The sequence below is a fragment of the Centrocercus urophasianus genome, unplaced genomic scaffold (assembly GCF_019232065.1).
Source record: "Centrocercus urophasianus isolate 14NV4802_14NV808 unplaced genomic scaffold, USGS_Curo_1.0 seq_29, whole genome shotgun sequence".
NCBI lineage: Eukaryota > Metazoa > Chordata > Aves > Galliformes > Phasianidae > Centrocercus > Centrocercus urophasianus.
Genome location: NW_024884855.1, coordinates 3,382,440 through 3,508,852, shown reverse-complemented (window position 1 = coordinate 3,508,852; position 126,413 = coordinate 3,382,440). Strand labels below are relative to the sequence as shown.

General features: G+C 44.2%; 6 protein-coding genes across 14 annotated transcripts; 3 read left to right on the top strand and 3 right to left on the bottom strand.

Moving 5' to 3' along the window:
• The first annotated feature begins 6,376 nt into the window (after positions 1-6,376).
• On the top strand, positions 6,377-33,868 carry CARHSP1 (calcium regulated heat stable protein 1). 3 transcript variants are annotated; one of them, XM_042827702.1, is made up of 4 exons: positions 6,377-6,433; positions 21,973-22,165; positions 22,569-22,691; positions 32,485-33,868. In XM_042827702.1, exons 2-4 carry the CDS (start codon positions 21,993-21,995, stop codon positions 32,645-32,647), a joined length of 459 nt encoding a protein of 152 aa, XP_042683636.1. In that variant the 5' UTR covers positions 6,377-6,433; positions 21,973-21,992; the 3' UTR covers positions 32,648-33,868. The 3 variants fall into 3 exon arrangements, with proteins under 3 accessions (XP_042683636.1, XP_042683635.1, XP_042683637.1); XM_042827701.1 differs by lacking the exon at positions 6,377-6,433 and adding an exon at positions 9,592-9,613; XM_042827703.1 differs by lacking the exon at positions 6,377-6,433 and adding an exon at positions 10,595-10,672.
• A 1,187-nt stretch (positions 33,869-35,055) lies between these two features.
• PMM2 (phosphomannomutase 2) lies at positions 35,056-40,480 on the bottom strand. Its single transcript, XM_042827700.1, has 8 exons — positions 40,396-40,480; positions 40,040-40,151; positions 39,825-39,901; positions 39,427-39,518; positions 38,907-39,006; positions 38,396-38,471; positions 37,043-37,158; positions 35,056-36,483 (listed from the first exon to the last, which is right to left on the bottom strand). Exons 1-8 carry the CDS (start codon positions 40,462-40,464, stop codon positions 36,379-36,381), a joined length of 747 nt encoding a protein of 248 aa, XP_042683634.1. The 5' UTR covers positions 40,465-40,480; the 3' UTR covers positions 35,056-36,378.
• Positions 40,481-40,535: 55 nt separating this feature from the next.
• On the top strand, positions 40,536-42,015 carry TMEM186 (transmembrane protein 186). Its single transcript, XM_042828003.1, has 2 exons — positions 40,536-40,566; positions 41,004-42,015. Exons 1-2 carry the CDS (start codon positions 40,558-40,560, stop codon positions 41,667-41,669), a joined length of 675 nt encoding a protein of 224 aa, XP_042683937.1. The 5' UTR covers positions 40,536-40,557; the 3' UTR covers positions 41,670-42,015.
• ABAT (4-aminobutyrate aminotransferase) lies at positions 41,846-81,498 on the bottom strand. 4 transcript variants are annotated; one of them, XM_042827999.1, is made up of 16 exons: positions 81,424-81,498; positions 67,014-67,129; positions 61,421-61,518; positions 60,324-60,353; positions 59,379-59,496; positions 56,008-56,057; positions 52,719-52,799; positions 52,165-52,257; positions 51,484-51,546; positions 49,524-49,587; positions 48,749-48,897; positions 47,393-47,530; positions 46,532-46,699; positions 45,710-45,856; positions 45,150-45,261; positions 41,846-43,977 (listed from the first exon to the last, which is right to left on the bottom strand). In XM_042827999.1, the coding sequence occupies exons 2-16, from the start codon at positions 67,081-67,083 to the stop codon at positions 43,856-43,858; spliced, it is 1,503 nt and encodes a 500-aa protein (XP_042683933.1). In that variant the 5' UTR covers positions 67,084-67,129; positions 81,424-81,498; the 3' UTR covers positions 41,846-43,855. The 4 variants fall into 4 exon arrangements, with proteins under 4 accessions (XP_042683933.1, XP_042683934.1, XP_042683935.1 ...); XM_042828000.1 differs by lacking the exon at positions 81,424-81,498 and adding an exon at positions 80,927-81,008; XM_042828001.1 differs by lacking the exon at positions 81,424-81,498 and adding an exon at positions 67,622-67,641.
• Positions 81,499-84,392: 2,894 nt separating this feature from the next.
• METTL22 (methyltransferase 22, Kin17 lysine) lies at positions 84,393-120,395 on the bottom strand. Of its 4 annotated transcripts, none has more exons than XR_006170442.1 (13): positions 95,104-95,165; positions 94,798-94,990; positions 94,217-94,540; positions 91,286-91,636; positions 90,867-90,907; positions 90,638-90,782; positions 90,012-90,083; positions 89,420-89,473; positions 88,766-88,846; positions 87,906-88,008; positions 86,930-87,098; positions 86,594-86,720; positions 84,393-85,474 (listed from the first exon to the last, which is right to left on the bottom strand). XR_006170442.1 is itself a non-coding variant. In XM_042828128.1 (13 exons), exons 3-12 carry the CDS (start codon positions 94,344-94,346, stop codon positions 85,439-85,441), a joined length of 1,182 nt encoding a protein of 393 aa, XP_042684062.1. In that variant the 5' UTR covers positions 94,347-94,540; positions 94,798-94,990; positions 95,104-95,165; the 3' UTR covers positions 84,393-85,288; positions 85,391-85,438. The 4 variants fall into 4 exon arrangements, 3 of the variants coding, with proteins under 3 accessions (XP_042684062.1, XP_042684064.1, XP_042684061.1); XM_042828128.1 differs by lacking the exon at positions 86,594-86,720 and having other exon boundaries at positions 84,393-85,288; positions 85,391-85,474; XM_042828130.1 differs by lacking the exons at positions 86,594-86,720; positions 94,798-94,990; positions 95,104-95,165 and adding exons at positions 110,555-110,741; positions 120,255-120,395.
• TMEM114 (transmembrane protein 114) lies at positions 99,697-110,772 on the top strand. The gene is made up of 3 exons (XM_042828131.1): positions 99,697-99,880; positions 100,369-100,449; positions 110,539-110,772. Exons 1-3 carry the CDS (start codon positions 99,697-99,699, stop codon positions 110,769-110,771), a joined length of 498 nt encoding a protein of 165 aa, XP_042684065.1. The 3' UTR covers position 110,772.
• Positions 120,396-126,413: the final 6,018 nt, after the last annotated feature.

Below are 126,413 nucleotides of genomic sequence, written 5' to 3'. Positions count from 1 at the left end.
CCCCCCAAGAAAAAACTCCAATTGTTGCAGTTTCTTCTTGCTGGACAGATTGTTGAATTTGCTGCAACAGTGTTTTGGAAGAATCCAGCTGCCCAGTTGAGTCACACAGCTAGTCATTTTCTGAAAGAAGTGGTAACCTCAGCACTAGGGGTGTAAAGTTATTTATACCAGTTTAATCTTAGCTCTGACAAAGAATCCATCCAATGATACAGAGCAGAGCTCTTTGTAGGATGTGAAGTTTAAACATGGATGTGACCTCTCTGCAGTTTGGGATCTACATAGAACAGATGGGCTGGGAAAAGAGGAGCATGGAGCTTGTTCTGAAGATGGCACTCAGGTTAGTGAGAAGATCTCAAGGTGATTTTGCAAAATGGACTTCAAAGATCACCTTGAGGATAGTCACCTTATTGAGAGGGTAATCTTTAGACAGCAATCATCGTTTGTTACCTAGAGACATACTTGAACTAGTGCTCAACTCCCAGAAAAAGCTACCTTCCTATGGCCTAAGAGAGCAGTGTTTGTAGGCTGTATGTGGCAGATAATAGAACTGAGAGCTGAAATGAGTTTTCTGAAATTCCATTCTATTATTTATATTATGTACTATCACATTTTAATCTATGATATTGCTCTTTACCAGTCTGTCAAGAGAGACAAAGCAAGTGGGATTTACATCACTGACAAATGATGTAAAGCATGTCAAAGTGTGAACCAAATGGCTTCTTTTACCTTTCATTTACAATACGAAGATAAAAACGCCTCTGGAATCAGATGATGGAAAGATCAAGACATTTCATATAAGAGGTGACACTCAAAGTAATCGCTGCCTCTCGCTAATAACAGAATTATCATTTAAACACTTCCCTGTAAAACTTTTCATTGTCACATTTTTTTTAAATTTCATCAATTCTGAATCTGTAAACAAATCTCAAACACCTGCGTGCTGCTGCAGAGTTCTTTCTCCGTCTGCACCTGGATGCCCAATCTCACCATTTAGCCTCCTGATAGATAGCAAAACTGTCATGTGAGGGGATCTACCTGTAACACATTTTTCTGATCTTCCAATGGAAGGTTCTTTTTACTAGATTTTGCTATGCGTTAATTTGGACAGAGCCCAGCTTCCATTTTTATTTCCTTTTTCTTCTTAATTAGCTATCAGTATGGCATCGTTTTGAATTGCACGATCATTATCATCATTATTCATCACTGTATGAATATAATAATGAATATTATCATCAAATGTGTGGTGAAATAAATCTATTTAAACAGGTGCAGATAACACAGTATGATATATGTGCTATATTAGTCAAAGTTAAAGAGCAGTCATCTTTTGTTCATCACATCTTTTAGCACTAGTAAAATGCAAGTCTGTTTGATCCCTGTTCCAGTTTAAAATTGGAAATCTGCAGAACAGCTGTGGTGTATGGGAACTGCTGGGTGATGGCCTGAACCTCTGATTGACCACCTGAGGTTAGTACTGAGTCAGCCAGAGGAGCACAGGTGAAGGCAATTCCCAGACCTATTTAAGAGCTGGCTGCCAGTGGGGAAGGATCTCTGCTGGAGATCTGCTCTGCTGGAGTTTTGCAAGGGAGCCCAGGATAGGGGTGAGCTTTCTATCTGTTCTCTTTTTGTGATCGTAATCTGCTTTGCCAAACTCTCTTGTTTATGTTGTAATTATAACATCTTAATATTCATTGATTATACACGTAGCAATGAGGTTCTTGAGCAGATGCTTTTGTATTTTGTAGTCTAAAAAGTTTCCTAGTTCACTGCCATATACTAGAAATGCATAGTATTTTAGTGTCTATAGTGTCATGCTGTAGTTCCTATACTTAGTGTTGTTCAATGCTTATTGATTGCTTTGTGCCCTGCATCGCTCTCGCAGATTAATTTCTTCTTAATACACTGGACCTCAAAAATGAAACTTTAGCTGAGATGCTGAAGATCTTGTCTTCAAATGTTAACGATCTTTGTCTCTTAGTTCCTGGCCTGACATTAGTATGCATAAAGCAAAACTTGGCACAAGCTCACATTTGGATGCCTTTAAAGAGTGAAAATCAGGCTGGCTTCTTGACTTCTTTTGGCAAGTTCATAGCAAACAGGCTTGAGAGTGAATGTGGTGCTGAGGCTGCCAGGGCACCCACTGGAAATACAAGTGGAGCTTTCAGGAAAGGCAGAGACTGGGGCTGCCCTCGAAGGAGTGGCTGGGCAAGCAGAGGTGGCCAGTGAGGCAACATGTGGTAATGACTGAGAGTAAATATAACACAGATTTATGGGGGAGAAGATGCTAACTGAAGGAGGAAGAGGGACCAGTATTTTATTTCTGATGTAGCTGGTAATTTCTGTCTCATTTAGTTAATTATAGGATTACAGGCTGCTTATGGCAAACGTAATCTTTATTCAGGAGGAGTAGAACCTGAAAACAAGTAAGGCAAGGGAAAAAAATTGATGTGCAGAGACTAGATGGACCTACCAAGCTGTTCACTAACGACTCCTGCATTGGCATAGAGTCCCCTCCTTTTTAATAAAGGTGACAGAATTTCACCTACGTGCAAATCATGGGTGGATGACTGAAAATATAGTACAAGGAAAGGAATGATAACCGTAAGAAGATAAGCCTGCTAGTGGCCAGCTTATGCCAGCTCTCTTTCTCTGGCCAAGTAAGTGCTACCTGACTACAACCCAGAGTTAACTTACTTGCAAGCTGACTTACTTCTTGTCCGTGCCATAGTGTCCCACATGTGGCTGTGAGGGTATGGGACTCATTTTTCATCCTACTATTACAAATGCTCTGGATATGACAACTAGGTCTGAGGACTGAATCCTCCTTCTGAAGGAAAGCTAGAAAGAAGTTTGGCTAAGTTCTCATTGAGAAAGTCATGTTAGTGTTACTCTAACTGTAAAGTTATGGCAGCTGAGGCCTTTGTTTTCATTGTTCCAAGTATGTAAAGTATTTGCAAGGTTATTTGTGTTGTAATTAGTGTTACCTGAATTCTGAATTGTAAGGAAATTTATGTTTTGAGAACATCTTGTTTCCCTGATCCTGGTGCTATGATTTATCTCAGAATAGCAATGATGTCCTCATTTCCTACACTCTGCAATCTGAATAGAAGTGATCTGAAGCATGATTCAAAGTTACAGATGATTAAGACAGTGAGAGTGCACAATAACTTGTCAGAGACTGGCTATGAAAAAAAATGATCTTATAAAATAGGATGATTCTATCCAGTTGTATAGTAAACAACTTTCAGTGAAAGGTGAATCACGTACTTTCAGTTTGGCACATTGGTGTTGTAGTTTTCATTCAGCTTGCAGCTGGACATGAGAATGTAAAGCACAACAGAGCACTCTGAACTGAGGTGTGCTTAGTATGCCACATCTTAAAAGTGTTAAGGCTGTTTTTCCTCCTATTCTCTACAGTTTGATTGCTCTTATCATTAGGAACCTGGTTCTTATTTCCAGGCACAGTTCATTCATGTCCAGCCTACACTGCCTGTGCTTGTGCCAACCATATCCTGTAGATGAAATAGTTCTAAAAATTGGTCCAGAAGCAGGAACTGGAAATCCTCTGTGGTGCAGGAAGCTGTCTTAGATTAACTCACGCTTTTCTAATAGTGATGACCAGTGTGTACCCTGTGTCAAGTACCAGCACCCATCCAATCTTTGAAGACCTGTTCAAGCCACCTCATCCTTGCTGCTGTACATGAACGTATTTCACCCACCTTTACTTAATGAGTCACATTAGCTGATACATTTCCCCCCTACACACTCATTTCCTTGTCTTAAATTTCGTAAGTAACTGCAGTCTGAATACATTAACTGAATGAAGAGTGTTATAATGTTGCTATTCTATCAAGAAATCCTTCTGGTTTTTTTTCCCTCCATTAGAATTGCTGATGAGAGTGCTCTATCCCTGCCACAGCCCAGAGCCACATCTCAGTAAGCAGGGGATCAGTTGGCAGGAAAGGGGAGAGGCAGGAGAGCCCTGTGCTCTGCCACCTCCTGTGGCAGCTGTGCCTCAGAAAGGATTCCCAGCCCTGCCTGTGTCCTGGGGAAGGAGCCAACCACCCCACGCCAAGGACAGAAAGAGCAAGGTAGGCAGATGTGCTGAAAATGATTAATTGGTCATTGTTAATTGTTTTGTGGGAAAGGGCAGGGAGACAGCTCAGAGTACGAAGAGATGCTGGAACCTCTCTTGTCTCTAGCAGTTGGTGAAAAAAGCAGCAGGCAAAATCTCATTTCCTGACTGTGACACATGCACATTTACTCATACAGAGTCCTCTGAACTCAGAATTCAGTACTGAAAACCAACCTTGTGACTGTGGACATGTATTGTTGCTATTTTCCATATGTTGTGCACATATGTTTAGGAAGAGGATTGAGAGAGGGCGGAGGAAGAGAGGCAGCTCATGACTAGTGACTTTTGAGGAAAGCACAGGTGTAATCCCAGCCTGGGTGACTGGAGGAACTGCTCTGAGCCATGCTCACTTACATGGTGTTTTCCCTTCATACTCTTCCACCTACAAAGAAATCATTCTGGTGACACAAGGAAAACAGAAAAGATTTCAAACTTTTTACATTTTACAAGATTTATAATTAATACTTTAAGCAAGAGAAGTTATCAGTCCCTTGACTGTTTATCTTACGAAGGGATAAGATTTTCTGTAGAACAGAAGTAGGCACAGAGGTAAGACGCTTGGGAAGCAAACTGTGTGGTTGACATGAAAAGCTGATTACTTCATGTTGCACAAGCTCTGCTCGATCCTCAAGATCACACACTCCTTACTGTGTCAGTACTGCTTATTTTTCTGCATGAAAAAGAAAAGCCTAGTTGCTCTCTGTTTGCAGCAGTTTTAATCCAAGTTTCACAACACTGCTTTTTATATGATTATGGATGGCCAATAGACAGCATGCTTGTCTCCTGTAAATGTTAGCTTTGTAATGATATGAGGATATGCTTTGTCTGGTATCTCTGAGTGGAAAAGAAACCTGCAATAATTCTGTGCCTAAGCTATCTTTTTGAAACCATGCTCTAAAGTATTGCAGCTTAATATCAGCAGGGAAAATTGTGCACAAATGGAAGCACTGCTAAAGCTGATTCCAGGATTCTTTCCCTTAAGAGAACTGTTAAAGGAAACATATTGGCTGGTGCTTTTGACTCAGTTGAGATGGTGAGGTGATTGAGAAATCATGTGAGTAACAGCTCTGATAATTTGGAGAAACCAGAAGAATCAAAGTTGATGTTGGGCGTAAGTTGATGCACCTCATTTTGTTCTAAATGCTCTTGTGAGGGTCATGAGAAGTACTTGTGGCCCAGCTTCTTGCTTTTTGTAACTGGTACTGACCTCTGGTGACAACACTGGATGAAGGCAGCTGCCCTGCCCTGCCGTCATTCAGTCGTTCTCATGATCCTGTTAAGGTCTATTGCAATTAACTGAGAATCTCCTCGCTCCAGTACTGTCATCAGTTGTCTTGATGCAGTTTCTACTTCAGGCTTAACTCTGGCAGATTACACAGCTCTGGTTCATGCAGATGTGAAACATGTCCAAATGACTCTAATGCAGAACATATGCATGTGCCTCCTAATCAGCTTGCAGCTATGTTCTTCATCCTTCCTCACTGCAAAACTTAGGAAGATTTACCAGGATTGTTCTGAAAAGTCATCAGACTTTACCAACCTCTCTGGCCTTTCTTTAACACGATTTTCTCACATCATAAGATGGTTTGGGTTGAGAAGAGACCTTGCAGCCCATGCAGTTCCAACCCCCTGCCCTGGGCTGGCTGCCCCCCACCAGCTCAGGTTGCCAGGTCCCCAACAGCCTGGCCTGGGGCACCTGCAGGGATGGGGCACCCACAGCTCTGGGCAGCAGCGCCAGGGCCTCACCACCCACACAGCAAAACATTTCTTCCCTATATCCGATCTGAATTTCCTCTCTCTCAGTTTAGAACTCTTGCTTCTTGTCCTGTCACCACAAGCACTGGTAAAAAGTCCATCTCCAACCTTGTTGCCTTTACACCGAAAGATCCCAGGTCTCTCCAGAGCCTTCTCTTCTCTAGATATTCAATACAGCTCTTTCAGCTTTCAGCTCGCTACGGGCATTTTATAGTTTGACAAACAAGCTGAAGGCCAAGCACGTTCTCCTCCTTGTCTGTTCCTGGAGAAAACTTCACCTGTCCGATCGGGTGCTTTGTGTGCGCCCCCTGGGAGGTTGCTGGGAGAGGGCAAAGAAAGCGAGAAGAAAGGCACGAAGCTGCTGGCTCCCGTCCCAGCGGACCGCCGCGCACCTCTCCTTGCAGCAGCCGCGTTCCTGCTGCCGGCTCGGGGCGGAGCGGGGCTCCGGGGATGGGCCCTCCCACCGCCTTATAGCGCGCGGCCGCTGGGCCGAGCCGGCGCCGCCTGTCTGCTGGCCGAGCCGAGCCGAGTCCTCCGTGCGAGGTGAGCGGGCGGGGCGCCCCGCGGGGGCTTCGGTCGGGGCCGGCGCTCGGGGCCGGCGGGAGCTGCGGGCGCTGCGGGCGGGCTGCTCGGTGCTCCTGTTGCTGCTGCTCGCGTTTCTGCGGGGCACCGCGGAGAGCTGGGGCCGGGTGTGCCTGCCGGAGAGGGGCCCGGCTCAGCCTCGCCTTCCCCGTGCCGGTTGGTTGGCTTCCCTTAAAGCTAGCTCCTTACTTATTTCTTCACATACATGCGCTTCGTTGTGTTTTTTTCGTTTGGTTTTGTTTTTTACACTTAGGAATTGGGATGTGCCGTTGTTACAATCAGAGGTGTTATTTCGTAGGAAGGCAAAGCGAGCAAAGTGAGGGCTTTCTTCCGCCGGGAGGAACGAGCTCCAGCCGCGCTGGGCGCTACGAGGCCCTCCCGAACTTCTCCCGGCTTCGGCTGCGCTGCGGGCGGTGAGCTGAGCTGCAGCTCCTCCGCTCGCTGAGGCTGGATAAAGCCCTTATTTCATGGTGTTTGTACACGGGGTGTACGTGCGTCTCATTGCTTGCTCTTCGGGAGAAGTCTCCAGGTTTAAGTTTTGGATCTGTGCCCCTGAATTTGGCTTCTAAGAGGGGATTGAAGTTCGTTTGTGATGCTGTTTTTGCTGGAGCCGCAGAGCTACTTCTGAGAAATGTTTGCAGAACCCTCAGTGGTGCTGTGCTCGGTTACCTTGAGAGCCTGAGAAACCTTTGGGGCTGCTGTGACGTGATAGTCCTGATGAGTTATTTTGGCGTATTTTATTTTCATTGGTGAGGTTGAAAGGTTGCGCTTTTTTTTTGTTGTTTATTTATTTATTTTTTTTAAACTGCTGTTGTAAGCATCACCTTCTGACTTCTGCATTGTTTGGCAAACGAGCGAAGGGAGACAGCACGTGGCTCTGGTGAGTGACCCTTTGCAGGAGCGGGGCCATGGCTGACGCTTGTCCTGCAGCCCTGTGTGCATCAGGGCAGCACAGTGTTGTGCCACTTCTGTCCTCGTGTGACCTGTTCACCTGCTTCTGGCCACATGTACCCTCTGCACGGCCCTGAGCATCTGCTGCTGTAGCTTTCCCATGGCTGTATTTATTTCCATCAGCAACATCCTCCCTTATTTGCATGCATGTATGCACAGAAGTATCTGCGTGCAAATCACTTGAAAGCAACCTGGTAAAGCTGGGTTGTGCAGAGTTCTGTCGTCTTTTACGGCTGTTGCTGTTTGAGTAGAGGTGTACATCTAGTGAAGTCAATCTTTGTGTGCTAGAGGGATTACTATACAAATTGTACAAATACAAATGCATCTAATGCTAGTTAAGCAGCATTATAGCAAACCACTGATGTCTGGTATTACACTGAGTGACATGGGACTGAATGAATGGTGGTGTTGTGTTATTTGTAGGCTGAGATTGCTCTTGGTGCTAAATATTGTCCTGGGGCACATGTCACTGATCTGTGAACAGTGAGTGCTGGAGAGATGAAGGGAGCCTTGGAGGCAGAGATGCTTGTTGTTTAAAGAACCTGCAGATGTAATCTCTGAGAGGGGACAAGACAACACTGGGCAAGTTAGCACTGAAGTGTGATAACTCGTGTGAAAGTGTGGCAGTGTTTCTGCTTGGGAATGTAAGTGAGCAGTGAGAAACTGACCAACAGTCAGGCTGGCTATGGCTGGGGGGCCTTAAGGGGAAAGCTGTCACTAGTTTTACTTCCCTCTGCTAAAGTTTCTACTGGATAATTGCCTGTGGGAAAGACTCAGCAAGGAGTGATGGTAAATTCTGAAAGCATGAAGGAGTGAACGCTGTCATTAGCGAAACTGGATGAGATAGTAACGCTTCAGACCTGCACTAATAAATATTCTGATGTTGGTGGAGGTCTGCCCCGCACCTGGCGGGTTTCTAAGAGAGTCTAAGGAGAGAGGTGCTTAGTCTGCAAAGTGCAAAACCCCACAGCTTCCTCTTCAGGAGAGCAAGCCATGAGCCCTGTGTGTACTCACCACAACCCTACCCTCAGCTGGGAGCAGAGCTCTGTGCTGTGCAGGGTGGTGGCAATCTCTGGGGAGATGAAAAGAAGTGAATAGCTATGTAGTTTTTTTGTGTGTGTGTGAGTATGAAATTTTTGAAAACACCTTCAAATGCTGCTTTTTGCAACAGGTTGTGGTGGAAACTAAACTAAACGGAACTGCTGAAAGGCTGGAGAGAAATGAGAGATGCCAAGTGGTGATTTAGATCTGTGTGAAGCGTTATTCCTTGGCGTAGTTCAGCTAAAATGAAAAATAGGAAGCATTAATCTGCTGAACTGCTTTCTGTTTTCTCCCAGGGCAGGTAGAGATGGTTGTTTTGCTTCCATCCATCTTGGTCTAATATTGCCTTTTCATCATATCCAAGGTGGCCCCCTCCGCAGCTCAGCTATCTTAATTTCCTCTGCTCTCTGAGCTGCTTGTTTCCGCTCTCGCTGTTCAGCCGCGCTGTCTCTGGGGGTTGTGGAGGGGTTCAGAGCCAAGTGAAGCAGCCGTAGCCTTGTGCAGCTTTATGCTCTTCTATAATTGTGTTCCTTTGAGCAACCTTTGCTAGCTAGGCACTGAGTTCAGGTCTTTTCTGTGCCTGTTTTCGTTATTCACAACAGATGTGTGGATATAGAGTATGTGATACAACCCGGGCTGTGAGGAAGAGCACTGATGAGGCAGTAAGCAGTGCCTGTGCAGCTTTCAGAGGTAGTGCTACACACAGCAGTGTGCAACTCACCCTGCTGCAGCACTGCTTCTTGCAGTCGCCCCTTCCTGAGAACACACAGCTGCCTCTTACTGTGGAGCAGGGCTTTTTTTAAACAAGCGTGAACAAGGTCACTTGGAAAACTTTGCTTTTTCCCCAAGCATTTGGTTAACAAGAGGAAAAAAAAAAAAAAAAAAAGGAACAGAAGATGCAGAGGTGGAGCTGCTCTGTCACGTAGTGGCATCTGAAAGCGCTGTCTGAGCTGCACCTGGGAGAGGAACTGAGATGATGCGTTCTTTCTCTGCATGGTACAGAAAGGCGTTTACTTGCCTTCCACTTCTGTTATCTGTGGGCCACGTGAGATGCATTAAAATGATGCTTGCTTGCTGTGCCCCAGGGAAGCTGTAAAGCATCATGCAAGTCAAGTCTCAGCTTCTTTGGTTTGGCCGTAGAGCTTATGGGTAAGTGGGGCGTGCGTTCTGCCCTGGGAGCCTGACCTCATGCTGGTGGAGGGGCTTTAACAGCCTGGAAAGCCTGGCTTCAGCTCTATCAGTTTTCATTTGAGTGGTTCCTCTGATGCTACAGTTTTACTGTCTGACTACAGTCCTGCTGTCTGATCTCAAAGGTTTGCTGGTTGGTTGGTTGCCACTGGCTTGAGGCAGTCATACAGCTGCTTTTCTCATTGGGTCAGTTTAAGATAAATAATAAAATAACCTGAGACATCCTTTTTAACCAATGATTGAGTTTCTGGGTGCTAATGACCCTAGCATTATGAGATTACTGCATTTACTAATGAAATTTGGAAGATAAATAAGTTCAGCTCCTTATGTCTATTAAAGTTTTTGACCCATTATCCACAGTTTTGGCCTCCTTGGTCCTACTTAACGCTTGCCTTGAGTTCCGTGTTTCTCCAGGGAGGAGCTGGAGGTGTGGTGATGGACTTGAATGGCGTTTAAATGCTACCATGTGTCAAGGATGGGAAATTTAAGTGTGGCCTTTGAATTCCTGTGGGGCTGCTGGGGTAGTAATTCTGCTTGGTACCCTGTGATGGTGTGTTTCACCTAGCAGCTGGCTCTGAGCTGCATCCTGCCTTGAAAAGTAATCAGATAATAGAGGGGTAAAGGCACTGAGAGAACAAAGTAACCAGCAGTTACAGCTGGGAGTGGCTTTCCACTGAGAACAGTGTGATGGAGGAGGGCTGTATTACAGTACTCTGGAAAAAGCATGTGAGGCTGTGTGTGCTGGATGGCCCTTGTCCTTCCACTATGGCTCTGTGCCCGATCCGATCAGATCGCTGTGTGTAAGATAGAGGAAAGCAGAGAACCTTGACCCAACAGTTTCACTTGAATATTAAACAGTGTTGATCCTTTGCCATGCCTCATGGGCAGCATATGACTTCGGAAGTGGCAGAGTATAAAGAGCTAAAGCTGATCCCAACAAGAAGAGCGAAGTCCATGCTGGTACAGCTTACAGTGGGAAGTTGCAGGCTTACAGGCAGCGGGGGCTGCCATAAAACTGAGGTAGGAAGCAAAACTGGGTTGAGTGTCTTCATGTCTGTGAAGCACAAGGATGGTGTGGTAGGTGCTTCATTGCTTTCCTTGCCTACAGCTCTCAAAAGGCTGTTTACTCCCCTAACTACCAAGAAAGGAGCAGGGAGGCTTGCAGCAGACCCAGCATCTCTGATGCTCTTCTTGCCCTCCTAGTGCTGCCTGGGGCAGGGAGCTGGAATGTCTCTATTCTGAGTGGTGGTTTTGCCCTTGAAGCCTCTGTGTCTTAAAACCTTTCCAAGGAGCATCGCTTTTCTCAAGTTTTTTTGCCCCTTGCTGTTTTAAGGGCTGCCTAGACACAATCTGTCCAGGAAATAATCATTAAATCTTGCCTTCCAGTTTGGGAGGAATTTATGAGTATACTCACATGTTTGGTTTCTGTTGACCAAGGCACTCTAGCTTTAGGGAAGATAATGTTTTATGAGCTCCTGCTTTTTGGTGGTTGTTTGATGGCTTTCTCTTCATGATACAAGTGCAGAAAGCTGGTCAAAGGCATTTGCTTGTTTTCAGTTATGTCGGCTACTTGGTTAAAATAAACCACAGTCGTGATTGCAACTTCTTTACAATTACTTGAAAGAGGAAATGTAACTACTTTAAAAAAAAAAGGGGGGGGGGGAGGGAGGCGGGGGAAAAAGCATTTCCTGTTTACAGAATTTATACCTGTTACTTTATTTTAATGGCTTTTTTTTTAAAGCAGTTTCATTATTTGTATCACTTTGCTCTCTGTGTTGCTGTGGAAAGCGTGTCTGAAAAGTGGTCTTATGCAAGTCTCAAGTTAGTTCTGCATGAGTGTACAATTTGTTTCTGTGCAGAGGGGCTGCTGCTGCCTGGGACTCTGGGGAGCTCCAAAAAGCTGGTCTCACAGATGAGTAGTGCAAAGGTTCTAGGTAATTTTTATCTCCATGTGGCTCCTTTCTCTTCCGATTGTTTCTTTTTTCTCCCTTTTATTTTTCTTATCACAAAACTTATGCGAGAAAGATTTCTCTCAGGGTCATGAGATAAGATATATTGTCTTGTACCCACAGCAGCAGTTTCCTTCCCTTTCAAGGAAGGAAGCTGGCTGCTGGAGCCAGCCAGAGCTGCATCTGGCAGAACCATGGCACAGATGCTGCCGGCCCCAGGGCTGTGGGGCTGTTGTATGGCTACCTGTGCTTTCACATATTGGCCTCTCCCACCATTCCACCCCTCTGGCTCTTTTGCAGCAAGATTTCTTCTGGAAATCCTCCCGGAGGAGTAAAATAAGAACCAAAGGGATTGCACAGCTGTCCTGGCTGTAACTGCTGTAATACAGTGCCTAGTACAATTTCCTATTAAATGTGTACTTTATGTAAGTTTCATATATCAGTTTTATCTTAAAAGTTTTTTATATCAGTTTCAAACCTGAAGAAAGTAATGCCTCATGATTCGTTTTGTTGCTTCTATCGGTTGATTATTTTATTGTTGTATTTTTTTTTACCTTCCCTGGAAAGCATCTGTTGCTTGTTTCCCTGCTTTATCCTGCTTAGCTTTTAAGCGTGAACTCAGTAGGTGTAAATAACACTTGCAGCATCTCTGGTTCTGGACAGCTCTGGCCTGTTCCGCACGTTTCCAGCGCAGCACTGGAGCTGGGGCTCTCGAAATCGGAGCGTGGTAAATAGTTTTATTGATGTGTAAGTAGACACGAAATCCAGGCTCACACACATGGCTCTGCTGGCTCTGCGATTTCGTGGGCATTGAAACAATGCCATTCCTGTTGCCATTTAACTGACTCTGAACTCTGAGAGCGAATGTGCTGAGCAAGAAAAACTAGTTTTTGCATGCCTGGTAATTGGACTGAAAGCAATCAAACTTCTATAGGTCCATTTTCTCATTAGTCAGATAAGACTGATGCATTACTGAAATAGACCTGCTGGACTGCTGGTATTGTAAAATGAGTTTGAGACTAAAGAGATTTTTCTTTTCTTTCTTTTTCTTTCCCCCTAGGAATCTACTTCCCAAACTGTTGGTCAAAGGAATGTGATGGAATTTGTTTAATGTCTGGTTTCTGAAGGATTCATGGTGCTTGCTGAAGTGGCTGTTGTTCCTGAAGCAGTTTGGGAGGTTGTGAGCGGTGGGTGTGTGCTGAGCTGTATGCCAGCTCATGCTAACACACATCTGTTTACACCATAGAGACCTGTTTGTCAACACTGCAGACCACATATGGTTGGTGGCAAGTTGTGTGAGTCACCATTGTTCCCTGGCAGTGGAAGGTACAGCTGTTCCCTGGGGTGCTCCAAGCACTGCAGCCAGGTGTGCATAGGGATCCCCCCCTGCTTGGCACTGCTGCAGCCTCACCTTGAGCACTGCGTGCAGTTTGGGCACCACTGTATGAGAAGGACATAAAACTATGAGAGAGAGCATGCAAAGGAGGGCTGCAGAGATGGGAACTGTTCAGATTTCAGAAGCTTTTCCTAAGAAATACAAATCCTTATCTTTTCTCGTGGCTTGGGAGGGCACTTCTGTTAAAATCTGCAGGAAAGGAGCTGACAGCAGTTAAATCGCATGGCACCCAAATTCCCTGAGGCAAGGTGCTATGCTGAACACTTTTGAGTTTGTTTTACTCCTTTGAAGATGCTGACATAGAGTCTTGCCCTTGGAATTAATTCTTTTTGGCAATGTCCTGATAAATTCCTGTTTTCTTGTTTCTGTCGGAGTTGTGCTGGGTACAAGGGGCTGAACATCCCCTGTTGCTGCAAGCTTTGCTGGACTGGGCTTTTGGATGAGCAGAAGCTTGCATCTAGTGTGGGGAGCTATACTGTAAGCTGGGTTGAGAAATACGGCAGAGGGAAGGAAAATAGAAATACAACTGTGAAGTGGGCCAGCGATCTATAAGCTTATACATATACAGCACAAGCCTTGGAAATAGGACACAAGTAGGAATATGTGGGTCAGCATAAGGAAGGACTTCAATGGAAATTGAGACCATTTCATTGCTGGTCAACAGAAACTAAGATATTTTTCACCATTGTGTCACATACATAGGATTTGCTTTTTTTTCTACGAAATTTCAATAAATTGTGTATTTGTCAGTCACTTATTGATTTTGATGTAGGTTCCAAATGAGGTTTTAATCAAAGCCCTTTGATTAATTTCTGAGAGACAATTGGTATTTTCAGGAGGGATGTTTAAAATGATGTGAAGTGTTGCAGGGCAGTGGGACTGGAGGTCAGAACAGTCAGAAGATAGAGCCAGGGCTGAAAGGAGCCTGGTGTCTGTGGGCGCCTTGTGGTATGAGTGTGGTGGCTGAGTTATTTGTGAGTGGCTTCTTTCTCAGCACCCTGTTATTTGCCTCTTGCTGTTGGCAAGATGTTGGCAGATGAATTGTCCTCAGAGGAGAATTTTTTTTTTTTCCCTTTGGTAATACTTTAAGGTCTCAAACTTCCGTGATTGTAAACCTTTCTAATGTGATCTGTTTTCTCCTACTAAAATGTTGATTAGGGAGAAAACACAGTGAACTAATTGTTCTGAGAAACACTTGAGCCGCATAAATATTTCAGGGGATTTTAGTAGCCCGGAGATCTCAGAATTGCACATGAGCAAACATACCTATAACTGTGGTTGACTTTCTGTGTTGTGAGGAGGCTGGAAAAGGAAGAGCTCCTCCAAAGTACCTTAGGGTTTACGTTCCTTGCAATTGCATGGTGTTGTGTAAGTCACTTTTGCCTTGTGGATCAATGGTAAGTGACTTAGACACTTTAATAGAGGTTACACATGTTTTAGTGTAAATATTTTCTGCCAAAATGACGTAATTCCTGGAACAAACTCACATGGGATGCACTGACATGGAAGTAATGGCAGGAACAAAGCTTCAGGCTTGCAAAAGCACTAAAGGAAGATTGTGGAGCTCGAGAGCAAGCGCTGGAAGGGACAGTTTGTTCCCTGTTCAGCCATGTATTGTGCTTCATCTGGGAAATAATGTACATTCAGTGTGATTGAAGCCTATTTAGCAAGAATAAGTTGATAAATATTAAGTGTTGCCATTTTATCCAAGAACAGAGTTCCCAGTTCTGGCTAATGGTGTGATGAAGGGAGCAGGAGTCTAGTGTGCGAGCAGTGATTCTTTGTTGGAAACCGTCAGATGCTGACTAGATAACATCTTGCTCTTGGTCCACATGAAACCACCTAACTCATCGACAAACTGATTTTTTAGAACTATTTGATACTGTGAGGTTTTATTGTCTAAGAAGTAGTAATTGCAGCCATTCAAGTGTGAAGTCACAGGAGCAATTTAGAAATCCTAAGATGTGCTTTAAAAAGCCACGAGGTTTTTCTTTTGTAGTTAGAAATGTAAAAGCAAGGAAAAGAACAGAAAGAAGCTTGTAGCCTGCCCCCCCTTTCTGTCTCTCTCCCATTTGTGTCACCTCTAGTGGAAAATTTAAGGCTTGATTTATGAATAAGCCTGTACTCTTCTCTGTGTGCTCCTCTGAGCTAATGCTGCCCTTTGTTGTATTTTATGCCCTTCCCTTTTATTTTCTTATCTTATTTGCTGTTCTCTGTGTTCTGAACTCTGTCCTTTCTTAATGTCTTTATATTCACTGTCAATTAAAGGGAGATTTTTTTCTTTTTCATATGTCAGTTAAGCTGTGGGACTTCTTGCCACAGAATACTGTGGTGTTAAAGGGCTTGGGAAGGGTTTGGCAAAGCTCCTAGTATGTTATTAAATATCTCTGTACCACCTCTGGCATAGCATTTGTTTAAGCTTTGTGTTATGGGATGTTGGAAAGGTGTTGATAGTAAGTAACCCTGTGTGCTCCCCTTGTATTTCACTCTGACCTAGGCAGACATTATGGCTACTGGTGTCAGGCTGGATGAAGTCATCCTGGTGTTCCCCTGTGTCACTGCGGAAGTCTGTGATCTCTCTTCTTGATTACCTTCCCTTTATTATAGCCCGTGTGAGACATGTAAGATTAACTGTCTGAAGAAGCCAGTATATGCTGTTATGTACTTGTGTGGTGTTTTCTGCTCCAGGAGAGGAGTGGTTGGTGCAGGGCTTTCCTGTCCCTGGCAGTGATTTGGCATGCATTTGGGCAATGCTGTGACACCAGCATCACTGCACTGCAACAGAAACCATTGGGGTTATAGACTGACCACATTCCTCCCCAGCTCGTGGTGTCTTAAATTTAATATGTTGTTTTTCTGTACACTCTTACTTCAGGCAAAGCCTAGTGAGTGCTATCACCTATGGCAGCTAATGCACTCCAGCTGGGTACAGCTGCCTGTGACGGCTTACAAATAAAAGATTCTGGCTGGCTATTTGTGCTGGGCAGTTGAGAGCAAGAATTTAAAGCAGCATCGGTGGCGGAAAATGTGTGATTTCTAGTAAAATAGGCTCTTGATTCCTCTGCAGTTTTGTTACAGTAAGTCATGGGGTATCACTTGGGGTACAGCTGTCTTTTATCACCGTAAACCAGGTGAAACGTGCACCTACCTAATCCAACTTCCTGCTCTGTTCCTTAACCTAAATGCATTTATTTTTTTTTAATCTGTCTGCTTGCGTGAACAGTGAAAGAAGATGACTCCTCTTCATCAATGTACTTTGTGGGCTTCTGCTGACTTGGTTCCCCTGCCAACCCTTTCTGTGATCTCTGCTGTGCAGTGTGGGTTGGGGCTGCTCCAGCAGTACTGCTCTCAGATGCATCAAGCTGCTTGGTGGAGGAACACAAAGCAGCCGTGGTGTTTGGGGAAAGGGTGTTTGCTGTTGGGCTGCTTGCAGATAAACTTTGCTGCTTAAACTTTGCCTAGTTCTAATCCAAACTAATCTGCATGCATAGATGAGCGCTAGGAATTTTCTTTGTATTTTATCTGCCTTATAATTAGGCTTTTATTGAATGTGGGGACAGTTGGGTGGTGTCCTGGTCTCCAACTGTGGCCTGCTAAGAGCATAATGTTTGTACAGTAATCCTTTCTGTTGACACATCACATGCGTGTTGCAAGTGTTCCAAGTTTTAATGTTAATTGAAATGCCAGTATTAATTGTGGAAAGTTGCTCGTAAGCAAACTAAGCTGGAAGGAGAAACTTTCTGTGCCCTTGGTCCCTCGCATTCATCAGAGCAAGGCAGTGGGAGGAATGGGAGTGTGCATGCCTTCGGTGGGTGAGAGCAAGGGACATGCTGCTTGGGGTTCTGCCCTGGAGCAGAATTGTTCAGCGTGTTGTGATGCCAGTAGTGTGAGAATGGATCGTTCACAGAGAGACATGGCAGGGTGACAGGCTCCAGGAAACCTGGTCTGGCTTTTTCCTAGGTGATTCCTTTGCTCAAAAGAACCTAGGTTTCCTTGGTAGCGTTGTGGTACTGTTCATAATGTTTAAATTCCCACAAATTTGATGTATTTTTAGTGGTATGGGGCAGTCTTAAAAAAGGACAGAAGAACAATGTGTAAATGTGTAGGGAAGTGATGACGCTTGCATGTCACCCACCGTAATTATTTCCATTTTTGGGGGGGAGAACTTAAGAAATTTCTCCTGCGTGTACTGTGTTCCATGCATTGTATTTTGTCTATGTTTTAGTGTGGCACATTCCTACAGTACTTAAAATAAATCTGTGTTGGTCAAAGTTGATTGAACTGTGTGTTGAAATAAATAGGTGAAGGCAGTGTGTGGTTGGAGTACTCTGAAGTACAGCGCCTGGAAATGTCACTACCTGCCATCACACTGCCTTCAGTCAGTAGATAATGGAAGGAATGAAAATACTTCACTGGCTCAAGGGGAAGAATCACAGAATCACCCGGGTAGGAAGGGACCTCAAGGATCATGTAGTTCCAACCCCCCTGCCTAGCAGGGCCACCAAACACACACATTCAGATCAGGTTGCCCTGGACCCCGTCCAACCTGGCCTTAAACACATCCAAGGACGGGGCATCCACAACCTCCCTGGGCAGCCCGTTCCAGGGCCTAACCACTCTCCTTGTAAAGAACTTCCCCCTAACATCCAACCTAAATCTTCCCTCCTTCAACTTGGATCCATTTCCCCTAGTCCTGCTGTTGTCAGCCCTTTTGAAGAGTTTACTCCCCTCCTGGGTGTAGGTTCCCTTCAGGTATTGATAGGCTGCAATGAGGTCACCCCGCAGCCTTCTCTTCTCCAGGCTGAACGAGCCCAACTCCCTCAGCCTGTCCTCATAGGGGAGGTGCTCCAACCCCCTGATCATCTTAGTCGCCCTCCTCTGAAGAAGAGATCCTGCCCTGATTGCCTCCTCTGTCAGAGCTGCATCTTGCTCAGCTGCTGGGGTGGGGCAGGTAGAGAGCTGTCAGAGAGCTGATCTTGCTTTGCAGAACTCGGCTCAGAGCCAAGGGCAAGGTCAGGAAAACCTTTGAAAAAATTCTCACTAGCTGTATTTGGAAGGTGAGACCTGCACAAGTGAGGCAGGCTGGGAGGACTCGGGTGTGGGTGTTGATTTTTGGTGTTTGCTGGCGCTTCCCTGTGTGCGCACAGCCTCGCCTCTGCTCACTGGTGCACAGAAGTGGGGCTGGCACTTCTGCTCCTCCAGGAGGAGTGCTGTCAAGTGAATCTGTGTGTGAGCAACAGCGCAGTGAAATAGCCAGTCGCTTCGGAAAGCCGCAGGCTTCCTGTGGCTGCTCAGGCCTCTGCCCTGCTCAGAGCTGTGCTCTCTGTTGGGCAGGCAGCCTCCATGTATCTGCCCTGCAGAGCTGCTGTCACATCTGGGCTGGTGTGACAGAAGGTACCAGGCTGTTTGGCTGCTGTGGCTGTGGGCAGTGAACAGAAAAGGTGTTTTGCAGTGCAATGGTACTGCGTGTTCCACACGACGTTTTACTTTATATCTGAAAAGCAGAGGGCACAAAAATAACCTAAATGAGAACAATAGCCTAAATTAGCACTCTTCTAGATCCATTTAACCTGTTTTGTTGTAAATATTTCTGTGGCTCGTCTGTGTTTTAAAGAAAAAGAGAGAAAATTCCGCCTCTCTGCCCTTCTTTCAGGATAGGGCTGGGCAGCACTTTGTGTTTGGCTTGACTGCTGGTGCAGATGAGTGCAGAGCTCTGCGCTTCGCTTGTCACCTGGTGGTTTATATTTAGAGGAGAGAAAGTGTGCGTTTCTGTGAAAGCTGCTTTTTCAATTGTGCAAAAGCTCAAGTCAGATGCTGAGTTATCAGAATGAGGCTTGAATCGTTTAAAATCGTTTAAATTTTAATCATTTAGCTTTTTATTTTTTCTTCCTGTGACCTATTAGAGTTGTAGTCCTGCCAGTTCAAAACATGCACTCCTTGAAAGCAGGCTGCCCAGTGCAGAGGCCTTCCCAAATCGGAGACTTCCTCTCAGTGCTCATTGCAGCAGGCCTTTTTGAAGAAGGCTTGGAAAATCACATCCCTTTGGTGTTGTTTTGGTCTTAACTGAATGTTGTCTGTGATGCTGGGCAGAGCATTAGCTAGTGGATTGTAAATGCCATCCATATTTGGACAATTTAAAGCCATGTTTTTGTTTCCATCTCTGTTCTACTTAAGACGAGGGTGGAAAGCTTAAGCTGGTGCATGAACATGACTATCCACTTTTACTTTCTCAGAACCCTCAACAATTAAACACAAATGCCTTTGTTCCCCGGTGACTTCATTCTTAAAAGACCTTTTTAATTTTGCTCATTAGTTTCAGGAGGGAATAATGAAAATCTGTCATTGTCAAGAAGGCTGCATCTCTAATGTGTGAGGGAGCTGCTCCATAATTCATGGGCAGGAGATCATGGGTGTGGAAAGGACGGTGCAAAATGGAGATGAGATTTCAGTTCAGTGAGTCTTGAACCTAAAGACAGCTTTTCTATTCTTCATGATATTTTCTTGACCTGTATTACTACACGTTTTGCTAACTCATCCAGATATTTTTAGATTTTCTAATTTAAGAACATACCGAATTATTGGTTATTTTTGTAATACTTATTCTGTCTTTTGGTGATGGAAGGAAGTTTGCTCACCAGAGCAGTGCTGATTTATTTCTCTTCCATCTGTCCCTTTGTGTACTTGTAAGCTATGCATACTTGTGTGCAGAAGTGCTGCTGTTTCTCATCATTCCCTCTCTTCTCATAGATTCCTTGAGATTTTTCTTGCGTGATGAGCCGTGTATCACTGTTGGTGTGCTGAGAAGGGGTCCTACACTGTAGGACATGATTGAGAGCAAATCTGTCTCATTCTACGTTGAGTCTGAATGCAAACACAGAGTCGTTGCAGAAATTTTGTAGCAGGCTTGGATCCACTGAAGCACACTGTGCTGTCTGCAGGGATTCATGCAGTCAGCCATCACCTTCCAGCTCTACTGTTTTTGCACACGTTCCCATCCTTGACAGAGTAAACTGTATGACTCTGCCTGAAGTGAATCAAGGAGCACACGTGATTTTCATCTTCTAGTTGAGCTGAAGATGTTATAAGCTCTAAAAGATGTGCTAATAGCCAAGCAGCAGCCACAGTGAATGAAGCTAGCACTGGTCACTGCATAGTGAAAATAATCCCCAGCAGTGAAGATGTAGCCTTTATTTCTGCATTTCTTTTTGTGATATTTCTTTCTTGTAGCATGTGTTTGTGTGCAGGTGCAGGAAGCTCCACTGTGCTGTCAAACCCAATCTGTCTGGGGCATGCCAATGCCTGATGTTGAGGCTGATCTCAGCCCTGGGAGCCATTGCTGCGTGTGAGCAAAGTAAACTCTAAAACATCTTGTGTTAGTTATGAAGTGATCTGCTTTTGATGAAGCTGCCTTGTTCAAGTTCAAAGGCTGTCAACTTTGTACGAAGAAAATTGAACTCGCTGAGTTTCTTAGAAGGGTAGAAAGGATGACACAGGGAACTACTGACTATGCTGGGGAGAATCATGGAGCAGATTTTCCTGGAAGCTATGTAAAGGCATGTGGAAGAGAGGAAAGTGATATAGGATAACCATCATGGCTTCACCAAAGGCAAGTCCTGCCATACCAACCTAGTGACTTTCTGTGATGGCATAACTGCATCAATGGACAAGGGGAGATCCACTGATGTCACCTATCTGGACTTCACTAAAACCTTTGATACAGTTCCTTACAGTATTCTCCTCTCCAAATTAGTAAGATATAGATTTGATGGGTGAACTGTTTAATGGACAAGGAACTGGCTGCAAGTTCATACTTGGAGAGCAGTGGTCAATGGCTCAGTGTCTGGATGGAGATCAGTGATGAGTGCTGTCCCTCAGGGGGTCAGTACTGGGACCTGTACTCTTCAATATCTTCATCAATTACATCAAGAGGGATTGAGTACACCCTTAGCAAGCTGGGGGACACCAGATTGTGTGGTGTTTGACACACTCAAGGATGGGATGCCATCCAGAGAGACTTAGGCTCAAGCAGTGCCCCCAAGAGAGCTTCATGAGGTACAACAAAGCCAAATGCAAGGCCTTGCGTGCATCTGGTCTGTGGCAACCATCACTGTCAGTGCAAGCTGGGGGACAAAAGGATTGAGCACAGCCTTGTCAAACAGGGCTTGCGAGTCCTGGTGGATGGCAAGCTGGGCATGAGGCAGCAGTGTGCCCTCACAGCCCAGAAAGCCAACTGTCTTTTGGGCTCTATCAGAAGAAGGGTGGCCAGCAGGTTGAAGAAGGTGATCTTGCCCCTCTGCTCTGCACTGGTGAGCCCCCACCTGGAGTATTGCATCCAAATGTGGAGTCAGTACAGGACAGACATGGATCTATTGGAGCACATCCAGAAGAGGGCCACAAAAATGATCCAAGGGATGGAACACCTCTCTATGAGGACAGATGCAGAGCGGGGGCTGTTCAGCCTGTAGAAGAGAAGGCTCCAGGGAGACCTGAGAGTGGCTTTCAGAACCTGAAGGGGAGGCTGAAGGGAACCAGTTTTGTTTGTTTGCTTGTTTTAGAGGGATCTGCTGTGATAAGACGAGGGGAAGTAGTTTCAAACTAAAGGAGGGGAGATTTCGATGGGGTGCAAGAAAAAAGCTCTTTATTATCAGAGTGGTGAAGCACGGGCACAAGTTGCCAAAGAGGTGCTGAGTGCCCCGTCCCCAGAAGCGTTCAAGGTCGGGCTCGGCTAGGCTGTGAGCAACCTAATTGAGCTGTTGGTGTTCCTGTTCCTTGCAGGAGGGTTGGACTAAATGACCTTTAAAGACCTTCCAACTCAAACGATTCTATGAAACAGCAGGAGATTTTGGTTAAACTATGTCCATATGTACTTTGACAGGAAATGAGTCATATTCTTGCAAAATCATAAGCTGAAGAATTTGTGACTTTTGTATGAAAATTTCCATTTGTGGGTAAGTCAGATCTCCTTCTCTCTCTAGGTTTTTCTCGGGCATCAGGAATGTCTTCTGAGCCTGCTGCATCTGCCTCGGAGCAGTCCCCCTCCTCTCTGCACTCGTCCAGTTCTCTCCATCTGCCTGAAAGCCGCAGGACGAGAGATCGCTCCCCATCTCCCATGAGGGGGTACCTCATCCCCAGCCCCCTGCCCACGCGGCGCACCAGGACGTATTCAGCGTGAGTATGGGGAAACCTGCACTTAGTGGGGACAGCCAAGTGACTGCGATGGGGCAGATTGATCAGCCCCTCAATTAGGTGGAGCGAGGTTGAGTTTGTTGTATTTGGAAAGTGCTTTGGTCTTTTACTGTTATCTTTTCCCCTTAAAATCTCGTGGGATTAGAATTTTATTAGTCTTAAATTGCTTCTAGTTTTCTATGGTCTGCTTGGATAAAGAAAGTTGGAAGTATTTCCCTCTCTTTAAGACCAAATTGGTACTACTAAGTAGTTGCTGCTGAGGAATATACTGGCTGTGTAGTGAATGGGTTATTTGAACCATTGTGCCCGTTTGCTTGGAGTGCTGCAGCTGAACCTTCTGCATCCGTGCTCAGCAATGAACTGCTCTTTGTGCTCTATTTCCCAGAACTGTGAGAGCATCAGAGGGTCCCATCTACAAAGGCGTCTGTAAATGTTTCTGTCGCTCTAAAGGCCATGGCTTCATTTCCCCTGCAGATGGAGGGCCTGACATCTTCGTACACATTTCTGAGTAAGTTGCTGCTGAGAAAGCTGGAGTCTCAGTTTTTTCTTGATTACTTAATGCTTTAGATATATCGCATTCTAAGGGCGTCAGGCTATGAGCTGTCCTTAATACCACGCAGTTGTGCAGATGTTACAGAAAAAGAAGATAATTTACCTCTGCCAGTATTGCTATAAATCTGTTGAGAACTAGTAGATCATTCTATCAGTCTACTAGAATAAGCTGTTTTGCCTCAACCTTTTCTCTGCTAGGGGGTTTGTTAGTAGCTCTGCTTTTTTCCCTTGAACTCATGAAGATCTGTTGTATCTGAATATACCTTTTGATGAATCAAATGAATTGAGCTTTTCAAGTCTGTATTTTTTTTTTCCAGTCTAAAACACTTTCCAGTTTCTTTTCTAAGTGTGCTGCAGCCTTTAAAAGTTACTAAAAAAAAAAAAGGGGGAAGGGGAGGAGGGAGAAAATATAGTTGTGTGTAGATGTATTTTCAGTACGTAGAGATAGGAATCTTCTTCCATACTTCTGCTGCTTCTCTTTCTATACATCCCATAATCGCATTAGCCCTTCTTGTCCTTAGTCTCTTGCTGACTTGCTTATCTGCTCTGACCTCTGCATCCTCTGCAGCATCAGGGTTTGGTGCAATCCCAGTTGCAGTCTGTCATCTTCTGGCAGCAGGGTTTGCATTCCTGGCTCCCAGATACATGACTTCATATTCTGTTGCACTGCAGCACATTTGATTTGAATAGGCCCCGCTTGCCAAGGGATCCAGATCACTCTGACTGTCTTCATTATTTATTGCTTGAGTGATCTCCAAGTTTGTATTTGTTTCTAGATGGGGTTGTTGACCACCATGGGGGTTGAAACTGGCCTACATTAGGATTACTTTTCTCCATCAATTACTTATCTTTTTACTTATCAGTGTTTAGTCTAGCTATTGCTTACAGTGTTGAAGCTATGTAACCCTCATTTGTTTTCTTTGGAGTGGTTGTCCAGTAGTAAGTCAGTAAGAGCCTTACCAAATTAGCTCAGGTGCCCTCAGTTATCTTTTCTGCCCATGCAGTTAACACATCTCCTTTGAGAATGAGCAGGCTGGCATTTTTCCAGCTTTTCTGAAATGTTTTCTGCATGATGGGCTGTTCAGGGTACACAAACTGCTTCTGCCCTTGATTGCCCTCCAAACAGCTGTAACTCAAACTCCAGTGATGTTTTACTGTTAGTCTGTTTAGCCAAAATATCTCCTTTGCTGAAGTCCTATATGACATTACAAAGATCTTTTTTTTTGGCTGTTGTGATTTTACTGGTTTGTGTGAGGCCCCATCGCAGGATTCCCTTCTTAACTATATGCTGTGGTTAAGTGAGTGTACCCTGGATGCAATGTGCCATCTTTATCCTTTCTTCCACCCAGTCAATCCATCCTAAAAACAGTACTGAACAAGTTGTCGTTGTGAAAGTTCATAGGCAACCACATTTCTTATTTTCAGCATATTAATGTTGCTGACACTTCTGCTTGCCCTTATCTTACCCAGCCACGCTCTCAGCTTGCTCTCCCCCAAGTAATGGATGAGAGGGGGAGGGCTGTTGTTTGGGCAAGGGATAGCATGCTCCAGCCTTAGCTGTGGCTTCCCAGGTCTCAGTTTGGTGTCCTAGCCCTTGGGTCATGTTTATCCCCTTCATTTTTAATTGCTTCACTTCAATTCATATTTGAATTAGTACTGATGGGGACCAGACTATCTCTGTAAGTCATGCTGCACAGAGCAGTGTACACTGCAGTTTTTCTGCAGTACAGCAATTCTCTTAAAGCAGAGCAGGTTCTTCTTTCACCATACATGAGAAAATTGGAGGGCCCTCCTCTGCCCCGTCTGCTACTGGAAGGTGACAGAGCCTTTCTGGCACCCAACCCACTCTCAACGATCTGGTGATGGAGTTCCACTGCCTCCCTGGCTGATCCCTTCCTGTAAGGAGCAGATCTGGTTCCTAAATGTTTCTGGTGTTCAACCCACCTCTCTCTTGCTTTCATTGTGGCCCTTCATTCTCTGTAGCAGATAGGTGATACCTTTCTTTTTTAAGCTTATAATTTCTGTGTTCACAGATCACTTTTTCTGGTGATGTGAGTTGGGCATGCCCAACACAGTGAGTAGGTTGATGTGGTTTTGAGCAGTCCATAGCAATCCCACTTGCCTTTCCCAGTGTATATGGGTGTGAGCATGTAAAGGAAACTTTCTTTTTTATTATCCTCTGGGCCTTTGCATTAGACTGTGATTTGGGCTGAAACCTGTGTGCCTGCAAAGACAAGGCAAGGAGACAGTTCACTGGAGAGCCCTGATGAATTAATGACAACACTTTTTTTTTTATTAAGGATTTTCTTTTTTAAAAGTAGCTGACGTCTTGGAGCCAAAAAGCATGTGCAGTGCTTGTGGGTTGTCTGTGGTTTGCTAGTGCTTGGCTCTGAAGGGGAAAATACTGCAATGCAGACAGGCCTTTGGTTTCCTGACCCCATGTTTGATGATGGCTTTGTAGAAATGATGCTACACTTCTCCCAGTGCTTTGACTCACAGCACCTTTGTGTCCCAGAACACATCCTGCACTTGTTGTGTTTTCCTCACATGTTATTTTGTGATCTCAGGAAAATATACTTGTGGACCCATAACTCTGGTGAACTGGGGCAGGGGAAAAGATAGCTGCAGAAGATATCTTCTGATGATGTCCCAGGTAGAGATAAAGTCTTGTTCTGTTGCTGGCTGTACTGGAGAGGTACCAACAGTGTCATCTTCCTGTAGTGAGGAACCCAGCTGTGTCCTGGCCACTGTCACACTGCATTACAGAAACCAATTTCTGAGCTACCTGTGCCTGTGGAGACATCACACTACTTGCTTTCCTCTGACTTTCTGCTATGTCACTGTATTTAAAGCAGAGTATTAATGCTACCATCTTCGGTGTGGCTGCTCTCCTAGTGAAGTGTAATGATCCTGGCTGGAAATTAACTGATAATTAGAAACCATCTGAGAGCTGAATTTGAGCTGGGGGAATGATTCATCCAGCCCCTCTTCCTTTCCTGTGAACTAACAGCAGTTTCTGGGGCTGCTGGGAAGCCAAATCTGCACTTTCTGATTTCCTTCGAAATATTTGAGGCACTTTATCTTGCCTGCTTTGTGCATTTCCTTCCTGATGTGTGTCTCTCCTGGTGCCTTGCTGCAACTGTTAAGTATCTGAAATGAGCACTTTGAGTGTGTGTGTGTGGGGGGGAATTGGGGCAGGGGGGAGAGGCTGCAGAATATCAGTTCTTCCTTGGGGAGGGGTTTGGATCTTAGTAAGACAGGAATAGATTTTCCTAGGAGTTCTCCTTTGCACCCAAGTTGGCTCAGAAAACTTGTGTGTTGCACCAATGCACATAGGAATTTCAGCTTGTTGTGTTTATAGCAAAACCTCTCCAGGATCTCTACATAACTGTGTAAGCCACGATAGCTGAAAGTCAATACTTGTACTGTATGTTGAAGCAGTGTGGTGGGCAGTGCAGGAGACGGTAGCTGCCTGAGGACAGGGGCTCCCTGGTTAGTAAGCACAGAACACAACAGCCAGGGCTTTGGCTTTTGGATGTGAACGGTAGGTGTTGCTGTGATGGAATCTCAGTTGAGTGCTTGCAGAAGCCTGAGACCAGGTAGAAATCTTTGGAAAGCTCTGCTTCTTGTGATCATCACTCTCTTCCTCTTAGTGAGCTGCATAGTGTTGAATTGGCTGTTCAGAGCAGGTATGGAGACATAACAACCCTCAAGCATGGATTCCAAAATCATGAGATCTCTGGAGATCTGAGCAAGAGTGTGATGCATCTGGTGTACTGGAAGAGAAGAGCAGCTTCCTTCCTAGCTGTGGGAGGACCAAACCGGGGCCCTCAGAGAGTAAGGCAGTCTCATAGAAGAGATCTTGGTTGTTTACAGCTGGGATTCCTCAGTGTTTGGGCCTCGTTCAAACTTGTATTTCCCAGTTAGGAGTGACTGGTGGGCGACTCCTGCTACTGGTTTTCCTGCCAACCATCTTGATAACGACATTGCTGGCATTGCTGATCTCAGCTGACGCTGCATCGGAATGCATTCAAAATTAGAAACTAGGGATGGTTCATTACTGTGCTGAGTCCTGTTGTTTAGTGCAGATGCAAGTTTACAGGGAGGTAAGCTGAAGAGTTAAATAAGCTTTAAGAAGCTCACAAGATAACGCAGCCCATCGGTCTGTAGGAACTGTCAGTCTTGTTGGCCAACAAGCTCAGAATTAACTGAAAACTTCTGTTCAGAAATATTTCCATTTGACTTAGTCTTTGTCCCCAGAGGTTTAACTGGAGCCCTGGAATATGAATAGCAGCTGTGAGGAGGAAGAGCTAGAACAGTCCTTATTTAGGTAATTTCCTAATAACCTCCCAGCTCCCTAAAAATAGTGCAAATAAAATGCTCCACTGTACCAGGCTGAGACTGAGCTGGGAAATGGGAGTTGCTGCATCAGATAGAATTCACTCTATTGTCTCATTCTGACACTGACACCAAAAAAGCATTTCCTATTTTTAGCTTAATATATAAAAGAACATTAAAGTTTCTGAGTAGGAATTATATATATATATAATTTGTTATTATATATATACATACATTTGTATATGTATGTATGTGTATATGTATATGTGTGTGTATGTATAATATCCGTTCGTTTGAATAGGAATGTGCATACAGATCTCTTAAAAAAACAGTGAAGGTCTCCACCTCTGCTTTAGATCAACGTTTAACATGTAGCTAGAGTAAAAATAGTTTTTAAAAGTCTGTGTGTAACTTGCTGTACCAGATTATCCAGGTAAATTTTGTACAGAGTGGCTGCTGCAGACAGAATGTCTTCTAAGATCTGTTTACTTTCTCTGATCTCCTCCAGCTCATTTACCTTACAGCACTTAAGGCAATTGCTTCCTGATGGAGGATCATCCTGCAGACTAGCCATCTCATCACCTTTCAGGTGCCATTATACTGTTCCTTCTTGACACCACCAAAAAATACTGTACAAGCTGGATGCTGTTTGTTTGTAAGCCTTGCTTAGTGATGCTGATGCTGGAGCAAATCTGCGTATATCCAGGAACAACAGTTATGCCATTCACAAATAGATGTGACTGGGCTGCAAAGAAAGACCTTTGTCCCCAGTGCATATGAAGATCCAGAGGACAATGAGGTAATAATCTCATATTAGTGGGCACCAAGAATCACTGACAGTCGGAAAGCTGCAGGGATGAAAAGAATATCTGATCTGTGGGAGACAGGTTTAATGGCTGAAAGCAGAGTGCGAAATTCGAGCTGTTTGTGTGGTCACAGCCTTCTCACATAACTTTGGGAAGGACAGTATTATTCTTCATCGGGTCCAGCCAAGAAGGAGTATGGCAAACCAGAAGATGAGAGAAAGTTCTGTTAGGATTGAATGAGATTTTACCACAGCTTTGGTTTCTTGTAGCATCAGTTTAAATAAGGTAAGAAAACAGGAAAGGAACTGATGCTGTCATGGTAATGCTGGTCCAGTAAGACGTGCTTCCTAGTTGAGAAAAGTTCTTATGGGTTCTTTTTCTTATTCTCAGGGATAAAAAAGCAGCATCACTTGGGTTGGAGGTGCACTGGTTACTGCCTTCTTAGCAGAACCCATCCTGATATGTAATTCATGTTTCCCTTTTCAGCCAAACTCATCCCAATGAAGTCCACATCATTTTTAGCATTTGAGCTGTACTCATTTCTCACTTCAGATTCCAATGATACGTAATTGCTTTTAAGTTCCTGAAACAACAGCTGCCTTTGTGTGTGAGCATGTTTAGGTGCTGCAGGAGATAGCAGAAGCCCACTGTGCTTTTACTTCAACCACACCTTCTAAATACTCTGCAGATTCAAATGTTTGTGTTGAAAACTCTTCCTGTTTTACAGGAGCTCTCAAAGAACAAGTAAAGTTCCTGTTCATGGAAAAAATCCTTTCAGCCCAACTTAAGATCTTTTCCTGGGCAGGGCATCCCTATTGTTTGCTTCCTGTAAAGTGGTGATTTCTGAGCTCACTGCTTGCTGTGCACGTTCATCCTCTGTGCAGGAATCAAAAGTGATGCCTGGTGTTGTGGAGTGGGTGGCCACACTGCTAAGAGGAGATGCTGCTTGATTTCCAGCTTTAACTAACTGCTGTGCCTCAGTTTGCTGAAACCCTGTCTGCAGCTGCTCCTGGCGCTTGAGGCCGGATGCAGAAACACTTTTCGTTACAATTTGTTCCAGAGGCTCAGTTGTACTTGAGTAAAAGTAGACTTTCTGCTTTGACTTGTATTGTCAGCGCTCATAACATCTGAGTTGGAAGCGTTTCCACTCGCTGTGTTTTTCCTAGGCTGGTATTTCTGTATGGATAATGTCTGTGTGGTAGTGCATTCTGTTGAAAGCTAATACCTTGCTAAGGTGGGACTGCTGTCCTGCACAGGTTGTGCTGTACTAATGTATTTTTTAGCTCAGATAACAAGGCCTTTATCTGCAAGAAAGATATTGAGGCCCTGGAACGTGTTCAAAGGAGGGCAACAAAGCTGGTGAGGGGTCTGGAACACAGGCCATATGAGGAGAGGCTGAAGGAGCTGGGAATGTTCAGCCTGGAGAAGAGGAGGCTCAGGGGAGACCTCATTGCTCTCTATAACTTCCTGAAGGGAGGTTGTAGTGAGCTGGGGGTCGGCCTCTTCTCTCGTGTCATTAGTGATAGGACCAGGGGGAATGGCTTCAAGCTACGGCAGGGGAGATTCAGGCTGGACATGAGGAAGTATTACTTTTCAGAAAGGGTGGTCAGGCACTGCAATGGATGCCCAGGGAGGTGGTGGAGTCACCGAGCCTGGGGGTGTTCAAGGAAAGGCTGGATGTTGTGTTGAGGGACATGGTTTAGTAGGAGCTATTGGGAATAGGTGAACGGTTGGACTGGATGATCTTTTAGGTCTTTTCCAACCTTGGTGATTCTATGATTCTATGATTTTGGGACTGATGGCTTACTCACCTGTGTGCAGCAGCACACAGTGTGAGCACTGCAGCAGCATGGTGGACAGTCTTAGCTGATGTTCATGAGCTGCTGCACTCAGCAAGATGATGGAGCGTTCGCTTGCACTAGATGAAAGATAAACTGCTTGTGAGTTGTTATTTTTATTTTGCTGTGGTCTCCAAGTAGGTATTCCCTGATACTTTCTTTGGGAGGGGAGGGTTGCTGCCTAGTGTGTGTTTGTCACATTGGCACAGGAGGGCTGGGGAGGTTTGTCTGCTTTGTGTTGGCTCCTCATCCCCAGAGTGTTCTGTAGTTCTTGCAGGTCTGTCTTCAGGTTGCTGACCTCAACCCTTAAGTTTTCAGGTACCAATTAATACAATGTGGCATGAACTTGCTTCCCATCAAGCTTGTCTGCTAACTCTTAATGTGTGCTTCAGCTGCACTAATGAGTAGCAGGAGGGTGGACAGTTCTTGACTTCATCTATGGCTGAAACTTTCTCAGAAGGCCCTGCCAGGACTTCAAGCCAGCTGCAATGGGAACGCACGTATGTCTTGTTCTGGTGTGCAGACTGTGCTTTGCTGATCTTTTTCTCATTTGCAGTGGTCAGTACTTGAGAAAGCATATACAAGGGCCATGTGACAACAAGGGTGTTGCTTTATCAGAATCAGGTGAATCTCTGCTCCTGAGAGGATTGTGAATACTGGATGTGCCAACGTTTCACTCCCAAAGAAATCTCAAACCTGTTTGAGGAATTGAGGGCTATAAATAAAGGCAGTAACTGAAGAAGACTGCCATAGCAACAGTCTAGAGGTGGGGACCCCAGTGCAGTACTTTCAGTATGGTACAGGGCTGTGCTGATGACAGGTCATCTGGGGACTTCGGAGGTAAGTAAATGTCAGTAGGATCAGGTGTATGGGGAGGAAAGGCTGTCAGGACTGATCAAGGAGGATTTAGCTTGGCTTTTCTGTAAATATTTTTTTTCTGCTTGCAATTTACTGCCACTTTCCCAGGCACCACCCTGAAGAGTTCATCTTAGGACATTCCCTCTTGGGTCTGGTGTATGGCAGATAGGGTCTAAAGAATATGTTTCAAGTGACAGGAATGCCTTTAACTCCTTGTAGCAGACTGTAGATCTGTATTTAGATATGGGAACATTTTCAATATTGCCTTGATAGGATCAGTCAGTGAAGAATAAAGTTTGTTTCTTTTCCTCAACTTCCCATGTGAGAAGATAAGATTTCTGGGTCAGTTTTAGCTTCCACTGTACATGCCAGCCTGTCCTGTACTGCAGGCTGCTTCTGCTCAGCTGCAGCCTGCCAACACCAGCTCTCCAGCAGTGGTTCTGATGCATGAGTCGAGGGAGCAGAAGCTGAGGTAGCTCTGAAGTAGGAAGAGTGGGAGAAAGGCAGTGCAAGTGATGCAGTGTTTTACCGAGTTTTACAGAACTTGGGAGAAGCAAAATCTGATGTGAAGTTGCAACTGGCAGCAAGTGACAGTATATTTGTCTCTTATCAGTCCTGTCTGTCTTTCCTGTAATAGCAAAAATGTTAACAATAAAGAGAGAGGACATGAAAGGCACTACTGAAGTCTTAGGTTCCTGCAGTGCATTTGTAAGGTAAAATTCCTAGGTGGGGTGAGCATGGTGTCAGTGAAGGCAAAACAAGCACAACTGTCCAGAAAGGACTTTTTTTCCTCCCTCTGAACCCTCTAAAAAAGTACGTGAGCAATTCATGCAAATCAGGCATCTGATAGATTTTATAATTAGTGTGTATCTGTTCTTCTGTCCTGCTCTCACTGCTCACAAATTGTATCCACTGAAAAATACCTGAACAAAAAGAAATCTAAAGCATGAATTGTCAAGGAAGGGAGTCCTCAGGGTGGGCTTGTGAAGTAACATCCTATCAAAGAATTAGGCAAATGTGTTCAGAAGGCATCTCTGCATGACTTCACTGGCACATGCTGAGATTTCTTCTTAAAAAGCTTTGATCTTGAATGTGAGGTGAGGAAGGCTGTTACTCTTTGCAGCTCTGTCTCATCAGTATGTTGCTCTGGTCAAAAGGTGCCAGCTGTTATTGCTTTCTCACTATTCCCAGACAAGACTCACAGTCGTATCACAGTAACAGCTGCAGGATGGGAGTCCTCCAGCATTGCTCAGCATGGCTGGTAGTGAGCAGGTAGAAGCGAGTGTGTGACCTGTGGGAGTCAGAGGTGCTGGAGGAGAGCTGCATTGCTGAAACACATCAGAACCACTGGCTTTTTTTCTCCTTCACTTTTTTCCCCAAAGCTGCTGACACTGTATATTACTTGAAGATTTTTTTTTTTTTTTTTTAATATTTTAAATACCAGAGACGACAAACTGAGTGTTATGGTGGAGTCACTTGAAGATAAATCAGTGAATACAGTTGTACAATCCAAACAGTTCCAAAACGAAATAGCAAGCAGTGTCAGCTCTGCCCTCTAGTGCACCAGCAGGGAAGAGGCTTTAGGAATGTGGGGGAAGGTGCAGGGATCACAGCAGTGCTGTCCTATATTGGGCTCAGCTGACTTCAAGTCATTTTAGAGGTTGTAGGTGAAGGTTTTCCTGTTCTTTAGCCTAGTGCTGTTTATAGTGATCTCATGGGATTTTGCTGTGAGACATTTCAAATCAACCTCAGCTTTGGTTGCTGATGTGGTGGTGGTTTTTTTTTGTTTGTTTGTTTGAACAAAGCAAAAGACCACCCGAAATTTCCTTACACATATATTTGTTATGATAAAAAAATTAGACTAAAGGAAGATTGTGATTTATAATGATCTGAAACTTCCTTTCCACAGCATCGAAGGCGAGTACGTCCCTGTGTCAGGGGACGAGGTCACCTACAAGGTGTGCACCATCCCACCAAAGAACGAGAAGCTTCAGGCCGTGGAGGTGGTCATCACCCACCTGGCCCCAGGCACCAAGCACGAGACCTGGTCGGGACATGTCATCAGCTCCTGAAGTTGCCCAGGGGATGCTGTGTGCGTGGGTCACTGCTCAGCGCCTGCCATCAGGGAACCTGACCTAAGAATAGTCTGCAAATGGTGCGGGAGGAAATACTGCATTGTCAATAAAAGCAGAAGTAGGCCAAAATTACCATCTTTACAGCAGGCCTGATTTAACAAAGGAGAAAAAAAAGGCAATCCAGATGCTAATGAAATGAAAAATTATGTCTTTATTAATGTGTTTACAAAAATGTATTTTATAGAGATGTAGTTTGTGTGCTTTGAGGGGTTGGATTTTTTTTTTTCCTTTATTTTGAACCAATTCCAGTCCCTCAGGGGACTCGGGGAGCCTTGAAGGAGAGCCCTTGCAGCACAGCCAGCTGTAGCAGATGCACAGGTGCAAGGCCCCGTGGGTGCATGAGCACTGTGGTCCCTTGAGCTGTGCTTCTGCAGGTGTCAGAGTACACTTACTGCTGGTAGCAGTGCCTCACTGCCTTGACATGAAAGTGAGCAAGCTGCTTCGTGCTGCAATTTGTTTTCCTTGTGGAAGAAAGATCACAAACTGCTGCACAGTGGAAAATCTCCATCTGGTGGTTATGCTCTGATGGCCTTCAGGTGCAGCATTTGCAAACATGTCTGTGTATGTGTGGAATATTGTGTGTTTTTTCTAAAAAAAAAGCCTGGATTGTTCATGAATTTACTTTGGTGCCTTGATGGTTGATTAGCAACAGATTTTATAGGCCAGTATTACTTAAAAAAAAATAAAATAAAAATTGCTTCAAGGTAAGTGGGTAGAAAGCTGTAGAGTAGCTTCAAAGCTTCTGGCTGTGTCTGAATTGAGACTACCTTCTTGACTGCATATAGCTGATAAATGTCTGCTGTGGTGTTTCACTGGCAGGCAGGCGAAGTAACTTCTGAAAAGCAGGTTGGGTGCTGTTGAGCTCACTGTGTACTGAAGTACTGTGAGGGTTACTTAGTAGACTCGCCTCTGGGTGGAGTAGATTCTGCAGCTGTGTTTTTTAGAAGACTTTCTTGATAGGCTGTGCTCTGGCCACCCTTGCCTCAGCTCTCTTCTCTGCCTGCGAGGTTGCATATAGTTGAAGTAATGTGACTATGCTGTTCCCGTTTGCCTTCCGTACCCTTTTTCAAATGAGGCATTTTTTCCTCTTTTCTTTCCTAACAGTGGATTTTTATTGACTTTGCACTTAAAAAAGAATAAAAATAGAAAAAGATTGCACGATACTCTTCTGTTAGCTCCATGACGCGGTGTAACTTCAGTTGCCTGTTTGCAGTTTTTCCAAGAGGCTCTCGCTGTCATGAAATGTCTCAGGACTCTCACAGCAGAGATCTGTTCCAAGGTCTGACCTGGGGAGAGAGCTCAGCTGTACGAAGGTCAGTAACTGCTGTGATGGCTTGTTTTACTTTAAGCTGTATTACACCATAGTGTGCTGTAATGACCGGCCTGCAGCGGCTTTTTGTTTTTAACCACGACTAAGTAATGGTAGGTTTGACACTATCTAGCTTGTGGAGTATTGCATATTGCTTTCTTTACAATAAATGCAGCTGTTATAGTGCTGTAATATGTCTTCAGTCTGATCTCTACGTAATCTGAGTTGAAGTTCTTTGAACAGAGGACACTGCAGTGTCTGCATACGCATGCTGTTAAGATGATATGCATTACCAGAAGTAGAAAGTAATTTACCATGTTTCCTAGCTGCATAATCAATTAGTGTACAAGATTTTATATTTCTATCAAGACATTATTTTCATTATATAATATTCAGTACCAGCTGTTCATGTTAACCTGCACTGGGGGGAACAGGGAGGACGGCCTGGCTGTACCAGCTGAAGCTGGGAGACCAAGGCATTGTAGAAAGGGCTCCCAGCAGTCAGCATTCAAAACTCCTGCAGGAAAACTTCAGCCAGGCTTCAGGGGCTCTTTCTCTCAGTTTGTTTCTCATCTGGTGGCATGAGGCAGATGATGACCTATTGGCAGTGGCAGTACGTGCAACAAACCTGGTTTTGGTCCTTCACAGGGTGTTTTGCATAGGTTTTTGCAAACAGGAAACAACTGTGAAGTAATGCAATAGCTAGCTGCATCACATTTGTGTACATACAAAGCAGCAGCTATTAGGCTGTGGTTCTCTTTAGAGACATTTCTCATAATACTAATGGGTCTGGTCCAGCATCTGCTTTCATTAAAATGGTCAAGCCTGAATTACATTATGGAAGTGTGCATATGAGAAGTGGATTAGGCTAGAACTTTCCAATGAGAGCATCACAGCATCCACCATCTCTTTTGCAAGCCCTTTGAACTTAATGCTTCTTTTTATTTCTTTTTAAGCTTTGAACAATCATGCAAAACTGAAATGGGAAGCATTAAATTAAGTAACTTTGTTGTACATACAGGAAACACAGAACAGATCTGCTTAAAATAATTTATTTGCCAAGATGACAGTGTTAGAATTTTTTCATGATGAGATTTTTATTCTCTTTCTCCCAACTAAACCATTCCCAGAAGAGATTAATTTCCAAATGCCAGATAGGAGAAGTAGTATTAACAGTTACTCTGATTGCCATGCTTCAATGTCAATTTTAATAGAAATATCTATCATTTATTGTAGCACTAAAAAAATCTCACGTACCCATATTCTTACCAGGAATAGTGTAATAAGTGACAAAACCGTATTCTGTTGCTGCACTCATGTTGTTTTAGCATTGGGTTTCCTTTTTTTCCACGGTAGATTTAAAATAGTCTGCAAAAAGCAGAGGGTCCATTAGCTGTACCTGCAGCTGGCAGTGCAGGCTGTGCTGAGGAGGCAACGAGCATCAGGTGGCCCAGCCCTCCCAGTGCTGACAGGCCCCACGCTGCTGACTGTGCCCTAAAACATGAGAAAGCTCAGGGACTTCAGGCTCAGTTCTGCCTTCCCACCCCCAGGAAAAAAAAATAAATAGTACAACATATCTTTTACTCTGGTGTCTTAAAATTCGTGTCTTCATAGCACAAGGTTATTTATACATGTTTTTAAAAAGCCTTCACAATGTTTATTTTTAAATAGCAGCTTCAAAGCCAAAACAAGGCATAAAAGCCTTGCAGGCCAACTTTAAGGCCATAAATCATCAACAGGCAGATTAATGGGGGGGACGAGGGGGGAGTACAGTGTAATTAATTAGAAAAGTTAGTTTAAAGTGAGGGAAAGAAGGAAAAAACAAGACAAAAAACTAAGTTCATTTTTCCCTGCACAGACTTACAAAACATGCTGTCAGGTGTATCTGAAACAATGCAACAATGTAACAGCATCACCCCTTTATTTTCCAGTAGCTCCTGTGACTTCAAGCACAGAGAGGTGAGGAATGAAGTTCTGCAGGTTAACCTGGCCAGAAATGTCTAGTTTTCTGAGTGAAATTAATTAGTGTTCCCAAAGTAATGCTCCATGGGGAAACACATGAGACACAGTGAAGTCACTTGGGCTGATGACTTTAAAAAAACAAGCAAACAAATAAAAAGAACAAAACCACAACTAACCAAAAAGTACTTCTGCTAATAGAAACTGTGGAAGGATGGTCCTTAAATGAGCTCTGCTCTATTAACCAGTCACCAAGGTTCTCTTGAGTTAAAACCCTTCCCTTTACACCTGCAAAGCACTGAGTATTTATGACCAATTACAAAAGCAACACAGGATGAAATGGTTTGAATTATTAAGCTGCCTTAACCATATGGTAAATGTGAAGTCTAAAAGAAAGTCTTTAATTAAAAAACAGCTCTTCACAGATTCTTCTTGTGTCCTGCGGGGACGTAACGCTGTGGCCTTCAGTTCTGGAGTCTGTGAAAATTTCATAATCGTTCCCACCCTGAAAAGAGAAAAGGTAAAAAGCAGAAGAGGATTTACTTAACATCATTTAACTTACTGTACAGTCGTAGTCTTGGGGGTGGAGAAAGAGTTTACATAGAAAATCCTGAGAAGAATATCCATTTTGCTCCAACTTAGAACGTTGCTAACAAATGACCACCAGGACACTATTAAAACTGCCTATTGTCAAGCTGAAGTGCAGGCTTGGTGTAACCAGTGCTTGTTACTAAGGTATCTACGTTTGGAACTGGTTACTGGTCAGAGAATACTGAGGAAAGGATTATAATTCCTGAAAGTAGCCAGCAGCAGCCCCGCATCTTTCTTGTAAATGTAAAAGCAAGTAGCACAACTGAACAGAACTTGCAGGCAAGATCTATTTGAAGTTTCAGACACCCTATTTATATTAATTTTTGAGAGACAGCAACTCTCAAAACATGCATATATACATGTATCTGTTCTAAATGCAATTCTTGTCAGGCATAAGGCAGTTGTCAGGAACCTACAGTACTTGCAGTTTAAAATAGCAGCCCTGAAACACGCACACAAAACAATATACTCACTGGCATAGTCTTATCTCCAAAGAAATAAATAGTCTTGTACCCATCTTCTGCAATGATTCCTAAGCAGTACCTCTTGTCCCAGCCATCTGGGAACACATCAAAGCTTATCTGGCCTCCTAAGAGAGACATGAAAGCTCTGTTATATTATAAGAACACATTTCTGACAACTGAGAAAGAACAAAACGGAGTACGACTTTTAGTAGAGGAAATTGTCAGACCCTGGACCTACTTCTTAACAGCACAGAAAATGTCCCAGAAGCTATGAGTTACTGTGATTGAGCAGAAATGCTAAGTCATGGCCTGAACCAGTGATTGAGCACCTGGTGGGAAGGCAGGGCCAACCCAGGGGAGCTCAGGTGCAGGCAATATACTGAGTAACAGAAGGGCTGGAGCCAGGATCCACCCCTTCCCAGACCTCATTTAAGGGCTGGCAGTGAAGATGAGAGTATCTCACTGGAGATCCCTGTACACCAGAGGCCTTCTGAAGATAAGCAGCTCTTTCCTTTGTTTCTGTGCCTGTTGCATTTGAGCAAGTCCTCACTTACTGCAGCCCGGGACCTTGCGACTGTGCTGTCACTGCTGTGCTTTCCATCATGTTACAGTGATTTTTCTGACTGTTTACCACTGAACAACTGTGAAAGTCTTGTAAGTTCCCAAATGCTACTGGATCTCAATTTGAGTATTTGACTAAATTTAACTCATCCTCAGTGTGGATGCTTCATATGGACATTGTTGTCTTGATACAAATAAGTCTTTCAGAACAGAAAGAGGACTAAACCAGCCCTTGGAATGCACCCTAATGGGACAGCTGTTCTTACCAACAGTATTGAGATCAGATCTGCATTTTTTTTTAGTGTCAGAGAGTAGGATAAACTGTCTCAGTCCCAAATTTGTGGACTTTACCAATACACAAATGTGCTTCCCAGTTCAAGGAGGTGCCAGAAACGTATTTACAGCAAGCTGCAGCAGGGTGTTTCATTTGTGCCTCAGTGTTTCAGCACACAGCAGTAATGGCACCCATAGCTTTTTATAACTGAGAAAAAGGCAAGAATTACTGTAATACAGTAGCAGGGAAAGGAAGAAATATATGTGGAAAATTAAGCCCCCCTTATTATCATCACTTCTTTCATTAAAAATAAAAAAAAGTCAAAGTTTAAAAATGAGCAGAATCAGTCACAGGTAACATTAAAATATACTGAACTGATGATAAGAAACGAAGTTCCCTTTGGTAAAATGTTCCAAATGAAAGCCATGGGGAGGGGGGGGAGGAGGAGAGAAGGGGTGGGGAGAGCAGGTTGATTTGCATGCAATGGGAGGATGGTGTTTCAAATGGAATTATTTCAAATGTGATACCTATAGAAAATGTGAGGCCTTTTCCTGCAAATTCTCTTCGTAAATCAGCTACAAATTTTTCTCTTATATGCTCCTTCTGTTTAAAAAAAAAGAAAAAAAAAAGAAAAAAGAAAAACAGAAGAGATCAGCTACGTGCTGTGTTAATTCAGCAATAAAAATTCAGCAAAAAAACCCCCCACAAAACGTCCAAAGCTTTGGGTACCAGGACTGCTTTAAAAGGCTTGAAAGAGTGGGAAAGGAGGAGCTGAGCAGGATGGATATACTAAAGAGCACTGCAGATAAAGAAAGAAACGTGAGCCAAGCCTGCCCCTTACCCAAGTAATCAGTTAATTATTCCACAAAAAACCAAACTACTGTATCTATTTCCTGAGGTCTGAAGAAAGAAATTAGTTAAACAAACCAGCATCATACTTTTCCAGTATTTCATTTTAGAGGATTTTTTTTTTAAAGCAATTTCTGGCTGTTGCTGCTTCTGCCAGAACTCGGATATTTTTCGAGAGCTGTGCCTCACCTTATCGAGTTCATAGAACTCAATTCGTTCTTCCTGGCTACAGCTTCTGCCAATGGGGGACACATTTAACATCCCATTTCGGAATTCAATAAAAGTCCCCCTGAAAGAGAATTAACAAGGCAGGAAACAGATGAAACAATGTTCAAAATACCGAAAGCAACAATCAGGCTTTCTTTAATTCTAAAGACAGTGGGAATCAGATGTATCCTTCAGCACCGCCTTGTATCTAAAAAATGGGTAGAAAGAAGTAGTGCTGACACCAAGGTGTCTGCAGGACTTGTATTTTATGAATGGTAAGTGGATGATGTGGTTTTAAAAGCATGACTGAAGTCCCGTCAGTGTGACTATCCGGCCCTAGCAGCTGTTCTGCCTGCTTTTGGATGGAATTTTGAGATCGTGCGAATCTTGGCGATGTTTCTGGCTGGTCTGAAGTTGTGTTTGTTCTTTCCTATGGTGTCTGCTTTGCACATTTATGCTCAACACTCTTAGATGGTGCCTTGAGATGCATCTATGCACATACCTTTTTTTTGGCAGTTTAATCTTGGCAATGTAACTCAGGCAGTAGTTGATAAGATCTTGCAGCACATCCTCACCCAGGTGACCCTGAATGTTCTAAACAAAATAAATGCCCATTTAACCAAGTATCCAGAACTGGAGCTCCTCAAAACAGTTTACATGGAGAACACAGCTGCTGGATAATCAGTTGATGTTACAACAGAGTGATGGCCTTTCCATAAGCACCTCTCCATTAATGCCCAGGTGATACTAATTAAAGGCTCCCACTTTTTTTTTTCTGAACCATGAAACCAAACTCTCATTTAAATGTTCCCTTTAAATATGTGAGCTAAAACGAAACCACAACAGGCAGGACACTGGAAACAAACGTTGCATTAATAGCTGTTGCAGTCTCACCCCTACCTGCTTGCTGAAGAACTTCCCATCTTTGTATGCCACGAGGCCATTCTCCGGAAACACGTAGTCAAACTTTTCAACCACTGCAACCAAACAGAAAGACGGCAATAGCAGGAACTGCCCGCGTGTTTAAACGTGCAGTTCCCTTAAGCGTTACGTAGCTTAAAGCATCGAACAGGACTGCAGTCCGTGCTTTCCTCACGCAGCCATCCGGCCCTTACCGTCATCGCCGAGCTGCTCCTTGATCTTCTCGAAATCGGAACCGCCGACAACGCCCACCTTCACCTTCTGACGCAACCTCTGCAAGAACTCCGCCATTTCCGCCGTGATTTTCTACGGTCCAAAATGAGACGGTGCACAGACGTCACCATTCCATGGAGTTGCAGGGGCTCGCCGCCGCAGCCCCGTGCACAGCTATGGGCACAGACCGACAGCCCCGTGCACAGCCGCGGGCACAGCTGGGGGAAAGCAGCCCCGACCGCCCCGTGCACAGGCGCTGCCCCCCTTGGCCCCAGCACGGCCCGGCCCGCCTCGGGGAGCAGCGCGCAGCCCTGAGCGCCCCCCCGCCTCCACTCGCCTGCCGCGGCGCCGTGAGGGTCCCGTCCACGTCGAAGAGGCACAGCGCCCCGCGCTGCGGAGGCGCCATAGCGGCTGGGAGCGGCGGCACCGCGCGGTGCCTGCCGGGAAGGGGCGGTGTCGTGCCGGCGGCGGCGTGGCCGTGCTCACGGACGGCGGGGCCATGGCGATGGTGAGCGCGGCGTGGCGTGGCGTGGGGAGAGGCCGCCCTGCTTGGGGTCCGGCCCGGGGTCCTCGTTTGGGCGCGGCGGTCGCCTCAGCGGGGAAGGGAGGAGTGCCGTGTCGGGAAAGCCACGTGTCTCGGTGCGCCGGGACCGAGAGCGTGCGGGGAGGTCGGGCCCGGCGAGGTGGTTCTTGGTCGCCTGCGCCGGAACCTCGTGTCCTAAGGGCTCCATCCGCGGGAGCCCCGCCCCGCGCTGCTGTTGGATTCTGTTATGAATGGGGCCCGTATTTCCCTGCGATTTTTCTGAGGTTTCCGTTATTTAACGCGTTCGCCGCCCCGCGTGCCGTGTGAGAGCCGTGCTCGGTGCTTTTTTCCGCGCTGCTTTTTTCCGCTTTTTTCCGCAACAAACAATGGAGACCGATGCCGTCATTTCGCTGTGCCCGCAGGTGCGGCTGTGCTGCGTTATGAGCGGCGGCCCGGCTCCGTCCTTGGGGAAATTCCTGCGCTGGGAGTTGCGGAGGACGGCGTGGACGAAGGAAGCTGCCGGCCCGCCCCGCTCGCTCGGTACGTCTGTGTGTCTGCGGTCTCACTGTGCTCCTCCTGACGTGGCCCCGCAGAAGGCTGGAGATGGGAAAAGCGAGGAGTTCGACGTGGTGTACCGGTTCCCGGGCATCAAGTACTGCCGCGTGCTGTCCAGGCTGAAGCTGCTGCAGACCGCGACCACCCTGCTGGTGCTGCCGCCCGTCTGTTACCTGCACCTGCAGCAGCAGCTGCCCCAGGCCGTGCTGCTCTACACGGCCGGCATCGCACTCTTTGCTGGAGTGATGCTGTACGGGATGAGCTATTTTTTCCGACGAATTATCGGATTGATCTACTTAAGTCGATCAGGAAGAACTGTCAAAGTGGCCCACTTGACGTTCTGGGGGAGGCGCAATGATATTTGCTGTCCCATGGAGAAGGTGATGACTTTGGATGAGGTCGGGGATGCCAGAGGGGAGCTGCTGCTGCGGTTCAGGCGCTATGACAGCACAGAGATCTTGTATTTCACGATCAAATACGGCCAGATTGTGGACAGACAGAAGTTTCTGCAAATATTTGGAGAGCTGCAGTGATGGGGCAGCAGAGTGCTGCTGGTGTTGCTTGTTGCGTTGTTACCTGTGTGGATTCTTGCGTGACGGCTGTCTGTATACAGACATTTGTGGAGGCAGCTCTTTGTAGGAATTTATTTGATATGCTCTGATGATTGGGTGTAGGCACACTAGGAGTAAAATGAAGAGCCTCGGAGAAGTCCAATTATAAATATTTTATTTAAGAATACTGATTACACGAGACGTCATTCCGTTATGAATTTGTGTACAATTACTAGTTCCACCATGAAGTGTACTTAAGTATTGGTTTAAACATTTATTTGGCACTGTCCACGGTATGCTGTAAACAATATTAACTTCATGTGCTTCAGCTGCAGTGCTTTCTATGTGTTCTCTAACGTGATCTCGTCGGCACGTTGTACACAATTTTACAGTTAGTGAGTGTCGGTAAAAATTATAAAAACATCTAGAGTGCTCATCATAAAAGAGAAGATGTGCTAAGACTTCAACTTACTGGACCGTTGTTTCTGTAAAAGCACAAGACTTGCTAGGAGGCTAAAACTACTGTACTGATATGTCAAACTACCTAATTCCCAGAATGTGGTCAAACGCAGTTCTCAGTTTGACTTTCCTGTCGGTGATAAAACTCTTATGAGGACAGTGATCACAGCAGCCCCCCAGACCCTTCTCCAGATTTCAACCACCTCTGTTCGAAAACCTGCTCAGAGTCTGACCGGCTGGTACAGGAATTCTGGTTGCTGCAGGGAGATTTATAGAAATCCCATTATTTTTAAGCTAATGGAAGAGAGTTTTGTTGAGTTGTCCAATACCAGAACTCAATAAAGAAAATGGGAAAACCACGATTAAAACTTAGCAAGGTAAGAAACCTTTCACAGCTTGGCAGCACTTTTTTAAGCACAATTTTAAGTATAAATCCTTTTCACTGCGCTGTCTTTACTGTATAACTAAAGACTTGCTAATGGGGCGACTGTAGTGTCAAATGTGGTCCCTTTTTTTTGGCGCTTAACATAAAAAAAGTTCAACCTGGTAAGGAAAAGCCAGGCGCCAAGAAAACGAACTGGAAAACGTATCAGAACTAATTTGGATCATCCTGAAGCAAACAGCAAAGAGTTCACAGTAAAGAGATGTCCAGAACAACTACAACACAACAGAGCGTTGACATGTTTTGATTCTGTGGCTTTCCAGAAGACCTCTGTAAACTATTAGAGCAGAAATACGTTGCAGCTGGGACTATTCACTGCTGCTGTGCGTCCACACGACAGTGGCTCTCGTGTTGCACAGTCAAGCAATTCTGCTGTAGTTTTACAAGACTGTCAAGTAGCAAAGTAGAACTCGTAACAGCTAAAGTTAATGGCTGTCATGGTGCCTTCTGGGCAAATGGGAAAATAATCCTAACTATAAGATCACTGACAGAGGTGGAAATGATGTGCTGAGCACGATTCTCTAAGCTTTGTCAAATTAGAAACGTTTCAGTATAGCTTTTTCTGTACAGTTCTGATTGTAAGAGAAGGCAAAAGTTTAAACCTCTAGGGCAAGGACAGTGATTCAGTTCTGCTCAGCCTCGCACACGTGGCTGTGCATTACGCCTCTGAAGTGGTACCTGTAGGCTGATGGATGAGTAGAGCAGTTCTGTGATCCACATGGTATGGCAGACCAGTGATTAGGGGAATAAAGCTGGCAATTATTCTGTTAAATACTGTACTTGGCAGCGGTGGAAAGCAGAGCTTTCCTTGAAATGCCTTTTATTCTGTCTGTCATTAGAGTGGCTCTTTCTGCATAGCAGGCATTCGTAAGTGCATTTAAGTGTTAGGCCTTACTTGCTGCTGCTTCTGGACACAAGTAAAACTGCTGGGATTATCTGTGAAGATGGACTGTTCCAGGTCCTACTGAGACAAATCAAGCAGTCAGGGCCGCAGGCGGAGGGAGAGCTCTGCCGTTTGTGCGGCCTGCAGATGGAGGGCTGCAGCCTCGAGGGGCGCAGCGCAGGAGCACTGCGGGCACCTGCTGGCGAGCAGAACCAGGGCTCTGCCTGTGCTATTTTGCATGGAGCAGCTTGCCTGGGGCAGGATTACAGACGGAACGCAAACCTCGGTTTATGACTTTACACTTATCTTGTAAGTGGAGAAGACGTGAATTAATGCAAACTACTTTCGTAATCAGTTAGTTGTTCCGTGCGAGAGAACTGCTTTTTACTTGAAGTTTGCCAAGATGTCGCTGAAAATGTTCAGAAAGAGGTGAGCGTGGTGGTCCTTGAAGATCAGTGTTGGACGGAAACGGATCGATCTGTCACCGCAGCCTCCCAGCACAACACCTGCGGGAAGAACACTCCTTCAGTCATCACTGCCCGACATCCAGCAAATGCAGGTCGTGCCTCACTGAGGAGGGTCAGTAAAAGCTTCCCCCCGCTCACTGCTAGTCCTACAACCACAAAGCACAGCAGCAGTAATGCAGAGGCCTCTGGCTTCACAGCAACTCGAAAGAACACTCTGTGAAACGCTTGAGATGTCGGAACAGCTCCCTGCAGCACGGCACTCCAAACCATGGCTGGAAAGCTGCAGTGCTCTATGGGTTAAGTGTCTCCGTCATGAAACTAACAGGCTTCTTTACACTTTTGTTTTTAAACAACTTTGTTTTTAATGATAAAAATGTTAGATATCTCAGTGCTGGCAGTGCTGCACTACTTTAAGTACACGGTATTTTTTTTTTTTTAAAGGTTGCGGCCCATGAAAACCTGTTCTGTTGAGCTGAGCTTTCCTCGCCTCCAAGCACAGCCTTGGTGCGCCGTGAAGCAAATGGCTTACCTTTTCTCCCTGCTGGCTTTCAAAAACAAAACATATCAATGTCTTACCAGTGGCTAGATGTACCGTACGGGCTTCTTTCAAGATACGTGAGCTACAGCAAAAACAGCTGCAAACCGAGGGCCCGCAGTTAAACGCAAAGATGGGCTTCAGATCACGAGGTTCCCCGCCTAAAACCTGGGCTTGCCTACAGCTGGGTGAAGTTCTGCACTAACAGAAGCATGTAGCTGTACATCCATGCCTGCTTTAGGCAACTCAATGTATATTTTATTCTGAGGTATTCTGTAGAATTTCTATTCTCCCTGAGTTTTCCTGTGTGACAGTTATGTTAACATTAATTTTACTGATGCATTTCTAGAAGTGAGCCTCATCTGGATCCACCTTTGTTCACAGCTGAGGAATACTGAAGTGAGGTTCTAAAAACAATGCTCTGCACAGGTCTCCCTAAGTAGCATCAGACCTGAGGAGGCAGTAATTGTGCACCTATGTGCAACTGACTCGTTCAGATAAATACTTAAAAGAGATAGGTCTACTCCCAGAGAAGCCTCCATAGGGTTTGTTTGTAATTCACTTTTGTCTTTGGATATTTTCGTATGCATGCATGAGATAAAAGAAAAAACTCGAAGCATTACACACATCCTGCCGTTTGCCACTTGAAACTTCATCCGCGCATAAACTTCCTTACCTTTGTTTCTTGCAATTGTAATTAACTTGTTTCTAGTTGCATCATTTGGAGTGTCAAACGAACAGAACGTTCCTCTTCCTCTCGCTCTGCTGATAAGATGGGGGTAGCGAGCCTGCAGAGAGTGAAGGACGTATGCACGGCAGCTCATATCCCCTCACTCTGTTCCCTCCCAGCTCCTCCAGCCCTTTGCTGAGAATGGCTTCAGCTCTGTACAACACTGCTTAGCAGCAGCTGTAAATATTGATGTCTTTTTAACATTGTATTTCTCCTAGAACCAAAAATGTGGCATCACAGCCTCACGTATTTTGGAGGTCACCCTTCACTTTGGATTAAGCTCTATAAAAACTACATTAAGTCATTAAAGGAAAGTTTACTTGAGCTGTAACCAGGACGCGTTTGCTCAGGCTTACACTGAAGTCTCTGCACCACTGTGTTACCATCACAGTGTGCTGCCCAGCTGGAGTTCCTCAGTCCGCATATTAGAAACTGGATGAGGTCAGACCCTAGCTGTTCTGTGAATTTCTCCTCCTTATCTACAGATAACCCTTAAAAATGCTTACCTGTAAATCCAGAAGGCCAGTCAGTAGTGCTTTTCCTGCATGGGCTGCGTTGTTTATAAGGTCTTCTCTTTTAATAACCCTAATGACTTCGGCAAGCATAAGGTTCTTGGATGGATCTCCAAGCCAGGTGTTAAAAATCCGATAGGGCTTGGGAAAGAGTGGAAAGAGAGTTGTGCAACAAGTGAACAGGCAAGTCACTTAATAGTCACTAATAATAAAGCAAGCAAGCCAGCACACTGATCACGTACGGTACATGAAAAAGCATGCACTAATCTCATAAAGTCCCCTAAGCTGCCTGCTCAGCATAAAGAAAGAGCTACTACTTTATGCTGTGAATTTAGCATGTTTTGTTTTGCTGCTCAGTCAAGTCACAGAAACAAGGCTACAGAATATGTTGAATTCAGTGTTGTTGTCTGTATGCGTTTGGCATTCAAGCTTTACCTTCTTTGTTAATTTAGTTTTTTTCATTTCATTTTCATTTAAAGTGGTATTACTATGAAGAGTAAGTCTGGATAACAGAGTTTGCACTGCTTGCATAAAAGCTCTGAAAATGCCAAGCCCTTCAGAAAAAGGTGCTGCTTTTGAACCAAAGTTCATTAGCCTGCACCCAGTTCTCTGCTCTCTCCCGTCAGTGCTGTGAGTGACTGGCAGCAATCAGAATAACGGAGTGAAAGTAAAGATGTCTCCTATAAGCACGAGGCAAGCGTCTCTGGGACAGCAGCTGAACCTGCAGCACCAATGAAAGCTTGTCTCTTCCACAGACGTGTCAGGTGCTCATAAGGGATCTTGGCAATTAGCACAAAGTTTCATTGAAAGTCTTACAGCATTTGGCCTGAACTCCTCTTTGTGGAAAAATCCTCCCGTCATCATCTTCTTACTGAACGTTACGACATCGGCTGGATCATCCAGGCCCCAGTGCTCGTGTGCCCAGAATTTTCCTGTGCAGCCACCTCCTGTCTGCACCTCATCCACCAAGAACGCACAGCCATGCTGCAGAGATTTAAGAGAAAAGCACAGGAGTCAGCATTTCCAAAATAAAAATACCTCCCTCAATGAATAGATGCATACAAGCCAATGACATTATGTTTCTCCTTCCTCTGCCCTCACTGCTTCAAATCTCGTCTTCAACCTGAAACCAGTGCTGTTGTATTTCCTAGCCAGACTTTCAACTCACGGTGCGTTGGATTTCACAATTATTCACCTATTCTCTGTGAGCACACAAAAGCTTCTCCCATAGATGTCTGAGGGGAACAAAAAGCATGAAGTAGGTCTTACTGAAGGCCAGTACTTACCGAAGGCTTCTAAATACATAACTGCTGTGTTCCGGTTATGAAGGCATCTATCTTTATCCTTGTTTTCTTGGAACATCTGTCCTTATCCGTGGATTTGATTTGTTTTTAACTTCAACATAAGTAGAAACGCAAGTATGCCAGCCATACCCAAACCACCTGTTCTAAAGTTGTTTAAACCCCTCAACAATTGAGGAGTCCACCAACTGTGTGCCCAGTGTAAGAGACGACGCTGTGCTGACCATAGGAGTTGTTTGTATGGATACGTGTACGTAACTAGCCCAGCTGCTAATGAAGAGGCTTGTGACATTCCAGGGAGAGGAAGGCCTCTGGAGACAGGAACAAACGATGCACGTTTAGCTGCTGCTGTGCGAGCAGTGAAACCCTTGATTACCTTTCTGGCGATATCTCGTAGCTTTCTGAAGAAGTCATCTGAGGCATGGTTGTCTCCACCCTCTGACTGTATTGGTTCTATAATGATTCCAGCCACAATCTTCTTTTTTTTCCTGTACTTGACAATCAGATCTTCCACCTGCAAATCAATTCATGTTACATTTTCTTCTCATGACCTTCTCGTATTTCTTCCCAGAAAGGTTAAAGCTCAGCACCAGCACTTCAACCTTTTATAGCCATTCCTGGCTATAAAAGTTCTGGCAGGAACCACAAGAAATCTGTAAGTATCTGGGATTTAACTGCCTTCTTGTTCGTAATTTTTGGTGAAGTTCAAACCACAGTCTGAACCAAACTGTAAGCAAGTTGTTTAATTCTCCACAGTGTAAAAAGTACAGCAAATTTCAGCTGAAAGTATTGTTGAAACCGCTACAGTTTGCTCTGCTGTTGCTGCCATTCCATCTCAGATTTAAAACATGTAGCACAGAACAAATCTCATCTGACGCATGAATGAAGGCAATCTCCTAAATTCACATTTTTTGTTCACTTTGCGCGCTTTTAAGTTTATCTGATGAAGCACTGCAGAAATTCTGTTGCTGATAAGGGGCTTACAGAGGAGTTTTAATTAACCTTGTACAGCCAGTCATTAGGATTATTGGTGTCAGTTGTACTTCAAATATCCCTTCACACCTTCCAGGACCCACAGCCTCTGTAGGCTGCATAAAGCAGTTCTTTCCCAAGAGTGCCAGTAAGCAACTTCAAAGACTTCCAAGAGAGCATTCAGCTTGCTTTTTTTTTTTTTTTTTTCTTTTTAATATGGCTGAATTTTGTGGCTTTATATAAAAAGACACAAAAAAAAAACCACCCCAAATAAGCTACTATCACAGGGCAGCAATTGGCTATGCTTCCAGTTTCCCCTCCTGTGCTCAGGAAGGCACGCAATGTGCCTGCTCCTTCCCTGCAGCTGTCAGAGGATCTTTTTTTTTTTATGTCTTTTTTTTTAATGCACAAAGACTAACACAGAAAAGCTGAACAAACTGAAATACTGGTACAGGTCTTCTGTGCAAAGCGTTACACACACCACGCTCTCTTTCCAAAATCTGGCAGACCAGTTCATCTGGACTTAAGGAGCTGCTTCTGCACCTGAACTTTCGGGTTGGTACAACGCAATGACAGCAGACTGGCTGCTCTTGTGTAAAGCAGGGCCAAACTGCTAACTGTAAACAACAGTGAATGCTGTTTTAATCACAAGCTGTTCCAATCCCCGAAAACATTCCTTTAGTGAAAAACAACTAAACCTACTAACACCATTCATCGTTTCCAAACAAAATTAACAGAAAGCTGCCAGTGAATTTGTTACCTCCTCTAAACAACGGGCTTCTTCCTGTTGATTCTCTTTCACAAACTCTTCCAGAGGGTACTTTAGTCTTGGAAATGGAGCGATAGGCCAGTCCAGCGAGGGGATGTCCAGTTTGTGAATTGCTTTAGAGTGAGTTGTAGCTAAGCAACCTAAGCCCAAAATAACAAGAATTAGAGTGATATCTGACATGGAACTGTACAGGAAAAAAGCTACAAGAGGTGAAAAATTGCTTGACGTCAGGACTTTCTGAATTGCTCCATGTTTTCCTTTCCTGAAATACTGAGTAATAGGATTTATTCAAGGCAGAGTGCGGTACCTCTAAGCATCCATTTCCATATGCACTGTTCCAGAAGGACAGGAGGACCTCTGTCACTGAACAGCAGTGCTGGGTAGACGGGTTTCACTCAGTGGAAGAAAATCAGCCATGGAGCTCTGAATTACAGTCCTAATGAGAGGCTAATGAGTTTGTGTCTGGGACTGAGCTGATATAAAATGTTAACCAGGAGTGTCAGCTTTTTGTGCTGTGGCAATTTCACCCCAGGAGCTAGATTGCTAGTACATGTAGGAAACCCTGAATTCAAAAATAAGGGATTTCATATTCAGAAGATTTGAGATTAAATCCCACTGTCACTTGAGGATGGTTTCAGTACTGGAGGGGCTTCTAAGGCCTGTAGGCCTGCATCTGCTCTGCTGGCACTGCTTGTCTCTGAGCAGCCGACAGCAGCTCACTGCGGGGCTGGGGAGGAGGCATGGGACAGGGCAGGGCAGTTCTTACCGAAGGTCCTTCCGTGGAAGCCACCCATGAAGGAGAGCATGGCATAGTCGGGGCAGCCGGGGGGCTGGAAGCAAAGCACACAGGTCAGCACAAAGATGCCAGAGCTGAGCTGCTGCCCACAGCCTTCCTCCCTGGGCAGCAGCCACCAAAGATGGTTACGTTGGCACATTTAAGAAGCACGTGTCATCCCCCGAGAGCTGCCTGAACTCTAAGATTATATCATAGCATTAATGAATATTTGGCAATTAACACTGGCAATAGTATTGCTTTACAACAGCAGATCATTCAATGCAATCAGCCCTTTCTGGCACAAACAACTGCCTGTGCACTGTGTACCCATGTGTGGGGGTGGTGAGGCCTCTGAGCAGAGGTGGGGCTGCAGTCCTGAGAGCTGAGCCCCGCAGTGCTGCTGGGGAGCAGGTTTCAGAACGGGCAAAAGGGGGCTGTGGTGAGGGAAAAGCGACGCAGAGCAGATCACACTGCCCAGCCCTGAAAGGAAACTGCAGCCTGTGGAGAACCCACACCACAGCAGTTTTATGCTGAGGGACTGCAGCCCACGGAGGACCTGCACAGGGCAGGGGAAATGTGCAAGGAGAAAGGAATGGCTGACAGGAAGAGTTATGGACTGACTGCTGAGCCTGGTAAAGGGACGGCGGGGCCACGGGCACCACATCGGATTCCCTAAGAGCTGATAAGCAACTTCTTTATATTCTACAGACCGCCTTGATAGCAGGCAGAGATACCAAAGCAGTGAGCGAGAGCTGCCTGCTACGTTATGTCCGAGTGTCTGCACCTGGGGCACCTCAGAACAGCACACAGCTTTGATGTGCTGCACCATGAATGAAAGAGGAACCATGAGAAAAAAACACGTAACTGCATACTGCCTGCAGTTCACAAGAAGGATGTACTTCAGCTAACCCCAGCCACTCCAAAGGTACAGATTACCTTTCTTGGTGTTTCTCTCTTACCCTAGGAACGAAAGGCTTACCACCACTTACACACTCTTTAGACCTTTGGTCTAAGCTATGTGCTCAAGGATCCAACATTTGTAACCCCCCCAGAAAAAGGCGTAAGTTGCTCTGAAAATTTCCCACCCTCAAACTTTAAAGAAAACTTGATTTGCTCAAATGTGAACCTCAATTTTTAGAAAGCTAAACCTGGCCAAAAGGTGACCATCAGTTCCACAAGTCTTTGGTCGTCAGAAAATTCCTCCTCCTGCAGGCCATTAGGTGCCATTCCTTCATTAGGATGGGCACAACCATCTCTCTGGACAGACCGTGAGCAACACCAGAGAACTTTAATTCCAAAGACAAACCCTTCTCATTTTTAAAGCTAAATGAAGTCAGTAATCTCATGCAAATGAACTGGAGTGCTTTTCACTAGAGAAGTGACAATGGGCCTGAGACCAGCAGGTTACATGCATCTCAAAGAAGAGATCAAATATGCAGTTTTCTGCTATTGCAGCGAATTAAGATTTGTGCCTGGCATGAGTAAGACCACCTCAGCTGAAAGCTGAGTAGGACTTCAGAGGTTTTTCTGCTGTATCTCTGTTTTCTCATCCCACCTGTTATCAGTTGAATTTTAACTACCCTCCTGATTAGTTTTAAGCCGTAAGATCACAGCTTCTGGAAAAATGAAAAGGACAGTCAATATTACATGCAAAAACATGCTTATATTAATAATCCCTACGGGCCCATCCATCATCTAATTCCCTTTCTTGGTATTTCATGAAAAAAGGAAGATCTTCCCAAGATCCGCTGTGTGGACAGATGCAGAAGAACACGACCAGCAGGTCTTGGTATTTTTGTTGGAAGCAGTTTGTCTTTCCCCATTCTTTAAGTTTACAAAATTGAGATTCCACTTCAGAGACAGGAAAACCAATTCTTCCTCCCAGTCTTTTCTTAGAAACCCAAGCCAGTGCTACATCTGTATAGTAAAAAAAACCAAAAACCCACGTTACCTGGTTAATCATGCATGATTCCAGTTCCTCTTTTGTGACATTATTACGGCCCCTCTCCTTGTTCTGCAAATAAACAAAACAAAAACAAGCAGCTACCAACAGTTTTCCTTTAGTTGTAATCAATGAATTTATACCTGAGTTACAAGTTACTAGTTTTGTTATTCTAAACTAGAGGCAGTGAAGGCCGTGGTTCCTATGGCTGCAATGTGCATTTTGTAAGACAAACTGTTTTAGGTAATTGTCAGTTTAAGATGTTGGCCCTAATAATGTACAAATAGGCAAAGCCAGTCTGTCCACTCACTCCTACACGTTAGGGGAAAGAAGACTGCTGTTGGAGAGGCTGTTCCCAAGGAATACATGACCTTCCTTGGGTTTTAGGTTAAACCATTTCTGGAAGAAGAAATAGATCACACTGTGTGGTGAACAAAGAATAAGCACAAATACCACATACATTTTCTTTCTTTCCTTTACTTCTTAATTTCTGAAATTGTATCAATTAGAAATTGAAAGCTCAGAAGAAGGCTTTTTCATAAAGAACCTATATTAAGGTGAATATAAATAACATCACACCTAGAGAGCCTCTGACCCTTACTTTGCTTTGTAACAGCAGTTATGTTGATGAATAAATAGATTTCCACATTCAAAACTACAAAACTACAACACTGTTAATATTTTACTCACTCTGTACCACATAAATATTAATTTAAATGCATTTTCATTTGAGCAGGATCCACAAGCCATGGTCATCACCTGTGGCAGACCCTTGGGAGCCACCTGTCAATAAAAAGGGAAAATCGCTTCAAAATACTGAGCTCAACTATAGTGGAAATTGAATGTAATGCAATTAGTCTCAAAGTAATGGGAAACCAGCCATGCTTGGGACGAGGAAAGCTGACTCCTACTGCAGCTGAAGAGGCTCAACACTTACGCTACCTCTTATGAAAGCACAGTGAACAGAAGTAAATGAAAAAGCATTCTGTCATCAATTCTTGAATCCACATTGAAAGCCGCAGTATCTGTGCTGAGAGCAGACATCACCTTTCCACACTGAAGCCTGGGGAAAAAGGTTCCATTTTGTCCCCTGCTGGTTCTGGTCTCTTGAAAGAGCTTCCCTCCGGCGGGAGGACAAACTGCTGACCCACGGTGTTCCCTATGAAGACCCCACATCTCCCCTTGACGTACCCATGTCCCTAAACACAGAATGCAGTAACTCATCACAGCCATCTCAGACTTACTGATAACAAAGATTCCTTCAGTCTTTCTGAAAAGTTCTCCGGAGGTAAAATCCCTAGGGCAGGTCTGTTGATAAAAGTGCTCTACAAAAACAAAGGAAGAGAAATTGTTAGCTTTCAGTATTATGTGGAAAATATCGTGCTGATATGGAGGCAGTTACATCTCATTCTTTTCACAAATAACAGCCATAAATTTGTACTGTTATGTTTCCTGGGCAGTAGTGGGCAGTGCAGCAAGGAGATCAGCGAGAAGCTACCTTGCATACTATTCTCCCCATAATCAGAAACATGCATTAAATCAAGCTCAAGAACACTGACTATGATGTATCCAGACAAGCTGGTGAAAATGCTTTTCAACTACATTCTGCTTTCATGAAGCCTGCTGACTTGTACTGGAAACACTCCAGTTAAATATTTCTTGTTCTGGTGCCTTTTGTTTGCACAGCCACCCTTCCCACTGCCTTACCTGGAATTTTAGGTACATTCTTTATTGTGCACTACAATAGAAGATTTCTAGCTTGTCAGCATCGTTTCCTCACCTCTTCTTTTCTCCTTTCCGTTTCCTGATTAAGGTCTGACCTGAATCAGGTGCTACTACTGCTGACATGGTCCCAATGGTTGCAACGTGACCTCTCCTAACATAGTGCTTGCACAGCTGAGCTTTGGTAACTCAAGTCTTTACGGGTCTCCAAGAAGGAACAGGCTACATCCCAAGCTTGTACAGTTTTCATCAGCCTTCCATCTTTTCTCACTACAGGTACTCATTTATTCAGACCACAGTAAGAGGTGTGAGTGGTCATACTGTAAAATCACAGCAAGCCTGGAGGCAACTCAGAGGCCCTCTACCCCAGCACTGCCCCAGCAGAGCCTTGCAGAGCAGGGCCCAGCCCCACAGGGCTTTGGGAGAGCTCCAAGGAGGAGACCCCACAGCCTCTGGGCAGCCTGTGCCAGGGCTCCGGCACCGCACAGCACAGCAGTGCTACCTGATGGGCAGAGGGAGCTGCTGTGCTCCGGGTTGTGCCCAGTGCCTCTGCTCCTGGCACTGGGCAGAGCTGCAAGGAGCCTGGCTGCACCTCCCTTTGGGTATTTATGGACATGGAAGAGATCCCTCTGAGCCTTCTTCTGCTGAACAGCCTCAGTACAGGTAGAATGTTTCAGCAGAACTCTGAGATAACCAAAAGTCACATAAGGCATAACAAAGTGTGAGCTAGGACACAGTAATTCATACAAGTGTACTAATTCCAAAACACTATTTGCTTCAACAGACTTAAGCTTAAAAAAAAAAAGTAATGCCTTTACTAGCAGATAACCACAAAGTTCTTGTTTAGTACCTACGAGAACTCTTACTTGACTTTTTACATCACTTTAGAAGGCAATTCTCATATAAAATTAAGAGATATGAGACCATAAATCTGTCATGAATTTGATTATGGGTTGTCACAGTCAATTGACAACATTTGCCATTAGGCAGAAAAGTCAATTTCTCTTTTGTTATTAATGAGATGCTCAGTACCAAGAGAAACGTAACACTGATATCAAGCTGCTGTGGTCTCAAATGAATGGTTGCATATTTTGTTCTTTATAGCCGGCTATAAGGAGGGTACATGGAGCATTACAGATAAACAAAAAAACATCTGTCCAAGAAAACACCAATCCTGTTGTTAACTATAATCAAGGGCCCTCCATTGATGCGTATTACTCAAAAAACATTAAGGCTGTTTTTTGAGTACTAAGGTTGGCACTGCAGTCAGACCCCAGCGTCTGCAGTGACGCTCCCCCAAGTTCTGCCCTTCCAGCTCTCCGGCCTCAGCGCCACAAAACTGCCCTGCAGAAATGACATTCTGCCTGTGCTGGGCTCAGAGCAAAGGCTGCCAGGAATGGGCAGTGCAGTCAGGGACAGACTGCCTTAGTGCCACCTTCTGCCCTTGATCAAACTGATGATCAGAACTGATGATCTGATTTTCAGAAACCAGAACAGGGTACCAGTGTTTTTCATGCAGGAGAGATGGGCCTGATATTCAGGCTGGCAGCCTTTTCCAGCTTAAAGATTAGCAACTGCCACCACACAATTGGTTTTTGTTTTGTTTAAAATCTGACTTTGCCTACTACTGTGTTAAACAAGGCACTGCCATCTCCAGAAATAACTTCATAACTCAATGAACTTAATATTAAGTAGAAATACCAGTGCTTCCACGTATCCAAATCTGCCTTCAGTAACTCTAGAATTTCTAGCCTTGACAGGAGACTTATTTTATTTTCAAATTCACATCCTGCGTTTCTGGGAAAGGCAGAGCTCCTCTCATCCTGAAGGACTGAGAACTATTAGCAAGCTGCTAAGAGGCCCAGGGAACCCAAACACCTGCGCTTCTCTCACATGTTGGCCTCAGCTTTGCTCTCCAGGACAGAGCCATGAGACTTCATGCAGGCAGCACAGCCAGGGGATCTGGTGGCGTGCAGCCAAAGGCCGTGCAGCTCAGGTCTGCATGGCTGCATTCTGCTACTCAGTGAAATCACAACTCTGTGCATAAACATCTCTGTATCGTGTACATAACTTGTGGTGTTTAAAAGTAAAGGGGTAAAATTAATGCAAACAAGCAAACCCACAAACTGATTACGGAACTCCTGTCCAAGAAATGAAAACACGAAGCCTCAATGAGAATGCAGCTTTTTTCCAAATACTGTCAGCACAGTGTTGAGGAAATAAGAAGGTATTTAATTTAAGAAGCAGTTACTTGGCCTTGAAATCATCCTGTTGCTGAACTCTTCAGTTTTCAAGCGCATGCCGGTGGTTTAGTCAACTTCATGCTTAGGAGATGAGAACCAAGAAACACCCCTCAAAAAAAAAAAACCCACAGAAAACCAAACCAAAACAAAGCAAAAAAAAACAACCCCTAAAATACATTAACAGACAGAGCATTCCAGATGTAAAGCACCATTTTCATATACAGAATACCACGCTCTGAAGGACTTGTGCTTGATTTCAGCCTCAAAAGCATCAGTCAAGAACATGGCTAAAATAATTAATTGGAAACTGTGAAGGGTGGTTTAAATTGGCTGCAAACATCCCAACTGCTTGCATTGACAAATGTTTCCTTATTGTAAAGCTTTGCATACTTTCTGATGTCTTCTTAAACACAACCAAGCTATCTTTATCTAATGAGAAATAAGACAAGCAGATCTTACCATACTTTCAAAGTGAGTCATTATGTGTTCATTATCAGCCTAAGAGAAATTGGAGAAGACTGCCACAAGGAGGGAGAGAATGCCTTCAAGTATGTTGGAATTCACTTACCAGGTTCTGTGGCTGCTGGAGAAGCTTTATCAGAGATGGATGGCTGTAACCTAATTAAAAAGAGAAAGAAAAGCTGTGTCTTGTTTATGTAAACTAATGTGGAGAGTGACCCAGAGAATAACTTTATTCAGACTTAAATTCTGTTTAACGTGTGTATGCTTCAACTATCAAGGATACGACTTCTTTTAAATAGGACAGTTCCCCTCTTTTACAAACTTGGTATCAGGTAACAGCACAGTGTATTTCAGTACATACAGTTATAAACCCAGAGAAAAAAAAAAAGAGATGAACATAACACTGATCTTCTGGCAGTTGAACATCACAGTTTCTATCTCGTGGCCTTTCTACGCAAGATGCTGTCAAACTTGCTGGGAAGTGCACGCACTGCGCGGCATGCTCTTTCCTAACCAGCTTTCTTATCTCCCTGTTTTCCTCTAACACACTTTTTGTTGGACAAAGATGCTTGTCCTTTTTACCTGTAACAGTTAAAATATTAAGGAGGCTTCAGATTTAACAAGGCAAAAGAGCTTAATTTATACTCATTGATGTTACATGAGATCCCCTGCTTGTTTACAGGTAAACCAACGGACCTGATGTAGAAAAGGTATTCAGCACAGAAAATTGTGTTTTAAACCCAATTTTTACATCTGAAATGTCAACGCCACAGACTTAACATAATCTTTTGAAACTCTCCTGCAGAAACAGTTGGAAACCTCATCTTCCCTACCGCTCAAGAAGCCATCCTGCTGTAATGTTATTACAAAAGCAAATCACGCCCCTGATTTCCCCATTCTAGTTGAATGACAACAGCCTTTATTATCCTGCCTGAGCAGCAGAGCATTCGGCTACAGCATTAACAAATCAATTATAAATTCCATCTTGAATATTTTAGTTCAAAACAGGAGAATATCCAGACTTTTTTAGCTGCGCATCATTCTGCAAGGTATCTGTTAAAATGATTATGAAGATGATACAAGTGGCTATTTGGACACAGGCAACTAAGCCTGCATTGCATCAGCTGCCATGGGACAGACAGACACAGCTGAGGGCTGCGGCGCTGAGAGCTGAAGCTGTGGCTGCAGCCCTGGGCACCCTGGAGAGCACAGCTTAGGAAATCTCAAATTACCCCTGTTATAAAACAACCACCAGCACCTAGGAAGCTTAAGCATTAACTCTGATACTGCTTGTAAAAAATTGTGGTTCTGTTGCTGGTGCTAAGTTAGCAGGAAGAACACAGAGACCTTTGTATCTTATGTTATGTAACACAAATCCAAGGTTTCCGTTACCCATGACCCATCTTCTCCCATCCCCACAAGACGACGCCTTCCTTTCCCTTCACTTTGTGCCCCACAGCTCTGTCTGCCTCCTCCAGCACTCTCTGTCCATCAGCACATCCTTGCCAAGGCACGGTAAGAAAGAATCCTTAAACCCTGCCTTTCTGAAGGAGCAGGAACGGAGAGATGCTGACCTGCTGTTTGGGTTTATATTAATAAATCTAACACTGGAAAGACCGGAATGGTTAATTATTATGTAACTATTGCAGACAAAAGTCAGACTGCTCCTGGGCTAAGACGGCAGACAGGAGCTTGTTTCATTGCCAAGGGCAGCACAATGGTTTATAGCTTTATGAATCCACTCTCCAGCACCTTTGAATCAGCAGTGACAGAGCTGGCTCTAAGAGAAGGGCACCTGCTCCATCACTGTACCTGTCTGTCTCCATCAGCACAGCAGAAAAGAACTCGTCCTCCAGGCTCACGGATGTGCCTGTTTGCAACGGGATCAAAACTGCTGAAAGAAAGAGATGGAGAAAGCCCTAAGAAATGAACCCCAGGCTGCTGCCAGCAACACCAAACTGCACCTCTGTGAATCTCCAAGAACAAAACAGGCCTCACCACCAATAAAAAAAAGATTACTTCATTTGGTACTGCAGGTGGCGTGCATGTCAACATGTCAATAGACCCCTCCAGGCATTTGGCTTCAGGGGGTTTCTATCTCAATTACACACATTAGACACAGGTTTAAAGGAACATGTGTTACAATCTCCCCCAAACTAGTTGGTTTAAAAAAAACAAGAGTTTTAAAACAGAAACTGCCCAGAACATCTTTGCCTGCAGGTTTTTTATACTTCTTATCTCTCCGCACTGGCGCTTATTACATCTCACCTTCTGCTGATAAGTACATCCTGCTGTAGCAGATTGTTATTAAATCTTGGGGAGCTCTGGCTGATTCACAAAAGATCCCACTGAGTGCAGGTGCAGAGATAAGCACCGATGACTACAAGCACCTTGATCTGAGAACGTCATCTCACCCACAATCCTCACCAAGATTTTCTTCTGGTGTCCGAGTTAGGACTTATCTCTCTCACCAAGGACACTGTTAGTGACCTCTGCAGCTTCACTTTGCCTACCCTGTCATTGAGTTCAACTTAGAAAAAACTAATACTGCGTGTTCAGTCAGATTTAAGTCAGCCGGTATTACATTCCCATTTACTTGCTGCTGCACATCACAGATCCACTGTGTGTGAGATGCCATATGAAGTGCTGCACTGTAGCTCTTACATGGCACACTGCATTCCCCTTCTACCTGTCAGCACCCTGAATGCACTTCAGGCAGTTTTCCCACTGCACATCCCATTTTATTTCTTGAATATTTGCTTTGATCAAAGTTCAGCAATCATTAGGAGAGGAGGAAATGAACTGAAAGAGACCAGTTAAAATCCTGTTTTAAATCAACGGCATTTCAGGAGAAGAAATCCACACTCAACTGAATAAATAGCCTGGAGAAATTGTTTTGAAGACATGAATTTTGTTCACTTAATTTTCTACTCCTTTCAAACTATGAAACTCAGCACTGTCCCATGCCCTAATATGTGACAAGACATTGAACGAATACGTCAGAGATGCATAAATGGATGATGAAATCCCACTGGAGTCCACATGGCCCACTCCTCTTTTCAGCTCTCTCATGAAAGAAAGGTTAGCTCAAGCACAGAACATGCTTTCCTGTTAATGTCTTTAAGTTAGATTTATTATATTAGCGTTCAAAAACGTAACATACTATTACAAAATCACAAGGTACCCAAATCCAAGCAGACAAAGCCTAAACCACGGAATGGCAAACACAAATTAATATTAGAGCTTCTTCTAGATACTGCTCTGTGCTCCAAGTGAGCCATAAGGACTGCATTTTTAACCCTGTTTCCCCAGCTGTTCAAAAACACCACAGCACAATACAGCAGTGTGGTACCCTGAGCACAGCGAGGCACACATTATGTCAGCCTTTTGTTGGGTTGCTGTTAATTAACCAACTTGTTTGGTAGCGCCTGAGAGAACAAAAGGACAAAGCAAAACTTGCAGTACGGTCGTTCCTACCTATGGGGATGGATGAAATCTGAGAGTAGAGATCCAGCATGCGATTGCCATCCACATCCACGAGGTAGTTCCCTCGGCTCTCTTCGTAGTTGCAGAAGAAGTGCACAGCTTCGGCATTCTTAAAGAGAAAAGCAACAAGCAATGAAAGCTTTACGTAGCAGCAGCGTGGAGAAAGCAACAGCAAAATCTATAAAGATAAAAAATATAAAGACACATTATATCCATTCCATGGGAATTAACTGCAAAGCTACTTTTATAAAGAGGAACTGTTAAGAGTTGCCTGTTCTAAGGAAAAAATGGAGGCAGAAAAATGTCCATTTCTAACATCTGCCAGATAGCTAACAGGCAACGACTGAACGACTCCAGGTGAACAGAATGACTCTGCCAGTCCTCAGTGAGGAGGAGGGAGTTCCAGATCTGAGAACTTCCAGGCTGAGAACTCTCAGGCTTCTTTACTCAGTGAAGCCCCAGATGATGTCTGCAGTTACACAGAACACAAACCTGGCACGGATCGGCAACTGTTTCTGAAGGAGCTTAGAGGCAAGAATGTACTTCCTTTCACATAGAGCAAGCACAAGCATTGAGGAACTGCTCATCCTGGGAAGGCGATTTGCACACAGGCTGGCACACGTCTAAGGCCAAATACTCCTGTGTTCTCAATGGCCACGTGGTAACTCAAACGACACACACAGTGTTCCACTGATTACAGACAAATCACTGATATTAGCAAAACAATTCTACAGTATTGAAAACAGACTAGAAAAGATTTTATCCAATCGTATACACACACCATGCATCATATACTTGGCATTCAAAGCCAAATTCCACATTCCTCTTTTTTTTTTTTTTTGCACAGAACTAAACATACAAAACCAGATTTTGAACTAAGTTCTGGAATCATAGCACTGACACCTGTACTGAACTCAGAAAAATGTGACCAATTACCTGAATTCCATTCAGCTGCTTCATTAATTCCTGTAGGAAACAAACAAAAAAAAAAGAGATCAGCCTCAGGAATGTAATTGCTGAATGCTGACAATCATAGAATCATAAAATGGCCTGGGTTGAAAAGACCACAATGATAATGCCCTTTCAACCCCCTACTACGTGCAGGGTTGCCAACCACCACACCAGGCTGCCCAGAGCCACATCCAGCCCATAAGAACGTTTCCTTTATGTGACCACATAAACTATGTGCAAAGCTTGCAATCTCATCTTATTACCAGGCAAGTGCACTTGCCACATGAACCTTCACAGTGCACGGGCAAAAATGACAGTTAAAACTATGGCACACTGAACTGCATGGGCTGCACCCACAGTGCCTCCAAAAGGAAAAGCTGCCTTTCTACTGCTCGGCTGAATGGAGAAGAGACAAATCACATGCGTGGAAGGAATACTGGCTCACTGGCTCTAGAAACACAGCTTTAAAAAAAATAGAAATCAGTTTCTTAACATGTAGAATAACTGTGCCCACTGTGTTTGTGCTCCATGCAAATTCCTGTGTTGCAAAGGAGGCAGCACGCAAATTCTTGAAGAAAATTGTTTTGACACTGGAAGCACTTGTAAGTGCCCTCAGTTCTAATGCTTGCTCGCTTTTCCTCTGCTGATTTAACAGCTTCTGTTCAAGTACAGACTCTGACAGAGAACTGCTCAGCAAACTGAAACTTTGCATTGTTTTCCACACCAAAGCATTATTTTACATCACAAGAAGTCAGCTGGGATGCCCTGCAAGTAGCCAAAACTGCACAGGAAGCAGAGAGACCTTTCAGCAAATGGTGCCCTTTGGCTTGCAGTTACTTCAAATGAGAAGCTGACAGCTGAGCTCCAGAGAAATTCAGGTCTCTCTCAGAGAGGGGCAATGCAAGGCAGGGTTTCCCCCTTCCTGGCTTTTCACCGTCAGCACTTGGATAAAAGAGGCACAGACTGTTGCAATGTGATTTTTATCCACATCAGAATTAAAGTTTGGAATAAAATTTGTTTTCTAATAAGTTAAATACTACTAAAGAAAAAAATAAATAAGCCACTATGCTTTGAGAACTCACCCGAGATCGTGGTCCAGGAACTTCTGTCTTCATTAGAGGTCCATCGTAATCAAAATCCACATCAATTTTAGCTGCAGCTTGACTGATATATCTATGCCCTGCAGGAGATAATGATAACCTGAGTATAGACCATAATTTCTGTGTTCTCCTTCAGAATAAATATCCAAACCTTACCTGAGTGTGAACAGTTGACAGATGAGACCAATTACGTCGTGCTGTCTGAATGGAACCAAATATCTCATCTCTTTGACAAGCATGAAATAAAACTAATACCAGTGAGATAGCTTTAAAAAACCCCACAACAATGAAGTGAGACGACAGGGCAGCCCTAGAGAAACAGAGGCAAATCCTACTGTAAGGGACAGAGCCCACGTGCCTTCGTTACAGTGCCAAGCAAACAGAGCTAGGATACCCGTGGCACCAAGCAGATGCAGTTAGTAAGTGCCAAGAACCACTTTGCTTCTGGTGGATCCCTCCTGGATACACGTACATTCCTTCAGGGGGGTTAGAGGATTCACTGTGCATCTGCAACCAAGGAGGTATAGACTCAGGAGCTTCAGCCAGGTGCCCAGCAAGAGACCACGAGCATGGTGCATGCACTGTCATTAAGTGCTGAGCTGAAGTGATGTCCTTAACAGCCACATCTGTGTCACAAAGCACCTGCAAGCCTTTAGCCAGAGCAGTATCAAGGACAAATTAATAAGCTTCACTCAGGGGGATCACCTATGGCCCAGATCAATACCTGAAGGATGAGGCACAGCCTTCAGTCCATGACAGGCAGGTTAACCCGGAGCGATTTGTGAAGGCCACGCGAGGCCCTCGGCTCCATTCCGCCAGCAGAGAGGTGTGCCACGCAAGCCTGGTTTGGAGAAAGTTTATCTGAAAAGTCACAGCGCTTGGAAAGCATCCCTTGCTGCTCATCTGGGGAAAATTTGGTCTGCAAAGATAAATCTCCTCAGCTTTAATTCCGTGTGCTGTATCCGAGATGCGTCACTGCCTCTCTGTAAGCTATTAATAGGTTTCATTACAGCAACACCACTTCATTTTTGTGTCACTCTGTTTAGCTTTCATGTAAATTGGAGTCTGCATGGCAACTGTTCCACCAGAAAAGACAGCAACTGCAGATACATAACCAATGAAGCTGCAGATAGAGCAGGCAGCCTGTAGAGACTCCAAGGGGAGAAGAGACCCAGCTGAGCCACGTGCCCCTGACTCCATCCGTGATGGGATACAGCAGCACACCAACACTGAATGCTTCTTCTTCTCCTGTATTAACCAGCATTTATTTTATAAAGCTCAGTAAACAACAGATAAATAAAAACCTAATGAGCTTCCAAGAAGTAACGCAGACCTTCCTTCTGCTGGTGCTCTGGGCTGGTAATTTCTGCTCCATAGATTCTGAAAGAACTGCATAACAGATTCATTATAACGCCACCCAGGAACGTGCCAAATAGCACAGGGCTGAGAGGAAAGTAGCTTTACAGTGAGACAATTGTTTTATTGTTGCCCAGCATGACTTTCCCTGGTATTTCTGCTAAAGGTGTGGAAGTGTGTTCCCTTACCCGACCCGCAATGGCTACAGCACACCCCTCTGCACCTGTCACACCAGCACCACGCAGCAGCCAGTTGAGAGACTACATGCTCCTATTACAGCCATGCTCCTCCCTCCTTGAAATTCATATTGCACTACAACTCACATGTAAACCAGCCCTCAGATGTTTGATGCTACGCTGTTGAACCAATGGACCAACTCAACCCGCCGACCTTCTGATGAAGCGCAGTGGAAGAAAGGTTTCTCCTGTTCTACTAATTTTGTGTAAGAATGGGACCAAATGATGTGACCACAGCTCTCGTCTTAAGAATGTGAAGAGGTAAAGAGCTGCAGCAGGGTATCTGTCTCTGAAGAAGCGTTAGTAACGTTTTTTAATTACACGTAGCTAATATGGGGCAGCACAGCAAACAGAGCACCTCCTGACATCAAATCAAAAGTCAGAAAATAAATGATGAACCTAATTATCAGAGAGCACATCAGCTGAATGACTTACAGTGGATTTTCGACCCACCTGGTTTATTGATGGTGGGTACAATAAATCAAATTCTGCTTTTCTTGCTTCTTGGAGGCTATTCAAAAGTCTGTGTCATGCACGATCTTTGTAAACACCAGAGTGTGTAACACCAGCAAATCATCACATCCTTCCTTTTCACACAGCAGGATGCCATCACTTGCTAGCAGACAGAAAAGCTCCTTCTTCAACTCCTGTTTTCTAAGCTATCCTCATCACTCACCAGGTGTCTTGTGCAGCAGTTTTTAATACAGAAACATATTGCTATAGCAACATAATTAATGTAAATACACCCTTGCATCACTTTCTGATGTTAGTCACAAAGAACACTGCTGTGGGCAGGGCTCAGTGTTAAGCAGCAATCTTTGCGAAGGAGAGGGAGGTTCACCACAGGTCTAGCAAGTCCTTAGGCCTCCACAATGTCTGAGCAAAAATACACTGATAAACACTGCTCCTGAGAGCACAACAACTGGGTGTTACCCAAGAGAAACTCCAGAGGAGGCACCAAAATTATCTAAGTGTCATTAAGAGGAGGAACTACTCCCAAAGCTAAAAAATAGAAGACAGAAAAGAAATGCTGGCACATCTCTCAAGTGCAAGTATTCTGCTGTGCTATATCACAGAGTGAATGTCCCCCAGCCCCGACGAGGGGCGCTGCATGTGCCACAGCACACAAATATCCCACGTGTGTTTTTAACTTCTACCCCACAGTGTCTATCAAACCATCTTCCAGATAGAAATTTGAAGCATGGAGTCCCTGACGGCCAAAAGTAGGAGGACTGTGATTTCCTCCAAATCCTATTTTAGGTGCTGCGTGGAATCTGTTACTACCAGCTCTTGAAACGGAATGGCAAAAGCCCAGGCTAGCTAGAGGTGTTTGGAAAGTGAACATAACTGTTGCATAATATTGTGAAAACTGAGACTGCTATTTACAGAGTGCTTACGCTGCAAGATCAGAAGCTGTTCCACATGAGATGGACTGTGTTTCAGTATTCTCACATGCACACTGGAAATTTTTAAGAGGAACAGGGCTCTCCAAGGACCAAGACAAAAACTGGTATCAAACAGTGCAGAAGTGGAAGCTCCCATAAGAAAGAGTAAGAACAGCTGCCTCCCCTCACCACAGCTGAATCCCGAATCGGCTTCTCAGCAGAGTAATGCGAGCATCAAGCTGCTAGTTTTCTTGTAGGTCTTCCACATAGCTGTGATGGGGACAAATCAATAACAAATACTAGTATCTCTCAGTCTTCACTGCAGCATGCCTGTGAGATAAAGTGACATTATCCTCTGTAGGGAGAGAGGAACCAGGCTGAGACATGATAGGCACAGCATCAGACAGTTAGTTCACATGAGGCACTGCAGTAAAAGTGCAGAGATTCTGAAGAACATCTGGTCCTATGAGGACACACTGAAATGTAGATAGATAGATAACCCGAGACAAAGACACTAAGTGTTAAGGAAGGTTTTAAATACATAAAAGGCTCGCAAATTAAAAATAAGCATTTCAGCCTCCAGGTCCACCAAGGATAAGACAAAGAGTAAGGAGATGATTTTTGCCCGTTTTGAAACCTAGGTTAAACATTAGAAAACAGCTTTAAACGTAAGGTCTGTTCAGCAATAGAGCAGACCACCTCGGGAAGCTGCAGAAGCCGTGCTGCTGGGTGCCTTTAGGAACAGGTCAGCGTCCCTGGGGAACATGGGCATGCACTAATGCAAACTGATGCACCTTAAGGCAGAAGACTGACCTTTTGGCATGCTGTGCAGTTCAATATCCAAAGATGAATTCAATCCCTTAGGCTAATCAGTAGGAAACTGAAACTTGGATCTTTAGAGTCACAGCCTGTCCTCATAATTATAGTACAACCCCCTCAGCTAACAACAGAATGCTGTTAGATTGCTGGCTGAAATTCATCAGGAAAATGACCTGAAGCTCACATTTTCCTACAAGTGTGAGAGTCTCCTGCCTGTTCTATATCCAGGAGCACTGCAGGATAAAAGACTGCCAGGACTGCTCCTTCTAGTGAGGGCTTCTATTGCTGCTTGGTGTTTTCTAATCCCTGAAGACAGGCGCACACAGCAGCCTGCCCCAAGTGCAGTGGAGCTGCCATGCCACCTGCCAACAAGGCCCCACATTCTTTGCCAGAAGCCTGCTTTCAACAGGCTTTCCCATTTACAAGTTTTCTGAAAGCAAAGATGGACTAATGGAGTCCAGAGCTGCATTCCTTTTGCACTGAAGACCTACATCTCTTCAGTGCAACATTAAAAGAAGAGTCAGCCCTGTGCGCCCATCTGCACCCTAATGACTCAAGAGTCTTGCACAACTGTCACAGCCAGTGATCCTGGTTGGGAAGCACCATGGAAGAATGCAAGACACTGGGAGGAACATAGGAATGTGGAGCACCCACACTGAGATGACAGATTAGCTCAAAGATGGCTCACGGAGGTCTGCTTGCTGCAAGCACTTTCCGTTTGCACTATTGACCAAACGATCACTGCTCTTGCACAGCTCAGATAATCAGTGCGTCACTCCCAGAAATAGAAGGGCAGCCAGTCCTCAAACACTGAGCTGGGACTTTTCCAACAGTTGAAAGACCAAACTTGGTGCCCCTAACCAAAGGTCAGCTGTTCCTCCAAGTGTATTGTTTAGAAGAAAACCAACTAAATCTAAGTTTCTGAGCAATGGAAGGGTTTTGTGTTCAGCTGGCAAAAGAAGCACAGAGGCACAGCAGGATGGTGGGATGAGAGAAGAAACTCAGTCACACAAAAAGCCATTCAACCGTACTGCACTCAGCGTAGCAGAACATAAGCTGGATGCCAGACTTAAAGCTCTACGCTTTGTCCAAAAAGACCAACAGAAATCTGCACTTTTGAAGCACGAGCCAGAATCTTGAACACCTATTTCACAGAGATTGCAGGGTCTTGATACACACACACACACACACACACACACACACACACACACACACACACACACACACACACTGAACTACAAGCATTGGGCCAGGCAAGAACTTGTCATCACATACTTAGGAGAAAAGTGCCTGATGCTACAGCTCAGTGTTCATTTTACAATGCAGCTGAGTGCAGGCAGAAGCACACAGCCCAGCGAGGGCCCCCTCTTTGCACCCACCATGCAGAAACTCCCCATGACAGAAATCAGCATGGTCACACTATGTAATGTGAACAGGAATAAGAGTGATTTTGATGGAAAATATTTGCATTCCTGTACTGCACAGGATGAAAAAGTAGCCCTGTGGAGGCTGGAGAACTTTTTTTCAGTTAATAATTTGCATTGTAAACATGCGAAGTTAATGAGTTCTTCAGTTTGCAAACTTAAAAACCACGAAAAACAACCCAGCATCCCTGCAGGCTGCTGCTGTACAACTGTATTGTTATCCAAGACGCAGAACAGTGTTCTTCAAGTTTTGAAAGATGCACCACTGGACAAACCTCAGCAACATTCAGCGGAATTTTCTCTGCTAGAATTGCTACTGTAGCAATACAAACCAAAAACCACAACCATCACTTACCAAATATGAGCAGCCTGGCGTTCTGCTGCAGACAACAGCTCAGCTGCCGACTAAGCAGCATTGATGCCATTTTGTACGTTCTCTACTCAAAAAGGCTCAATCTTGATGCCGATGTTCTGGAAAAAAAAAAAGAAGAAAAAAAAGAATGAAAACATTTATTCATGTCCTGCAGATGCAGCCGCTGTGCCATTCATCTCAGCTTCTCCATTCAGTGCCATGACGGCGAGCTGAGCCCAGTGCTAGGTCCTGTTCAGGCAAAGGACTCCTAGAGCAAATCTGTACCTCCCAACTTTAATTTAGCCAAGAAGTAAAAAGATAATTTATTTTCCCCTCTTCCCTTGCTCATCTACTTTCAGCGTGTATCTTAGACTATATTAAACTTTCTTAAAAATTGTTTCCAGCCACAGATCCCTCAGGCTAAAAGCATTACTCAGATTCAACCTTAAGTTTATAATAACTTCATCTCAGTCAAGAAGACAGCAGGAGAAACATTAGGAAATAAAAAAGAAAACTCATTCTCTGAAGAAACCCAGCATCTACCAACCAACGACATCTATGAGAGCTGGGCTTGTTCAGAGCACAGCAGGGAAGGCTCAGGCTGTACCCACCCAGGTGTGCAGAGCCCTGACCAGGAGCAGGGCTTACAGAAGTGGCAGAACAGAACAAAGAACTCCTTGCCTGTGGAGATCTATTAACTCACAGATAAATTAGTACTCATGGTACAAAGAAAATCACCTCTGCCTTTCCAGACAACTGACACAGCACTTGGATTCTTGTAGCTTGCTCTGAGTTCAATTTTCTTTTCTATATATTTTGAAATCCACCAAGGTGAACAAACACTTGCACAACGTTGGTATGCAGCTTAGAAAAAGCTGTGTCAGCTTTGTGAGGCGCTGGGGTCAGAGATGTGGAAGGAATGGGATGCTTGGGCAGACAACAGGAACTTCTCCATAAAGCAGGGTGTGTTTATGGATTCCTTAGTGTTTTATGCTTAGCTTCTCCCTTTGGTTGTGCTAACCTGTGCATTATCAACGAGCAAAGAATGAGCTCCAAACCTCACGTTTCTTATTTCATTATCATCCTCCAATGAAAACCATAGATGAGTCTGAGTCAGTGAAACCACCACAGCAGAAAACAGCCACAAAGGGCCCATCGGCCCCACAGCTCTCACAATGATTAACCACCCCAATGTCCTCTGCTCAGAGCTATCTGCCTGCTCCGTTCTCTGGAAAGCGACTATTCCCTCTGTAACTTTGCTCTGTGAGATCTAAGTGCCCCCACGAGACTGATAAAAGCTAACCTGAGCACCCAGAGCAGCGTGAACGTACCAGGCAGAAAGCTCAACCTGCCACGAAAGCACCACATCGTCCCAGCCCCCTTCATGGCCATCTCCCATGGGTGTTCTGCTACAAACTGACTCCCTGCTTTCTCCATGACGATGTCTCTTCCCATCAAAATCAAATGCAGAGCCCTACCCATTGGTGAGCAGGTTCCTTCCAGCAGCACCCACTCTTCATCTCCCAGCTGAATCTCCTTCATGCCTGCCCCCAAAATGCTGTCTTTTATCTTTCACTTCTTTTTGCCTTTTATCTAAAAGCCTTTAGTGCTCGAGATACGATACTTATACAGGCTCAAAACAGCACTTTGGTATTGCCTTTCTGAAGCACTCACAAGAAAAGGTTATTGCAAGAGTTTTAAAAAAATAAAGCAGCTCAGCCCTAATTTTCAGTGGCAGCTGTTACATAAAAAGTTTCACCATTTCCCAATCCAGAGTCAGAATGAATCACGTAATATCACATCCGAGCATAACTAAATTCAACTTCTTTTCCATCTCCATTAAGCACACAAATTCTCACAAAACATTAGCTGATACAAGTGGTACATTTGTCTAAGCACATCTTATTTGGTTATCATAACAAGCAATTGATTTTTTGCTTTCATAATCCAACTCTTGATCAACTCCCACTGGCCTTGCTTGCTCCAGCACCCCCAGCAGCAGAGACAGATTGGAAGCCAAAAGAAATCAGTGTGTGTACATGGCCAAGCTGCAGCACAGAGCTGCTCCACCGGCACCACAGACTGTGGCAGCTGCTTTCAAATCCAGGCACAACAGAGCCGGCAGTGTCAGACAGCAGACTGCAGACAGGGATGCAAAGGACAATGTTCAGATTGGCTTTGAGATGAAATGCTGGGCACCTCAGACTTCCAAGCAGTGACACCTTTCCAGAGAGAAAAGGTTCACAGAAATCCTTGCATTATTTTTCCTCTGATAGCAACTGAATGTGCTGCACCAGGTTAGTGATGGCTGTGCACAGCAGCTGTTCAGAATGCATGTTAGAGGCAGCTGATTGCAGACACGTAAAGACAAATTGTCTCCATGGGCTAACAAGCAGTGGGGAGAACCCCTGGAAAAATCCAAGAAATTAGTGAGAGAGCCCAACGCTCAGGGTGCTCAATGCAGACACCAAAATACAGAAAGTAGGGCTCTGTACAACACTCTCTCACTTGCTAACAGGGAAGCTAATGCAGCATGACATCCCTGCTTCAGACCACAGCTTGCAAAAATCTGTCTCCAAAACATCCTCAGCATAGATACAAAGCAAGAGGGGAATACACAGACATTACAAAGCATGGATTAGAAGTCAGCACTGCAGGTTTGTGTCTCTGGCTTCCAGTTCATGCCAAAGACACAGAAGCCTGCTTTAAATTCATGGGGGCACCTTCAGCTGTCTCTCAGCTGCTCCAAACCCATTTAACCAGGAACAATTAGGTGGTTTGGAAACAGCAGCACAAGCTGCACACTGAAATTACCCCACAAAGTCTTCCCAATGTGTATCTGAAGAGGACAAGGAGGTAAAGACAAATTGATTCCTCGTTGCTGTTTTCCTTCACTTGACTTCTCTAAAACACGCAGCACCGGAGGAATCATTGGGTTACATATTAATTGTTGTGAAATACAAGGCATCTCAAACTACTTGCTAGCCTTGTTTGCTTGGATTCAAACATTTTGCTGAAAATCAAGTGAGGCTTGCCTTCGTTTGAATTAAAAGGGAATTCCCTTGACTTTGCAGGACAGCAAGTCCAGCCACTGCTACAAAGACCCATGACAGGATAGAGCATTAGAGTCCAGTCTTCTGTAGAACTGATCTCCTGTGAACTCATTTCTCCTTTTCTAACATCCATAATGCTCCCCATCTGCATATCAGGGCTCTTCAGGCAGCTTTTCTGGAAAAGAATCAGACTGAAATGTAATAGAGGCAAGCTGGAAACCTTAGATAACAGGGTCACAACAAGGGAATTAATAAGAAGGAATCATGGCCCCCATCACACAGGCTGGAACTGCCGTATGCCAAGAGATGGGATAAGCAGTTTTGTGGTTTTTTTTTTTTTTTTTTTTTTTTTTTTTAAAGGAGAAAGGTGGGAAGGCTGAGAAAAAGGAGCTGGATAGGACTGTAGCTTCTGAGCTGAGAAGGGATGAGCGTTCCAGCCTCATTCGTGCCATTGAACATCTCTTACTCTGTGACAGTGTGACAAGTTCAAAGGAAAAATCTGCCTATCCCTCTGCAGTCTGCACCTCACAGACTCCTAAAAATCCCCTGCTGCTCAGTTTTCAGTACTATCACTAACTTCTGGCAGATACCATTCTGTGTATGGGTCCCACAAAAACCGAGTGCTGCAGGGCGCTCTCTTACAAAAACAAGGAATCCAAGGCTGGTTATTACAGGGGGACAGCTCTGCTGGTTTCCAGCACTCACGAGCAGGCACCTTGCATGTGTTCAGTACTGCGTCTCATGTACCTTACTCATATACCCAGCTTAAGGACATCCCAGAGGATCTGAAGACAAATCTGCAAATTCACAAAGAGTATGGCTGAGGTGGAAGACAGCGTAGTTTGGTCTGCCACCCTTTAAACGTAATGAAGTCTCTCCTCAGGTCTGCATTTGAGGAAGAAAGGGCCAACCTACCGACAGCGCATATCTACGTACAAAGATTCCACACATGCAGCATTTGCTGTTTGAAAACTGCACTGCAATCACTGCTGTCCTTCAAGGGAAGGTCTGCTTCTTCCCAGAGATCAAAAAGGAACAAGCTGAAGGATTTCATGTTATCTGCATTACTGACAGCGTGGGGTGATGTGAGAAATCCTGACATACTGCTTTAGTCATTTTAACACAGTAACCAATAAGGTTAAAAAAAAAAAAAAAAAAAAAAAAAAAAGCCTGCCAGCATGTTGTTGTATTGAACTGTTGGTCCCAGAAGCAGAGCTGTTCAATAACACCTTTAGAGTAACGAAAGCCAGAGTGCATGCAGTGAAGTACAACAACTCCTTTTACTTCAGCAAGTTTTTCTCACGACCTATTTCGTTGAATTTTTTGCACTAGCTTGGAACAGCATTTACAAGAGAGATTTGCTAGACTATCGCCAGGTATTCCTAGTGATAACTAGAGCTAAGGCTCCAAGTCCTCCTAAGAAGTAATTACATGGAAACTTACATCTAGTGTCCACATAAGGCTAGCATTAGACCTTCTGTGCAGTGCTTATTTAGGCAAAGCACAGAACTGAGCTGAAACCCCCAACTTCTGGAAGCACAGCACCCAGTGCAGCGCTCATCCCACTCGCTCCTTGTGCGGCTTTGTCACCAATGGGCCCACAGCCCTGTCCTCCAAAGCCCAGCCCACACTGACACAGCAGCCCAAGATGCCATAACCAAAATGACTTCTGCCAATGGCTGACAAGTGCAGCCTTGCAGAGCACAGCCTGCCAAGGCAACTTCCACTGAGCAGCACCACCAACCAACCAAGGCAGTGATGTCACGGAGCTGACACAGTTGCTTTTGCCATTGATTCCTTCAATAACAGCAGCAGCTTTGTGTAGAACAGGACGTAATTGGAAACCCCATGATTGTACTTAAGTCGTCAAGGACACAGTTGTCATAGTTACAAGTAAAACTCAAGTGTCTGTTATTCATGGTTGCTTATTTATTTATTGACACCAACAGGATCAAACACTCCCATTGCTGTTCCAATCTGAAACGTGAAGACTGGTTTTGTCTTTCACCTCTTGAACAAAGCAGTAAATTCTGCACAGAGCAGCACAAGTCATCCCTAATAAATGAGCTTATTACAGGCTTATAAAGCAGCACAGCTACTTTCTCTCACCGCATCAGCCAGCACTCAGTCTGTTTCGAAAACAGCAGTGAAAGCCCAAAGCAAGATGCAACACACAAGACAAAAATATGTCTACAGACTGAAAGCTGTGATACAGCAGTACCCATGTAATCAGGCCAGCACTTGGTCACAGCTGACTCAGCACAGAAGCTACAACAGGAGCCTGCAGATCTGCCAGCAAACTCACCCACAGAAAGAAGTCCTGCCCTCATGCACTTGGGTTCTCCTCCTCAGATGGCTTCTAAGCATTGGGGTTGGACACTGACACACTTTTTAAAACCTTTCTGCCCTTGTCTTACCTCATCTTCCCTCCAAGAAACATTGGACCAACAGAAGACCCCCATATTCCAGAGAGTAAAACTGGATGGAAAAGCTGCCACTGTGACACAAGTACTGAGGTGACCCACCAAAGCTTCCAGCAGCTCATCTTTGCTGTAAGCACTATTGCAGCACCTGAGGTACTGCCCCTAGACCTGCCCCAGCACTGTCTCAGGAAAAGAACAAACAGGATCTTGAAAGCACCTAACAAAAATTAGGCAAGTTCCAGAGCCATAGGTAAAGACACCTACATAACTGGCACAAATCAGTGTTAGAAGTTGGTGTGCAAGTGTAAAACTCAGCACAATTAAGTTAATATTAGCCCAACTGTTAACGTTATCTTCACTTTTAGTTTCTCATTTTTTATCACTTCCCATAGAAAAACATGCACTTTATTTCAGGGTATCTTTACCTGTGAGCTGCCCATAGCAGCCTCTCTTCAAGCTCAGTACTGTGAACACATCATTTTAAAGGAAGGTGGCAACAAGATAAACAAACCTACCTGTTAACCTCCGGACATCTCCACCAAAACACAGTCTGGTTCCCAGAGGGTTAACCAAGTGACATTACAATACAGCTGAGCTTTGCAGATAAGTTGTTCCACAAGCATTCTGTGGTTGTGGAAAAATCCAAGCGTTCCAAATTACACTGAGGTACAGCTTCCTTCAAGGAAACCCAGTGGTATTCCTTCTGAGGTTTTACTCCTCAGCATCCCACCTCAGCCTCCTCAAGGTCACAAAAACAGCATCCAATGAACAGTAAACACCATTTATTCTGCTTGCCGAGGCAGTCGCTGACTATGAGGAAGCCAGCAGCACAGTGAGCAGGATGCCTGAACCTGGAGCCAGAGCTCCGGCTCCTCAAGGTGACCGCCACTCCGGATGAACACAGAGCAGGAGATGGACGCAGAAGGGTTCTTTGACAAGGACCCCAGCACAACAAGCACACAGCAGCACAACAAGCACATTCGTGAGGCACACCTGAACGTGGCACACACCTGCACGCAGACAAACCAGCACCGTGTGCGGGGCACCAACCGCAGCCCGCACTAAGCCCCGCCGCACAGCACACACCAAAGGCACTTACATGCTCGTGTGCCAGCTCGCGGCAGCCAGCTTGCCGGCTCAGGAAGCCGCTCTTCCCTTTGCTTCAAAGTGGGCTGCAGTCAGGAGCCACGCTGCTGCCGTCAGCTCCCTGCAGCACCCGCCTGCAGCTGTCAGCAGCGGGAACAGGCATCACCCAAGGGCCCTGAGTGCACCAGGGGATGCCGTGAGTTCTGGAGAGTGCGCCGGCACACCTGGCTGCCACTGCACCCCCGCGCCTCTGCTGCGCAGCTGCACCCGCCTCACTTCGTCTAAATGCTTCTCCACGGGATTCTGAAAACAGCTTACGGAGCACAAAAGCCAGCGGGCACCATCACACCACCTCCTTGAGATGGAAAGTACAAGCGATGCTGACATTAACGGGAACAAAAGCAGCCCCAGCACAGCAGCATCCCTGCAGGCTGGGGCCCCGCAGCTGCCGTGCTGGGGTGGAGGGAAAAGGGGAAATATAGGGCACCCCACAGGGTTGCCATGGCACTGGGGGGCACAGAGGAGATGTGCCAGAACACAGGGAGAGGCTGAGCCGCTTCGGTTTTAAATCTGTGTGACAGCTGAGCTGCTGCACTGTTGCTGTGGCAACCGATGGGTGAAAATCACAGCAGAAACCCGTAATTGTTACAAGCAAGATGGTGACTTACCCATTTCAGTAATCAGGATATTAAAACAACTCAGCCATGTCCCCGGCCCACACCATGCTGCGCTGCTGATCCCAGGGCTCCAGACCCCATAGCTGTCAGGATATGCAGTGTCTCATACAGGCTCTGCTGGGCTGGTTCTGCCCACAGCTGACACTGCTGCATGGAATGAAACAAGGCTACAGTCCAGGCCCCAACTCAGCACACGCACAGCACACTGCAGGGATGGGGCCTGGGCATGTGAAGGAGACACGGGAATGTGCACGGGGAGCAGCCGAGATCGCAGCCATTCACAGAGCCTACCAGCAACATGGGTCTGCACTGCACTCACAGCAGCACACCCGGCTCCACTACCTCCTCAGCAAACAGCAGCAGCACTCACTTGGCTAGAACGCTGTGATAATTTGTGAACAGTGAGGGACAGAGTCGTTCAGGGGGAGCAGATGCCATGCAGTCTCTCCCCATCACAACATTACCCAGACACAGTGCCTGCCCCACCATGGGGTACACAGCATGCTGTCACCCTGCTGCTCCCTATGGCTCTGCAGTGCCAATACACTCTGCCGGCACGCTGCTGCTGACAGGGATGCTGTGACATGGGGACAGACTGCTGCTGCAAGGAGTCTTTTATAAGACAGATACCACAAGTAAAAAGCTGTGGGTGTGCACTAAAATTAAAGACTGAAGCTGTTCCCTCCCCTACTTCATAACTTCAAATCTGTTACCACTTACCTACACAGACTGCTTTTTTGAACTTTACAGTTACCCCATGCTCTGCCACCAGACCTAAAACCGACATATTGAAACCAGCCCTTGCCAGGTGCCAAATAGCAAAATAAACTGCTTCTGAAGCAAACCTGCTAACCAGCTCATCTGTCACAGCACAGCAAGCCCACTCAGACAGATGGGAGTACAGGGACACACTGCAAAGCCAAGGGGAAGGGGCTGAAGAAAGCAGCAGGTACTACAGACTACATATAATAGGTCGTATTCAAAGGAAATGCACCGCATTTGCAGTTTATTAGCACCTATATAGTGAATGATCAGCATCACAGCTCCTGAGCATTCCGGGAAGACACAGCCATGCCCGTGCCTCTGCTGAGAGCTGCCCTGCACCACCCAGTGCTGTGCCCAACAGACACAGCTCACAACCAAGTGCTCCATGGCTGCTTTCAGCCCCTCCTTACCCTCCCTGAGAGGCCAGGTGCACAGAGGGGAGGCAACAACTCATGCTGGTCCTGCTGCATGGTGAAGGCTGGAGCCCCAAGCACCCCGAGGTCAGTGATTTCCAGCAATCGCAACTGCTAACCACTTACTTGAGGAGTCTAAAACATGCACAGTGCACAGAATTGTGGATTGCAACAAGACAGCCACTGACTTCCATTTGATTTATTCAAGAGAACACTGATTACAAGATCTATTCAACTTGTTCCTCACTGGAAAGGACACTGCCAACCACCCACCGTAACTTTACAATCTGCACTTTTCCACGGAAGACTCATTACAGTCTTCTATTGTTAGAAAAGAATCTTCTGTTTAGCAGAATTCCTGCTCAAAACTATGCTTTTCCAAAGCGACATAGATTTCTACACATTAATACTATGCACATTTTCTGAGAAGTATGATGATGCAAGGCAAAATGGGAATCAGGCTAAACTGGTCCACCAGACCAAGTAAAAGCACAGTTAGCATGCAGGATGTGCTGATTTTCTCTGCAAATGATGGCACGTTCTCCCCAAAGCAACTCCACAACCTTCCTCCATCACTGCCTCACACTTGAGAAAGATCTGCTTCAACTGTTAAGGAAAAACAAAGCATTTAAAGCAGCACAAACAGCTCCAATATCTGAGAAGAATTCAGTATCCAGAAATAGCAATTATCAGCCTCATGATGCAGAGAGCACAGCACAACAGGACAGCCAGCACCAGGCCCGAGTCCCACTGCACAACAACGGGCCGCCACAAGACTCAGGAAGGATCTCAAGGTCTGAGATTGCAGATGAATTGAATTCACATTAAATAGAGAACTTACATTCAGGACAAGAGAAAGGAAAGCAACAGAGGAATTAAGTACAGTTACAAAGAATTTGTACTATTCAGAAGTCCTATAATTGCCTGATGTTCAGGACTCAGTTTCCAAAACACTTGGGCAGTTTTCAAAGCTCTTTAGGGAAGAGAGACACAAACACAGTATTACTTTCAATACACTCCATGGCTCAATTTCCTAGGATGTTTTTTATCCTTATTTTTGGGCTCCAGATGGGGGGGGAGGGGAGAAGCGTAGCCACTGAGCTTGAGCAAGATATATATTCCTCAAATGAAATCCTTTGGCTTACATACAGCACCACTCAATCAACCATAGGTTTGCTTAGAAAAATTCTTTTATATGAACTGGATTAATTTATCAGCATACAGCAAAGAGAAGCGTTAAGCAAGGAAAACTAAAAGGGCAACCTCTAAGGACCTCAAGACCCCGAGCCACCAGAAGTTCATTGGGTTGTTATACTTGTTACAGAATTAGCTCACGAATTCCAGAATTACCAACGGAAGAAGAACAGACAAAGAAAGGCTTTTTTTTTCCCTTTTTTTTTTTTTTTTTTGATGATGATTTAAGGTATACTGGATCTGAAAGGCATTCACTGCACTATCCTCACTCCTTCCTTGTTGTATCATTTTTAACAGAGTTGCACCACACCAAAGATGACAGAGAAGCAAAGAACAAACCCTCATTCACAATCACACAATGCTCAAACTTCTGTGTGCAAATGAACACTGGGAATCTACAGATCACATCAGAAGGTCCTGCAAAATCCCAAACCGACCCCCAGCTCTGCTCCTCATGCTCTCCATCCGCCACCACTCCCTCCTCTGGCTTTTCTCATGTTTTTCTTCAGCTGCCACAGCAGAAGCACCACATTACAGCAGCTACATCAGCCCCTCCAATAGCTGCTGACCAAATCGTGCACCAAACCAAACATTTTCTCCACCTAGTTCTGTTATCTGGTGAAGCCAGAATGCAAGCAAGGACTACTGTGGGATTTACCACAGCCACGCTTACCTCTCCTTTCCTACCTGCACCAGCACACCCTGCTTCTGTAATCCTGTTTCCCTTTCCAAGAAGCTGCATTGCAGCAACAGCCACAGAGCATAACCAACAAGGCTTGCTTTACACTGGTGCTGGCACCCACAGAGGTGGGAAGCAACACAAAGCACAGAAGTAAATGCATCCCTGTGCCTGCTGCCTGGGAGCACTGCCATCAGGGAGCCAGCAGTATGCCTTGCCTGCAGCCAGGAAATCAGCAACGACTCAGAAGTCATGGCCTCCAGTCTGCCCATAGCACTGACTGCTTGCAAGAGCAGCTGGATTTCTAACTAGCTTTTTAATCTGAAGTATTCTCTAATTCCCAGCGAGGCACCATTCTGATTATTAGATTTAAACAGCAGGCTGTTCAAAATTTATTCTAATTTTATATTTTTGGTGTACATCACAAGACTAGTGTCAGCTGAGCACCTGGGGAACGCAAGCAGCAGAAAGAGAGATGACAACAGGATGGCTGGTTCCCATTATTGGCATCCAACACAAATAGAGGCTGGCAGACCAGATTTGGAGGATGCATTATTAAAACAAAAAATATTACTGCTAATGAACTACACCAAACTTGTTAAAAATAGTTAAATACTGTTATTTGCACCACTTATTCACATTCTTGCACTATTTTCAGACCAATTTAAAATACAGGAGCTGATTGCAGTTGTGTTTGCCATCAGGGGGTGCTGCCAAGAATCTCCACATCCACTCTCCTTTGCTAAAACAGAACTCAAAGTTGGCACGCTGCTGTGATGTTCCGAGTGATTAATCAACACTGAGCTTGATGCTATACAAATAAGGGGTATCATTGTTCCCCACAAGCTTATTTTTTCTTGCTCCCTCTGCTCCCCTCAGGGTTTCTGCAGGCCTCTACGCTTGCACTGCTTCATTCAGAAAGAGCAGAGCTGGAAGGGCAGGAGGCATGGCCTGGGTGAGAACACCTGCAAGGCTGTTCAGTGGTTGGGTAGGAAGAGGAGGGAAAGAGAGATAAATTTGTACCATAATTACAGGCTTAAAAAGTCAGCATGAGAGCCTCCAGCACCAGGGTACAGACTTCCTCGAGAAACTTGCTGCCTCGTGCTTTGCCTACTAGGAGGCTCACAGATGGAAGCTGGATATTGAAAACTGAGCCAAGCATAAGAAATGAAGTTAAGAAAACATCATTACTAATTTATTTCTCCTCCTGACACCTGTTGTTTTGTTCTGTGAGATACTAGTGACTAGTCCAAGGTCACAAAGGGAAGGAAGAAAAAAAGAGAAACTCTGCAAACAAAAAAAGCAACCAGAAAAGAAAACCTCATGGTGAGAATCCATAACACCACCATCCCTACAAGTTCATCACCTGCATACTCTGGGCTGAGATATCAGCCAGCAGCACAGTGCTTCCCTGCATGCTCTCCTCCATCCCCTTTCCACAAGAGCAGATCTTCTACCCAACAGCCTCAGAGACAAAATGAAACGAGGGGGAGATGCTCACCGTGACCCCAGCACCCACACTCACACAGCAGATGCAGCTCTAAATCTGAACTGGCAGCAGAGAGTGGAGAAAGGGTTCGGAGCCTGGAACCTGAGTCCAAACCTCTCTGCTGACTCAGAGAAAAACCTCATTAGGGAGTCAGCAAAGAGCAAGAATGCTCTGTGAACCAGGGAAGCTCAAGCAGGCTTTTTCCACAACAGCAACCACTGGCAGCTAAGGAATCCCCTGCTCAGAGGGCCATGCCCCAGTGATGCTCTCCTGACCACACTCCATACTGCTGACACATCTGAGCAGGTGCCAGGTAAGAACTGCTCCAGGAATGCCTACTCAGTCTTTGTTACTACCCAGCCAACTTCCCACCTCAGATCTCGCTAGGGATATAATCTCCCCAAAAACGTGCCAGACTTGGGAGCTGAGGCATGCTGAGAACATTGTTTAGAAGTAGCTTTGCTCTCAGAATTACAGCTGGGCAACTACAACAGCAGCACTGCATTTGTGCCACCCAGAAGGGCGTGCTGGCTTCCTATAAGATGCACTGCTTTGACCCACCCCCAAACAAAAGCAGAATTAGAATTTAATTTCTAAGCTGTGAGTTTCACATGAGTCGTAAGGAGATGAACACACCTCAAAGAGCTCTGTTCCCTGCCAGTGCCAAGCTACGTTTCAGTTATAAAATCTGGATGAGAAACTCACCAAGGAAGCAAACAGAACTGTTCTACTCATTGCTTCATCATCCCACTCATCATACATAACAGACATACGCTTACAATCACTGCAGTCTTCCATCATACAAAAAATAAAGTCTATAAAAAAGCTTAGGCATCTGAATCCTATGGCAGCCCTACTGTTTGAGATCTGCCCTCAGTCCTGCTGAGTACCAGTCCGTAACTGCAAACCAGCCAGTGCCACGTCCTTGGAATTCAAAAACCCCACTCTGAAGGTGTTCCTTCTGCTGCAGATACACACACCCACTGGACAGCAAGAGGCAACCTCCTCTGCCACCTGCCAAAGGTGTGCCAGGAGGGCAAGACAGCCTTGGAAAGTTCTCACCTGACCTTCTGCTGAATTTCCAGCATCTTGCTCCTGGAGAGAGGGGAAAGGTACAGTGGAGTCTTTTTGCGTAAGGAAAGATAAACAAGGTAATTCAAGGACACAGAAACTGCTTAAGACAACGCTGTTTTACACACTTTAAATCCTTTGGAAAACCCCCCAGAATACTGTTATTTTTGCACAAATACCATCTGGCAAAGAAAACACCATCTTCCCTGTCTTCCTGGCCCACAGCCATCATTTCAGGAAGAAGGACTGTGGTTTGATATAACAGATCATGAAATACAGAAACAGAGGACAGAGATATACTTCAGTTGGTTTGCTTCAACCTACACCAATCTCTCCTGCTCTTAAAGAGCAGGAATTTGACTGATCAGGTTGGGCGCTTTTGGCCTCTTCAAAAATCAGTCTGTTCCATCAATGTTCAAGCACATTCATCCTTCCACAGGTGAGAGGCCAGAGTAGCAATTATCCATGCTGTGTGCCAGTGGCCTTGAAGCTGCAGAGCCCAATGTGGCATTTTGGCACTGCCTACCTATAATTTCACACCTTCCTGCATACAGTTCTAGGTGCGCTCCTGACAGGAGCTATAAAATCCAACCCTTTTCTATTACTGTTTCTTTTGGAAGCAATAAGATGCTTCCATTCTCCATGCACTTTCAGCATGTTGCCTGAAAAACACTGAAGCACTTGTAGGAGCAAAAAGATGCAGACTGACAACACGCAATTCACAAGAACAGATCAAATGGTATTGGAAAACAACACTAAGCAAACACATCCCATGCGAGGAGACTCACATAACTTGAGTCATCTTTTCAGTGGTTTTTCTGGCACGTGGCAAATACAGGCAAATTTTAAGATGCAATAGCTTTGATTTCTTTAAGTAAACAATGGACAATATGGTATTCATGCATTCAACGGCCTTTTTCCACAAGCTGTTTCCATTTGGTTAAGAAAGGAAGGCAATCTCAATTTGTATCTGAAACAGGTACAAAATCACAGCTGTTGCAGAACTGGATCCGCCGTCCCCCCCCTGCCCCCCCAAAAGGCCTGACACGGGGAGCAGCTGACTTACAGCGAGATGAGATACAGCTGAGGCTGCAAAAAGCGCCCTCGATGCGGTTCACAAGACGATAACCCGACCGTAACACATCCGCAAGGCAATTTCCTCATGGCAAGGCTCTCAGGCGCTCACCCTCTCCCACATCCATCCCGCACCGCCCGAACCCAGCCGGGAGCTCTGGCCATTGGACCGCGGGGCACAGGTCAGCCGCGGTGAGCCCGAAACGTCCAGTATCTATTACAGAATTACTCGGACATCCCCCCCATCGCAGCCCGGCATCTTCGCGCATCGTTCCCTTGGCAGCGCTAGGCAGGCAGGACGGTCACCGCCGCAAAGGCCGACGTGCAGCGGCACAGCCCCGGCCGAGCCGCGGCGCCGCTCGGAGCGCACCGCCGGGACACGTGCCGCACACCGCGCCGCTGCGGCTCGGCCCGGGCCCCGCACCGCGCAGCCCGCGATACGCGCCCGCTTCCCGCCGGGCTCCTCGCCGCCGCCCCCCCGCCGCTCACCGCCACCCGCGGGGCCGCGCCTCCTCCGCCCGCCACGCTCCGGGTGCCGCCGAGCCCCTCTCTCGCTCCCCTCCGCGCCGCTGCCCGGCCGACCGCGCGCACCGCAGCCGATCGGCGACGCCGACGAAGGCGCGCGGCTCGGACTCGGCCCCGCGGCGCGGGGAGGCGCGGCCTCGCGATGTGGGCGGAGCCCCGGATGGCCCTCGGTGAGCGGCTGGGCGCAGCGGCGGGACGGGCCGCGTCACGGCCTCAACGCCGCGGGCAGCAGCCGAAGCGGTGCTACGCTTGTACGCACCGGGGGGCAGAACTCCGACGCCTCTCGTGATTTGTTACAACAACAAAAGCGCGGCAGTCCCAACGCTGCAAGAGAGACAGCAGCTTTGCTAACAAAGCGCTTTTTAATCAGCAAGGATAATAAAGCGCTGGAACGTTTTACCGCAAAAAATGCACGATGTTTACCTATGCCTAAATAATAAGCGGTGCAAACACTCGTCAAGGTTCTTAGATAACTATGATTCTGCTTTGAGAGCTAAGAGAATAGATGATGTTGGCATGCACCTGCCAGCCTGCAGGTCCCGCAGCCCGACCCACACCTGGACATGGCTGTGCTGGGCTTCCCACGCAGCTCCTCAATCAGCAGCTCTCCAGCCCCGGAGCAGCAGAGTTGTGATCTGCTCAACAAGGTTCCGAGGGATCAGCTAGGACAGTTTCTTGTGCTGCCAAGAAACTGCACTTCATGACTGGAATTGTGCAAAATTCAGATGCACCACCCCAGAAGCACATTATTTTCAAGATCATGCCTTATCAGGAAAAAAAACACCTTCCTGATCATATAAACACAGACAACGTGCTAGAAATATTATCATTTCAGGCACTAGCTAGATTTCCAATTATGATTTGCACACTGAACATTAAACCATTTCCTGTTTCTAACCCTAACAGACAACAGACTGCTGAAGGTGTAAACTTATGTGCTGAGCACGACCCACATACAGCATGATTCCAGACAAGACTGAGAAGGTGATACCCTTACCAGTTCTCTGGCAGGTCAGTCCATGCTTCTCTCTCACTAACACTGCAAAGCTAGGGCATTTTAAGGCTCTTTGCAACTCTCCTGTTCCTAATTACTGCCTGTTTCTGGCTATTCCTTACCATCTGTCATAAGTGACATATCCAAATGTACAAGCTGACCTTTACACCTTGGTATGGGAAGGGTTGGGTCATGGCCTGATGGAGCAGCTGGTGAAGGGGTGTAGCCAGTCCTGGGAGCACAGCTGTGAGCAATTCACCTGTGTGACCATTGACCTCACTTAAGGGCTGGCAGCTGCAAGGGAAGCATCTCTACTTGCAGATCACTGTCTTTGTAGCATTTGGGGAGCCCTGATCCTCAGAAAGGGGAAAAAATTTCTTCTTTATGATCAGATTGTGACTGTTTCCTCTCTTGGGTGATCTGAAACTGGTTTAAGGCAACTATATCTACTGCTGCCTATACTTACAGCCTCAGACACTGAACACTGAGACTCCCTTCAACAGCAGGGTTAGCCCCACGTCTTTAGGAGGAAATGCTACTTTCACTTACTTCCAAAAAGCAGTGATGTTTGTAGTTACTCAGCCAAAGACACAAATGTTATTTTTTTTTCAGATGCTAATTTAAACCAGTTGTGGTAAATGCTTGAATTCTACACTGAACAGATCCACAGCATCTCCTTGCCTGGATGAGTTTCTATGTAAGACTATCTTACATCAGCTCAAATTCATTTCTTGCTACTGAACCTTCAAAAAAAAAAAAAAAAAAAAAAATCACTACTTAAGTTGCAGATACATTCAAAAGAAGTTCTCTTCAGTTAACCCACCAAGTAAATAACATCACAAACCAACTGCTGCAGTCTAACCCTGGCAGCTACTCCACCCCAAAGAGCAGCTAGGCTATTCCACTTAAGTGGCATGGGGGAGAGAACTGGAACAGTTAAGGTGAGAACAATCCATGGTTTGAGATGAAGACAATTTAACAGGTAAAGCAGAAGCTGTTCAAGCAAGCAAAGCACAAGGAATCCAATCAATGCTGTCTGTGAGCCAGGGCAGCAAGGGTCCATCATAAGCAGTGGCTACTTGGGAAGACAAACACCACAACTCCAGGACACCGCCATCCCATCTGTCCTCCAGCTTCTATTCCTGATCAGGACATCAGGAGGTATGGAATCTGCTGCTGGGCAGCTGGGGCTCACTGTCCTGGCTGTGCCTCACCCACATCCTGCAAGGGCATCACCAGAAACAGAGACCTTGACGTACGACCAGTGCTCAGCAACAACTGAAACACTGGTGTGTTACAACATCATTTTCATCACAGATTCAAAACACAGCACAGTCCAAGCCACTGTGAAGAAAATAAACTCTATCTCAGCCAAAAACAGTATGATATCCATCCCTTATTCCACACCACTTCAGTAGTGCTCAGGTCCCACCGTAACCAACAGATTAATCAGCACCCTTCAATGCATACACAGATATCTTTCACTTAGTCTGTGGGCCACCCCTGTGAAAGGTCCATAAAAACAGACACAGGATGTCCACAAAGCACATTTAGAGTGTTCCATCATGAACGGGGGTCTCTCAGGACAGAAGAGGTGGTGTGTTGTCAAAATCAGTGCACGAACCAGGAATAAGAACTCTAGTTGGGAATCCCTGGATTAAGATACAGGGATTTTGTTTGTTTATCTTTGATGTTTAAATGAGAATTGTGAGAGAAATGTTCTATGTTCATCTAGGCAGATACATACCAACATAATGTAATTTTTACTTTGGTTTTACTCGCAGGAAAATGCCATCATCGTTCTCTAAAGACCTTTCATCTCATTAAGCAACATGAAAAATAGAGAAAAATATATCTTGATGCAAAATATACCTTAATGCTCATGCATTAAGAAATAATTGACCTAAAAGGACCAAACTAAAGCAAATGTAAAACAGACTTTCACAAAGACAACCAAATTCTTCTATGTGACACACACACTCCCACGTGTCACAGGCTGGAACAGTTTTATCATGACATTCTCACAATGCTAAAGAATCCAGCAGGCACAAGAATGTAAGTGACAGTGCACATATGGCAAGTGAAATAAACATAAACACTATAGTACACACAGAATTTGTAATGAGTATAAACAGGATGATTTTTGGTTTCATTAATAACACAGAGGAGAACTGATAAATCTGTTATACTTTAATACAAAAGCTAAGGGGCTGAAAGCCCCATTTGCAGAGGCAAGACACTCTGGGTCACCGTCTTCCCAGCCTCACACGTACACATTGAGAACTCCAACGTTTTAAGAGGGAGGAATACATCACTTCCCCTTCCCATCCTCAGCCTGGCAAGCACTGAATAGCTTAGAATGCCACTAGGACAACCCAGCTCTAAGATTTCTGTGGAACATTTAAGGAGGCTTCAACTAAATGCACTTTGCCTCCTTTCCATTGAGACAGGTGCCCTAAGATAGAATGATTCAGATAAGACCAACCCAAAATAAAGAGCTAGGTTTCATACACAGATTGCTTAAAATGGAAGTCCGTGAATGACAAACAGGGCTTGCCCATAGACTGTTTCACAGCTGTCCATAATACAAATAACATGCAACTCTGCTGAGACTGAGAAGTGTATCCAAGTTCAGAAAACTAGAAAGTAACACGTGTGACATCTGCAAATTGGCCACACAGATGAAGGCAAAATACCTCTGTGTTAGAAACTAAAGCCTAAGTCATCAGTCCCAGAGAATGTGCAGCTCTGCGTCACTGCCACAGCTTCTCAGCCAGCACGTCCTCTGAAGATCAACGTTAACCAGTTTCGTAACAGAAGCAAAGAAACCACATCCTAAGAGCCAAAAAAACAAGACTTGCTGAGGTAAGGCAAATCTGCAGGGAATTAGTTTCTGAGAACTCACATCCAACAGGAAATTTTTCAATAAAACACTACCGAAAATATTATCGTTAGATTAAGATCTTCTATTTTCTCATGTCCCTGTCACGTTAGCCGATCAGCCATGATCTTCCACAATTCCTACAGGAGGGGAAAAATTCATATAGTTATTTTCTCAGATCAGTAGATTGTTACTACAATAAAGCTCAACTTGCACACACTCTCTAATTCACAGAAAATCCATTTACGTAATCTCCCACAACAACCAACACATCATCTCTGAGATAGAACAAGAGAATTGAGTTCTTTATTCCTGCAGTATAATTTTTTAAAATAAAAATAATAGTATAATTCAAATAATTTCTAAAAATAATTTCACTGGTCTACAAAACCTGCAGGATTTTGACTGAGAATCTTGCTCTTTTTCTTAGTCTATGTTGAAAAACACTTCCAATATTGCTAGCAAAGAAGTAGCTTAAAAATAGCCCATTTATTGAGGACTCCAGGTCTCACAAATGCATACCTTATACACACGCTTCTCAACACTGCAGAGTAAGGATGAAAAACAGACACTTAGTCTTTGTAGAGTAATTTAGGGTAAGGTTCTTCTGCTATTTTAAAGATTAGCAATCAGATTATCATATCCCTATCTCCACAACATCTGGAATTCTGGCAGTGTACTCCATGATCAACAAGAAGACTTCTGCATTTAAAAAAAATGTATCTATTTCAAAGGCCAGCAGCCTTCCACAAAAGGTATGTAGAAAACACGTTCACACCTGTAGATATAACTCATCATATACATGCGTGGACTTATTATAAAACATTGATGGAAAATCTTATGCCTGAAGGTGTCAGCACTAAGAAAAGCAAATTAATCTCATGAAATTGCTGTGAAACCCATAGCCATACTATGCATACACACTGTACCACACAAAACAGTACGTTGGCTCCATGACTGCAGATTCAGAAGCTAGTACAAGACTTGCAAGTTCTCCCCAAAGGTCTCTTACTTTGTATTGCTACAGAAGCTAACAAGCTACTAGTTGGCCTGCGTAATATTCAGAAGAGTAGACAATTGGAAAAAAGAACAGAGAGGAAACCATGAGTGCTTGGAATGTAATTTAAATAATGTATCTGATACATCTCTAAACACCAGAAGTTTACTACTTGTCAGCTTCTCCGTATGTATGTATAAGAACATTATTACCTCAACCCTGATTGGGAATTATGGCAATAATAAAACGAAAGCTTTTTTACATTCAAAGAAATGAAGAAGATACCGGTCCATTTTCCAGTCAATCACAAAAATTGTTATTTTACAAAGTCCCGGAGATTGTTCTCATTTCCTCAGAGGTTAAGAAACAATTTAAGCCACTGAATTGTTCTGTGATAGAAAAGGACACATTATGCCTATTTAGTGGGGGCTGTGTAAGCACTGACAAGAATCATTTTAATACAAGGAAAACTAAATGGAAATAAATAAGAGCATAACATTTGTTCTTCTGTTCTTACTTCATGTTCAGTACACAGCTGAAAACTAATTTCAGATTGCCAGCCCAACATATGCCATTTATTTCAATGAATGCCACTTACCAACTGCTCAATCCTTTCATAAGTAAGAAACTGGCAAAAATCAGGCTTAATGGGTTCCACACTGTATTTCATTTTTCCATCATGAAGGTTCTCCAAATCATTTAGAGTACTTCGAAAATGACTGTAGGCTTCACACGTAACATCCATCTGTCTTAAAGTGAAATTCAGCCTGGCAAGACAATATTTAAATTAAAACCTTTAAAACCTGCATCTTAAACAGCTATGTAACTTTCTTCAGCTAATGAGAAACTTAGGTCTTCTCAGAGTAATTCCTTTCCACAATTAAAAAAAAAAAAATAACCCCTTGCTGCCCCAGAAAGCTTGTCCTATCCAAAGTCTTGTCCTGCCAAAAACCCAGTAAGTCTTGGATGAGCCTTTCCATTGATTTTAATACATTCTGGTCCAACAAAATAACTGCCTTTGCTTCTGGGACAAACACTTTGGACCAAATCACACGAATAGCTATTGCATACATACCTTGAAGCATAATCAACTTACATACTAGTTTATGAACAGACTTCAACATACAGCTACTCAAAAGCACACAATTCCTTGAAAGAAATCACAAGAGCAATTACAACTGGGGGGGATGCGAGCTAGGAAATGTGTGTATTTTCTCATTCTGAGCCCTTTCACTCTGCTCCATAAGCATAGGACCTCAAAATCACAGCAAATTTTGTCAGACATTACAGAATACATTACGCTGGCCACCTATTAATCTTTATTTGCACAAAGGTTACCTAATGCATGACAAAAGTAAGATCACAAAAGCCACACTTTTCTGGTGGTCAAATTGTGAACTTACAAAAATTACAGAAGTTTAACAAATGCTTGCACTGGGCATTCACAGCAGCCTTCGATCAACCCAGAATCAGAATAATCAGAATCCAGCCTTCAGGCACATCAGGGCTTTCGCTCAAGGAAAGGAAAGAATGTAAGATTCTAGTCCTTATGTTAGGATGTTGGTAATACTTGCCTCTTTTCTATGGCTAGGAAAACTGTGCAAGAATGTTTCAAGTTATGTGTGATTCTATACAGCGTTCTGAAGAAGGCATCTGTCAGATCATCGTCATAGAACACTATGGGAAGAACATGAAGAGCACATGGCATTTACATGTAAGCATTTACTAAATCTCAGGCTTGAAACAACAAGAAGCTTTAACTATATTATTATAACCAAACAAATCATTACTTTATCTAAACCCCCACGTTTATTATGTATACATGTATTACACATTTAATGGCAATGACCAACCCAGCGACAGTGGGAATCACTTCTGCCAGGCAACTTACAGAACTTTAACAAGATCTCTCTCAGCTGGAAATACCTTACTGCAAAGCTAAAAAATCACATACCATATTTCTTTCCTTTTTTTTCCCCCCACTTCATTAAGAACAGGGAAAAAAAAAAAAAGCCAGAGAGATGCCATAGGACACATGCAGTACCTCAAAGTCTTCCCACACTATGGAGCATACTAGCGCGGCCACCTATCTGTCTTTATTTGCACCAAGGTTATCTGATTCAAGATAAGGGTAGGACAACAACACTTAACAGTTCTGAAAATCAACTTTATCACTTATGAGCAACTTTAAATAATTTACTCAATTACAAATAATAAGAAAAGGCTATTAGATTTTTCAGTATCTTATTCTTCTATTGCTAATTCAGACAGTAAATAGAATACAGACAAGAACACTTGAGGCAGAGATTTGACAAACTAAGCTAAGGATTTGATCTATCACATTTCAAAAGCAAACTAGGTGTAGTTAAGTTGTTCCTCAAAATGCTCAAGCGAGCATTTTTGATTTAAAAGCTTGCTGGTTATGTTTTCCTACCATCAGCTGCCATTATCACAGTGCAGTGGTCATGCAAATCTGCAATCTCTTCTTCAGACCAGCTATAGAGAGCTTCTGGATCTGTAACAAAAGAAGAAAGCTTATTTTTAAACTATACCTTTAACTGTTTGATAGATTAAAAAAATTACTTTAATAATTTAAATTTAGTGATCAGCAACTCAATAAGCAGAGCAACTCACTGAAGGGAAATCACAGCCTCCCCCTGTTTGCTCTCTGAAGTTCCCTTCGGTCCTTTGCTTTTGCTCTTCCTCTCTTGCTCAGGGCTGATTGATGTGACTAAGCTTCCCTTGACATAAGAATTTACTACCAGTTACTATCCTGCAGCAAGAGTACAGATTCAGTTAAAAACAAATGCATTTTTTGATTAAGCTTCCTCCTGTTACGCTTTCTAAAATCTAGAAGCTTTCTGTGAGTATCTGAAAACCAACAAGCCTGTTCATCTGGCAGTGTCAAGTATTTTGAATAAACACCTGAGGCCCAAGAAAAGCTTCAAAAGCGTAAGGATGATTTTACTTCCTTAAATAGTTGTTCAACTTTTTGAACCATTACATCATATTACATCATATTTAACAGATAAAAAGCCTAAAAAGCAAAACAGGATTCATAAACCCTACTACTGCAACAGCTACCTACCAGTGCAGAATTCATCTTTCAGCCAGTCCAGTTCTTTCACTTTAATTTCTCCTCCTGTGGGTGTAGAAAGATCCCAACAGTGACAAATGATCTTTCAGTCAGTACTGAAACATGTGATAAGATATACTAAAAGGATATATGAAACAAATAAGACTGGACATAATTTACAAAACCAGTCATCCACTGACAAAAGGAGAATAAGACAAACTTAATCATCAGAAATATCTTAATTTCTTTTCTACATGTCACTTGCAAGTTGCAAAGTTCAGCCTCTGCAATTTACACTGTTTACACGACCCTTGGCGCCTAAACGTCCATGATCCTCACAATTACCTCAGTGAAATGAACATAACAATGTAGAAGCCACAGCTGGGCTTAACTTCTTAACAGAGAAAGATTGAATATTTTGCTCCTTTCCAAAAGCAGCTATCCCATTTTGAAACACGTACAGATTTCTTGCATCTTTCTAAATGAGACAGTTCTAACCAAAACAGAAGTTGAGTTTACCCGTAAAAATGCCAGCCAGCTTGCCAATGACTTCTTATAATTCACAGACAAGCAACTGCACGAGTACTGTCTGCACAGCACTTACCTCCTGGTTCCATCAGGTGCTTGTTTAATGCAACATTTTTTTCACACATGGCCAAAAGATCTTCACCAACATCTGGAAGAAAATAATGACAGTATTCAAAATGAGAACATTTCACATGTGCTGTACATTCCTCTGACCTCTCAGACTATTGGTCTCAACTTCTCTCAAACTAAAATTCAGAGCAGCTCCCTTCCCTCATGACTGCTTCCACAGCACCCTTGCTTTTTTCTTTCATTACTAAGCTCCATTACAAAGCACATGTCATGATAAAAGGAGTTAGATCACCATACTATCTATTTTAATCTAAAAAAGTATTTGGTTTTTAAAACACTTGCACCTGGAATTATTGCTGCTTTTTCAATCTGTCATGAAAGTGCTTGCCATTTTTCAACAAACAACAACATATTCACAGAATCACAAAATTGTAGGGGTTGGAAGGGACCTCCAGAGATCATCGAGTCCAACCCCCCTGCCAAAGCAGGTTCCCTACACCAGGTTCACCACGTACACCAATGCATTTTATATGCATTGATAACAAATTAGCAACTAAAAAAAGAGCAGGTGATGATAAAATCCCAGAATGAAAGTACTGGTTTGCGATATTTCATTAAAAATAACTGCCTTACCTGTGCAATAAACTCTGCTAGCAATCATTCCCATGGTGATGCTTGCAATTCCTGTGCCACCTCCAAGCTCCAGCACTGTGCAACTCCTGAACATATCCCGTTTAAACAGAATGTAATCAGCAAGAAGAAAGGCTGCACGCCAGACCTTTGGAGAGGAGTAGAAGTTAAACCAGAGAAATTCTGAAGCACAATCCACAAACAGCAAGACAATACAAAGCAGTATACATACTTGTTTACCAACATCTTCTAAGGGGGTTGCCATAGTATGCTCTGTGAAAATGGAAAGAGAATATTGTTTCAAAACACTGTTCAAATCAAGTTGCATAATAGCAAATTTGAGAAGTCAATTAACGCTTCCCTTTTAAGTCTAGAACTAAGCACTAGTAATTCTACACAGTAATGCTGGATAATGATGAAAACCCCACTCTAATTAAGGAAAGCCATTTCTCCATGATACACAACTGTCCGAAACACTTTTGGAGAAGCGCTGTTTTTAAAGCACTTAACAATATCACAGTATTACTATGGCTTATTATCTACTTCGACTTACCAAGTTCTCTTTCATTTAAAAGACCAACTTAGTTTTTCTTTGTTTTACTTCAGCAGATAATTATTCAATTTCTCCTTGAACATAAGCCTACTATTTACCTATTTTAACAACACTGCTGCAAGTGCATTCTTGTTCTTCTTCTTCAAATGCATTTTCTTTTCCTCTCATCAGAATTACAGGATATACTCTATCCCTCATAAGATCCTCTGTCTCTGAGTCACTGGCTCTTTGAGGCCTTCTGACCACTTCCAAGTCTCCGTCCTCATCTAGCAGAGCTTCTATTCCTTCACTGTTCAATTCCTTTTCATATTTCAGATTATTCCCGTCCCTGTTAGTTAGTCCATCTCCACCTCCGTACTGGTGTTCTCTTTCAGTTGTAGTTTCTCTTGCACACTTCTCAGAGGCCCGATCATCTGTGTTCCAAAGGAATTTGAAATATGACAGGAACACTGCAAGAACATGGAGTGGGAGGAGGATAAAGTTAAAGACTGTATAATCCATGAATATTAAGATGTTATAATTACAAAATAAACAAGAGTTTGGCAAAGCAGATTATGGTAACAAAAAGAGACTAGACAGAAACTTTACCCGTATCCTGGGCTCACTTAAAAAACTCCAGCAGAGCAGATCTCTAGAAAAGATCCTTCCCCACTGGTAGCCAGCTCTCCAACAGGTCTAGGAGCACAGCTGAACTGCCTTCACCTGTGCTCCTGTGGCTGACTCAGTGCTCCCCTCAGAGATCAATCAGAGGTTCAGGCTGTGACTCAGCAGTTCCCATTAAGATCAACGCTAGGGAAAAATGGAATCCATACGCAACCTCCACTCGCATGACATTTGATATGCATTTCATATACCAAAAAATCTAGAGCAGTGAAAGCATTACAGGTATCTCAGAATACAGCTATACTTGCTAGAAAGAAATATTTCTGCTAATTCTGTCAGAAGGGATAAATGAAGCACTACCAACTGCTGGTTGAATAAGCATCTACTCTGTCACAGTTTACATTTTCACCTTACTTAGAAAACTTGTTTCAGCAATCAGGAAAATAAATGGTTTCTGACATCCTCTAACAGATCTTCTGTTGAGGTAGATTAAGTTTAGAGAAGAACGAATATCACAAATCAGGGATTATATCAACATGAGGAAATGAACTCTATCTTAACGGACACAAACACGTTTCAAAAAAAAAAGTAAAAGGAATTTCTTTTTCTACTTTCAAACCCTTTTGAGACTCAAGTAACTTCTCACCTTGCCATCAGCTTAAAGCTGCAAGAGGCAGCACAATAAGCAGTGTGCCTCCTGTCAGCTTAGGTTGGACTTACTGACGCTTTTTTTTTTTTTTTTGCCAAGAAAATGTCTATTGAAAACAGCCTACACCAGCAGTATCTAAGAAGAATTTCTTGGAAATGAGTTCATTCCTACCAAGGGGAAACTGTTTAAACTGTTTGCCCACTATTGATTTCAACAGTTTCACAATTTATGGAGTTCTATTTCAGTTGTTTCAGAGATATCCGAAGTTGGACATACAGGGTACTATGGGAACATGAGAAGTCCTTCTCTAGAGATCATAACAGCTAGATCTTACAACAATCTTCACTGTCTATCCAAGCACAAGAAATTTAGGACGTCAGCTACTGTTTGCATGATAACCACATTCAATGGATTTGATGAATTAGAGGATGCAATCAACATATCACAGAATCATAGAATATCCCAAGTTGGAAGGGACCCTGCTCTCTAAGTTCACTCTGATCCTCAGAATTTCAAAATGGAAAATTGATCCAAATAAGCAAGGACGAAATCCCCAGGAGGTCCTCTAAAAACAGCGAAGTGGTGGTGGCAGATTATTGCTGGATTTTTTAGAGTAGAAGCTGTCATACTACAATCCAGCCCTGATATGGGAAATTCATTTATTTCTTAAGACTACAGACACTCAGAGTACATAAATCAGACTGTCATGTTACTGTGTTGGAAGGTTCTTTGTGCCAAGGAGAGTCACATCAAACAAACACTAAGACACCACAGTGACTGAACACCTAGTGGGAAGGCAGGGCCGACCCAGGGGAGCTGAGGTGCATGCAATGTACCAGAGAGGATGGAAGGGCACGAGCCAGGATCCACCCATTCCCAGACCTCATTTGAGGGTAGAGGCAAGGGTATCTCACTGGAAATTCCTGCCTAACTGAGGCCTTCCAAGGGTACGTAGATTTTTTTCCCCTTTGTTTCTGTACCCACAGCTGATGCATTTGGGCATATCCTCACTTGCTGCAGCCTGTGACTTTGATACCCTGTTATCATTGCTGTGCTTTCCGCTGCATTATAGTGTTACAAGCACATTTTACCTACAGCTTCAAGGACATTTCCCTTGACAATCTTATAGAAACCTACAAGCTGGTAAAGGCAGTCATTTGCCAATTCATTTCCACTAAGGGCTTGATTCTTTCATTTATATAAATCAGTCAAGCTCATTGCTATATTCAGATTTGTTGTAGCCCATTTTTTAAATTTAAAAAAATACAACAACAGAACAGAAAACAAAGCTGCTGGGTTCCTCTGGAACAGATGGTAAATCATCATTTAATGATTTTATAAAAAACAAATGAATTACTTATGCACTTAATTCAAGTGGCAGTATTTAAAGCTGCTGGTGTCTCACTTGTAGTCTATATGCAAGACACAAACTAACTCCTTAACGTGATCCTCAAAGGTGCTGTCTTGAGATTCTAGGTAAAGGAATAAAAACATAAAATTAAGCTTGCACAAATTCTGATGTTACTCCTTCTCAGAAAGTAACTTAAGCTGTTTTTTTCTGTTCTAAGATGGGCTATCTACAAATCCATATTAATAGCTTTATGTAGCTATTTTCATGAGGAGAATCCAGTTAGCCCTCTTCCCTCTGAGCAGGAGCAATTCTGCTTCTGCTCAGAGTAAAATACATAATGATTACTATTAACCAATCAAAGGAGGACTAAGACAATACAATAGACTGTAATTAATACACAGTTCCATCAGTCTAAACATGCATTACCTGGCTGCCCAACCGCATTCAATCGTACCATGAGATGACTTTTGTTGGGACAGTGCAAGTGCACGTCAGAAAGGACGGTGTCACTTTTGAACGTGAGGTTATCCATCTCCTTCTCCGTGACATCTCCCATGGTACGTCAGTGAGAGGGACACCTATGGGGACAGCCGCTGTCGCCAGGCAGCTCACTGTGAAGCACAGCTGCCATGGAACTGCTCTGCTCAGCACAACCTCATGGCACAGCTTCCAAGGCCTCGGGCAAGCTGCAGTCACGCAGTCTCCACTGCGCCCTGATGAGATACGGGGCTGTGCATGGGGGTCTCCAACCTACAAGCAAACACAGACAGCTTTCAGCTCAGTAACACTGCCCTGCGGTGTGAGGAAACAGCTTACATCAACAGCTAAATTACAGGGCTGCAGTGTTGCTTTTGCAATGCTCCAACAGCTACAGTTCACTACAAACACCACACGCTCCAGAAAGGCACACTGCTTGTTGTGTTAAAAGCAACCAGTCTTGCCGTGATAAACCAAAGAACCCGCAGAGCCGCGCAGTGAAGGCTCCCTCACACGGCGTGGCTCCGTACATTTTGTACGAGTACTGGCTCTTCCTGGAAAAACCTGGCTCCTCTCACGTGCCCCCACCAGAAGGGCAATCGGTGAACGTATCCCGCGTGTCTCTCAGTTCTCTATTTTTCTCCACAGACACAAACAGCAACCCTCCTCGCTGCCCCGTGCCCGCGGCTCCGCCGGTTCTGTTCTAAGGCGCAAACATTTCCCCTAGAAACAGACACAAAAAACCGACATTTATTTCCCCGGACATTCTAAAAAAGGCGTGTAAAACACGAGGGCAGCGCAGCCGTGAGGACAACGTTACTCCGGCTCACACACACCGGAGCAACACCGCCCGCCCTCACGCACACGGCGCCGCCATCTTGGAGCCCCCGGCTCTTTCCGGCGCGCGGCTGACGCGCCCGCCCCGCCCTCTTCGCCGCCATTGGGTCAGTCAGAACGAACGGCCTCTATGGCCGCCTGCCTGCTGCCGCCTGCAACTGCAGTAAGCAAATAACGCTCTCCAAACTGTGCCGTGTGCCTATGAGAGCTACATAAAACACGGGATAAAACAAGAATACCCTGACACCAAAAAACCATTCAAATTAGAGCAAATACTCAAATGAATTCCATCTCGTTTGGCGTGACACGTGGAAGGACAGCCGTTGGAGTTGGTGCTCAGCCTCGAGGCATCACAGAAGAAATCAGGCACGTTTATGCTTTCACCAAGAGCAGCCATCTTCCAGCAGCTTTTTCAACTTAACGTACTGCGTGTGAAAAATATTTAAAGCTAAGTGCAACTGAATCACATCAAGTCAAGAAGCAAAATGATATCGTCTCATTATGAATGTAAAAGCAAGATTTTAAAAAAATATGTACTCCTGGTTGAACAGGTTCTTGCAATACCATGGCTCAAAATTGAAGAATTTTGCTTGTTTGCTGGGTAAGAACAGCTGAAGTGACACACCGTCATTTTCCTGTACTGCAACTATGGCTGTCAGAAAAGCCAGCAATGGACAGAAAAATAGAAAACTACAAGTTCTGCAGGTTCAGAAAAAGCAACTTGTCAGTTCATATACTGTTCATGAGCACTTTGTTGTTAGGGAGCCAGCAGATGGAGAGCAGTGGTCCTTCCCCACTGCTCGGCACTGGTGAGGTGGTACAGAGTGCTGTGTCCAGCGCTGGGTCCCACAGAGAGAGACCATCATAAGAAGGCGAGGGTCCACTACAGGGCCGTGAAGGTTTGAGGGGGATGGAGCACCTCTCCTGTGACGAGATGGAGAGAGCTCAGGCTGTTGAGCCTGGAGAAGGCTCAGGCGGATCTCATCCTTGTCCATAAATACCTGGAGGGAGGTGCAAAGGGGATTCAGTCTCATAAAGAGATCTCAGGTGACGGTACAGACGACACAGTGAACTCACAGGTTGTGTATAATTGCGGTCCAACAGACATGCAGCTTTTCCACAGTACACTGCACACTGAAGAAGTGATGTGATTGATTTCCCCATTCATAGTTCTAGCCTTGCAATCAGCACAGACACTGAAAATAACTGGATTTTGTTGAAAGATACTCAGAAGTCTGGTTGCTGATTATATTCAATTCAAGGTACGTTCTGATCTGATGCTTTAGAACAGGTATCATGAAAGCTGAAGAGCCTATGGCAGCTGGTCTATTATTTTACTGACCCATTCCCTATCCCCAAAATCTCACTAAAGCAATATATTTTGTAACAGTAATAAAAACGGTAGTTTAAAACAATAGCTTTGGGTCACATTATAATGAAATAGACAAAGGAAAAAGATCTTTCTCGGCTTCAGATTAAAAGAGCAGCTATCAGAAAGGCCACAGGAGATCACCAAGGAACTAAGTATAACAATAAAAAGCAGCTTAATATCTTGTTTTTCACAGTGACATTTATGTGTGTGCATCCAAATTTTTGCTCTTGGTGAGTGCAGAGTAAGTGGTGCTATGGGCACAAATACATATATTCTTTTAATAATTTTATATCTAGTACCACACATTACCATACTGAATTAATATCTTATAACACTGACAAATGTTTATCCTCCCAATCCATTTGTGAACTGGCTGATAGTGATTACACTTTCTTCATAAGAGAAAAAAGCATTAAGGTTTTTAGTAATTGCATGTCCAGGCAGCACCAAGTGCCTTTGTTTAAATTGCTTTTCCAAAGCAACTTAGTATTCTTTGCATGCAGCAGGGAACAAAATTAGAACTACTTGTTCCTACCCTAATGGCTTACCACAGTGGCCTTGGATGCCCAGGCTATTCTACTCTTCTTATTACAGATACATTAAATCAGAATGAAAAGTGAGAGCATGTACCAGTAAGCAAAGGTGAAATCTGACTGTAATGCTATGATCGCACCCTGTGTATTTCTGCAGTAATGACAACTATGATTAGCATCCGCTGGTATGCAAAGTGCTTTGAACTTGGAATGAATAAAAGGACTGTTATATAGATGAAAAATCAGTGGAGAACTTTGTTTTGCTATCCAAGCACATGACACCTCGGTGCTGGTCAGCAGGTTGAAAATCCCTACATCACTGCTTGAGGTTGAAAAGTTCATGAGGAGTCAATGAACAATAATTTAAAAGGGCAAGTGCAGCTGTCAGCTTCTGTGTTTCCATATTTCTTGAATATCTACTTCTTCCCAGGGGAAGCTTGCCTCATCCAGCAAGAAAACCAAATTACAAGGCAATGACAGCAGTGCAGAGCTAAACCCAGTGATTTCTTTTTCATTAACTATTTTGTGGTTGTTTATCAGAAACATTCACTCTCTGATTATAGCATTATTCTCCATGGGATCGTTCAGTACAAGAATTTGCATGCCTTTGGCACCATCCCATCAGGGCTTCTCCCATCCAACACAGGCAGATTTACATAGAATATTTTCTGAGAGAGGTCTGTATGTCACATGTCAGGTGGTTCTTAAAACACACCCAAATTCTCTTTAAGCAGGAGGAAAAGAGCAAACTTAAGGTGAGTGAAAAGCCCTCTCTTATGCTCAAGCATACCAAATCCATAAAACACAGAAGCACCCTGATGCATTCAGTAGCAATCACAAATCATTGTCTTTTAAATTGGGATCTTTAAGCTAGATTACAGGAAAGAACTGCAGAAAGGCACTTGATGCTCGCATGCTCTATACCAAATGCTGTCGTAAAGTCTTAGTAAAGACTTTAACACTGATTAATGCTCCAGAAAGTAAGAGAAAATTCCATCCATCCATTCTGCTCATTTCTGCCCTCAACTTCTTTCCCATTCCCCGGCCCACCTCTGGGGGTGGTCAGTCTCTTCTGAGATTTTTAATATAAAATTAGGCTCTTTGAGGTCAGAATGCTGCATTTTGCTACGCTGCACCCTGTGGGCTATTAATTGTCTGTGATATCTGAGTAGCAGGTTGTACACAAAGGGTACTGCTCCTTCTCCACGAAGATAATTCTATATTAAAATCTAAGCGCTTCCTACACTGAAAACCCCAGTGTGACTTCCAAATTTGTGTTATTTTTAGAGATCTCAGTAGATTCGTAATTAAATCTCTGGTGAAGCCAGCCTGTGCCACTGGCTTCTTCCTTTCATTATGGACCCTTTTCATGAATACAAAGATGTTTTGATGAACTGGGATTCTTTTGTTTTCCGACTTTGTAGAAGTTCATTTTGTTTTTCTTCTCAGCATGAGAATGAATGCCTGCAGATTATGCTGATGTGGAAATTAAATCTTGAGCTGATACATTCTTGACATTAGTTTTTCTATCATCACAGGGCATAAAAGGATCAGGAGCTAGCAGGTCTAGCTTTTCTGTAAATTTAAGCCAGACAGATTCTGCAAGGACCTCCACATATTCTGACGACTAAAACAAATTATTTAGTAATGTTCCTAAGAATAAGCACGTCTAGAGCTCTGTGGCACCAAGCTTAGGGAAAACAACTGTCCAGGATGCATGTCACAGACGTGCACCCTGTGTGGTAGCATTATTCTGGGGCCACTTGGACCTACACAGCTTAAGTGCTGCTGTTTCATTCTGTGACACCCTTTGCTTTCCCTTGACTTTAACTGGAGGAGGGCGATGCAGGCTGGTTGAGATGTGTGGTTGGCTCAGACCTGAGAAGTGAGCTGATGAACCATCTGCTCAATGCAAGACGCTTGTGGGGCCAAATAATTTTGCAAAACAGACAAGTTTGGAGTCCCAATTAAGATTCGTGCCCCAAAGCTCGTTTATGTCTTATTACTGGATCAATGAATCTAATGAAACATTTCACCTTGTTCCGTGAGGCTTGTATGGCTTCAGTCATCTGATAACAACAGCTGCTTAGTTTGTAGAATGACACCAGCACTTTCATGTATTACAAATACACCTGGGGGAGGCAAGAGATAATAAAAGCTCAGAATAAAGATGCAGTCGCTTAACTGTGTATTCCAGAATGGAAAGACTATTATAAACGCCAGCAATGCACATCCTTGTTTGGAGTTGCACAGCAAAACACAGGCAGGAGTGATGCTGATGGGTGTGTGTAAATAAACACGCTCTTTCCAGGAATATTTTCCTTTGAGCTTATCCTGCTGCTGAAAGCACACCTGAGAGCTTGATGCCACGAGTGAGTCACACGTCGTGCCCCGTGCCCATGCCAGAAAAGAACAGAGAAGGACCGTTTAACGACTGGGCGTTACTTAACGTTCCCCTGGGGAGTCTGGGACAAGTTCTGAGCAAGCAAGCAGCAGAACAAGGCTCCCTATGGAGCGCCCGTGCGGACCGCCCGGGAGCCGCGCTGCTGCCTGCGTGCCGCCGTCAGCGGGACCCGCCGTGCCGGCACCAAGCGGCACCGCGCGGCACCGAGCGGGCACGGGCATCGCCTTCTCCCGCACCGCCCTTCCCGTCAGCGTGCGTCTCCTCCCGCGGTCCGACGGGCAGCATGAGGGTGAGCCTGAGCGTCCTGTCGCTGCTCGTGGCCCTGGTGGGAGCCTCCAGCTTCGTCTTCCTCGTGGTGGCCATCGCGACGGACTTCTGGTACATCATCGATGCCTCCCGCCTGGAGACGGCCGCCAACGGCACGGCCGCGCTCAGCTCGCACTCGGGGCTCTGGCGGACCTGCCGGCGTGAGTGGGGCGGCGGGGGGCGTCGGGGGGGTCCCGGACCGCGCCGTGCCGATGCCGTCCTCTCTGCTGTCCGTAGCCGGGGGCCGCCCGCCCCACCCGGGCTCTCCCTCCACCCACGGAGGACGCCCGACGCCCGACTCCTGCTGCTGGGCAAGGGGGCACGAGCAGAGCGGATTTTCTGTTCTCGCAAAGTAGTTCGGCATTAACTTTTAATTCAGACCAATTGAATAAGCGTTAAACATTTAGAAAGGAAGAGATCTGTTTTCATTTGGCTCAGGGGAAATTAAGGGGAGGAAGTACAGCGGGGTTAAAGCCATTCCAGTGATTGCCGATGATGGAAACAGCATATGCGCCACCACACAATGCTCACTTTGTATCCCTAAATCGTGGCAACATATATCATTATGTATTTGTTATATTATTGCTTATGTATGATAATAATCTTTAGCTTAACGTTTTTCCTATTTATTTTTCCCCATCTACATCAGTTAGGAGCAAATGCTACCCTTTGATCAACCCCTTCAGGCACGAGAATGCAAACATCACCGACTCACACCGACAGCTCTTATGTAAGTAATTTCTGTGTTATTTTCCTTCTTTTCCCCAACCCTGGGCCACGCTCATGCTCATGCTCCCAGAGCTGCTTTCAGAGGGGGCTGTGAGAACTGCACTGTACAGTCACTGCATGTGGTCCTTAAGAGGGATTGCTGCTGGCATAACCCTCTGCTTGATGTCAGGTTCAGCCAGTTTCTGCCAGAACAGCACGTTTGTGCTGGGGGGGCGGGGGGGGTTTACGGAAGGTTCACAGCTGTTATAAAAGAAAGGCAGGAATGTTGAAGATTCCCACACAAGAGTTTAATTCCTGGAAACGTGTAAGCATACTGTTAAATTAACGTTTAAGTCAGTCACTTATCTACCTTGTCATTGGGATCCATCCCTCTGAAAAAATATCATGGTACAGGAATTTAAGAAAAGAAATCAATAACTGAAAGAAGCATTAATGCTCTGTGAAGAACATCGTGCTCAAAAGGTTACTTGAAATTTCTAACTGCACACATTGATGTTCTTTTTCTTTAGATTCATTTGTCAGAATCAGAATGTTTTCAGAATATTTCAGAACATTTTCAAATCCTTCTGGGTGCCTGGTAAAAGATGAATTTGCTTCTTTGCACCACATTCAGCATGACACTTTGTTCATACAAGAGCTTGTTTATGAGCTTCCTTTTTTGTATACCTATCCTCTCTGATTGTTTTCCCCTCACAAGCAGAACACACACACTTATCCTGTGTCTTTTCCTCAGAAACAGCCATTTCCCTGAGCACCCCACGACACAGCCAGCAGTGCAGCCAACGTGGCAAAGTAAGCCCAGGGCTACTGATGTAATGTGGCTGTGTTGCTGGGAATTTTAAGTAGAAATAAACAGCATCACCACCAACACACTGACAGGTTGGAGCCTAGCAGCACAGACCATCTCTGCACTTGGAAATAGGTGCAATAGAAAGGTGCCATTTCTTTCCACCTTCCTTCCTTAAGACAGAGGGCTTTAGCTTCATGATGATGGTAAAAACGTGAAGATAACTAACAATGATTGCCTCCTGCATCGCTGAATCCTTTAAGGAGTTCAAAGTTAACATTTAATTGATTAAACCTAACCACACCAATCACATTTACATACGGGCACCTTGACCAGTGAGGTCAGAAGTTGCCTAAAATGTCAGGACAACATTATGTCCGTGTTTGCAAATGCTACATCTGTAATTCCTCTCACATAAAGAGGTTTTAGATTACAGCTCTTCAGCGAAAGCTGAATTCTGCTAAAACAGAATCAAAACTATTCCAGAGCTCTTTATTATAAAAATGACGTTGGCTTGGAAACAAAGGACACCTCTTTGGTAGTCAGGCAGGGTAAGGAAAGAGCGGATATGTGAAAAAATTGGATCCATAAGTACACATACAGACTCTTCAGAGCCTCAGAGAGATTTTGTCTCTCACATCAAACACCACTTATAGTTTCTTAGGCAGAGCTTGCAAAGATTCTTGCATGCTTTATTATGAACAGGCATAGCCTGCCTAAAAATGAGATATAAGGGCACTTTTTAATTAAATGAACCTGTTGATTTGATTAGAATACCCAGTAAAGAACTCTGATGTTTTAGACGCACAGCTTCAATGCAGCTTCAGTGGATTGCACAGCAATAGCAGCTGCACTTCCAGGAAATACAGACATTTCTAAAAGTGCCATCTGGTTTGGTATGGATGTTCTACTTAAGCCTTGTATTTTTTTCTTAAAGTCTTTTCTGACTGTGGATCCTGGATCGTATTTAGGCAGATCTGGGCAAACCTTAATTGACAACAAATTTTAACTAGGCTTTTGCAGGACAATTCTAGCCTCCTCCGTTCCAACATTATTAGGGTAATTCAGGCAATTTCTTCATGTGTTGCTATGCAGGACAATCCAGCTAACTGCGCTGCCTTCATCAGTCAGTTTAAAAATACTGTATTTTTTTCTGTGTTCATTTGTGGATGTCAGTGTGAATAACACTCACACGGAATTAATCTCAATCTGCCCAGAGGTGCGCTTGCTTTTCTCACTGTTTGATTGGCAGACTGAATTTCAGCAGCTCTGCTAACATCGCGTGTTCCTTGCCCGTTATTCCCAAAAAGCTTTAAAGCACTGTCTCCTAGTGCAGGCACTTAAGTCTCTCATCAGTAATCTTGCTCTGCTTTTTTCAGTGTTCCTACACTCTTTCTGGCATGACGTTAATAGACACGAGTGCCAAAAAGATGGGAGAGAGTCTGTACCTGCGTGCAGAGAGCTGGGTCTAAGTGAAATAGAAGGGCTGGTCGCTGACAGAGGACAAACCCCTCGTTAGAGAATGAAAAGCCTTCGTTTTCTCTCCCTCCACATTTCCAATCTCTCCTATTCATCTCCAGCAGTTTCCTTGCAGGCTTATCGTGTGCTTCAAATAGAACTCCAGACAAAACAGAAAAATTGGGCATTCAAATTAAAGTTCCGTTCCACCAGCAGCATTACTCAGGCAATCAGACCAGGTCTTGTTAAGCCTGAGAGTGCAACGTATTTTTACATCACTGCAGCACCTCTGAGCTGTTTCTTTCATGGCTCAGCTACAAGCATGCCTTGTTCTGTACATTAAGCTCCCAGTTCTTTCCTCACCCCTCCCTATGTTATGCATGACATAACATAGACCCTCTCACCCCCAAACTCACAGTGCACAAAATGCTTTCAAAGTACAGATTACTTCATAGGATGATTACATATATAAACATTATATAAACAAATATATATATATTTGTTTGAAACACCAGCCACTGTTTAAAGAAGATATGACCAGACTCGCTTTTCTGACCACTCGCTTTTCTGACATTTCTGCATTTATAAAATGTTTTTCTACTGCAGGTATTTTCCTCTGCTCCATACACAGTTTTATGAAATATTGTGAAAAGATACATTTCTGAGGGAAATGCCACTAAGCTTTCATAATGTAACTATCATTTCCTTTTTCTGGATCTGCTCTGCTAATTCAGTGTAATGAAAGTCTGTCCATTTTGTGCAGAAACAAAAAAGCCTATTGTGCTTCTGGGCACTTCATTACGAACATGGGTTTTGACAACAGCAGCCCAGGGTGCAGCAGGCTTTGCACATCTGAAAGGCCTGAAACATTCTTGTGTTGAGCAAAAGTGCTTAAACCTGCCTAGTATTTCCCCAAACAATTCCTCAATCAGAATGACTGAGCTGCCTCATCCCAGAGTCAGAGCCAACCCAGTCACCCATTCAGCAAAACATGAAAGAAGTCAAACCTACCACAGTCACCAACTGGAACAGCAGTGGCAGCCAGAATGAAAACATCGCAGAAGACAGCAACAGTAGTGCAAGCAGGTGAACATCCCTAATTTCTTCTGCGTGTCTACAGACAACATTTTTTTCTCCAAGTTGCTCTTAATCTTTGTGTCGGTGGTGCAAAGTCTTCTACCACGCTGGGACATCCAATCAAAAGGGATTCAGCAGTCAACTGACTGAGCACTGGAACACTGGCATTGCTTCTGCTCCTACCAGTGCCAAATGGACAGATTACAGCGAGAGCATCACTTTCCATAACTTTGACACTTACTAAGGTCTGCTGGTGACCACCAGGGCTACAACTGAAATCTGTCAGCAGAAGCAGTTCAGATGCCTTTCTCCTCCATGCATTCTCCTGTGCCAGCTATAGGAGACAGGCAGAAGGAGTTTGTCACTGGAAGCCAAGTCCAGCTCTCACAGAACGGTAAGAGTTGGATGCTGCTGACCTCACAGGAAGCACTGTCAGGAGTTCTGAGCAGCTTTGCTGTTTTCCAGGATAAGAAACATAACATTCAAAATCCCAGGATCAGATTCAGAGAGAAGAAAATGGGTGTATAGAAAGAATGGCATTTAATCTATTGAATTTTTTTCTCCCAAGAGTTGCTGTGAAATCAGTTCTTAAAAAAATAAGTTTCACTGAAGGAAAGGTTACTTTTAGGAAACTTTGTAGTAAAAATATTTTTATTTTACCAAACTTGGCATTATAAGCAGTAATTACCCATACAGGTTTAGATGAAGATGCAATCTGAGCAAAACGGACAATTTTATAAATATTTTAAATCAGAATCCAATTTTACTCCAAGTTGAGCCCTTCCTGTAAGACAGATCAGCCATCAAAAGAACAGAGCAACGAGCCAGCTGGGGACTCACACAAACTCAGCTTTTTGGAAACTCAGTGTGTTCCTGCTACGGCTGCAATGACCCCTGCCTGCTAACACACAGACTGCTCCTGGCTGCACTGAGCTACCTGCTGTGTCATCTGCTGATGGAAGAAAGCTGTGACAAAGTGTTTTTCCAATGTATGGTAACATCCGTTAAATGGTGGAGATTTGTGTGTGTGACTTCCCTCCCTATCCTTTTAAATTAAATTGTCACAAAGATTTTTAGTCTTTTGGCACATTAAAGCAAATTCGTTTCCGTCAAGTAATGCGTTACAGAAGAGACCATTTGGGGCCAAAGATGAAACCAAATGAAAAAGTATACAACACATAATTCCTCTGAACATTTCTTAACTTTGCACCCCAAGCTGGAGCTGCACCCATTTACACAGCAGAGCTAGAGTGAGTGTTACAAAAATAATGCAAGAGAAACTACTGCTAGCTATTACTGGCTGCATAGTTTGCCCTAACACCAAAAAGCTGCATTAGGTACCGCTGGAGATCCTGAGATTTTGCTGACTATTATGGCCAGAGTGATTTTCCATTACAAGTCACTTTTTAGTGCTCTCCTTCGTTCCTGAGCTATCCTGTGAAGATCAGTTAACCGCTGACGTTTCCACTCATGCTCCAGTGAAAGGAGATGCTCTTCTTGTAAAAACCAATTCTGGAGCATGCAGCTACCCATCCATGGCTGCTGAAATTATTCTCCCCAGTGTATTTTTTTACAGTCATTAATTTACTCAGACCCACAAGGCAGCAGACAGGTTAATGCTTCCTGCAGGGAAGTTGGTGCATCCTGTAGGAAAGCAACCTCAGCCACTGAGGCAGTTGCTGAGTACCCCTGGTGTTATCATGTAACAGCTGCCTCAGTTTCTTCCTCAACAAAATTAGTTTAACAACATAGTAAAACAAGACTGGATTTCCTCACAGTGCATGGACCTCCAGTGGTCAACCAGCTGCGTCCACTCTTCGCCTTGTTCATAAGTCCTAACTCATCTTCACTATCTATACAGGATGCCTGATTCTTTACTTGCCATCTGTAGCAACTGGACAGATCAAATATGATGAGAAAGATGCTACAACGCAGGCGTGATGACAGAAGGACCAGCATGACAGAAAGATGCTATAAAGGAAGAGAAGAAGATTGCTCACCTATATCAAAAGATTCCAGGTTTGCAGGTGAAAGCTTCACCAAGGAGGGATCTCCAACCAGAGACCCTTCTCCAGTGGCAGTCAGCCCTTAAATGAGGTCTCAGAGAGGTGCAGCCAGGCTCCACCCCTTCTGGTCACACAGCTGAATTGCCTTCACCTGTGCTCCCGGGGCTGACCGGATCCTTTCCCAGGTGCTCAGTCAGTGGTTCAGGCCGGGACTCAGCAGTTTCCATATACCTTTGCACACACCTGGGGAGTTTACAGCTCTTGACAATTTTTTCTTTTGGCTTCAAGTTGCCAGAAGGAACCAGGTAGGGCTGGAGCAGCTGGCAAGAGCCAATTTGCAAAGGTCATGTGTAATAAGGATATACACACAAATTCTATCTTCAGTGCTGTGGTAGATGTATACCTAAATAGATGTTTTGTTTCTGAGCAACGGTATTAAGATCAGAGGGGTTTCAGTGAACTTTTTTTTTAGTGCTTGCAGTTGATATTATGGTAAATTATGATATATATAAATCTGAAAATCTGAAACAACTGAGCATCACTTCAGCTGAGACTGAATAAGTGACAGCTTCTGATGAACGTTCTTATTTTCAAATGCCATTACAATCATAGCAATAGAACACGAACCCTGCTATGCTTGTGTTTAGCATTCTGTCTCTTCCTAGCACTGAAGGGCTCCATCAGCTCTCATCCGTACCAACTCCAGTATCACTGTATTTCTACAATCTGCAATTTATTTCTCACTTTAGCTCAGACTTGTCACCAGGGAGCAACACAAAGCTGACACCCAACATCCAGAGCTCAGCTCATCCTCCTGGGACACCCTCACCTTGCAAGCTCTTCTCCTTCATCACCTGTTCACTACTGAATGGGACTTGGTGCCCCATGTTCTAGCCCAGAAGACTCACGTTCAGCCACAGAGAGCAGTTGTCAGGCTTTCTAAGTGTGCTGATCCACCTGAGCCCTGCCAAACCTCTCCAGAGCAGCCCTGCTGGCTGCGCTGCTGCCAGCATTCTGTTGAACTGTAGCTTTACATGCAGTGCTTTCTTGCTGGCTATTTAGTTACTGCTGAGTAAGATGAACAGGTTTTTAATTAAGGTCTTCTGAGCTGCTGTCATTTGGAATATTTCTGATGAAATGACTATTGCTTGCTATCACAAGCTGTGCAAACAAATCCAAAGTTAGTTTGAAGCAGTGGAGCTCCAGCATATTAACAGGAGATGGTAATAATGCTGCTAGACCTGCAGCTGGTCAGCTTTGATATCAGCCAGTTTTTATAGTTCATTCCAGAGATATCTGTTATGCACTGCTCATCAACAGCTGTGCTGAATCATAATTTAGAAGTGCCTGCCAAACTCACAGATCTGGATACACCCTGCAGATGTCACTCTTGCAGACATTTGGTCACAGCTTGGGCTAATAAGCTTAAAACTATATGAAGAAGCATTGAGCAATTTAAGTATTTTCAGTCCATAGAAGTGGAGTGGTTTTTAAATGTTTGCCAGTTTTACAGTATTGGATCTTTTCAGCTCTACCAACAGGGAACTCAAGTGCTCGTGAGAAACAGAAGTGGGAAGACGAATGATGCTCTACAGAAAGTGCACAGGCCTTTTTCTTTTGCAAATTGTTTATTTCCCCCTCCGCTCCCAGTAATTTTATCAAAATGAAGCTTTACACAATACACAACCTGTGTATTTCAACATAACCTAAAAAAAAACAAGAAAATGTTTCACCTCAAAATTTATGTTTGAACTTTTATCCGCAGATGATTACTAGAGGCAGAAATACAGTAAAGATGTTTTAAGTCATGTCCTCCTATAAACTAATTCCCTCCCTCTAATCAAGGAATATAATAGTATAATACCATACGCCAGATGACATGAATTCAAATTCCTGAGTGGTTTCCATGGCAGCATTTTCGAATAAGTTTCACCGGCAGTTACAGACAGCATAGAAGAAGCACAAATGAGTATTAGGTACTGAACTGGAATACTGGAAGTGATGCAAGTGCTGTTTAACCAGATGCAGCCCGTTAAACATTTGATTTTTTAAACAGCTGTGGGTGATCCGGGGGGTTTGTGGGTTTCAACTGAGATATCCCTAAAACTTACTTTTGCAGCAGAGGGCAAAAAAAAAAAAAATAAAAAAATCAGAGTTATTCTGCCACTGCATGCAGTTGTCACAGATCATTAATGTACTTTATGATAATACCACGGTATGGATTCGTTCTCCTTTTGGCTCAAAAGAAAGTGCTCTGAATAGCCTTATCTTCACTGCACTTGTCCTAGCTGAGGTTACAGTCCTAACTGCTGCAGTTGAAATCACAGCACAGACAGGAAGTCAAAGGAACACCATTAGTGCTACTGTCCTCAGGTTTGATAGCAGCAGCCATGATTGGTGAGGGACAGGTGGGAAATGACAGAGCACAGTGGCAAGCTTGCTTATGCGGCTCAACATCCTGCAATGCTGGCTCTGAGGACTGAGTCGCACAATTCTTACTCTTTTCTTGATAATTACATCAAATTTTATCCACTAGAGGACTTTTCACTTCCTTTTCTCCATTTCTCAGGTCAAAGCAAAATCTAAACGACAACAAGTAACAGTCAAAACTATTGGATCTCCTTACATTAAAAAAATATCTGCTAGGTTTGATCATACTTTCCCTCACAGTACTTTGCTGGCTCATTGGGAATATCTGAGAAGGTTCTTCAATCATTCAGAGCTGAACTACTTACTATGTCCTTGACACATTACAAGGCACTGTGAGGCTTTCAAGGTCACTGAAATGGCAGCTCTGTTCTAGAGCTGAACCAAGATATGTTTGTTTTTACTAACCTAAGAACAGATTCCCTTTTAATTTACACCATTCTTCAACTTGCTTCAGTGACTTTACAGTAATACAGGTGAGGAGAAAGAGGAATAAGTTAAATTGATTGTTTTTTCCAAGAAAGAGAAGAACCAAAGATTGATTTGCAGAATTTTCTTCTTTGTAAAGAAAGTAGCAAGGAACTAATATCTTCAGAAACAATGAATCCTTACCCAACTAACTAAAATTGGTGTTGCAGTATTCAAGTATCATTCACAAGTCAGAGCTGCAAAGACACAGACTGAACTAACTTATTGAAAGAACAAAGCACAGAAGCAATATGCTGACCCATGAGTACATCTTATCTTTCTACTTATATCGAAGATAAGCTGGATCCTTAACCAGCCTATATATCAGTGGTATATATCCACTTGAGCAGGGAGTTACAGTTACTGATAAAGAAACAAACTGATGATTGGCCCATACACAAACTCTAATCCCTTAACTGACTGATCTTCCTTAGGAACTAGCTGATGTTCCACTGCTCCTCTGGGAAATCAAGTGGGGCACTGAAGCCCAAAGCCATTCAGAAAACACAACGTGAGTTCTCCATTCTGAGTAACTCTGCTCTTTACTCTGCTCAACCCCTAGTAAGAAATAAGAAGATACCAGAAGCTGATGCATTTGTGTTTTTGTTATTATTCTAGAAAAGGTTGGGTTGAATATGTGGATAGGCTAAGTGAGACAGAGGAGAGACAAAGATGGTTTATTGAGGAGAAAACAGCATGATACGAAAAAATACACAACAACCCTCTGTTTACACAGCTATTAAGATATTACAGGGATCAATAAGAACTAATGTAAAAAATGTAATACGAGAGGAAGCAACCAGTGTAGGATAATGTACTTAGTGAAGCTGCTGTAGAAAACAACGACAGACATAGAATTAGAGCTGGATGGGAAAATGTACCTGTAGTTGTTCAGCTACAAAGGAAAAGGTCAACAATTTGGTAGATCAGTTTGGCAGAGGGCATAGGACAGACAGAAAGCATTTAACCAGAGTGCCTGGTAGACTCCATCACCCAAACTGAACAACACCTCTTACTATCATACATATGATTCAGATAGCCAGAACTACTACTTAAGGTTGCAAGTGACTACCAGATACCCAGCACACTACCTGCTTTCCAGCTGGGCTTGATATCTGAGGAGTTTTATTGCTTAAACACATCTGTGTTGACATACCCTTTATCACTACAGTCTCTGAATCAGAGGCCATGGAGGACCCACCTGGTGATACCTTCTCCTCCATTCTGTGTCCTGCCTATTTAAACTGAAAGCCACAGAGATAGTTCAGCTTCTTGTTCTTAATGCTCAGAATAAGGCTCTGATTATGGGATCTGCACTCAGTAATTGTTAATGCATCAAGTGACACGATAGTAAAATATTAAAATACTAACACTCTCCATTTTTTTCTTCAGACATGCATGGGACGTTTGTCATTCTGATGCCTCTGAGCCTGATACTGATGATTTTTGGAGGAATGACTGGATTTATCAGTATTCTTGCCAGGGCATATCTACTGCTTCTAATGACTGGTCTGCTTTTTCTTTTTGGAGGTACTATATCAAACTCCTGGCTTAATGGATGTAAATAATAAGAGATTATATCTGGAAAACATCACTTTACCTTTTGGAGAAAAACGTTGAGCAAGACTTTGCTTTCAGAATAACACAGCTGTTCATTTTGTGTCTTTTCTGTCAGGACCTGACAGTTCATTTTCCTTTCGCCCTTCCCCCAAGACAATTTTGACTTGATTTGAGAGGCAGGGGAAGCCTTAATAGTAATCTACCCTGAGTCGATAAGAAGGAACGGCAAGGATGCCCAGAGAGTTATGTGAGGACTTTTACTTTCTGTAGCAAATTGTAACTGACTGAACGTGTTTTTCTTACCCAGCTCTGGTTACACTTACTGGGATTGGCGTCTACATTGCATATTCAGCTGCTGCCTTTGAAGAAGCTGTCTGCCTCCTGAGGAGTAAGGAAGTCCTGGTAGAAATCGACATCAGGTTTGGCTGGTCTCTGGCACTGGTCTGGATCTCTTTTGTCGCAGAAGTGATCACTGGGGCTGTGTTTCTCCTGGCAGCAAGAGTCGTCGGCCTGAAACGGCAGCGTGAGCAGGAGTTATGAACAGCAGGTATCATTGCAACAACAGAAAACTCTGAAATGTGGATTCCTTGGTTTGGTCTGGTCACTAGGGAGAATAAAAATGGCAAGACTGTGACTGAGTAACTTGCCAGCTGCCATAAACTCCTCATTATTGTCTACAAAATACAAAGATTTCAATAAATCAGTAACATTTCTAGTGTTGTCAGCAAGAAAACCTTTGTGACTTTAGAAGAAATCATGCTGCACTATCAGTGTTTCTAAAACAATTTCAGCAGGCAGCTCGTGCAGCATCAATACACGTTATTTAGAAATTTTTTGCTTTCTCTTCTTTCTGCTATCCCTGATTACCCTGCAGAACAGTCTGCATGGTCCACTCTGCTTTTGGTTTCTCTTCAGATACTCCTGATATGTATGCTAGGTAGCCTCTATCACATGTGACATATGATGCTTATATACCTGAAGCCAGGTAATGAGCATGGAGGCTACATGTATTCAATTAATACTGTACATTTAATGTGGCTTTGTTGTTCAAAATAAAATCAAATGTAAAGGTCCAGAATAAGAACTTCACAGTATTTGGAGAAATTCAGATCATCTCCAGCACTACAGCATGGCTAGGACATCCAATCCATGTGCACCTTCCACATTCATAGGATCTTTCTGTTCTGTCTCCCTGAAGAGGCTATTCTCTCTCTTCTACCACTATCACACTATTTCTTTGTGACAACACACAAAAATGTGACAGTTTGAGAGACTGGAGAACTCCAGAAGCCTACTCTATGCCAGCTACGTGTGTTGGCTAAGGAATCACAATCACAGAATTGTAGGGGTTGGAAGGGACCTCCAGAGATCATCGAGTCCAACCCCCCTGCCAAAGCAGGTAAAACACAGCTTCACGTTATTTATTCAAAAATCATTACTTAAAGGCTGAAAACAAAGAAATGAATCATTTTCTAAAACTGAGCTTTGGTGCTGTAAAAAATAATACAAAAAATGAAGGCCTAGAAACTGTGAATGACTTAACACTAGTTATCCTCCAGACAGCATTGACTATGGCTGTGAAGCTCTTAAGGGCAGTGAAATGGTGAGTGTTGTATTTCAAGAGAAAGCTATAGCTGCTTCTCTGGATGTTTTAAGAAAAGACTGCAGCCAGCCCACATCTGTCTGATGCTCCCATCACATAGATGCTGCCCATCTCTTCCAGCTTTTTATCAGCTTTTTCAATTCTGTAATGCAGAAGATGCAACTGATACATTTCCCAGTTGATACTTAGCAAACCTGACGCTTTAATTTCATAAAAGCAATAACACGTTTGTGCTAGAATGTGTTTAATTTGTGCTGGAAGCTGCTGAGTAAAACCAAGCACACGGGATGCTTGAACTTCATCTTAAGAACTAAGCAATCTAGATTTTCTTTATTATTTTTTTTCATTCAAATGTTGGTAATAACATTGAAGAGAAAATTTACTCCAGTGCCCACTGCAGTTAGTGAAGAAGTTTTTCCTGACTGCTGTGGCCCGGGGTAAAGAGCTGAATGTACTCTCAGCTCCACTACAGATCCAGATCATGGTCAACTTCTGCATCTTACGGTTCAAGACTGTGACTCAGGAACTGCACCAGCTGGGCACACTTTCAGTGAGCAAGTTCCTTGTGCTTCCTTCAGGAGAGAAAGGGCATCACTTACTTCTGTTCAACACTGGCACAATGTTATCACTGCCTTTTGCTAAAAATTGAGCATCTGTGCTCTGATCCTAGTTCCACAGTACCAAGTTTCTTACGGAAAACGATGGCAGAGAGCTTCCAGCTTGCGGTCTTTGAATACAAAGGGAAGTGTTACTACAGTGCTCTGAATGGAGAACTGAGGCAGAAAAACTGCCAAGGTCCAATGAAACCAGAGCTTCTGATTCCCAATCTAAAACCTTGGTTGGCAGATTTTTTCTTATTATCAGAATGAAACAAGGTTAGAAATCCCAACCAGGCTGCGCAGCAGAAGCTCTGCTAATAGCCAGTACCACTTCTACTTCCCCATTTCTCCCACACTGATTTTCCATGATGCCTTGTGCTGGCACTGTGTAATGGAGTCATTTTACAAGTTAAAGCTGACTAAATCAGCTCTATAAGAAGATTAAAGAAAAATCCTTCATAGTAAATATTCCACATGCTTAAATGAATTATGTAAGATGTAATTCTTCAATGTTTTGGTGCTGGTGAAGTTATTTAATGTAATATGACCGTGTAACGTCAGTCAGACATTACTGTAAGCTGTAATAGTAACCTATCATCCCAGTTATTGGTGAATGTTTATCACAAAGGTTGTTTTACAGTGCTTTTGAATTGTGTAAAACTAAATAAAATGACATCTCTGAGCTAGGAAATATTTGAAAAGACATGGAAGAACTAAGAAATAATTTTTAACTCCTTCTGCAGATCTATTTGACAGTTTACAAGATGCTTTTGACGTACCTGTGTTGCATGTGGTAGATATTTATAAGATACTTATGCAGCTACAATATACAATTCAACCTAACTAGAAAGCCAATGTATATGTTATTGAATTAAAGCAATTCTCATTTCCATGACATTCCTAGATTTCACATTCTGCCTTCCTGCAATATCTAGCATAATGGCAATAAAGAGTATTTTCTGCTCCTGAATTTTTCTTCAGTCCCTGAATTTCTCCGAAATTCCATATGAATAGAAATAAAAGTATTGTTTTGAATAGTCAAATAAGCCTTAAACAAATTTGATTATGCTCAAAAGATAAAACATTTTGGAAAGGACTGTATGTAATTCAACACAAGTGATCTCATCAAGCTTCTACTTAGAATGAAACTGATGTTTGGCACACAGTTCTTCACTTATTTTCCCAGAATTCAGTACTGAGATGAGGAGACTGACTGCTTCCAGTACTGCAAACTCACAGGTATTTGGACATATTTAAAGTGAAGAAAAATAAACACACTGAGCAAAGCAGAGCAGTAGTTTGAAGCAGTAGAGTGTACACAGCTACTGGCCAATACTGGCTTCTGATTTGAAGGCTAGCTCAAGGGATGGTAGAGAAGAAGAGGGGAAGTGACAGAAATTCTTGGAGGTAGGAAAATGTCACATAGTCAAGAGCTTCAGAGAAGATGCTGGTGAAACTAATACAGACATGCAACCACAGCCTGGGTCTGCTACTGAGCTGGATGCTGCAGAGCATCTTGGATGTCTCTGTGCCTGCTTCCATGACTTCCAAAGGGAGAATATCAGCTGAGACACAGCTTCAGTTCACATAGCTCCATCTGTTGATCACTGATCCAAAGCCTACAGTTCCAACTGACTTTGCTATTGTAGCAACTGGAGAGATCAACATGATGGGAAAGGCATTACAACAAAGGTGTGATGACAGAAGGACTGGCATGACAGAAAGGTGCTATAAAGAAAAGGAAGAAGATTGCTCACCTATATCAGAAAATTATAGGAGGGCCCAGTCAGCCCTTAAATGAGGTCTAAGAGAGGTACAGCCAGGCTCCACTCCTTCCAGTCACACAGCTGAATTGCCTTCACCTGTGCTCCCACAGCTGACTGGCTCCTTTCCCCAGGTGCTCCATCAGTGGTTCAGGCCGTGACTCAACAGTTCCCATACAGTTACATTACACAAATAATTCATCATCTTTTTCTAAATCATGAGCCATGGCAGGCCGGAGACCTAGCAGGACAAGCTCTGTCCATGCCCTCCTGGTCAGCAAAGCCAGTCTGCCCAGAAGCCCTCCCTGAGGTGACCACAGCAAGGCTCGCAGTGTCTGCCCACTTCCTTAGACCCTGGACTCAGATTGCTTTCTGGTGGCTGCGAAGTACATTTATTCCTACTTTCTGTCAGGGTTGACTGAAGTTGTTAAGGAAAACTGGACCATGAAATCCTGAAGACATAGACTGTCCAAAGCTTGATTGGCATCTTGGGGTCTCAAGTAATCTTGGCCTCCAAATGACCTTCTTTTGCACTGTTCTGCAAATGAAAACCAATGATCTCAACTTATTAAAACTGAACTCATTGAAGACATAGGAGCCTACCTCAGAAATCTAATTTCCTTTTCTTTGATTCAGTTTGTAAACTTCTTAGAGTGAACCAGTTTGCAGTTTGCCAAGATTTTTTAGTCCTATCTGTCATTTCCATATTAACAGCCTATACTGGCCCAGCTCAGGACCAAAAAGGTCAGACTGAGCACTCTGGCTTTGTGCTGGAGAATCAAACCCTCCCTAGAATTAGAACAGCCATGCTCAGTGTCCCCTTTGCCTCAGCACTCCCGGTCTGCCCAGTGGCTGCAGCTTTGCAGCTCAGCAAATGCAAGCTCCACAGAGCTTGAATGCTCTGACTGAAGACTTTCTGTATTTCAGAACAGTGGTCTCTGCTGACATCTTGTGACAACACTGAGCAGTTGACTGAATTTGGAAATAATTAATTTCCATGCAGACTACTCCTTGTATAGTTTGAAGAGCAGAGGGGACTATCATGCTCAGCCAGCCGTAGCTCCTGTACTACACAGCCCACTGAATTTCACCTAGAAACTGCTGCTCCCATGCCAGCAGCTCGCTGCCTTAGGATGCACCTCCCAGCTGATGGCCATCTGAAGTTAAAATGTCAGCCAATGATAGGAAATGCACTGTTAACACTCTTGGTTAAAGAAAATAAAAATTCTCTAAACATATTAATGGTTTTTACTCCTAGATGAAAGATGTTACAGCTGTTCCCCAGATAGATTTTGTTTAGATGCAGCAGTACTGGTCTTAGATATTAGCTGTGGTGCAGGGTCAACTTTATAGACTTCTATGTTGGATGAACGCCATTTTGGCTAGTTCCTCCATGAACAGCAGTTGGTTAACAGTCTGCAGATAGGTGGAATCAGGTGTTCAAGGGAAGGGAAGTGAAATGCAATGTCATGCATGTCTACTGCAACGAAAACAGCACAGAGAGATTGAAATTTCTGGTGATTTGTGACCTAGTTTCTCAAGCTATCATCTAAGGCAAAACATGTATGTGGTCTTAGAGGAACCTTTCAGGTTCCATTGCCATCGAGGACAAGGCATTGAAATTACTATGTGTAAAACTCATAACAGAATTATCATCAGTTAATGAGATCCTGTTCATCCGCCAAGTACACATACAACTGTGTGTATTTATACTCTCAATCATCTCTTAACACTCCTGAGTATCAAAACACATTCCTTCAGCACACCTCCACTGCAGCCTGGTCCTACACCCACGGTGGTTTATATTAATGGATTAAATCCAGAGTCAATAACCAGAGAAGAGTCAAGAAATAGAGTCGTAGTTCTTTTGACATTCTGCCTATACTGCTCACTGCAAAGCAAGCTGGAGGACTCCGTGCATGGGTTTGGAAGGATAACAGGCAGTTCTCTAAAGAGCTTTTGGCTCGTTGTTTTACTGCTTTCATTTTTGCCAAGGATAAGGCAAATACTTGTCATGGAAGGCTGGGACACTCCCGCTGTATTGCTCCCTAGGTGCTGAAGTGTATTTGTCTACCAATAGCCAAACAGCATTTACTGTTGGCTTATGTTTCTGGACAACACATCTGGCTGCTGGAGCAGCTAGCATATTTCTCCATCCAACCTGGCCTCCTCAAATATTCATAAGTTAATGTTGTCTGTATGCCTGCAGCATACAGAGAGACTGAATTGAATTGCACTGTGGAGGAGTCTCTTCTACAGCCTTTCGGAGCTGGCTGCATCAGCACCGTGAAAACCCTGTGGCATCATAAACCTTTTATTGCCACAGCTCCCACTTGACTAGTATTATACAGTGAAGCATTTAATTATGCAAGAAACACATAAAAATAATTTTATAACTCTCAGGCAAAAATCCACAGAAGCAACAAACTTTGGAGGACTTGCAATAACAACTACCTGCCTTTCCATTTAGGAATCACAGCACATTACAGGCATGGCAACAACTGCAGCCACTGACTGCAATGCTGTAACTTCTTCCTGCCCGTGGCAAACACCCCATGCAATAGGACCTTGATTTGGGCCAGGGTACCTCTGAGAAAATGGTACATTTCTGCATAAGAAGGAACTGAGAGGTCCAGGCCTATCTCAGTCAGCAAAGAAACCAAAATTACTTTAATACAACGTGCAGCATAAAAATTTTCCCTCTCAAAACTCAGGAATAGTGCAATATTTCATGAAAACAAAAGAAGAAAGAAACTCTCAGTCAGTAGAAATCAAAATGTTCACAAGCCTTTCTTTCAGAAAAGACTTCACCTACAGGATCACCTCATGCTCAGCTACTCACTGCTTAGGCTGCTACTGGAATTCATGCAAAAATCCGAGACAGGACTTATAATGGGAGCTCCATTTTGCTGAACTAACTGCAATTTTAAAAAGAGAAGCTCTATTTGCAGCATTCAGCCCCCGATCATGTATGCATGTCAGTCTAGAGGCACCCAGGAACAAGAGGGAGCTGGACTGTCTGCCACTGACCTGCAGGCGTTGATGATATAACCAGTGGAAGGACCACCAAAACCTTATTGTACATGACACTGTTCCGTGTGATTTCTGTGGCTTGCTACAGATGAACCCAATAGTTATTAAGAGATGTTAATAACCCAGCTGAATAGTAACAGGTTTTTTGAATGGGCTGACCAACAAAAACAGGCACTGCACAATGTCTTCACTGTCTTACTACAGGGAACGCTTGTCATATGAGTGCAACGATGCTACTGCTTCTTAGAAGTGGGATTTGTTATTGCCCTCAGCAATGGTTAGCCAGGAGGCTAACAGTGTGAGAAAAGAAACCTATTTCCAGGACACGTAGCCATCAGAAAAACGGAGCACCTGCTCCCAAGCCCCTCCAGGGCACCAATCTGCCCTTCAGAGTCTGCCTTGGGCTCACTTGCCTGCTCTTCTCTTTGCCAGAAGTCCTTTTCTCCTTTCTGGCAGCAACAGCAGTGTAGCAGATCCCAGGCAAAGCTCTGTCACCATAACAACTGGGTAGCTGTCCTATAATTCAAACTGCCCTCTCCAACTTCAAGGGCCTCTTCCTACACAGCCTAGAGCTCATCAATCCTTCCCTGAGCAATATTTCATTGGTGCAGTAACTCCCACAGCCACTCTTTCTAAAGCTGCCTCTCTGCCATTTTATTTCCAAAAAGCCTGAAGAACCGCGCACTCGCCCGCTGGGAAGAGAGCTGAATTTGGCACAGATGAGCCTCAGGTTTCCAGAGACCAGCTAACCTTCTGACTATCCCCCCTGCCTCGGGTTTGCCTGTACGAATGGCTGGCCAAAGGAGTTCAGAAAATGTTCTCACAGAGAGTGAGCCACTCACACAGCAAATCCCCTTGTAGCCCCTAATCCCTTTGGAATGTAGAGAACACGACCAGAAACGAAACTCTGGAGGCTCTTAGAAAGCAGCACGTACCTCCGAAATGACAACTGCATCCCCCAAAATCTTGCTCAGCCACAAATTAATTCCATGACCTCTGGCTGCCTGACAGCCCTTTCTGTATTGCAGCATATCTAATGGCAGTGCTCCCACCCGACTGCATCCAGCTGAACAGACAATTTTACTAAACCTCTCCAAGATCTCATTTAGAGATCAAATAATTTTCATCAGATTTTCTTTCTTTATATGCAGAGATTTCAGCCTGCATTGTCAGCTGCAACCTGTACAACTAGTGCAAGTCAGTACAAATATTTTTTACTAACTTGGAAATCACGTTAAGATGGGATTACCCTTTAAATAGCATTGTTACATGAGAAATGAAGATACAGTACAAATTCATGCTTGAAAAGAGTTTTGTGATGCACACAATCACAACTTGGAATGTCACCAAATTCATTTCTGAACTGTTGTCACGTTCTGGCCACCCATCTAACCGGTCACAGAAATGCCATGTTACCAGGATAGCTCCTACATTGCTGTGCTTTGCCTGAGCAGCCACTGCACGTCACTGTTGTTCCATACAGAAGACTGAAAAGATTCGCTGAAGCGAGCAGGACTCAGGGAATCTTTGCATTTTCAATCAAGGGAAGAAAATGTCCTATAAACCCAGAGATGGAGCTGAGTGAAGTCAGGACAATTTCCTTTCCTCAGGACTGAAAGGAGGCCATAGCTATTGCTCCTTTGTGTTTTCATCTGCATGTGCAAAAGGACTTTCTCCATCTCCTTGGAGGTGTAAGATTACCATTAAGGAGGGACACAAAGATCCTGCCCTCCACAAGCCCCATGAACTGTGACAAATCGTGGAACCTCCTAGTACTTAGGAGACACTCAGGTGTCTCCGTAGAGCAATATGATGTGTACCCACTTAGATTTGGGGTATTTCTTTCATTTAAGTCAAAGTGAAGTTTTGGAGAGTCATGCAGCAGTTGTAGAAATACAGAGCTTGAGAACTTGGTATGATTTTTAAGTCTAAAAAAGGCAGCTGGCAAGCAGAGGCCTGAATGATGTCCTAGAAGCCTGATGTTCCTGAGGCAGCTTCTGTCAAGTCACAAACACAGACCAGCACTGCGCTTCCATTCCTAGCCATTAAAAATATTCCCAGTTCCTCAGATGACTTTTTTCCAAGTTTTTTTGCAATTGCTATGCTGTCTGGTTGCGATGGGAAATCTCAACTCCCTTTTCAGTATAGCTTCATACAAAACCATTTGGATGAGAAATGAAGCTGCCAACAAGGATAATTCCTGTAGAATGCAGAAAGGAAAAGGATAAAAGTGAAAATAAAACAAAACATGAGAGACTTTGAGGGGAATTAACATTAGAAGAGACACATAAACTTAACAGAAAACAAGTAAGTAGGGCCCTTGGGGGATCCTCTGTAGCACAGAACACAGTAAAATCAACACTTCCCTCTTTGTGGGCTTTCACACCATGCCATGCTTGCAGCCCACCAGGAATGGCTGTACTTGCCAAAATCTACTGCTGCAGCCCAACTTGGTTGCCACTGGCACATAAATTCATGTAAAAAACAGTGGCAATGGCCGTGTCTGGGATCATGAAGAAGCCACACTCCAGCTGTAGGTGACATCATTGCACACTGGACCTGAATGCTGCTGGATATCCTCTGTCATGAAAAGGAAGAAACTTCCAAAAAAAAAAACTATCCTGCGGCCTCCAGCCATGATCTTAATCCTTTGAGAGACCTAAAATCAGGGCAGAATTCTTCATGCAGCACAAGAACAAGGAGGTTTTGTTTCTGAGGTTGCTAAACCAATGTTTATTTCATAAGCCCAGATCCACAAACATGAGAGGAGAAGAGATCATACTGCCAGAGGGAAGGAAACCCTTTCCTGAAGCAAACGACTGGGCTGTAACACTGCATCCTACTGAGACAGGGATGATTTATAAAAGAGAAAACATACACAGCTTGGTGATCAAAACAGTTGCCTCAAGATTGCTGAGCTGAGCGAAGAAGTGAAGGGACACAAAAGTGAATGAAAGTCCAGAACTGAAGGCAGAGGACTGAAAATATCTGTCCTTCTTCAGACTTTGTGAGAAAATGACGTTACCTTTGCCTGCAACTTCTGTTCTGCAGTTTGTGTGTTACCCCAGTGCTGCTAAGGGACGTGTCGCTTCAGATGCCTGCGTCTCTTCCTCCTGGTAGCACGCGTCGGTCAAGATGATCCCTGCTGCTGTACTGCCCGAAGTACACCGACCCACAGCTGTTTCCTCTCCTGCAAATAACAGATGAAAAACACCTAACTGAAATGCTGGGCCAGATTCTCCTCCCAAGCAGAAGCCTTGGCAGAGACAGTGTGGTGCTGGGACAGCTGCTGCAGAATGTCCTGGTGCTGCCAGCCCCCAGGCCTGCCTGCGGGTTCCCTCCCGAGGCCGAGCGCTGCCTGCTTTGCTTGCTGGCCAGCTCACGGGGGATATCATCCAAACAGAAATATCTGACTTCTACCAGACAAAAAATTTAGTGGGTACTTTGCTTTTTTAGCTGGGAAGCTTTGAACAGATTCACGTTGCTTGTGTGACTTTCCTGCTACAGAATGGCTGGAGCCAGAGAAGCCCAGCCTGGACACCATAAATTGTCTGATTAATTGTGAGATTTGCTTTTGTGTTGCTTACTAAATGAGCCCAAATGGAAACCTGAGGATCTGTTTGCAGATCCAGCTATCTAAAGCCCTTCAGCATACATGCTTGTAGGTCCAGACTCATATTATTTAGAGCTTTTGCTTGTTGTTTTAGGTTTAATGTGTTTGCTCTCTTGATGGCTCTGTCAATATATATTCTGAGCTGAAAAAGTTAAATGTCAATATATAAAAAAAATGATGGGGCCAAAAATACCCATCCAGGGTTTGGAGATGGAAGGCAAATTGCAGGTTTGTCAATAGTGTGTTTGGGAGCATTTTAAGTAGTGAATCACTTGGTGTTAGCTATTGTAAATATTGGTTTAAAGGCGCTATAAAATAGATGGCGTGTAGTTAAACTTTCCTCCAGATCCCAATCTGTTTATGCTGCCTCTCTTAGTGCCAGATCCAAAGACCACTGAAGGTAAGAGGAATCTTTACCAAGTCCTTAACAAGCATGGTGTAAGTTCACAACACGCACACAATCTCATGGCAGGGGCACAGTGCCATTTCTCACGGTCTCTGTGAAATTAGGTGTACAGTACTCCAGAACACACCTTTCATTTTTGTGTAATCACTGACAGCTGAGAAAAATGGCACAGAGTGATTGCATTCAAAGAAGAGCACCACTGAACACCACTCGATACCCTAACTGCACAGATTTGTGTGACAACGATAATGGGATCCAGCCCCCATTACAAATCACAGTGTGGGACATGGTGACGGGGGTCTGAATCCTGCGCACACCTGGCCAGTGCCTTAAGGCCTACCTAAAAACATTCTTGAAGCATAAATGAGAATAAGGATTTTACAAAGGTAAATTAAGAGTTTTGCTATTGTCGACCTTAGTGGAACTGGACAGGTAGATTGGAAAACCAAATGAAAATCCATGCCTCAGTCATACAAACAAGTTCCTCATTCAGCACAAGCCTTAAGACACTGAATTTTTGCCTGGAGTATTAGTATACTTCCTCCACATTGAGAAAGAAATTGATGAGAAAGAAAATCCAACAGAAAAGTTACTCAAGCTCATTTCCATTTCATGTAGCTGTCTATTGCAGTACATCTATTGCAGTTACCCCCATCTCTCTGTTTTTCCCCCATCTTTTCCCCAAAGAACGAAGTGAAAACAATTCTGCTGTGGGCAAGTCTGGAACCTGTCTGGTTCTTCACCTGTGGTTCCCATCACGAAGAAAACTGTGATTAAGGGTGACAAAGCCCTTAGGAGACTTGGAGGGTGAGATGGCAGCTGGAGAAGAAAATGACAGGCTTCCAGAATTATCTGCTCCCATAGAACAGGTGTCAGCAATCGCAGATAAGGCAATGCCTGAAAGTTTCAGTGCTCCAGGCGGCGCAGAGAGGGGAAGATGTGTTTGCAAAAGGGCATGTTCACTCAGTTATAGAGTGCATGTGTTGTGCTAAATGTCCTCAAATCCCTCTGGTAATGCAGCTGTCTGTAACAATAAATAGCAAATCACTATTGTCTCCTCTGGGACTACAGCTATCATGCTTCCAAACAGGAGTCATCTTGCTCCCTGTTGAGGTGTCAGAGACCACATATTTGCTGTAAGTTCTAGGGAAAAATACTTAAATGTACATAACTTAGCCTGGAATCTCAGACTGTTTCTGTTTACACAATTTTAACACAATATAACACTTATAATCCCAAACACCTGATTCCTCCCAATTATTCTAAATTTTAAAATGTCTGATAGGTAAGAAACGTTTGTGTGACGGGACTGAAAGATGTTCCCACTTGTTTGTGCTTTCATTCCCCTTTCTGCCTTCTTGTTTCCACGATCTTTAGAAATCTCCCCCCAAGTAGAGAAACAATTTAAAATCCTTCAGTGTGCAGTTTTTGTGATGGTAGAAATACAAGAACACGGGCAGACCAGCTGAGAAGCGAAAAATCAGACACTTTATGTATGTACATAATCTTTTAAGGGTAAACAGTGGCTCACCTACTTTGTTTTGAAATACTCGTGCCTCTCTCTGGAAATGAGAACATCTAATGATAGTAAAGGGTTTTACAAGCCAAGCTGAGACACTTAGTGCCTTGAAAGTATTCTACAAACAGGAGCATAGCTGCTCCTTATGACTCACCTGTAAGGTAGCTATCCTTAGGGCTCATGTTCAGATGGCATCCAGCGAAATTAAGAAACTCAAATAAGTAACACCAGTTTAATTGACCAGTGGGGAATAAAACAGAACAACGACCAGTTAATAACAGGTGCTACTTCAGCTCGCTGCCTGAAATGATCTGAACACAAACACCTGCAAAAAAGCCAAGACCACACTTCACTGCAGGATACACAGAACACCCCCACAGAAAAACACAAGTAGTACACAGGCTATAAAAATGCGGAGGTTTTCTGAGCTGGTCACAGATCTCAAATCATTATCAAAATAAAATAGAAGAATCAGGAACTCTCCAGAAGCTCACACTGTCGTCAGTCCCATGCCATCAGTCCCACGTAACCCATTCCCTGTTATCTGACAGCTTTTTCCACGAGTAAACTGTGCCTCTGCCCCAGACCTGGGAACAGAACTCAGAAATGCGGGTGTCCTCTACCTGCTGTGTTTCCCAAACAGACGTTCAAACCCTTCAAAGGCTGCAAAACCGGAGTGGTAACACACTGATTGCCATGGTTTTGAAGCAGACTTTTAGAAAAGCAACCCTGTTAGATTTGTTGCCAGTAAGGAATGTGTTACTGATCATGGAGCAATGGTACACCATCAGGGGTCCTCAGGAAGCTTGTTACATGCAGAGCTAAAAGCTGAATTCTGCAGTAAGTTTGGTGAAGGACAAAACTCCATGTTCTCACTTTCTTTCACGAAAACTACACACTACTGTTAGGAAGCAGCTAATCTCTATGATGCATGGTGCCCAACTTACTTTTCCCCTCTTCACTCAGAAGTTCCAGTGCAAGTTAACCAGCACGTATTAAACACTGCCTTATGAGGAGCCCTTTGTGGGCTCACAGCTCACAGCTACTTTGCAGAGCTACTGCAGCATCTCAGGGAGAACTTCTGACACAGGCATCTTCCATCTTGTCTCTGTAAATATATATTTACTTTTTCATCTTTATATGTCATGTTCAGCTGCACACAGAATCAATACTCCCTTCAACTGCTTCCATGCCTGTGTTGCTTTTTTGTCAGGAAATTCAGTGTTTCTTATGCCTGCTGCCCCCTTGTTCTCTCTCTCCAGACTTTTGCTTTCTCTTACCATAGCCCTGTTCTAGCTGTATTAGATGGCTCCTGTCAGCTTTATCTTCATGTACTGCATGCCATGTACTAGGAGGACCGCATGTTTCTCAGAGCCAGCTGTCTTGCTATTAAGAACTGTTTTCTCCAAGGTCACCATGTGCACATGGATCCACTTCTGCTTCTTTCAGGCTCTTTCCTTCTGAATTTTGTTCTCCTTTCTCAAGCTTCTTCACAGGTCCCTGTCTCATTCCAATTTATAGGAGGGAGATGAGGTTCTTTTAATATCTATATACCTGGCGTGAGATTAAGAAACAACGGCCTCACATGTTCATCCAACCAGTTTATATAAATCCTAATCGGGGAAATGGGGAAGGGAAGGAGGGCGATAGAAAAGATAAGAAATAAGCAAGAATTGCATAAAACGGGGATAGTCAGCACCAGGACCCAGCAGCGTCCCGCTGCATGGCGCTTCGAAGGTCCGAGGCAGAAGTGGGGAGGGGGGAAGAGCAGCAGCGTGGCCGGCCTTGGGCAGCAAGCAGGTAGCAGTCGCAGAGCCAACCCGGGAGGAAGCAGCAAAGTTTCAGGTAGCAGGCCCAGGAGAGTCTGTCAGCATGCGGGAATTCCTTAGTGAGGAATCTGATGGCAGACACCTCTGTTCTTCTTCAGCATCGTGGTAGAGCGTAGAGCAAGTCCAGGAGGGAGAGAGGCAGGTCAAGAGGCTTCTCATGGCAGAAACCTCTGTTCTTCTTCATGAGGAATCTGTTGCCAGAAAACCTAAACCTCATGATTGTAGGTCCCCATTTTATCCTTCTTTTTCTGCCTATGTGACATTCCTAGGTGCTTGAGCAAGAGTCATGTGAGTATCCCCTGAGATGGCCGCCTTCCTTGAGATAAGTCCACACAAAAGACGGCTTCACAGCAGCTTATCTCTCTCTTGTTGCCCCTGGCCTTGCCCACCTGTGTTCCCACCAAACTTTGAGACAATGACATAACAGAATAATATCTTACAGTCCCCACGTGTAGGCCCACTGAAAAGGCTTCTGAGCAGGGCTGTGCTCTCTTGTAGGATTCAGGGAGCAGCAGGAGGCACAGGGAACACAGACTACATCCAGACTTTTTTTTTTTTTGTGACCACATAGGCTGTCAAATCTTCTCAGGCTTCTGAAAACTTCTCATTTACAAGGGGTGGACTGAGAGGCTGAGCAGGGGTATTAGCACAGTCAGTGCCATTATAGAACATGACATCTGTCTTTCCCTCCCATGTCCTCCTTGCCTTCCCGCTGATCACTCCAAACCTCCACAGAATCAGTCTATTTTCAGCTTTTTCCAGTACTTTAGCACATACCTTCCACCTCCTTCCCTGTTCCCACACCAGTCTCTTTTCTTCACACTTTCTGCAGCATCTTCCTCCACTCCCCTTCACTGCTACATTACAGCATTTATCTAACTGTTCTTATTTTTTTTTTTTTTCCTTTTACCACTTCAATACCTTCTATGCTTTGCTTTTGCTGTTCTTCACATCTATTATTGCTTATCAGGTTTTGAACTACATAGGTCTTGAACATTTGATGAAATTATATCCCCATTACAATTAAACATTGGTAAAAAACTGAATATTGTAAGGTGTAAACATATATTGCTTGACTATGGTGTCAAAGACATCAGCTACATCTTAAAGTACGTTGGTCCTACAGACTGCAAGGAGAGGAATCACAGAAGATTCAGAGAATCAGGAAAGATAAACTAGAAACCAGAAGTTAGGCTGAGATAACCTCTAAGAATTATTAACGCTGGAAAAGAAGACCTCCAAGATGATCAAGTCCAACAAAACCTTTTACTGAATAAACCTTCTTGCTGAGCATGCCTGGGGCTGCATGACACGGCCAGGATGACCTGAAGGGATCCATGGGAAGATGTGGCCAAGACCCTGGAGATTGGTGTGAAACACCATTGCCAAGCACACGAGATGTGGGGAATGGGGTGGGAAGCAGCACTGGGAAAAACCCAGAAACTTGTGCTGGGGGCTGGGGCACGTGCTGCAGGGGAGGACTGCTCACTGCAATGAGCCAGCAATGGATTGTGGCGTCACGGGGGCGTTGGCAGTTATGTCCACAGGTGAAGCTCAAGAGGAAGAGACGCCCAGCAGCTCGGCCAAGTGATGACCTGAGACACCTCCAGGCAACTGATTGTGACCTCGTGGCCCCCACTGCTTCACTGTGGGTGCAGCAGCCCTGCCCAGCAGTTCGTGCCTGGACTCCGACCGAGCGTGAGGGCGAGGACCGGAGTGTGCAAAGCGCGAGCTTTGGTGCTGAAACGTGCTCTGGGTGCTGCAGGCGCAGCTCTCAGTTGCTGTCTCAGAGCCATTTGTTCTTTATCCCGACCCTG

Coding starts and splice junctions, on each gene's coding strand:
- TMEM114 (XM_042828131.1), top strand. CDS start 99,697: ATGAGGGTGAGCCTGAGCGTCCTGTCGCTGCTCGTGGCCCTGGTGGGA. Junction 99,881..100,368: donor GCTCTGGCGGACCTGCCGGC/GTGAGTGGGGCG, acceptor CATCTACATCAG/TTAGGAGCAAATGCTACCCT. Junction 100,450..110,538: donor CTCACACCGACAGCTCTTAT/GTAAGTAATTTC, acceptor TTTCTTACCCAG/CTCTGGTTACACTTACTGGG.
- CARHSP1 (XM_042827701.1), top strand. Junction 22,166..22,568: donor CGCACCAGGACGTATTCAGC/GTGAGTATGGGG, acceptor TCTATTTCCCAG/AACTGTGAGAGCATCAGAGG. Junction 22,692..32,484: donor ATCTTCGTACACATTTCTGA/GTAAGTTGCTGC, acceptor TCCTTTCCACAG/CATCGAAGGCGAGTACGTCC.
- ABAT (XM_042827999.1), bottom strand. CDS start 67,083: ATGGCATCAATGCTGCTTAGTCGGCAGCTGAGCTGTTGTCTGCAGCAG. Junction 59,497..60,323: donor AGCAGCTGAATGGAATTCAG/GTAATTGGTCAC, acceptor TTTCTCTTTAAG/AATGCCGAAGCTGTGCACTT. Junction 52,800..56,007: donor TCCAGCAGCCACAGAACCTG/GTAAGTGAATTC, acceptor TTGTTTTTGTAG/AGCACTTTTATCAACAGACC.
- PMM2 (XM_042827700.1), bottom strand. CDS start 40,464: ATGGCGCCTCCGCAGCGCGGGGCGCTGTGCCTCTTCGACGTGGACGGG. Junction 39,902..40,039: donor GGAGCAGCTCGGCGATGACG/GTAAGGGCCGGA, acceptor GTTTGGTTGCAG/TGGTTGAAAAGTTTGACTAC. Junction 38,472..38,906: donor AGTTCTATGAACTCGATAAG/GTGAGGCACAGC, acceptor TTTTTTAAACAG/AAGGAGCATATAAGAGAAAA.
- METTL22 (XM_042828130.1), bottom strand. CDS start 94,346: ATGGGAGATGTCACGGAGAAGGAGATGGATAACCTCACGTTCAAAAGT. Junction 90,084..90,637: donor TAGCAGAGTTTATTGCACAG/GTAAGGCAGTTA, acceptor ATTTTCTTCCAG/ATGTTGGTGAAGATCTTTTG. Junction 88,009..88,765: donor TGTGATAATGGCAGCTGATG/GTAGGAAAACAT, acceptor TTCTTCCCATAG/TGTTCTATGACGATGATCTG.